We start from the raw sequence: 144,179 nt of genomic DNA, 5'->3' as shown, positions 1-144,179 counted from the left end.
CCATCCATTCAGAGTTGCGCCCATCTCTGAACGAGTCGCCACCACATCGCAGGATGAATTCAAGCAAAACATACACTAGCAAGTACAGAAACAAGTACAACTTGGCTTGCAGTATTATCCAATAGTATAGAAACACTATTTACACATCTGACCTTTTGAAACTAAAGTATCTCCAGGCGACGGACGTGACTCCTTTTTTTTCGGCAAAAGTTCTTCTGTTCATCATGTTCAACTTTATCGTCGGCTTCAGTTTCGGAATGCTCTCTGTCCATTTTTCACATTTCACAGAACTTTAAGTTATTTGCGCATTTATTTATTTATTTATTTAATTTTGTCCGAAATAGTCCTCCATATACCTATGCTACCGCCCACTATTTGGTGGTGTAGCAGTGAAAAAGAGCCCTAGTGCAACAAATCTGTGTTTAGCGGTGTAGCAGTGAAAAAGGTCCCCACTTGAACAGTTTCCCGCTGCGCCACGTTCCGAACGTCGTTTAGGTAATTTAAACCGGTGTTGCGGTATAAGAAAAATCCATATCATAAAAAAAATAAAAAACGATTTTCGGTATGAACCGGTATACCGCCCAGCACTGATAGATAGATAGATAGATAGATAGATAGATAGATAGATAGACTATTGTCTGAGAACAAACCAGAATGACTAAAAAGGAAGAAAATTAAAAAGAAAACTTCTGCCATGGCATTCCCAGTCCCAGTGAGGCGCTATACAGACGTGTTGCTGTTGGTATGAAGGACCCCCAGTCACGTTTCTTGACACACTTCTGCTGAATAATCCAGAACATTGCTCATAATGACACTCAGTCTTATCTTCATTCTCTCCTCCACAGTACATCCCATAACTAAGCCTGCCTTGTTAATCAGCTTGTTCATTCTTTGGTCCTCTCTTGAAGTGTTGTCACCAGCCCAGCACACGTCACTGGCCATCACCAGAGTTGTAGAAGATGTGAAGGACGTCACTTCCCATATTAAAGGAGTGCTGCCTACTAAGGATACAACGGCGCCTGCTCTGCCCTTTCTTATGTAGTTCTTCTGTATTACAAGACCAGTCCAGCCTGTCATTAATGCGGACCTCCAAGTACTTGTAGGAGTGGAACACCTCTACATCCACTCCCTGACTTGTCACCAGGCATGGAAGCTCCTTGGTGCGGTGAAAGTCAATCACCAGTTCATTGGTTTTGTTGATGTCAAGTTGCAGACATTTCTCCAAGTTCTCCCCCCAACTCCGCTCCTCTGTCTCAGCCCCCTTATCAATAGCCCCCCATAAGTGCAGAATCATCTGAGAGTTTCTACAAGTGACCTGACCTGCTGTTATATTTGTAGTCCAAGGTGCACAAAGTGAAGAGACGAGCAGTCAGGCCTGTTGCTTGTGCTGCTCCAGTGTTGCTCACACAGTCCCTGATCCTCACACACTGGTGGTCTGCCCCACAGTCCATCATCCAGGACACCACAGGCTCACCCACCTGCATCCTCACAGTGCAGCCTGCTTTTCCAGACTTACGGAGCTGACAGACCATTCCATCCTCCAGTGTACCATTCAGAGTGTTTTTAAGGAGAGCAAAGCATGTGGCACCACCAACAACTTGCCCAGAGCTGATGGTCTCTCCAAACTGGATGACTGATATGGATCATCTACCATCTTCTGGATATGTAGATACAGAAAAAAGGATTTTTTTGTTTGTGTTGCTTATTGCAGACTTCATTTGGTTTAAGGTTGTGGGTTCAAATCCCACTTCTGACACCACTGTGTGACCCTGAACAAGTCACATGACCAGCCTGTGCTCCAATAGGAAAACCCAAAAGAAACGGAGCCAATTGTATCCTAAATGTTGTAAGCTGCCTTGGATAAAGACATGTGCCAAATAAGTAAAGGTGAATGTAATTGTGAATGTTTGACCTTTTTTCCTGTTTTCTCGACTTTGATTCTTGTCAAACAGTAGGATTTGGTAGTTTGGCTTGTTTTTATTTTTTTGGTTGTATATTTTATGAGCTTCTCCCGGTTAGCTCAGCAAAAAATCACCTGTGTCTTCCTCGGCTTCACCATTGGATTGTAACCGTGTGGCTCTTTTTGTACCCAGATGGGGTTTTTGACTGGTTTTCCCCCTTTAGTGGACACTTTTGGAATTGTCCTTGGGACTCTTTAGTGCTTTGGAACTCTCGATTTCTAACATGATGATGGTCTAGAGTGTTGGGTGTGTCTGGTTGGAGTTGCCACTCATTTTCTCAGGTGCTCTGGTGTTACTCCAACATCCCAACGGTATGCAGGATAAGATTCGGACTTGGACCTAGCGGTGTGTCAATGAGGGTCTGTGTGTGAGAGTGAGCACTGTGGTCAAATCCATATGGTGGGTGGGAGGTCTTCAAATGTGTCACATAAAGCAGGCCAGGACCTCCACTGGCCATCCCAGACGACATTCACTCCTGACCAGCTTGCCCCCCCAACCACTTAACCTGCAGGCTTCAGCCTCTTGAGGCCTAAAATGGGGGAAACTGTTTTTAAAAGTTCTCAAAAATAATAAAAAGAGAAAAGCCAGGTACATCTCTTCACATCTCTCTTCTTCTTCTTCTTCTTCTTTCTGATGTTCCACCAACAGCTTGTCTAAAGTTACATTTGCATACGTTGATGTTTTACCGTAAAATGCGTCATCTGAGCGCCTCTGATTAAAAAGGCCCTTCTTAAGCACCGCTCTAAATCTCATTCTTCACAATCCATGCACCAGGACTCCCACACACTAATGCAGCCCCTCATACTTTAATCCCACTTGATGCTCATGGCGGAGTCACAGAGATAAAGCGGAAAAAGAAAGACGGGAAAGGCCGGGCACGCCAAGGTGTGCTTCATGGCTCCTATGTGTTTATCAGACGGGAGTAAATCAAGGGAGTCATCATTATAAATATGAACTCATAATACTGATAACAGCTTCAGAGTTTATCTTCCTAGCAAGTTGCTTAGAAACAAAAAGTCGCAGGAGCAGAAATGTGTGCAGTGAAGGCAAAGAAATAATAAAAGCTGGAAATTCCAAATGAGCGTGACATGCCAGTTTTGGACTGGCATTTGGAGGCCATCTGCTGAAGCGCATTATAGGCACAATATAAAGATTCTCAAGGCCTGGTAAGCGAGTTCTGGGTGGTGCAGGATGGCAACACGGGGTAAAAGGCAAGAGAGGGCACCAGTCCAACTAATGATCAACTCACATACACAAAAGCCAATGTGGAAATATTAGTGTCCTAGCTGTGCGACCCATCCAGGAGGAGTTGAAATCAATGAATGTAGACCTCAATATTAATATTCACAGTACACCCTTTATTGGAGTGCATTTTGAAGTGCATGTAGTAATGAAATGCAATTGTATTTGCCATTCCAACTGATGATGCACCACAAATATTTGAAGTAATAAAATATATGACTACAAATGTTTGCAATGTCCTATCTGTAGGAATGACTAATGCAATGCATATGTCTCTGTTATAAGCCATTTGGTATGGGATTTGTAAAAGCAGTGTTAATGTTTGTTATGTGCCATCTGTTGGAATGACAAATGCAAGGCATTTTATTACTACAAATGTTTGTGATGCACCATTTGTTGGAATAACTAATGCAATACATATTTTTTTGTTATATGCTATTTGGAAAGATTTGTAAAAGCAGTGCTAATATTTGTTATGCGCCATCTGTTGGAATGACAGATGCAATCTATGTGTCTCTTTTATATGCCATTTGGTATGAGACTTGTAAAAGCAGGGCTAGTGTTTGTGATGTGCCATCTGTTGGGATGACAAATGCAATGCATATGTCTCTGTTATATGCCACTTGGTATGAGATTTGTGAAAGCAGGACTAATGTTTGTTACTGTATGTGTCATCTGTTGGAATGACAAATGCAAGGCATTTTATTACTACCATCTGTTGAAATGACAATCTTTGTTATATGCTATTTGGTAAGGGATAAATAAAAGCAGTGCTAATGCTTCTGATGTGCCATCTGTTGGAATGACAAATGCAAGGCATTTTATTACTACAAATGTTTGTGATGCACCATTTGTTGGAATAACGAATGCAATGCATATGTCTCTCTTATATGCTATTTGCTAAGGGATTCGTAAAAGCAGTGTTAATGTTTGTGATGCACCATTTGTTGGAATGACTAATGCAATGCATAAGTCTTTCTTATATGCTATTTGGTAAGATTTGTAAAAGCAGTACTAATATTTGTCATGTGCCATGTGTTGGAATGACAGATGCAATGCATATGTCTCTGTTATATGCCACTTGGTATGAGATTTATGAAAGCAGGACTAACATTTGTTACTGTATGTGTCATGTTGGAATGACAAATGCAAGGAATCTAATTACTACCATCTGTTGGAATGACTAATGCAATGCATATGTCTTTGTTATATGCTATTTGGTAAGATTTGTAAAAGCAGTGCTAATATTTGTTATGTGCCATCTGTTGGAATGACAGATGCAATTTATGTGTCTCTTTTATATGCCATTTGGCATGAGACTTGTAAAAGCAGGGCTAGTGTTTGTGATGGACTATCTGTTGGAATGACAAATGCAATGCATATGTCTCTGTTATATGCTATTTGGTAAGGGATAAATAAAAGCAGTGCTAATGCTTCTGATGTGCCATCTGTTGGAATGACAAATGCAAGGCATTTTATTACTACAAATGTTTGTGATGCGCCATCTGTTGGAATGACAGAAGCATAGCAACCGGACAGCCACACAGACACTTTTTGGAAAGTGGACCAAGGGGTGAACAAGATGAAACTCTGAGTCAAACATATGTTTTTTTAAAATTTTGTTTCAAAGAACTTTGACCGTTTGGATGGTTTTGTATATCATGGAATCACCCTGTATGATTACTGGCTATGGACATATGTAAATAAATGTTATTGTTACACGTTTGTTTTATGGTAATGTAGGTCCGCACAATTATTCGTATTATTAATTGTGATTACAATTACAGTTTCCAGATCATCAAAAATGGTGATTGCTGCATGTCACTTAACAACAACAACAACAATTTATTTTCATGTATCCCATAGTCACACAAAGAATGCCTCAATGGACTTTAATAGAAGCCCCCCCTCATCAACCCCAAGCTTTGAAACCTTAAGAAGACCAGATAAAAACACCTAAAAAAATACCTTACCATAGAAGAAAACAGAAGACTTCTTGAGAAGGGCAATTCAAAGAGACACCCCCCCCCCCACCCCCCCCTTTTGGTCTCAGACTGAAGATTTTTGCTAATATTTGCCAATCGCTCCCCAAATGACAGGCTGACCTGCTCTGCAAAGATCCCCCTGCAGGGTGCAGATCCCTCAAGAGAATAAAGACAGCATGTGTTAGCAACATTTCAGCTGGCCATATATTCCATTATGTTATTACTTAGGAGAGCAGTTGTTGGCCCCAGGACCCCTGACTAGGACAGCCTAACTAACGGAGAGAAGAAAGATGGAGGCCAAGGTCAACGGGCTTTCTGAGACGTCAGCACCTTTCATGACCACAAAGGACGCAGTAACAGAAAGGTGACAACACCTGCCTTCTAGTTGGTTGAGTTCCTCTATTGCCCACTTCCCAAATTTCCTTGCACCTTGATGTGAAAGAAAGGGACCGATGACCAACATGGAATAATAATAATAATAAGAAGAAGAAGAAGAAGAAGAAGACCCAATCTTATCCTTTTTAGTGTCCTCGAGACCCTATTCATGATATTTGTCAGACTCGAGGGGGGGGGGGGTTTCCCTTAGAGAATTACTGCCAACAATCATCATGGTGCCCATTGGGGAATCAATGCCAACATCACGGCAGAGCAATGCTGATTGCTTAAACAACCCGCGGCAACCCAACGCGAGACTCAGCGCTCATTTCTATCAAATACAACGGTGAGTTTTGACCATACATGACCCAGAAAAAGAAACTCACCACCCAACACACACTCTACTAAATGATTGTGTTTTTAACTTAAGCTTACGTATTGACAAAGCGTCTGAGCCTTAAACATTTGTAGAAACATCAGAACATGAGATACCTGACAGACGAGAGGAGGCCATTCAGTCCATCACGCCCCTTTGTTTAGCTAATAACTAAGCTGTCCTGATATCTCACCCAGGTTCTTCTTAAAGGTTCTTGAGGTTTCTGCTTCAACTCCACATCTCAGTAGATTCCCACAATTCTTTGTGTAAAGAAGTACTTCCTGGCTTTAGTCCTAAATGCACTTCCCATTAATTTCCACTAGGTGTCCTTGAGCACGTGACTCACCCTTAAGCTGAAAGAATGCTACTGGTCCGCTGTATTAGACATACTTTATTTGTCACGACGAGGTAATTAAAAAAGGTCTGTCACAGTAGGACATGCCCTTAATGTAGAGACCCCGGCTGAATGATGGTCAACTCTCAGACTGATGGTTTATGAATGTGTATTATCGTTTCCATGACCTTGTTTCATAATCACACCGTAAGAGTTATAAAGGCAAAGTACAAAATAAAAAGCATGTAAATAACTTAACATAAACATTTGTAACTTTTGTTTTACATATAACACAGAGAAATTAATACCTTGTTCACTTTTCCGCGAGGTGCTTGTTTGTTAACCCCATATGTCGCCATTTTCCTTTCCTATGCCCGGCAAAACTGCACAATTAATTATGCAAACCAGACACCCAATAACTTATCAAAATAAAAGTTACGCAAACGCTGTGATTCAAGCCCTGCTGAAGCATCAAGAGTCCTTTACACTTAAGTCCTGGGATGCACCTGGATGCTGTCCTCCAGACACCTTCAAATGCTGATCTGTTTTTGTACGTATGGTATGGTGACCAGAGCTGCTCACAGTATCCCAAATGAGGCTGCTCCATAGCTGAAGGGGAAACATTTAACCCTGCTTACTCTTTACTACTTATTCATACAATTCTTGTGATGAGCCATCTGTTGGAAAGACAAATACAGTAGATAGATAGATAGATAGATAGATAGATAGATAGATAGATAGATAGATAGATAGATAGATAGATAGATAGATAGATAGATAGAAAAGGCATTATATGATAGATAGATAGATAGATAGATAGATAGATAGATAGATAGATAGATAGATAGATAGATAGATAGATAGATAGATAGATAGATAGATAGATAGATAGATAGATAGATAGAAAAGGCATTATATGATAGATAGATAGATAGATAGATAGATAGATAGATAGATAGATAGATAGATAGATAGATAGATAGATAGATAGATAGATAGATAGATAGATAGATAGATAGAAAAGGCATTATATGATAGATAGATAGATAGATAGATAGATAGATAGATAGATAGATAGATAGATAGATAGATAGATAGATAGATAGATAGATAGATAGATAGATAGATAGATAGATAGATAGATAGATAGTATGGTCAATAATGACACTGTATTCATCACATCATAGATAGATAGATAGATAGATAGATAGATAGATAGATAGATAGATAGATAGATAGATAGATAGATAGATAGATAGATAGATAGAAAAGGCATTATATGATAGATAGATAGATAGATAGATAGATAGATAGATAGATAGATAGATAGATAGATAGATAGATAGATAGATAGATAGATAGATAGATAGATAGATAGATAGATAGATAGATAGATAGATAGATAGATAGATAGATAGTTTATTAATCCAAAAGGGAAATTCCCATACTCCAGCAGCAGCATACAGATAAAAAACAATATTAAATTAAAGAGTGATAACAATGCAGGTATAACAGACAGACAATAACTTTGTATAATGTTAACATTTACCCCCCCCCCGGGTGGAATTAAAGAGTGGCTTATTTTGGTGGAGGAACGATCTCCTCAGTCTGTCAGTGGAGCAGGACGGTGACAGCAGTCTGTCGCTGAAGCTGCTCCTCTGTCTGGAGATGATCTTGTTCAGTGGATTCTTCATGATTGACAGGAGTCTGCTCAGCGCCCGTCGCTCTGCCACGGATGTCAGATTGTCCAGCTCCGTGCCTATAATAGAGCCTGCCTTCTTCACCAGTTTGCCCAGGCATGAGGTGTCCCTCTTCTTTATGCTGCCTCCCCAGCACACCACCGCGTAGAAGAGGGCGCTCACCACAACCGTCTGATAGAACATCTGCAGCATCTTATTGCAGATGTTGAAGGACTCCAGTCTTCAAAGGAAGTATAGCCGGCTCTGTCCTCTCTTATACAGAGCATCAGTATTGGCAGTCCAGTCCAATTTATCATCCAGCTGCACTCCCAGGTATTTATAGGTCTGCACCCTCTGCACACAGTCACCTCTGATGATTACGGGGTCCATGAGGGGTCTGGTCCTCCTAAAATCCACCACCAGCTCCTTGGTTTTGCTGGTGTTCAGTTGTAGGTGGTTTGAGTCACACCATTTAACAAAGTCCTTGATTAGGTTCCTATACTCCTCCTCCTGGCTGGACAGCTTAGCTGTCAGCTAAACAAACTAGCAACAAATGGACTGAATGGTCTCCGGACGTTTGCACTAATTACTTGTGTGCCACGTCCTAGTCTCATTGGATGCCAGGGGCTTACCGCAGAAGCTGCAGGTTTACAAGACTGCAGATAATGGGGGAAATTGCTGTCCGTGAGCATACCGGGTGTCAGAGCTTTGGGCACCCACTACACTAACTGGTGAGTGAGTATCTTATGGTAAACGCTGGGCATACATATCAGGGTGGTTACGCTAAATTGCCATACGTGACACAGGCAAGAGATAATAACATAATAACATGTAAACATTGTGTAAGCACATGGTGCACTTGAGAAGTTTATAGGCCGTGAGGTCCTCTCTCTGAGCTGCTGGTGGTCTACTTGTATCCCAGCACGTCACATAAACGTCACGAGGGCAGCAGCAGGTCACACTGGCTCATCATAAAAATATTTCTATGCGTTGTTAACACTTTTACATACCCGCTGTGGATTGAGGAGGCGGTGAGTAAAGGCTCAGGAGCACCAAAGAAAATTCAGGGTGTCAACCAGGCCACAAATATGAGCATGTAGTGGCACAACTGAAAACTGGGATCATACCCGCCTATTAAGCCTCCAAGGCTTTTCCTAAATCATCAGCTCTCTTGAGCAGCTTGTGCAAGTGGGAGCCCTCAGCTTTATACTGTCCTGACCTTAAGGGGCGTGGCTTATTGGGGTGAGGGAGGGGTGTGGCTGAGTTGCCCTCCATGAGTGGTTTCTCTGAGCTAGGGAGGAGAAAAGAGAAGATGCGGTAAATTGTGGCGCCCCCTTTTGTCTCGGCGGGTTATTGCACACCTTGTCCGAGCCTGTAAAGGCAGTCCCTGTGTGACGCCATACAACAGGACAATCAGGCTGTGTTTACATTAACTTCTTAATCTGTCCATTACTGTCCTTCAATATTGCTTTGACTTTATAAATGCTAGTCTTAAAGGAAGACTCCACTGCAAAATGACACATTTGTATGTGGCACTTACCTCATGTGGTTTGTAGTAGTGGCCGATATACAGTAGTAGTAGTGGTTTTGATATACAGGACAATGATAAAGAGATGGGGTTCCAAGATGAGGTTAACACTTTTACATACATTATGGAGGCGGTAAGTAAGGACTACTTAATGTACTACTACTACTACTGACCTGCTGCTGCCCAAGGATACAAGTAGACCAGTAGGACAACAAAGCACAATTATTGCAGAGCTTCGGGCTTTCATGTCCTCCCAGTAGGAAGAGGCGGGTCTGGGTGGACAGACACCAGAAGTGATGTCAGAGGTGTTCTTTTTTAATCCATCCATCCATCCATTATCTAACCCGCTGAATCCGAACACAGAGTCACGGGGGTCTGCTGGAGCCAATCCCAGCCAACACTGGAACCAATCCCGGGCAGGGTGCCAACCCACCGCAGGACACACACAAACACACCCACACACCAAGCACCCACTAGAGCCAATTTAGAATCGCCAATGCACCTAACCAGCATGTCTTTGGACTGCTGGAGGAACCCCACGAGGACACGGGGAGAACATGAAAACTCCACACAGGGAGGACCCGGGAAGCGAACCCACTGCACCACCGTGCCACCCGTTCTTTTTTAATTTTTTTTATTAATTTTATTGTAATCATTCCATACAAATTGAATCAATTTTTACAAGAGATACGATTGAAAATAAGTCATCCCCCCCCCACACCCCCACCCCTGAGAGAGAGAGCATGGCCAACAGAGTAAAACTTAAAAGGCTTGTAAATACAGTGGGGCAAAAAAGTATTTAGTCAGCCACCAATTGTGCAAGTTCTCCCACTTAAGAAGATGAGAGAGGCCTGTAATTTTCATCACAGGTACACCTCAACTATGAAAGACAAAATGAGAAAAAAAATCCAGAAAAACACATTATCTGATTTTTAAAGAATTTATTTGCAAATTATGGTGGAAAATAAGTGTTTGGTCAATAACAAACAAGCAAGATTTCTGTCTCTCACAGACCTGTAACTTCTTCTGTAAGAGGCTCCTCTGTCCTCCACTCGTCACCTGTATTAATGGCACCTGTTTGAACTCGTTATCAATATAAAAGACACCTGTCCACAACCTCAAACAGTCACACTCCAAACTCCACTATGGCCAAGACCAAAGAGCTGTCAAAGGACACCAGAAACAAAATGGTAGACCTGCACCAGGCTGGGAAGACTGAATCTGCAATAGGTAAGCAGCTTGGTGTGAAGAAATCAACTGTGGGAGCAATTATTAGAAATGGAAGACATACAAGACCACTGATAATCTCCCTCGATCTGGGGCTCCACGCAAGATCTCACCCCGTGGGGTCAAAATGATCACAAGAACGGTGAGCAAAAATCCCAGAACCACATGGGGGGACCTAGTGAATGACCTGCAGAGAGCTGGGACCAAAGTAACAAAGGCTACCATCAGTAACACACTACGCCGCCAGGGACTCAAATCCTGCAGTGCCAGATGTGTCCCCCTGCTTAAGCCAGTACATGTGCAGGCCCGTCTGAAATTTGCTAGAGAGCATTTGGATGATCCAGAAGAAGATTGGGAGAATGTCATATGGTCAGATGAAACCAAAATAGAACTTTTTGGTAAAAACTCTACTCGTCGTGTTTGGAGGAGAAAGAACACCATAAGTACTGTAAAGCATGGGGGTGGAAACATCAGGCTTTGGGGCTGTTTTTCTGCAAAGGGACCAGGACGACTGATCCGTGTAAAGGAAAGAATGAATGTGGCCATGTATCGTCAGATTTTGAGTGAAAACCTCCTTCCATCAGCAAGGGCATTGAAGATGAAACATGGCTGGGTCTTTCAGCGTGACAATGATCCCAAACACACCGCCCGGGTAACGAAGGAGTGGCTTCGTAAGAAGCATTTCAAGGTCCTGGAGTGGCCTAGCCAGTCTCCAGATCTCAACCCCATAGAAAATCTTTGGAGGGAGTTGAAAGTCCGTGTTGTCCAGCGACAACCCCAAAACATCACAGCCATAGAGGAGATCTCCATGGAGGAATGGGCCAAAATACCAGCAACAGTGTGAAAACCTTGTGAAGACTTACAGAAAACGTTTGACCTCTGTCATTGCCAACAAAGGGTATATGACAAAGTATTGAGATGAACTTTTGTTATTGACCAAATACTTTTTTTCCACCATAATTTGCAAATAAATTCTTTAAAAATCAGACAATGTGATTTTCTGGATTTTTTTTTCTCATTTTGTCTCTCATAGGTGACGTATACCTATGATGGAAATTACAGGCCTCTCTCATCTTTTTAAGTGGGAGAACTTGCACAATTGGTGGCTGACTAAATACTTTTTTGCCCCACTGTATACCTAAATTGACGAGTTTAATAAGGCAATAGAGATAAATGGAGAAGAAAAAGAAATGTGGAGATAATTGCTGCCTCGGTGCATTACGAGCTTATTCTAAGATATTATTGATTATATCCTGCCAGGTTTTGAAAAAAATTCTGTCCAGATCCTCTAACTGAATATTTGACTTTTTTCCAATTTCAAATAGTATAAAACATCGGTTTCCCACTGACTTAAAAGAAGAGAGTTAGGATTCTTCCAGTTTAGCAAAATAAGTCCATCCATCCATTATCCAACCTGCTATATCCAAACTACAGGGTCACGGCGGTCTGCTGGAGCCAATCCCAACCAACGCATGGCACAAGGCAGGAAACAAACCTCGGGCAAGGCGCCAGCCCACCGCAGGCAAAATAAGTCTGCGTGCCAATAGCGTAGTGAATGCAATCACAGTTTGTTTGTCCTTCTCCACTTTAAGCCCATCTGGAAGAACACCAAACACAGCTGTTAATGGGTTAGGAGGGATTGGGACCCCAAGGCTGTCTGAAAGGCACTTCAAAAATTTTGGTTCAAAATGATGTTAGTTTGGTGCAGGCCCAAAACATGTGACCCAGTGAGGCTGGGACTTGATTGCAATGTTCGCAGGTTTGGATCTCGCCCTGGAAACATTTTGGACAGTTTTAGGCGAGACAGATGTGCTCGATATATAACTTCGAGTTGAAAAATTGTATGCTTTGCGCATATGGAACTCGAGTGAAGTCTCTGCATTGCTACTTTCCACTCCCTTTCTGATATACTGATTGAGAGATCTTTTTCCCATTGTCCTCTTGGATCTATAAAAGGGAGGGACTGCAAGATAATTTTATATATTGCAGAGATCGTGTGTAAGTCCTTGAAAATGAGCAATATTTTTTCCAGCATGGAGGAGGATGCAAGATGAGGAAAATTGGGCAGTTTCTGTTTAACAAAGTTCCTAATTTGAAGATAGTGAAAGAAATGTGCGGCTGGAAAGTTAAATCCATCCATTTTCCAACTCGCTGAATTCGAACACAGGGTCACGGGGGTCAGCTGGAGCCAATCCCAGCCAACACAGGGCACAAGGCAGGAACCAATCCCGGGCAGGGTGCCAACCCACCGCAGGACAGAAAGTTAAATTTGGAGTGTAATTGTTTGTAGGATGCAAAAATGTTGTCTATATAAAGATCTCTAAGCAACTTAATCCCAGATCTTTTCCAGGTATTAAAAACTGCATAGGTTTGCGAGGGTTGAAAGAGGTGGTTATCATGCAGGGGTGCCACAGATAGAAGACTCTCCATCTTAAAATGCTTTCTACATTGGTTCCATATTCTGAGTGAGTGAAGCACAATTGGGTTATTAGTGTATTTGCGATAACTTGCATTTATTGGAGAGCAGAGCAGGGAATATAAAGAAGTACTGCAGGATTTTACTTCTATTGTGGACCAGGCCTGTGTATGTTCATCTATTTGTGTCCAGGTTTTTATAGCTTGTATGTTTGCTGCCCAGTAATAAAACTGAAAGTTAGGTAGAGCCATGCCACCTTCAGCCTTAGGTCTCTGTAGGGTCGCTCTTTGGATACGTGGATGTTTTGAGTTCCAAATAAATAAGGTTATTGTTCAATCTAATTGCTTAAAAAATGATCATTTATGCACGGCGGGCGCACCGAGGCGCATGCGCACTGCGGCCTTGGCGCCCGCCCCAGAGTCCAGAGTCGAACGCACGCATGCGCACTGCGGCCTTGGCGCCCTCCCCAGAGTCCAGAGTAAAACGCAGTGGCATCCCAAAACGCAGCAGCGCCCGCCCAAGAGTCAAACGCAGCGGCTTCCCAGAGTCAGTAGGTGGCGCCCAAATAACACAACGTGCTGCGCCGTGGCGCCCGCCCCAGAGTCAAACGCAGCGGCTTCCCAAAACGCGGTGGCTTCCCAGAGTCAGTAGGACGCACCCAGACAACACAATCTGTGAGCGCCCAAACAACACAACCTGTACAGTCATGGATACAAACAATGAACGAAGGCGCCCACACAAAGAAACCGCTTTAGTTCAAATAGGGTTATTGAATGAAATGGAAACTTTACCATGCCTACGATCTGTGAACTACACCTGAGGTAAAGCGTGCACGCCAGGTTGTACAGCCGCCCGGACGCGACCGCCCACACCACCGCATATACCCTCCATGATATTTCATCACGCGGCGGTTTCCCACCGAGGCGCATATTGTGCCGTGGCGCACGCCCCAGAGTCAAACGCAGCGGCTTCCCAGAGTCAGTAGGTGGCACCCAAACAACACAACCTGTTCACTACACTTGCTCTAATCCGCTGTGCCAGTAATATAGATCACATAACGGTGACAGACTCAAACCCAGCGGCTTCCCCGACTCACTGGCTGGAACATGAACACCGCAACCTGTGAACTAAACTTGCTGTGCTCCACTCTGCCAGCGGTCGGTGTCAGCAAAGGCAACAGAATCACGTCTCCGCAAAACGAAACCGCTTTAGTACAGATATCCATCCAGCCATCCATTTTCCAACCCGCTGAATCCGAACACAGGGTCACGGGGGTCTGCTGGAGCCAATCCCAGCCAACACAGGGCACAAGGCAGGAAACAATCCTGGTCAGGGTGCCAACCCACCACAGGACACACACAAACACACCCACACGCACACTAGGGCCAATTTGCTTTCTGTCCGTGTTCGACTTTACTGTCGGTTGACTTTTCCCACACGTGGTCCGTTATCAGCTGGACCCTGTCGTTGCTATGGAGACACACCCTACCTGGGCACCTCTTTAGCTCTGTCACCTGAGGTGGCAGTGCTGGCTCACTGAGTGGACACCACGCTACACTAAATCACTTCTGTGTCCTCACTCACCAATGAGTCAAGGGCTGCCGTGAAGGAAGTGGACTCCATGAACTGCAGACACGCATGTCACAGAAGTGACACTCATCAGGAAGGGAGAGTCGAGTGGGAGGCCTCATTTGCATATCCAGATGTGTTTTCCCCCTGAACTTCATGCGTTGTTTCTTTCTGCACATCTGACTTTCATTACCATGGGCTTGCCCGGGCTGTGTGCCAGAGGGCCTCAGGCTTTTCCCAGAAGGCCTGCACATTCTGCCAGCCCTAATCAAACAGCAGCATCTGACACTCCGCGCACACACACACACACACATGCACACGCACACACACACACACACGCGCACACGCACACACACGCACACACACACACACACACACACACACACACAGACACATACACACCTACATGCAGCTAAAACAGCACTCTCAGTTAAAAAGCCTTTTGTGTCCACCCGGGCTGTCCGCTGGTCACTCTGAGCTGCCATGCTCAGACTGGCTGCTTCTGTTTCTGAGCACCACATGGCTGACGGTGTGACAGGAGACAATCACCCAGCAACTCCACTCCCTGTTTTCTGCCTGGCTAATTACTGTTGTGTGTCATCGGACCACAGAAACTGATGGATTTCACCCACCCAAAACACTTGACGATGGCAGCCACCCGAGTGCCCGTGCTTGCGCTGACTTCACAGCCCCTTCTTTCCAAACTGTGAGCCCAGCTGGTGATGTTGTGAGGCTTACAGCCAAGTGGTTAGCTAACCTGTGGGTTTGGTGGGTGGGTTTAGGTTTGGGTTGTCCCACTACTGGCTCACCGTGCAGTGCCTCGCTGGTTGAATAATGTAAAATTGAGCAGAACCTATGGACAGTTTTGTAGCACAGCAGACAGCACCAGGAGAGTCAGCCCACTCAGTGCCCATGTCCAGCTCTGCTGGTGTCTTTGTGGCTTTTCTCTGTGTTTGCTGTTTTTTCTTGACCTCCGAGAGACACATTGGTTAGGTTGACAGGCAAATTTAATTTTTCCTGGTTAGTGGAACTGTATGCCCAGTTGTCAGTATGTGGTCTACATTTCCTCCCATCTGGTTCACTCCCCACCAGTATTCCAGTTTTCCTTTTGCTGTCCCAAACACCTGCCTGTTTGGCCCCAGTAGGAATCTGACAACTGGGCCCTTGTGCTGGATGGATGAAAGGCGCTATATAGAGAGATATGAGATGTGATAGACTATAGTCCTGTCAGGGCTGACACCTTCATTTTACCCCATGCTGTTGGGTTGAGCAGAAGCAGTCGGACCCTCAACTTGCAAGTTTGAACAACAAGTCAATCTGAGGTTGTGAGATAAAAAATGAAGGAGGAGCACAAAATACTTTGTGAAACGACATAAAAAAATGGGATCCTGAAAAGTGTACGTCTGAGAGTTAAAACTCCTAAAACTGAGCCACACACTGCGTACTAGAAAGGCACTAAATAATAGATAGATAGATAGATAGATAGATAGATAGATAGATAGATAGATAGATAGATAGATAGATAGATAGATAGATAGATAGATAGATAGATAGATAGATAGATAGATAGATATGAAAAGGCACTATATGATAGATAGATAGATAGATAGATAGATAGATAGATAGATAGATAGATAGATAGATAGATAGATAGATAGATAGATAGATAGATATGAAAAGGCACTATATGATAGATAGATAGATATGAAAGGCACTATATGATAGATAGATAGATAGATAGATAGATAGATAGATAGATAGATAGATAGATAGATAGATAGATAGATAGATAGATAGATAGATAGATGTGAAAGGCACTATATAATAGATAGATAGATAGGGGATTCAAACTCCAACCAATTTCACTCCAGCCAGTTTCTTAATGAGATGCTGATTCTTGTTGTTAATTGAACCCATCATTTAATTCCATGACTTGTTGCTGCTCTCATTCTGCCACAGTAGACATTTTCAAAACTGTTGATCGTGTGTTTTACTAAGACCTTCACCCTTCTTTATTTTCAGCTGTTGTGTGATGGGCACAGGTTAGCTGGTCATGTGGCTGCTTGTTTTGTGTCTCATTATTGTTTGGATGCTAATTAAGGACAAAGAAACAAGGGGTCCGAGTCACGTCAATTAAAACAAAAATTAGCAGCAGAAACTGATCACTAATTAAGGAGATGGTTAGAATGAAAACCTGCGCCCACTGCGGACCTCCAGGACTGGAGTTCGATACCCCTGTGATAGATAGATAGATAGATAGATAGATAGATAGATAGATAGATAGATAGATAGATAGATAGATAGATAGATAGATAGATAGATAGATGTGTGCCCACCTAGTTGTTCTTGTCTTTATAGGACACCAGTGGTCCTGCAGCGGCTCCTGAAGCGCCCCCAGGCCGTCCTGATGTTTCTTTAATGTTCCTCCAGGACTCCGACTCATTTTCTTCTTTAAACACATCGTGGTCGGCGATTTCTTTTTTTCTCGGCTTGCTCGAGACGCTGATAACAAGTTATTCATTGTTTTATGACTCAATCGTGTTTTTAGTTTTAGGCACGATTCTTTTATTGCTGGTGATGGGCGTATAATAAAGATGTTACACTGAATTTCCATTAATGTTAAAAAAAAAAGATTTTCAATCACACGGAAATGGAAGGAGGAGAAGCGCTATAATCTTTACAGATTTATTGTTGCTCATTTTGTTCCACTCTAATGCGCATTCGGAGCTTGTGACTTGGCAGACTTGCCTCCGTTAAATTAAGTTCATTTCATGAGGGGATTCGATCTCAGTTTGTCCTCCTGTGTCTTCACGCACATTGTGTGGCTTAAGTGTTTTAATTTTTTTTTCTTCCAATATTATTTTTGGTTTAAATTTCCTAACATGCCTCCCCGTAGACCTTCCAGCCTGTGTGATTTTCAGTTCCTCATTGGCCATTTGTGGCAGTGCGCTCGAGTGGCGTCCCGTTCTACGGTGCCAGATCGATTAACGCATGCACCTCCCAATCTGGGTAATGAAAGACCCCCGGCCTGCGCACGATGAGCTAATCAGCGTATGGATGGAATGATGGGAAATGAAAGGGTGAGTCAGCACATAGATGGGATGATGGAAGAATTGATAAATGGATGGGTGGTGGGATAAACAGATGGAAAGATAGACAAATGGATCCATGAGCCAGTAGATAAAAGCAAAAACCTGATGTCTGGATGGATATATAGGCTGATCAATGAATGAATATATGACAGAGCAGTATGATACATGGATGGATGGATGGATGGATGGATGGATGGATGGATGGATGGATGGATGGATGGATGGATGGATGGGTCAGTCAATCAGTCTCTGGATGAAATGATGGTGGAAACGGATGAAAGGATTAATGAATGGATGGATACCTCAAATGATTGGTAGATGCATTGATGAATAGACTGATGGATGGATAGATCAATGGATGGAATGATAGGAAAATGGAAGGATTGATCAGCAAATGGATAGATGCATAGATTAGATGAAAGAAGAACTGATGAATGAGTGGATGGTTGAATAAATGCATGGAAAGATGGATGAATGGATCCATGAAGGAGTAGATAAATGAAAAAAAAAAAACCTAAAGGATGAATGGCTGGATATTTGAGTCTATAAAATGAGAAGTGGATGGGTGAATGGAAGAATAAATCAATGTATGGATGGATCCATTGAAGAATTCTTTAAAGAATGTATTGTTTGATAAATAGATGGAAAGATAGATGAATGGAGAGAAAAAGGAAAGAAATCTGATGGCTGGATATATGGGTTGATTGATGGAGGCATATATGAGAGAGCAGTCTGACACATGAATGGATGGATGGATGGATCGATCAGTCAATGAGACTATGGATGAAATGATGGAGAGATGGATGAAAAGATTGATTTTGTGTTTATCCAAAGTGACTTACAACATTTCTGATACCATTGGTTCCATTTCTTTTGGTTTTCCAATTTGAGCCCAGGTAGCTCAAGTGACTTCCTCAGGGTCACACACTGGTGTCAGCAGTGGGATTTGGATAGATTCACTAATAAGTGGACGGATGCCTCAAATGATGGATAGATACATTGATGAATCGACTGATGTATGGACAGATCAATACATCAATGTGTGGATGGATGGAGTGATGGGAAAAAGGATGGAAGGATCAGCAAATGAATAGATGGATGGATGGATCGATCGATACATAAATGGAATGATAAAAGAATTGATGAACAAGTGGACGGTTGGATAAATGAACAGAAAGATGGAAGAATGGATCGATGACTGAGTAGATGCATGAAAAAAACAGATGGATGGATGGATATGTGGTTGGATCGATGAGTGGATATATGAGTGTGTAGACTGCTCCAGGGCGGTGCATGAGGTGTCACCCGCTGCCACTTGGGTCCCAATCCAGGTGGTTCATCGTGTGGTGGGTGCGGCAACTCGCCATTGGCACGTGATCCCAACCTCACCTCACCGCTCAGACTGAGAAATGGATGGATGAATGGGTGAGTTAATCAGCGTATGGATGGAAAGATGAAAAATAGATGGATAGATGGATCAGATGGAATGATAACAGAATTGATGAATGAGTGGATAGTTGGATAAATGAATGGAAAGATGGATGAATGGATCGATGAATGAGTAGGTTGATTTAAAAAAATGGATGGATTAATGGATGGATTCATCGATGAATGAATATGAGTGTGTAGATTGACAAGTGTATGGGTGAAAGGATGAGTTAATCAGTGCAGGGATGGAATGATGAGAAATGAAAGGATGTATCAGATAGAAGGATGAAAGAAACTGATGAATGAGTGGATGGCTGAATAAATGAATGGAAAGATGGATGAATGGATCGATGAATGAGTAGGTCGATTTAAAAAAATGGATGGATTAATGGATGGATTGATCAATGAATGAATATGAGTGTGTAGATTGAGAAGTGTATGGGTGAAAGGATGAGTTAATCAATGTAGGGATGGAATGATAAGAAATGGATAGATGGATCAGATGGAATGATGAAAGAATTGATGAATGAGTGGATGGCTGGATAAATGAATGGAAAGATGGATGAATAGATCCATGAAGGGGTAGATAAATTTAAAAAAATGGATGGATGGATAGATGGATTGATCGATGAGTGAATATATGAGTGTGTAGATTGAGAAGTGTATGGGTGAAAGGATGAGTTAATCAATGCAGGGATGGAATTATGAGAAATGAAAGGATGTATCAGATAGAAGGATGAAAGAAACTGATGAACGAGTGTATGGCTGGATAAATGAATGGAAAGATGAATGAATGGATCCGTGAAGGAGTAGATAAATTTTAAAAAATGGATGGATGGATGGATGGATTGATCAATATGTGAATATATGAGTGTGTAGGGCGGCACGGTGGCACAGTGGGTAGCGCTGCTGCCTCGCAGTTGGGTGATCTGGGGACCTGGGTTCGCTTCCCGGGTCCTCCCTGCGTGGAGTTTGCATGTTCTCCCCGTGTCTGCGTGGGTTTCCTCCGGGAGCTCCGGTTTCCTCCCACAGTCCAAAGACATGCAGGTTAGGTGGATTGGCGATTCTAAATTGGCCCTAGTGTGTGCTTGGTGTATGGGTGTGTTTGTGTGTGTCCTGTGGTGGGTTGGCACCCTGCCCAGGATTGTTTCCTGCCTTGTGCCCTGTGTTGGCTGGGATTGGCTCCAGCAGACCCCCGTGACCCTGTGTTCGGATTCAGCGGGTTGGAAAATGGATGGATGGATGAGTGTGTAGATTGAGAAGTGTATGGGTGAAAGGATGAGTTAATCAGTGCAGGGATGGAATGATGAGAAATGAAAGGATGTATCAGATGATCAGAATGATGAAAGAAACTGATGAACGAGTGGATGGCTAGATAAATGAATGGAAAGATGGATGAATGGATCGATGATGGAGCGGATAGATTAAAAAAATGGATGGATGGACGGATGGTAGATGGATGGTTGGATGGATGGATCAATGAGTGGATATATGAGTGTATAGACTGAGTAGTGTATGGGTGAAAGGATGAGTTAATGAATAGATGGAATGATAAGAAATAGATGGATGGATGGATCAGATGGAATGATGAAAGAATTGATGAACGAGTGGATGGCTGGATAAATGAATGGAAAGATGGATGAATGGATAGGTAAAGTGAAGAACTTGATGGCTGGATGGATAAATGGGTGGACTGATGGATATACAGTATATATATGTACATATGAGTGAACAGTCTGATACATGAATGAATGATGGATGGATGGATGGATGGATGGATGGATGAGTCAGTTGGTCTATGGATGGAATGATGAGGAAATGGATGAAAGGATCAATGAATGCATGGTTCCATGACTAAGTGGATGGGTGCCTCAAATGGATGGATTGATACATCGGTGGATGGATTGGTCAATCAGTCAATCAATGTACGAATAGAAGGATGGGAAAATGGATGGACCAGTGCACAGATGGAATGATGAAAAAATTGATGCATGGGTCGATAGTTGAATAAAGGGGAGGAAAGATGGACGAATGGATCCATGAAGGAATGGAAAAGCTGATGGCTGGATGGATGTGTGGATGGACCTACGAATGCACAGACTGATACATACAGCAGAGGGGTGGATCAGTAAATGCAGAGATGTGATGATGGAAGTATGGACAAATGGATTGATATGGAGATGGATTATTGAATGGAAGGATGGATGACTGGATCAATGAGGGGATAGCTGGGCTATATGTATAGAAAGATGGAAGAATCGATGCATTCATGGAGGGATGGATGGATGAACAGATGGTTATATGCAGGCCCGGTCTTAGGTATTATAGGGCCCTAGGCGAAAGGGGGGTCCAGGGGCCCCCTGAGGGGGGCGGAGCCCCCCTGGAAGCTCTGTGAAATGTGTGAAAGTTAGACCAAGGAGTCGATCCGGGGCCCCCTGGACGCCAGGGCCCTAGGCGGTTGCCTACTTCGCCTATGCTAAAGGCCGGGCCTGATTGGGACAAATAATGTTGTAGTATATTTAAGTATATATGACAATTGCTCACTCGGACAAGAAGGCGGGGGCCCTAAGCTATAGCTTGTGTAGCTTATACGTAAATCCTGCACTGGTTATATGAGGGAATAGACAGAACAAATCAGCGAATGGATGGATCAATAAGATCAATACACCTGACCTTGTTTGCTGTAATAAGCTATAGATATGGACTCAATGGTCATCTCAGGATTGCTTGAGGGTCCTAAAGCAGTAGGCCGAGTTTTAAAGAGGGGAGCACACTAGTTAAGCCCAGTATATAATATGCCTAAATACTTTGAAGAGAGTACTTGTAACCCTCAGAGATGTAAAGAGGTGACAGGTGTCATCCTAAAACTAAGAGCACCAAACTCCAAGGGACTGGAATGGTCGACATCTGATGACTCCTTCCCATCCTCTTCTGAGTCAACTGGATGTTCACCTTGAGGCATGCTGGGTAAGCGAGTTTTGCCCCCAAGTGACTGTCCTTTCGAATTGGGTGTTCTGCGCAGTCTGAGGCTTCAGATGATTGGTTCATTCATTTCCTGAGAGGCCTACCCCAGCAGCACTGGGTGCAAGACTGAGGTAAACTGGGCCATGTTTCTGTCCCTCAGATGGCACCAATCTACTTGACCTGCACATATTGGGAATGAAGGAAGCCCCCCCAAAGAAACATGAGGAGAACATGCTAACTTCGCTTGTGCCACCCTAAACACATGGAGCCTTTTCCTAATACGCCCCTTTATGAACAATACGTACAGTCCAGTAATCCAACTGGGTCGGATGTTGGAGAGTATGGGGCACCCCAGTCTGTAGCATCTTGCCACATTTAACTTTGTTCGGTGACACATTATTGCCCATGATGGTCACTAAGGCGTACCCCGCACCTTTCCACCTGAGCGGTCCTGTGCCCCACGGCTTGAGTACCTCGTCCATACCTCACAGGGACACCACGTCCAGGGACTGTGTGACAGGGCGCTGATCTCAGGGTTGGGTCCGTATCACCGGCGTCACCTCCCTTCAGTCCACGCCCACCTGAGCGGGCACACTGGTCGGCAGTTCCACCCTTCTGTATCCTGTTTGACTTGTTTGCCTCATCCGTTTCTTTACCTGGGTTGGCCGGTGGGCTTCCCTGAGGAGAGGCAGATCTGCTGTGTGCAGGCTTTTCACTGTGCCACGTATCACAAAATCCAACTTATTTAACAATTTGATGTTAACTAACTCCAGAAGCCCTTATCTTTGTGATTAGGCTGTTGACACTTTCACATGACACACACACACGCACACACACACAGGCTGTGGTTTTGGTTTCACTAATTGGTGCCATTACACATTTCCAGACTCTTTAGTTTAATTTTGGGAGTGGCACTTCCATAATAATAACTTGTGCCCAATTTATAAAAAAGAAGATTGAGAACGTCATGGTCTCCAGTCCAGGGAGTGTCAAGCAGGTATGGCAGCCATCATTTAGATGCCATAGAGGGTGGAGCCTATCCTGGCAGCATGAATCAGCCCTGGATGGGGTGCCCTTCCTTCACAAGGAACACACACACATGCGTGCGTTCACACACACACACACACACACACACACACACATGCACACACGAATACACACACACACGCATGCACACATGCACACACACATGCGCTCATACATTCACACACACATGCACACACATGTGCACGCAAGCACATGCTCATGCACATGCGCACACACACACACTCACATGCACACACACACACACTCACATGCACACACACACACACGCACACACGCACGCATACACACACACACAGACACACACACACACACACACACACGCTCATACATTCACACATACATGCACACACACACGCTCATGCACATGCGTGCACACACACACTCACATGCACACACACACACACACACTCATATACACACACACATACACACGCTCACTCATTGTGCCTCCTCTAAGACCCTAAAAATAGCAGAGAACTTGGAGAAAACCAGAAACACAAACTCCATGCAGGAAGGGACCAGGAAATGAACCCTGGATTCTGGAAGTCTGAGGTAGCCGAGCTAACCACTGGGCCTCCATAACATCATCATCATCATCATCATTACCTGCTAAATGCATTTTAGACTAATGGGGAGGTTGGCACATATCTTGGCACCACTGGGTTCAGGGTAGGAAAAAGCCAGGGATGGGGCATCAGTTCATCAGGGTGCAACACTCCCAGTCTCATTGGTCAATTTGGAACCAAATAACAACATCTGTCGGGACGTGAGGGGAAAAGCAAAGGTGGACATGGGGAGAACATGTAAACTTCCCACAACATGACCTTTTTGAACGTGCATAATCCCATGCAGAGTCACTGGTTGGCACTGTGTGCAGAGCAGGGAACATCGGTAGACTGGGTGCCAGTGGGTTACAAGGCCCATCATCAACCATGCTTAATCCATTTTCGAGTAATGGCACATTATAGGTTGGCACATCTCCTGTGTAAAATATGAGGCAAGACAAGGGGAAGTGCTGGGGTACCTCAAAGGCGAATTCTGTGCAACTCGATGGCAAAAGACAACAAGAGATGGCAGTTTTTAAAAGATGTCTTTTCAGAATGGAGTCAAACATGTGACTGATTCAAAATGGTCGCCAGCACCCCTTAAGAACCGGAAGGGGCGGGGTCAAGTAACCGTGACCCGGAAGTGTCGTCACTGGGACTGCCGGTTGTCTGATCTTTGGTAGAGAAAGGGGGGACAGCATTAGGCAACATGCTGTCAACTCGGGGGGGAATTACCATTAGATAAGCCTTCACACTGTCTACAGAGCACACACACAGGACACAGGGTAGGAAAAAGCCAGGGATGGGGCATCAGTCCATCAGTGTGCCACACTCACACTCACATGGGACAATTTGGAACTAAATAACCACATCTATGGGGACATGGGCAGAACATGCAAACTCCACTTAACATGACCTTCATGAACCTGCGTAATCAACTGAGAGTTAATGGCTGGCATTATGTGCAGGGCAGGAAACATCACTAGACCAGGTGCCAATGTATTATAGTGCCCATCATCAAGCCTGCTTAGTCCATTTAATAGTAATTGGGGGGGAGGGCTGACACATACCTTGGCACCATTGGGTGCATGGTTAGGAAAAAGACAAGGATGGGGTCTCAGTTCTTCATTGTGTCACACTCACACTCACATGGGACAACTTGGAACCAAATAACCACATATATGAGGACATGTGGGGAAAACCAAGACGGACACGGGGAGAACATGCAGACTCCACATAACATGACCTTCTTGAACCTGCGTGATCCAACTCAGAGTCAAAGATTGGCATTGTGAGCAGAGCAGGGAACATTCCTAGACGGAGTGCCAGTGAATTACAATGCCAATCATCAAACCCGCTTCATTCATTTTAGAGTAATGGGGAGGTTGGCATATATCCTGGAACCACTGGATGCAGGGTAAGAAAAAGCCAGGGACAGGGCATCAATCCCTCGGAATGCCACCCTCACACTTACATCGGATATTTTGGAACCAAATAACCACATCTGTGTGGCAATGAGGGGAAATGGAGAAAACAAGCAAACGCAATATGACATGACCGCCTTGAACCTGTAAAATGCAGTTCAGAGTCACTGGTTGGCATTATGTGCAGGGCACATTAGATTCGCTGGTTATCATTACATGTAGGGCAGCAAACATTCCTAGATGGAGTGCCAGTGAATTACAATGCCAATCATCAAACCCACTTCATTCATTAAAGAGTAATGGGGAGGCTGGCACATATCCTGGAACCACTGGATGCAGGGTAAGAAAAAGCCAGGGACAGGGGATCAATCCCTCGGAATGCCACCCTCACACTTACATTGGACATTTTGGAACCAAGTAACTACATCTGTGTGGCAATGAGGGGAAATGGAGAAAACAAGCAAACGCAATATGACATGACCGCCTTGAACCTGTATAATCCAGTTTAGAGGCACTGGTTGGCATTATGTGCAGGGCAGCAAACATTCCCAGACAGGATGCCAGTGGATTACAATTCCAATCATGAACAGTACATCTGACCTTGTCTGCTGTGTTAAGCTATAGCTATGGACCCAATGGTCATCTCAGGATTGCTCGAGGGTCCTAAAGCAGTAGGCCGAGTTTTAAAGTAGGGAGCACACCAGCTAAGCCCAGTACAATATGCCTAAATACTTTGATGAGAGTGCTGATACTCTTCGGAGATGTAAGGAGGTGAGAGGTGTCATCTTCTTAGTCTGCTAGTAAACTAATGGGGGGCGGGGAGGAGTTGGCACATATCCTGGCAGAACTGGGTGAAGGATGGGAAATAGCCAGGGACAGGGCATCAGTCCATTGGGGTGCCCCCTCACCCATATGCCCATTTTGGCACCACCACATATCTGTGGCGATGCCAGAGGAGAAATGCAGCAAGACACAGGGAGAACATGCAAACTCCACATGGACAACATCAATGCACAGGACACTGGAACCGTGAGGTGACAAGTGCTACCCATTTTAATACCCCCCTACAATGCCAAATGTAAATGTAATTATAGCTTAACTGTAAGTAATGTCATTTTAGTGCAGTCGCTACACCTGACGATACCAATACTTGAACTTGTGAGCATTCAATATGAAAAGGCACTATATAATGTCACAGGTATCACTGTCTGACCCTGGAAAAGTACCTTGACCTGTCAGAACTCATGTTGAAGGAATACGAAATTGGTAGGCACCTGTAAATAACTGTGCTCCAGGAAAAGGCGCTATATAAAATTGGAGAAACCATCAATTAGGGACTCCTAGTGTGACCCTGCTTGGGCTTACAGTTTACAAACCGTTCTGCTGAGCTAATAAGGTGCTGAGGTTTGGTGTCCACCATGGGAAGGCGCTATATAGCATAGTCACTATTTCAGTCCCAACCGCTCCGCCACTGTCATTTCATCTGACAGATGTATGGTAATCACTGTATGGTGCCAACAGTGTGACTTGGGGGTGTGCCCTATAGAAAATGACACATGTCCCAGTTCAGTCCCCACCAATGACACCCTGAATGTCCCAGCCTCGGTGTCTTCAGTTAATGAGTGAATGGCACGATAGCACCTCCTGTTCAAGATTTTTGTTTTTGCCTAGAGAAATAAAGAACATTCAGTCCTGAGAGTGGCACATCCGCGGGCATTCACTTGTTAATAAATGAAACCACGCCCAGTGGCAGCAACCTAAAACAGTGTGAGTGGCAATACATCCAATCTTATTGGCCTTTACTTGGCACTGCGTCCAGTCATGGGAATGACTTAACTGGCGAGATGATATCCAGCCCTAGTTATGACTTTAATTGGCAGTATGTTGATGCCATCATGGCCGTCTATTGTCTTGCAGCTGGCCTTATGCAGAGTCCTTTGTATGTTTAATTGTCACTATGTTAGCACTAATTGATATTTAAATGGCATAATATCTAGCTCTGGGTGTGACCGAGTGGCTGCCGCATTGTCATTTCCTTGGCATGTTATTAGCTTTTAAGTAGCACAGTATCTGGTCCTAAATGTGGCTTTGCTCCATCCAGCCCTGCCACCAAATATGAAATGGCACCCGCGTCTCGATTTGAATCAAATCTTGCCCAGTCTGGGGATTTGCACGACTGTGTTACACCAGAGGGCTCAGAGGGTGTAGGAACAGCCACAAGAAGAAACTCCAGGTGAAAGTACTGGGCCCCCACACACTGGGCATTTAACTGGCACTGTACCCTGGCCTTGCTCTGATCTAACTTGTCTTATATATTATCACTGCCTTGGCAGTTTATTGGCTTTGTAAAACTTGCATTATGCCCAGTCCTAGTTATGACGTAATTGGCACAATATTGATAAATGGCGCTCTACCAAATTCTTGCGTTTGATTGGATTGGCACTGTATGGGCAAAATGTTCACAATATATTGGGATTTAACCATTGCAACAGCCAGTATTCATCACTACATGGACGATCTTTTGGCAGTTTAAGTATGTAACTGGCACTGTAACCAGTCCTGTATATAACTAACTTGGCAATATACTGGTAATATTTTCATGCTATGTTGGCATTTAACAGGCACTATATTCAGTCTTAGAGCAGTCTCTTGACACTATCCTGGCACTCTATTGGCTTTTAATAGGCACCATGTCCAGCACTGGGTCTTGCTTAGCTAGCACTGGTCTGACGCGTTTTTAATTTAATTGGCACTGTACCCAGTCCTAGGAATGACTTAATTGGCATTATATGGGTAACATTTCAAAGGCACTATATCCAGTCCTGAATCAGAATTAATTGGCGCCATATTGACATTATTGTGGCCCTTTATTGTACTAACTGGCGCTGTACCCATATATATCCATATATAACTCAATTGGCACTATATTGAAAATACTTTGATGGCATATTGCCTTTGTACCTGGTACAAATTTCATTAGAACTATATTGGAACTATTTTTCTATTTACATGGCACAGTACCCAGTCCTAGGTGTGCCATAATTGGCACTGTTTTGTCGCTAGTTTGACTTTATTTTAATTAACCGACACTGTACCCAGTCCTATGTATGACTTAATTGGGACTATATTGGTAATATTTTGATGGTATGTTGACATTTAACTGGCACTGTATCCAGCCCTAGGGCTAACATAACTGGTGGCATTTTGAAACTAGCTTGGCATTCTATTGTCTTATAACTGGCATTCTCACTTGTCCTAATTCAATCTTTATTTGTACTTCATTAGCACTATCTTGGCACTGTCCTGGTATTTATACAGCGCCGTATCCAGTCCATGGTGTGCCCTAATCGATGATCTATTGTGTCAGGGACCACACACATAGATGGGCGTCCCGGCCAGGATTGGTTCCATTCCATTAACTGGCTGGGAGTCCAATTTGACACAACAATGGAGGGAAGCTTTGTTTCAAAACCATATGCCTCCCCGCTCCACTAGATGGCAGCATCCCTGGGCTTTGGGACTCATTAAAATACCCACAAGGAATCTTGGGACTTGTAGTGCAGTGAGGTACCCGTGGGTGCCACCAGAGGGCGCTACAGGGAATTATGCTCCCTGCTTTAGGGAACTTCCGATTGACCCGATATTAATTCCATTGAGCTGATGACGAAAACTTAAAGGTGCCACTTGACCTTACTTAAGTTACGTCGGAGTTGGGAGGAAGAGGGCAACACTTGCAGGAGGAAGAAGAGAGAAGAGAGGAATAATAGTCCATTGTGAAAGGTATTGGGGAAAAATCAATCACCTTTATTTGAAGCCGTGTCCATGTGTGTGTGTCAGTTGTGTTTGGGGTTCAGTGGCGCCCCCTGTCTTCCACAATTGTCCACATCTTGGCTTTAAACTGGCACTGAATCCGGCCCTACAAGTGTCATCACCTCACCCAGTCCCGGTGAAAGCACTGAGCCGCCGTACATCACAAGCGAGAGCCGCGATCTTTTGAAGGAATTCCTTCAGGCAGGTCATCCAGGAAGGCAAGACGTGTTGGCGCTGAGCGGCAGAGCTTGATGAGTAAGACAGCTAATCGGAATGATTTCAAACATCTCTGTGTAGTCGTGCCAGCAAGGATTACAACTCGGGCTTCCTGAAAGGGCTCCCAGATTTTCGGTATAAACGTAAATGTACGTAATGTGGCCTTTTTCTAAAAGGGAAGCATTTACTCGCCTATCTGAGAATAAAACAGTCCATTCAGTTTCAAGCATGCAGACCGAGTGAGTGAGTGAGTGAGTGAGGTGGGTGCATTCTCCTCATGTAACCCTCCCTGATGCCCACATGCCTGAGTGCCCATCCTGAGCTGAACCCGCCAGACAGTCAGTTTCTCCTCCACAATGTTCGTTTGGAACGGTGAATGTCTGATTGTGCTCGTGTTTAAATCCGTTAACTCCTCTTATGCCTAGTTCAGGGTCAGACGAGGACAGTGGCCATCTTGGCAGCACTGCCCGTCCATTGCTGGGCACACTCAGTCCAACGCCCACACTCACCCACTTTGGAAGCACAGCCTTTGGAATGGGGAAGTGTAACTTGAATATCCTGTGGGGGACAAAAAGAAACAAGGAGATAGAGAGGTGGGCGGCACGGTGGCGCAGTGGGTAGTGCTGCTGCCTCACAGTTAGAAGACCCGGGTTCGCTTCCTGGGTCCTCCCTGCGTGGAGTTTGCATGTTCTCCCCGTGTCTGCGTGGGTTTCCTCCAGCAGTCCAAAGACATGCTGCTTAGATGTATTGGTGATTCTAAATTGTCCCTAATTTGTGCTTGGTGTGTGGGTGTGTGTGTGTGCCCTGCAGTGGGCTGGTGTCCTGCCCCAGGGTTTGTTTCCTGTGTTGGCTGGGATTGGCTCCTGCAGACCCCCGTGACCCTGTAGGGTTGGATAATGGATGGAGATAGAGAGGTCATGCAAAATCTGCACATGATGAGCCCAGGCTGGCAAAAGAATGGAGACGTGAAGAGGGCAGTGCCAACCGGTGCACCACCAAGATCATGAAAAAGCTTGATTGGCTGATCTATGAGTTAAAATAATAAAATGGAAAAGGCAACCAAACTCAGCTCCAGTCACAACGGTGCTGTCATATCAAAACAGCAATGCGCCCTCACCCCCCATGTGCCATTGTCACAGCGATGGTAACGAAAGGCCACCAGCGCAGTTCATTGTCAACAGACATTCACTAGAGGAACGCGGGGTGAGCGTCCATCGGTCCACTCATTTGATAACCAACTGTGGATTCACAAACTCTTCAGACCCCATTGCTGTCTCCACATTGTGTAAATTTCAGGGGATGCAATTTTTGCCCACCAGTCTACACTCAGTCACCCGTAATGATAAAGTGGCAACGTGTTTTCAGAAGGACTTGCACATTTATTAAACATCAAAAACTGAGCCCCTCATTGCAGAACTTTTTGGAAGCTGCTTTGATGGCTCTTGTTTTCTGGGTCAAGACTCTACAAGCTTGGCACCCCTGGATTTTGGGCAGTTGATTCCCATTCTTCCTTGGATGGGCAGTGCCTGTGAGGTGCCATCTTAAGGTCTCTCCACACATGTGCTGCATGAGTGTTTCTCAGATCTTTATGGTGTTGCGACCCACCTTCTCCCATGTAAGTCTCTTCGCAACCCCTTAGTGAATCGAACGCAATTGTCAGAGCTGGTGAATGGAGAATGAACATCAGAGCAGGACACTGAGTGTGATCCTCAAAGCTGCAGCCCACCATGATCTACTACCCTTATAAACAATAGCAACTCGCGACCCACCACCCGCAGCCCGTGACCCAGCCTGGTCTATATGGTTTAAGTCTGGGGCTACTCAAGGCCACAGAACTGCTCCAGCATTGTCTTGACTGTATGCTTCAGGTCATTGCTATGCTGAAAGGTGAGCCATGAATAAGCCAAAGTTAAAAACACGGGTTCAGAAAGGGTTGAAAATTTATTAAAAAATCAACAGCCGAAATCTCTCACTCCAAAAGTACTGAGAGCCGTAATTCAGCATTTAGTAGTATTTAGTGGGCAGCAACTTCACCGTCGAATCTTCTTGGTAAGTCTCTACAAGCTTTGCACACCTGAATTTGGAAAGTTTGCCCCGTTAAAACCTCTCAGACTCCATTAGATTCAATGAAAAGCGTCTGTGAGCTGCCATCTTCAGGTCTCTCCACACATGTACTACGGGGTTTACATCTGGGGGCTACTCAAGGACCCTCAGAGACTCGTCCCAAAGTCACTCCAAGCATTGTCTTATCTGTATGCTTCATTCAGGTCACTGTCGTGCTGAAAGGTGTACCGTCAGAGGCTTGAAAAAAATAAAAACTTGGCAATAGTCTCGTCTCAAGATTTTCTTATATAATAGAAATATTTATTTATTTTTTTTATAATTTTCTAATTGTTTTCTATTTAAAGATTGAGCCTAAGGGGACGGGGCCTCCAATTCCTGTTGAATCCTCCCTTTCAGAGTGCCTGCCTATTCCGTTTGGCTCCTGTGGTGCTGGGATTCTCGGTTGTGTTTCTTGCTTCAGTTTTTATATTAACAGTTGGAATTGTTTTAAGGATTTTGGGGCTCTCCTGAAAGCGCCCATATTGCCATTCCAGGGGTCTTTTGGGTGGTCTTTTATGGGCTAGTATTTTAAACCCAGCTAATGTACCAATTTTGTGAGGTACCAACACTAAACTAACTTCAGGGATGCTGACAAACACCCTACGTTCTGTCATTTATTAGTGAGACCGGAACTCCAGGAGATCTCCCTGCACCCACACCTTGTGGTTATTACTTTTTTTATTTGATTCTTAAAGGGGGGGCTACCCCTAGTATAGTTATAATAATGCGCTGGAAACTCAGAGGAGGGACAATCCTCATAATCCCTCATTGTATGTGAGAGTTCATCAGCACAATGCCCAGAATGTTCCGGTGAGGACGCCGAGCCCACCAGAGCTGTTAACCCTTCACAGCCCTTCACTAAACACCAGTGCATGGTGCGTGGGGCCTGTGGAACTCACAAACACAAGAGAAGCTCGTCTGTCTGACATCTCGTATTTTACATACCAGAGCAGAACGGAAGAAAGAAATAATGGCGTGTAATCGTGGAGAAGCTCAGGGTGTGGTCCTGTCCCCGTTCCTGTTAACCTTCCACACCACAGACTTCCAGCACAAATACCAGTGCCTGACATCCATAGAAGTTTTCAAACGGCTCCTCCATCATAGGTCACATCAGTAATGGAGATGAGTCCGAGTACAGGAAGGTGGTGGAGGGACAACAACCTGCAACTCCACATCGGTGAGACAAAAGGGCTGGTGGGGGACTTCCGGCGGGCCAAGGAGCGTCTGAGACCAGGGGAAGAACGGGGAAGTGGCGCAGAGCTAATAGGACCTGGGGGTCCACATAAAGAGCAAACTAACAACAACAGGAAGGACCGGAGCAGACTGGACTTCCTAAGGAGACTCTCAGGTCTTACGATGGAAATGTCCTACCAGTCCATAGTAGCCAGTGTGGTGGTCTCCTGGGTCAGCCACTTGAGCTTAAAAGAAGCACAAACTCATCAGGAAAAGCCTTCTTCATCATCGGACCAACCCTGGACACGCTGGAAGCCATAGTGGAAAAGAGGATGGTGGGCAAAATTGAAATAATTATGAAAAATGCCCTCCAGGGGGCGCTCTTTTGGTAGCACAGGCTGGTGTGCTGGTCTAGTCACTGCTATCAGACAACTCTATGCCTCCTCCCAATGTACTTGTTAAGTTCATTTTTAAATATCTGCCCAGTATCTATAATATTATTGATTGATTGATTGATTGATTAATTGATTGATTGATTGACTGATTGATTGATTGATTGATTGATTGATTGATTGATTGATTGATTGATTGGTTGTATTCAAGTTCAAAGTTTATTGTCATGTGCACAGTAAGGAAACACTTTTCCCTGTACAATGAAATTCTTTCTTTGCTGTCCACACCAAATGACAAAACCAACATATAAAGATAAACATAAATAATAAGTAGCAGATAGATAGATAGATAGATAGATAGATAGATAGACAGACAGACAGACAGACAGACAGACAGACAGATAGATAGATAGATAGATAGATAGATAGATAGATAGATAGATAGATAGATAGATAGATAGATAGATAGATAGACATTTTAGCGTAGTTGGCAGGATTAGATAGATAGATAGATAGATAGATAGATAGATAGATAGATAGATAGATAGATAGATAGATAGATAGACATTTTAGCATAGTTGGCAGGATTAGATAGATAGATAGATAGATAGATAGATAGATAGATAGATAGATAGATAGATAGATAGATAGATAGATAGATAGATATTTTAGCGTAGTTGGCAGGATTAGATAGATAGATAGATAGATAGATAGATAGATAGATAGATAGATAGATAGATAGATAGATAGATAGATAGATAGATAGACATTTTAGCGTAGTTGGCAGGATTAGATAGATAGATAGATAGATAGATAGATAGATAGATAGATAGATAGATAGATAGATAGATAGATAGATAGATAGATAGATAGATAGATAGATAGATAGATAGATAGATATGAAAGGCACTATATGATAGATAGATAATTTAATTAATTTTAAAATAAACTTTATTTAGCACAATAACAAAAAACTTGGACACAGCAGTAATATGCAGTTAATAAACATGTTGCATTACTCCATTACTATTGCCCCGTACACGACTCCTACTCCACTCCATAAAGTTACAGAATTGTCCATAATAAATAAGTAATTCATCATTTGTTCATTATACCACTACTCCCTGTACACGCCTCCTAATCCACACATAAATATAAATAATTGTCCCTAATAAGCACACATTTCATAATCAGTTTACTCCCCCTGTACTCGTCTCCTACTCCGTACATCACACTCCATTATACACACAGTACTGTGTTCCCCAGGATGTCTCCTGTTCTGTGCTTACAACCATCCAGTATTTAAATATTGTGAAAGACATTTGAAGAAGTCACCACCCAGTCACCAACTTGTCCCTCTCAACAGAACACAAAACCCCTCCAAGCCCCCATAAATCACAGAAGGTCTGCATGTCTCCAATGAGGTGGTGGTAAGTGAATTCCAGCTTCAATCGGCACTTCACCAGCACTTTAAACATCAGGAGCACATCGGTGGTCTTTGAGTTTTTCTCTTTGTTCCTCCTGGTTTTGAGGATTGAGAGTTTTGCTTGGCCCAGAAGATAATTGCCCAGCACACACTTGTTTCTCTGTCTCAGAGTATACTTAACACCAAAAATAAAGCAAACAGGTGACAATGACAGTCCTATTCTATCAAAGAGTGTCTTGAGAAATGTAAAAAATGGTTCGAGCCTTTTGCAGTCAACAAAAAGGTGAAAGACAGTTTCTCGCTGTTGACAAAACAGACAACAGTTTGATGTTTCCGGTGAAATAACTGATAAGAAGGAGTTGGTGGCGAGAGCCCCATGAAGAATCCTCCATTGCAGGTCGCCTATTCTCTTTTGCAGTGGTTGTTTGTGAAAAGTTCTCCACGCTGGAGTTTCATTCACTCCAACATGCAGTTCTTGTCTCCACTGTGTGTCTACAAAGTAATCTGTAGAAAGTCACCTTAACAAACACCTGGTAGAGCTCATTTTTTCCCATCGTATTAAACTGCTTGTCTATTAAGTTGCCAAATCTCAGAATGGAGCCCGGCCGGTCGGTGCAGTCTGTGACGTTGGGCTTGACTTGAATGACAAGCTCCTTCACATCCGAGTTGAAGATCGTATTGTCTGGAGAGACGCTCAGGCACAGTGACCCTGCGCCTAAGGTGACTAAGGCCTCCTTAAACTGTCACAGAAAGTGGTGTATGAGCCGTTCAGACCTCACGCCCAGGACCGATGTGAGGTGTGCTGCAGTGTGCCATGTCCCAGTGTGTTTATTAACAAGATGGCCAATCTTCGTAATTCCACTTTTAATAAGGACTGAGGTGAAATGATATGAGCAGAGCAGAGCAGAGGAGATTTCAGCACATTACTCCAAATCAGAAGTTCCTCCAAAAAACAATGAAGATTGCCAAAAACAAAACAAGATCTCCTAAACTTACTACACCAAGTAAGCAACATGGACTGATAAAATTTTGGCAGAAACGATAAATTTAGTTTAGAAACATCCAAGAGGAGTAGCTGTTTGTCAAATTCTAACTCGTTCACTTTGTGTAAAAGTACAAACGCCAGGCAGGCCGTCTGGACCATAGAACAGCCTCTGCAGCATCTGGAGCCTGAAGGCCTCAATTTTACTCCTGACGTCAATCAGGCCTTGCCCTCCTTCTGCCACTGGTAGGTGCAGCACACCTCTCTGGACCCAGTGCAGACTGTCCCAAAAACAAGTCAAGGATGATCGTCTGTACGGATTTGATCATAGCTACTGGTGGATCAGCACATTTGAGCTTATGCCAAAACATGAAATGTCCCTCAGAAGCCACTTCCAACGGTTCAGCCTTGCTTGGATTAGATCTGTCCACCCCACCCAATTGTCTACAGCAGTGCCATCCGTGCCTAAATACACCCCCAGGTACTTAAAGACGTTCTTGTTCCACTGCAGGGTCTCAGGAAGAGCCGGAGGAGATGCGAGTCCCCAGTCACCCACCAAGAAAGCATTGCTCTTCAGCCAATTGACTTTCGCTGACGTCAGTCTTTGAAAAACATCTAAGCAGCTGACTAAAGTGTCTACCTCAGATGAAGAAGACACAAACACAGTCACATTGTCTGCGTAGGCAATGACCTTAAAACATGTAGTGGGGCAAACTGGGATGCTGAGGTGAGAAAGATGACACCTGAGCTGCTCTAGGAGGGGCTCAATTGATAAAGAGTAGAGCATCCCTGAGAGGGGGCAGCCCTGGCAAATACCCCTGGTGACAGAGAAGGGGGCTGTCAGGGCACCGTTAATCTTCAGAACGCCAAAGACATTTGTGTAAAGCATCTCAATATATTTGGAGAAGGAGGACCCAAACCCAAAAGCTTGTAAGACTCTGAACAGATATTTGTGATCCACTTTGTCAAAAGCTTTTTCTTGACCCAAAGAGATCAGTCCTGCCTAAACCAAAAAGCTGTGAAGTCGTAATTAGGTCTCGCACCAGAAATATATTACCAAAGATGGAGCGGTTTGGCACACAGTAGGTCTGATCTGACCTGATGACGCACCCCATTACCCTACGCAGGCGAGTAGCCAGAGCCCTGGACAGAATCTTGAAATCCGTACATAAAAGGCTAATAGGACACCAGTTCTTGAGGTCGGACAGATCTTTTTTTTTGGGGAGCAGAGCGAGAACAGCCCTTCGACAGGATAATGGCAGTTCATTGTTCATTATGCTCTCCCTGAAGACTACTAATAAATCCGCACCTAATAAATTCCAAAAAGTTTTAAAAAACTCGACTGCCAGGCCATCCATGCCAGGTGACTTTCCCGTATTTAGTCCGCTGAGGGCTGTAGTCAAGTCCTCTAAGCTGAAGGTTGTGTCCAGAAGCTCTTTTTCTGTTTCGGGGATTTGTGGCAGGTTGTCTAGGACGCTCCTGGTCTCAGAAGAATCTTCTGTTGTTTCGGCACAGAACAGCTTTTTATAAAAATCCTGAGTTAGAGCCCTGATGGTCTCAGGCTCCTCAATGATGCGCCCATCCTCATTTTTCAGAGCGTGAATCACTTTACTCTGTGATCTTTTTTTCTCAAGTCCAAAAAAATATTGAGAAGGAGAATCCATTTCAGCCAACTCCTGAATTCCTGAGCGAACAAGAGCACCATGCACCCGTCTGTCCAGTAAGTCCATGAGATCTTGTTTCTTTGTCTTTAAATTCTCAAAGACTCCATCGTTGAATGAGCTTTCTAAAGACGAAGAGAGTTCTAAGATGTCTTCCTCCAACTCTGCCATTGCCTTCCTCATATTCTGAGTTACATTTTGTGTGTATTGCTGACACAACACTTTGATTTCAGTTTTTGAACAGTCCCACCACTGCCGCAGAGATGAAAAAGAAGATGTTGTCAATCTCCACCTCTTCCAGAAGAATTCAAAAACTTCAATGAAGCGGACATCTTTCAGTAGACTGTTATTGAAGTGCCAGTATGACGGAAAGGAAGATTGAAATGGAAGAGAAGGGAAGGGAAGGGAAGGGAAGGATAGATAGATAGATAGATAGATAGATAGATAGATAGATAGATAGATAGATAGATAGATAGATAGATAGATAGATAGATAGATAGATAGATAGATAGATAGATAGATAGATAGATAGATAGATAGAGTGCATCCGGAAAGTACAGCCTTATTCCAAAATGGATTAAATTCATTTTTTTCCTCAGAATTCTGCACACAACACCCCATAATAACAACGTGAAAAAAGTTTACTTGAGGTTTTTGCAAATTTATTAAAAATAATAAAACTGAGAAATCCCATGTCCATAAGTATTCACAGCCTTTGCTCAATACTTTGTCGATGCACCTTTGGCAGCAATTACAGCCTCAAGTCTTTTTGAATATGATGCCACAAGCTTGGCACACCTATCCTTGGCCAGTTTCGCCCATTCCTCTTTGTAGCACCTCTCAAGCTCCATCAGGTTGGATGGGAAGCGTCGGTGCACAGCCATTTTAAGATCTCTCCAGAGATGTTCAATCAGATTCAAGTCTGGGCTCTGGCTGGGCCACTCAAGGACATTCACAGAGTTGTCCTGAAGCCACTCCTTGATATCTTGGCTGTGTGCTTAGGGTCGTTGTCCTGCTGAAAGATGAACCGTCGCCCCAGTCTGAGGTCAAGAGCGCTCTGGAGCAGGTTTTCATCCAGGATGTCTCTGTACATTGCTGCAGTCATCTTTCCCTTTATCCTGACTAGTCTCCCAGTTCCTGCTGCTGAAAAACATCCCCACAGCATGATGCTGCCACCACCATGCTTCACTGTAGGGATGGTATTGGCCTGGTGATGAACGGTGCCTGGTTTCCTCCAAATGTGACATTTGGCATTCACACCAAAGAGTTCAATCTTTGTCTCATCAGACCAGAGAATTTTCTTTCTCATGGTCTGAGAGTCCTTCAGGTGCCTTTTGGCAAACTCCAGGCGGGCTGCCATGTGCCTTTTACTAAGGAGTGGCTTCCGTCTGGCCACTCTACCATACAGGCCTGATTGGTGGATTGCTGCAGAGATGGTTGTCCTTCTGGAAGGTTCTCCTCTCTCCACAGAGGACCTCTGGAGCTCTGCAAGAGTGACCATCGGGTTCTTGGTCACCTCCCTGACTAAGGCCCTTCTCCCCCGATCGCTCAGTTTAGACGGCCGGCCAGCTCTAGGAAGAGTCCTGGTGGTTTTGAACTTCTTCCACTTATGGATGATGGAGGCCACTGTGCTCATTGGGACCTTCAAAGCAGCAGAAATTTTTCTGTAACCTTCCCCAGATTTGTGCCTCGAGACAATCCTGTCTCGGAGGTCTATAGACAATTCCTTTGACTTCATGCTTGGTTTGTGCTCTGACATGAACTGTCAACTGTGGGACCTTCTATAGACAGGTGTGTGCCTTTCCAAATCATGTCCAGTCAGCTGAATTTACCACAGGTGGACTCCAATGAAGCTGCAGAAACATCTCAAGGATGATCAGGGGAAACAGGATGCACCTGAGCTCAATTTGGAGCTTCATGGCAAAGGCTGTGAATACTTATGGACATGTGCTTTCTCAATTTTTTTATTTTTAATAAATTTGCAAAAATCTCAAGTAAACTTTTTTCACGTTGTCATTATGGGGTGTTGTGTGTAGAATTCTGAGGAAAAAAATGAATTTAATCCATTTTGGAATAAGGCTGTAACATAACAAAATGTGGAAAAAGTGATGCGCTGTGAATACTTTCTGGATGCACTGTAAGATAGATAGATAGATAGATAGATAGATAGATAGATAGATAGATAGATAGATAGATAGATAGATAGATAGATAGATAGATAGATAGATAGATAGATAGAAAGGCACTATATAACTGATAGATAGATAGATAGATAGATAGATAGATAGATAGATAGATAGATAGATAGATAGATAGATAGATAGATAGATAGATAGATAGATAGATAGATAGATAGATAGATAGATAGATAGATAGATAGATACTTTATATGAGACCATTGTCTGTGTTTTTCATGTTTCTGCTGGACTATCCATCTGAAAATCTCCATGAGATTAATAAAACGTGTCTCTTCTAATCATAATAAGAAAGCACAAACACATTTAGAAAAAAAAACAAAAAAATAATCAACAGACAATGAAAAGAGTAAAATGAAAGGAGAAGCCACTTGAGCCCAGGATGAGAGCCTGGCAATCCCACAGCAAGGTGGAGTCCTTAATTACTCTTCACTGAATCCCACCTGAGCCCTCCCGCCGCTTTCTTCACAATCAGCACTGGTTGCCCAACATGCGACGAGATCTGCCTGGCATCATGTATCTGTAGGCCTTTCCGAGGTGTGCCCAGCCTGAGCAGATTGTGGGCAAAGCCAAGGAGCCTCCGTTGCAGTAGAAACAGCAATGCAGGGTGTGGGATTGTAGTTAGCACTGCTGCCCGATGAGTCCTGAGCCTTGGGTTTAAAATGCCAGCTCAGGTGCCAACTGTGTTATCGTTTGCAGGTTCTCCTCGTGGTGGGTTTTCTGCAGGTTGTGTTTATCTCCCAGAGTACAAAATTAAAGTAGGGGTCTAAGTCCACATTTTTTCCACGACTCAAATTTAAATAAGTTTTATGCAAATGCAGCATTCATAAGCCTTAGCTCTATTTGGCATTTTATTATTTCATGCATGGCATTAAGAGCTGCTTGGTTAGCGCTGTCATGGATTGTGAAGCTGAAGCTGCTTTCTGACAAACTTCATATCTAGTTCAAAAGTTTCCAGTGCCACACACAGGTGGCTGAGGATCACCTTCCCAAATCCCACCCCAGGACTGCAGGGGGCGCTGGTACACTGCTGCTAACTGCTTCGTCAGCCAAAAGAAGACACCCAGTGAGGGCAGCTGACTCCGCCCCTTCCGGCCGCAGGACTGAATATTCGAGAAGGTGGCGTCTCATTCTGGACCGAGACTGAGCTCCGAACCAGACAGTGATTATTACAGCGACATTTTGCTTTATTGTACTTAGCCTTAAACGAGCTGTTTCTGTTTAAAGATCTAACATTCATCAAATGTGGTGGCCCAGCTGGTGCCCCAACAATTTCTTGAAAGTTAAGGAATACCCTCCTGTTTATAAAACTGACGTGGTGTGTGCTCTGATGTGGTGCCATTTTGGATGCCCCGTACCCGAAGGTCCTTGAAATCTAATAATTCTGAATGCATGCATCAGACAACAGGGGGCATCATTTATGCTACTACTGAGGTGTGTGCTACCGGACCACCCAGCCCCCAGTACACGCTATGGACAGCGAGGGGCACCGTTTAGTAACTCAAGGGTTGTCCCTACCCAAGTGTCCTTGAAATCTAATAATACTAAAAGTGTGCATTGGACACCGGGGGCATCATTTACACTACTACTGAGGTGTGTGCTACCGGACCACCAAACCCCCCCAACACACAATATGGACTTCGAGGGGCCCCATTTAAAAAACCAAAATGATGATCTTGGAAGATGCCATGTAATGGACAGTGAGGGGTGCCGTTTGGTAACTCAAGGGGTGTCCCGTACCCAAGGGTCCTTGAAGTCTTATAACATTGAATGCATGCATTGGACACCAGGGGGCGTCATTTATGTTACCAAAAAGTGTGTGTTCCAAACACCCCACTACCCCCATACACACACCATGGACTTCGAGGGGCACCATTAAAAAAAAAGAAGTGATGCATGCTCTTGGAATATGCTGTGAAATTTTCCATACAAGATGATAAATATTTTGTACGTCTTTATTTGTAACTTAGGCAAAGCAAATGCAATATTAATATTTCGTTAGTGAGACACATTCACGTTTACCCCCTCCCCCCCCAAGGACTAACTCAGAATAGTGAATTTTACGACAGGGTTGGGAGTAAAGTTATTATAAGCTTTGCCTTTTTGTTTTAGTTTTTATTTCAATATTTTTTCTGACCTTACTTGGAAATTCAGTTTAGTTTTAGTTTTCCTTCATCGTGTATTTAGTTTTTATTTCACAAAGACATTTCTATTTTATTTTTATATCTATTAGTTTCAGTTTTAGTAATTATGGTTTATTATGAGTTTAGTTTTATGGATTTGGATGTGTTAGTGGAAGCTTACTACATTACATGGTTTACTATCTGGTTTAGTTTTTGCCTGATATAAACAAGCACAACCAATGCCAGATACTGAATATGAACAATTTTATAATTTTTTTAATATTTTCCATGTCATTTAAGCTGAACAACTGTGCGCTGATTGTTGGAACCTTTTTATTTTTTCCTTTTATTTCCCACAACAGGCCAATTTGTAATGACGTTTAGGTGAATTTTAAGGTTAGAGGGATTTTTTTTACTCTAAATGACTATATAGACTCCCCCCAAAATTTAACGGTGGTTACGTTCCTAGAGCACCTGTGAATTGTGAAATATCGCAAATTTTGGATGTGGTCAACAAAAGCCAATAAATGCCTAATTTTATAGTTTAAACCCTAAATGCCCCCCAAAACACGTTAATTTCATTTCAAACTCAGCTTAATCTTCTTCTTCTTCTTTTGGCTACTTCTGTTAGGGGTCGCCACAGCAGATCATCTTGTTCCATCTCTTCCTGTTGTCGTCATCTTGCTCTGTCACACCCATCACCTGCATGTCCCCTCTTACTACATTCATAAACCTCCTCTTAGGCGTTCCTCTTCTCCTCTTTCCTGACAGCTCTATCCTTATCACCCTTCTCCCAGTATACCCCTCATCTCTCCTCTGCACATGTCCAAACCAACGCAATCGCGCCTCTCTGACTTTGTCTCCCAACCATACAACTTGAGCTGACCCTCTAATGTCCTCGTTCCTAATCCTGTCCATCCTCGTCACACCCAAAGCAAATCTTAGCATCTTTAACTCTGCCACCTCCAGCTGTGTCTCCTGTGCCATCGTCTCCAGCCCATATAACATAGCTGGTCTCACTACCGTCCTGTAGACCTTCCCTTTCACTCTTGGTGATATCCGTCTGCCACAAATCACTCCTGACACTCTTCTCCACCCACTCCACTCTGCCTGCACTCTCTTCTTCACTTCTCTTCCACAATCCCCGTTACTCTGTACTGTTGATCCCAAGTATTTAAACTCATACACCTTCGCCAACTCTACTCCCTGCATCCTCACCATTCCATTGACCTCCCTCTCATTCACACACATGTATTCTGTCTCGGTGGTCCTACTGACCTTCATTCCTCTCCTCTCAAATCTCCACCTCTCCAGGGTCTCCTCAACCTGCAGATCACAATGTCATCAGCAAACATCACTGTCCACGGGGACTCCTGTCTAATCTCATCTGTCAACCTGTCCATCACCGTGGCCAATAAGAAAGGGGCTCAGAGCCGACCCTTGATGTAATCCCAGCTCCATCACTCCTACCGCAGACCTCATCACTGTCACACTTCCCTCGTACATATCCTGTACCACTCTCACGTACTTCTCTGCCACTCCCGACTTCCTCATACAATACCACATCTCCTCTTGAGGCCCCCTGTCATTTGCTTTCTCCAGGTCCTCAAAGACACAATTCAACTCCTTCTGGCCTTCTCTAAACTTCTCCATCAAACTCATCTTAATACATTACCCTAAAAAAATAGAATGTAAAGGTAAACCCGTCTACTGTACAGTACTGTACTGCTATGTGTCCCGAGTGCTCGAATGTAAAATACTGATGTTACCCCTATATGTACTGTATTTCATGCAAGTGCGTTTTCTTTGGTATAAGTAGGGTAAATACATAATAATTTAATTTAATTTTTAAAAAATACAGTAAAATGTACGGGTATTCACCAATAATGAATGATATTGATTGAAGATGATGATGATGAATTAGCTGTGCAGTACGATGAAGGTATGTAATGAAGATAATGACTGTGCAGCAAAGCAGAGGATCTACAGCTCCTCGGGTGGCACCTCTCCTTCAGGTGCTTCAGGAGGAGTCGTATCTTCTGACGGGTCTTCTTCTGGTGATGGCTTTTCTTGATTGGTTTGAGGAACATTGTGATGGGAAGTTCCGGCCTAACTTTTTAGTTCCCGGAGCAAATCCAGTAGTTCACCTTTCTCATGGAGTGTCTTAAACTTCTTCTGGTGCTTAGGTTCATTGCCAGAAGCCTTAGAAGGTGCAGGGTGTTTGGGCATCATCTTAGGGCTTTAAGAAGAACAAAACAAAAAATACAAGAACAATAATAATAATTCTTTGCATTTATATAGCGCTTTTCTCACTACTCAAAGTGCTCAGCAATTGCAGGCTAAGGGCCTTGCTTAAGGGCCCAACAGAGCAGAATACCTTTTTGGCATTTAAGGGATTCGAACCGGCAACCTTCCAAATGCCAGTGCAGATCCCTAGCCTCAGAGCCGCCACTCCGCCTCAGTGAAACACTCGAGACAGCTACACGCAATAAACTGTTATGATGTGGGAATGCTGGGCTGCATCTGCCGGAGCAGCAAGAAGAAATGAACAACGCTCTCGGATTGTCTACTTTCACCATCACATTTCGTGTTTTCCTCTGTGGTTGTTTGGTGTTCTCTCTACAGTACAGTATTGCCATGAAAAAGCCATTAAAAAAATTGGTATATTTGCGGTTTCCGCTAACAATTATTAGTTAGGTTCTAAGGAACAATCCGCGAACGACTGAGGCCGCAAACTCTGAACCGCGACTTTGCTGATGGTCTACTGTACCACACAACATAATGTGCTTATAATGAATGCCTTCAAAATTGCATTCAAAAATCTCCCATACTGGGCTTTTTATTTTCTACCAGCCATATTGATCTCTGATTCCATCTCAGGCATATACAATTTACAGACAGAATTCTGATAACTGCAGCAGGGCTGTCTTAACAACATTATATGCCCCCCGGGGCAAAGAAGGCCCCTTCCTAGTCAACCACTCACAGGAACAAAAATGTAAATGGTGGATAAAATTAAACATATATTTATTGTATTGGTGTTTCCAGCAAAATTAGCGTCTAAACATTAAAAAACATGCTGTACAGCAAAGATTAATCAACATAAATGTTTGAACAATATAACACGAGCCCTTAAAGACACAAAAATTTCAAAATATAAATGATAATCAATTGGTAAACCATACAGACGGAGATGGCACAGTATGAAATGACTATGAATTATTGATTATTAATCAAGTGTTCAACACAAATATTTGCAAAATTTCCTTTGCAGAGAATTGAGTTGAAGTGACATTAACATAGAGGCTTTTACGTTACGTAGTGCGTCAGATCCGTGAGATCACAGATAGGCACGTGAGGTTGCAGAGGTGACCATGATACTAAATCAGAGGCGAATATCCACTTGTAACACAATAACAAATATTTATAGTATAGTATAGTATTTATTTATTTATTGACAGCAAGTCACAACACACATAGATTAGAATAGGGTCCCTTAAGCTTGTGGGGACTGCGGGCAACTGCCCAGCACGCCCATGTGTTAAGACGGCCCTAACCTGCAGTCCTGAAAAGATATCAGAAATCAGAAAATAGATTCTACTGTGTTCTGTTCGGTGTGATCATGAAAATCGGGGGGCTTAGGAAGAACAGGACTCTTAGGCTTCAATCAGTGTGCAGATTCCACTGGCTCTACTGACTGGATGTTCAAACTGCTCTTTATACGGCCTCCAGTTAATCCAAAATGCTGCTGCAAGAATTATTACAAGAACAAGAAAATACGAACACATAACTCCAGTTCTTAAATCCTTACAGTGGCTCCCGGTTAAGTTTAGGGCAGATTTCAAAATTCTCCTTTTAACATATAAAGCATTAAATGGCCAAGGTCCGGCTTACATGTTTAAACTTATCATGACTTACAAACCAGAGTGCACATTAAGCTCTCAAGATGCCGGTCTGCTTAGGATTCCAAGGATTAATAAAATAACAGTGGGAGGTTGAGCTTTTAGTTACCGGACCCCTAAACTGTGGAGTGGTCTTCCTGCTACTATAAGAGATGCCCCTTCAGTCTCAGCTTTCAAATCCTCACTAGTTCAGTTTAGCACACCCTGACTAGAACTGCTGATTAACTGTGCAGACTGCATTTCTGTTGCTAGTCATTAGCACTAAAAGATGAGTAACATGACAGTTATAAATTTGTTAGTAACCCTCACCTATTCTGTTTCTCTTCTCGGTACTCAAATGTGGCACTTGGTGCCACGGCCCACCTGCCAAGTTGTTTTGCCTGCCTAAGGTAAAGTCATCCCTGATGAAGGATTGCAGGAATCGTCGGGTAGAGGGGTCCTTGGATTGGCTGGCCCAGCACTGACTCAGCTGTGGAATGGCCAATAGGGCGAGGCAGCTTGATGCCCGAAGTCTCCAGGACTCTAAACAAATCCAAATCCTATTATGTGATATCATCTACTGTTAAATTCTGGTCCGTACTTGTAAAATTTTTATTTTTATACTGTATTGAGGATTTGTTCTGTTTTGTGCTTTGTATTGACCCCCTTCTTTTTGACACCCACTGCATGCCCCAACCTACCTGGAAAGGGGTCTCTCTTTGAACTGCCTTTCGAAAGGTTTCTTCCATTTTTTCCCTATTAGGGTTTTTTGGGGAGTTTTTCTTTGTCTTCTTAGAGATTCAAGGCTGGGGGGCTGTCAAGAGGCAGCTCCGGTTAAAGCCCATTGTGGCACTTCTTGTGTGATTTTGGGCTATACACAAATAAATTGTATTGTATTGTACTGACAGAAACCAAGACAAACAAGCATTCAGTGTGAAGGTTAGGGGCAGTGAGACTTGAACAGCCCGTGCATGAGAACAACAACAACACCATTTATTTCTATAGCACATACAAATGATGGAGTTCAAAGTTCTTTACACAATGAAGAAAGAGAAAAAGAAGACAAAATATATAAGAATTAAAATTAGGCAATACTAATTACCATTGAATAAAAGTAAGGCTGCGGTGGGCTGGCGCCCTGCCCAGGGTTTGTTTCCTGCCTTGCGCCCTGTGTTGGCCGGGATTGGCTCCAACAGACCCCCGTGACTCTGTAGTTAGGATATAGCGGGTTGAATAATGGATGGAGGTTCCATGCAGAACCCTCCACTGCAGGTCCCCAACTGTTTTTTCAATGGGGGGTTTATATAAAGTACTCCATGCTGGAGAAGTCGTGTCATGCAGACACAGAGTGTTCCTCCAGAGGGTATCAGTCCATCCATCCATCCAACCAGCTATATCCTAACACAGGGTCACGGGGGTCTGCTGGAGCCAATCAGGGCGCAAAGCAGGAAACAAACCCTGGGGCAGGGCACCAGCCCACTGCAGGGCACACACACACTGGGGATAATTTTAGAATTGCCAATCCACCTAACCTGCATGTCTTTGGACTGTGGGAAGAAAACCACGCAGACACGAGGAGAACATGCAGGAAGCGAACCCGGGTCTCCTAACTGCAAAGCAGCAGTGCTAACGCTGCGCCACCGTGCCACCCGAGGGTATCAGTCATCTCCTTCAAATACATTAAATGGGATACTGTAAGACACCTTGGTTGGGGGAGAAGTGCCTCAAACCAGTTTGGCCAGTGATTCTCTGCTGGACCCTCTCAATCAACCCCCACAGGAAAGCCAGACTGCCTAGCTGGCAAACGTCACCTTAACAAATGGTTTTGAGGGGTGTCAGGTGTGAAGGTATTCTGTGCCCCCATTGGTCTGAAGTATGGCTGTTTGGAATTGGCTTGTATCAGAAGCCTTTAAGTACCACGACGCCCTATTGGCTGTAGGGTTTGGACAGAAAATCAATAAATTTGCTTGCTTTAACCCCTCCCCTCTTTCTCTCACACCATCATCATGAAAGGCCATCTCACACACCATGGACTGAAAAGGACAACACAGTGAAGAGCACAGCTCGGCAGCCATATTGAGACAGACATGCGGCCTGTGCTGAAGAAAGCCGACCACCAATGAGGCCTTAACTGGAGACATTTTAAGTAAATAACAAGTCTGTGTGCCGCCTGAAACGACACACCAGCATTTATCAGGTTGTATGGTTGCCAGTATTCAAATGTAATTTGCATATTGTTATTTTTTACACACATTATCAATAATACATTATTTAAATTGTAACTTAACTCCTGCTTGTCTTTTACTACACCTAATTGCCTGAGGTTATAAATATAGAAGGGAAGGTGGGGAGAAGTTATAAAGTACAATACCTGATAAAGAGTGGTGAGTCTGGAAGATTTGAGGTATTCTGACAAAAGGCTACACGTTAATAATACAAAACAGGAAAGAACAGGAATAGAGAACTCGACCAAGACAAAACATATGCCATGTAATGGACAGCGAGGGGTGCCATTTTAGTAACTCAAGGGGTGCCCCTACCCAAGGGTCCTTGAAGTCTTATAATATTGAATGCATGCATTGGACACCAGAGGGTGTCATTTATGTTACCAAAAAGGTGCGTGCTCCAGTCACCCTAACCCCAAACCCGTCTCCTGATACAAACGATGTACAATGAGGAGAGCTGTTTATAAAACTAAAGTGGTTGGCACTCTGAAGCACGCCGTGCTATGGACACTGAGGTCACTCTAGGTGTTCCCAATACCCAAGGGTCCTTGCAGTCTAGTAATGCATTGGACACCTCGGGGCATCATTTATGCAACTACTGAGGTGTGTGCTACCGGACCACCCGTCCCTACCAACACACACTATGGACATCGAGGGGCACCGTTTATAAAACTGAAGTCATGCATGCTCTTAGAATATGCCATGTAATGGACACCGAGGGGTGCCATTTTAGTAACTCAAAGCGGTGCCCCTACCCAAGGGTCCTTGAAGTCCAATAATATTGAGTGCATGCATTGGATATCAGAGGGCATCATTCATGCTACCACAGAGGTGTGTGCTCTGGACCATTAAGCCCCCCAATACGCACAATACACATCGAGGGCTACCGTTTAAAAAACCAAAGTGATGCATGATCTTAAAACATGCCATGTAATGGACAGCGAGGGGTGCCATTTTAGTAACTCTAAGCGGTGCCCCTACCCAAGGGTCCTTGAAGTCTTATAGCATTGAACACCAGGGGGCATCATTTATGTTACCAAAAAAGGTGCGTGTTCCGGACACCCCCCCCACCCCCATACACACTATGGACATTGAGGAGCTGAAGTGGTGTGTGATCTGGAACATGCCATGCTATGGATAGTGAGGGGGGGGCGTTTTATTATCTCAAGGGGTGCCCCCACCGCCTAGCTCTTTTAGTCTTTGGGTGAACTGTGTATTACATCTGCAGGTAGATATGAAAGTCACTTTATAATCAATAGACATTCCGATATGCAGATCTGATATGGTATTATATAATAGAGAATTATTATATCATAATAATAATAATAATTCATTACATTTATATAGCGCTAAATCTAAATAGACAGATAGACAATGTCAAATAGATTCATAAGAAAGACAATATATGACAATGGATAGATTGATAAACCAATCAGATTTATAGATTGCTTTCTAAGCGTGCCATCACTCTCTAAAGGCTGATTGCGCTTTTAACATTCTGACTCATACAATAATGTGACAGGCAGGCACCATGTGAGAAATGAACAGTCCATCAATTAAACAGAATGAACCTGGACTTTCATGTTACACAAGGTGTCCTGTTGTTATGCACTGTAACGACGTCAGGACTGACAGACCATCCCTCAAAGCCACTCAGCACTGTGACAGAGCAGGAATGTGTGCGAGGTGCCAGGCCCATGCCCTCAGGCGCCAGGTGTGCAAGTGCTCCTCCTCAGCAGGTGAATTGTGTGGCGATCTGTCAGCTGATGACGTAGACCCATCCCAACGTATGCATGCGGCTGTTGTCGTCATTCTACACTAAAAAAAAATAAGGACATTGGGACACTGTTCTAGACACATCTTCAGGTGGAATTCAGAGGCTACCTGCATGGCATCTACGAGGAAATGGCGGTCAGCGTTACAAATGGACGACGGACTGCAGTCCAAGAAATATGTGCTCTGCTTGTGTCTGATAAATATAAAAGGCACCCATCTGTGCAATAACCTACTCACCCGGGGGTCAGTCAGGCGGTCCAGGTATGGGTACCACGTCATTGAAAGGCACGTTGAAGCACACCCACTCCGACTGGCACCAGATCAGTTTGTCCATCCATTTCTGGAACTTTCTTAATCCAGCTTAAGGTTATGGAGGATATGGAGCTTTCCTTTAAAACCACCATCTTGACCATCTCAAATCAGCTTTGTGTTGGACTTGAACCTGTACACATCTGTAAAACTAATTTATCAATTTGCAGCCAGGAATATTATACGGGGGGCTGCCCCAAACCTTTTTTTTGTCTGTCATTGATGATAGATAGATAGATAGATAGATAGATAGATAGATAGATAGATAGATAGATAGATAGATAGATAGATAGATAGATAGATAAAAACACATTTAATGTTTGTAATGAGCCATCTGTTGGAATGACAGATAGATAGATAGATAGATAGATAGATAGATAGATAGATAGATAGATAGATAGATAGATAGATAGATAGATAGATAGATAGATAAAAACACATTTAATGTTTGTAATGAGCCATCTGTTGGAATGACAGATAGATAGATAGATAGATAGATAGATAGATAGATAGATAGATAGATAGATAGATAGATAGATAGATAGATAGATAGATAGATAGATAGATAGATAGATAAAAACACATTTAATGTCTGTAATGAGCCATCTGTTGGAATGATAGATAGATAGATAGATAGATAGATAGATAGATAGATAGATAGATAGATAGATAGATAGATAGATAGATAGATAGATAGATAGATAGATAGATAGATAGATAGATAGATAGATAGAGGGTTCCTCCTTATTTGTGGCCATCATTTTTAGGCCGTTGTGCACCATTTTCTTCTGCAGGATATGACAGCCTTATGATAAAGTGTAAACCCATCAGTGTCTTCAGGAAAATTCATCAAAGTTGTGCATATCATGTGACCCCCAGGGTCCCCCCCTCCCCCCCATGGGATACCAGGGGTCTCAGGACTCTTTTTCACAAAACATCTTTAAAATGCAGATGGGTGACATCGGCAGACGGAGGGACATTTTCTGCTATTTCGAGGTCACTCATCACGACTGTAGGACTGTTGCTGGTGGTTCTAACCCTTTAGCCAAAGGTTCAAAATGGCAGATTTGAAACCTAAGCATGTGGGGTATCGTTTTAGATGATTTCAAGGTCACCGACTACAAATCTGTTGTTATTTTTGATTTCTGGCTCTTTACGAAGGATTCAGCAAACTATGGCCCTCTCTCCGTGGGTAAAAAAATGACAAATTTATATTACAGCTTAGAATATTTAGGCTTTAAGCTCTTGAACTGAAGCACACATTTTAATATTTCAACCATTTCACCTAACGATTCTTGTTAATTCGACACTTCTACCTTATGAAGGAAATCAGCACATTTCTTATGAATGACATGACTTATGGTGACTTATGCTGATTCAGACGTTTTCTGTTAAGTACCTCTGCATCAAAGAGGAAATGCAAAGAATGGGTGGGCAGTCATCTAAATAGGTGGCATGAAGAAAGTGTTTACCATGGAAATGTGACATTTGAGAGAGTCCGCTGCTCTTACCCATCCCACAATTTGCATAAGACAAAGGGAAACAGCAACATGCAAATTATTTGTCTTCTTCTTCTTCTTCTCAAATATCCGATTGGCGAAACTCGAGTGAAGTAAGCCCTCCAATCCTTCTCTTCTTGTGTTCTGCATACCTTTCATTCCGTTGTGCACGTTTCCTTTGGAAGGAGGCCACGTCATGTCAGGTGACACTCAGCCTCAACTTTTTTTTAATTCAGTGTGAAGCAAGCGAGTCAAAGTGGGGCCAAACAGGCACTCAGTGCTGGGGTCCGCACTGGCGGGCCCCTCGTTACGTGCAATGTAGCTAACGTGATCTCACAGCACTTCACGTGTACGGCACACTCTCTTAACTAGCAAAGTGGCCACAGCTACTACACCTGTCACTCTAAACTGCATAAGAAACATTACTGCAGCTGTGACCACGACAAAAAATAAAAATAACGACAGAGTGATTCACTCGAGACACTTCTAACAGACGTCACTGACTCTGCCACAACCTCCTCTTCAGGTACAAGTAAATGGGGGCCCAACCCGGGCACAGCCCTGACACGTAACACAGGCCAAAAATAAACGGAGTGCGAGAGTGGGCTCGTCTGGCAACGTGGTACTGCAGGGCGAGGAGTCTAAAACAGAAAGAAGGAGGAGAGACAAAGGGAGCGAATGAAGGGGCTAACAGAGAGAAACAGCCTGGAACTAGAGGATGGAGAGACAAAGAAACAGAAAGGAGGAGAAAACAACTGTGGGCTGAAGACATCAGGAATACCTGGAACTTCATGAGGAAGCACTTGGGTGATGTGTCAGCTCGGAAAACGGGCTTGTCAGCACCGTCACATGACAGGCACATGTGAAAGGCGCTATGTAATAGATAGATAGATAGATAGATAGATAGATAGATAGATAGATAGATAGATAGATAGATAGATAGATAGATAGATAGAATACATTTGATGTTTTTGATGAGCCATCTGTTGGAATGACAAATAGATAGATAGATAGATAGATAGATAGATAGATAGATAGATAGATAGATAGATAGATAGATAGATAGATAGATAGATAGATAGATAGATAGATAGATAGATAGATAGATAGATAGAAACATGGTTAATGTTTGTGATGAACCATCTGTTGGAATGACAGATAGATAGATAGATAGATAGATAGATAGATAGATAGATAGATAGATAGATAGATAGATAGATAGATAGATAGATAGATAGATAGATAGATTTGATGCTTTTGATGAGCCATTTGTTGGAATGACAAATAGATAGATAGATAGATAGATAGATAGATAGATAGATAGATAGATAGATAGATAGATAGATAGATAGATAGAATACATTTGATGTTTTTGATGAGCCATCTGTTGGAATGACAAATAGATAGATAGATAGATAGATAGATAGATAGATAGATAGATAGATAGATAGATAGATAGATAGATAGATAGATAGAAACATGGTTAATGTTTGTGATGAACCATCTGTTGGAATGACAAATAGATAGATAGATAGATAGATAGATAGATAGATAGATAGATAGATAGATAGATAGATAGATAGATAGATAGATAGATAGATAGATAGATAGATAGATAAAAACATGGTTAATGTTTGTGATGAACCATCTGTTGGAATGACAAATAGATAGATAGATAGATAGATAGATAGATAGATAGATAGATAGATAGATAGATAGATAGATAGATAGATAGATAGATAGATAGATAGATAGATAGATAGATAGATAGAATACATTTACTGTTTGTGAGGAGTCATCTGTTAGATAGATTGTTTATTGCCTATTGCATGGCTCTTAGGAACCACTTTGTTGCTTTTATTTTCAGGAGTGTAAGACGTAGACATTTCTCCAAGTTCTCCCCCCGAATCCTCTCCTCTGTCTCAACCCCCTTATCAATAACCCCCCATAAGTGCAGAGTTTCTGCAGGTGACCTGACCTGCTGTTCTTTTTCTAGTCAGAGGTCTACACAGTGAAGAGACGAGCTGACAGGCCTGCTCCATGTGCTGCTCCAGTGTTTCTCACACAGTCCCGGATCCTCACCCACTCCAGTCGGCCCCACAGATAGTTCATCATCCAGGACTCCAAATATCGAAGTTGTTAAATTTGGTTTGCTGTCCTGTAAGTACAACCCAGCAAATATTCAAACTTGGCAGACAGTAGGGTCTAATTGGATAAAAACGCACTGTCCCAATGTGGGGCTGCTACAAGGGGCCCGGCCCTTAACAAAGTTTCCCTAGTGGCCCAACATGGGTTGATCGCTGGCCGTCCAAGTTCAGTAAGCCCCTCATTGGCCAAGTGATGGTTTGGTAATGCTGACCAATGCAATCACAACCTCATACCCAGCAAACAATGTGACACTGAGTTGGTGTGGGCTCAGAGTGGGCAAACATACTGGACCTAGCATTAGGATTAAAAAGTAGGAAAAACAATGGGTTACAAAGTATCACTGGGCCCATGAGGGGCTCACTGAACTTGACCTGCCAGCTATTAACCCACCATTTAGAGCCACTAATGGGAACTTCTGCTAAGATGCCCCTTGTTAGTAGCCCACACATCGGGCCAGTGTGGTGTTTAATTGGGTTTTTCTGAGTGTGCACTTCCCATGGTGTGCCTGCAGGGGGTTGCGGTGTGCACGTTTGCAGTGTAGTTTCCCCCTAGATGACTACAACAACAACAATATTTATTTCTATAGCACATTTTCATACAAATGGTGTGCTTACAAGATGAACAAAGAAACATTGATAAAAAATAAAAATAACATTAACTGATACTAAATAATAAAGAGTAAAGTACGGTCCGATGGCTAGGAGGACAGGCTAGATGGCCTTTGTTCAGGTTTGTGACTAAATCTGGGCTCCCTGTCTGTTTGCCCCTGACTGGTGAAATGTTTTGGGGCCAATGTCACCCCAATGTGCAAACTGGGCCATTGTTGGCTGCCCACATAGGACCAATATGTTTTCCCACACTGGCCCAGTGTCACTATGTTGCCTGGGTAGGTCATTGTTGACTACCCAACGTTGGGCCTACGCTGGCCCAAAGTCATTAGTATCAGCATTCAGATCAGCTTGTCTATCTGGGTGGTGGGAGCCTTGTATCTTGTCAAGCTCAGGGTCTCGTAGACTGGGGATCCGTCCCTGATGCTTTATGTGTGACCCACCACAGTATTTTCAGTGCAGAGGCAGTCAGTCAGTCAATTTCAAACCAGCTTAGTCCTAAACCAGGTGGTGGGGGCTGCTTGAGTCTATCTGAGCCACCATAGGGAACAAGGCAGGAACAGTTGTGGGGGGGTGGGGTGGTGGGCTTGGGGAGCTTGAGTCTATCCTAGCCAGCACAGGGTACAAGGCAGGAATTGGGGGGGGACAGGGGGGTTTGGGGTGCTTGAGCCTATTTCAGCCAGGACAGGGTACAAGGCAGGAATTGAGGGGTGGGTTGAGCCTATCCCAGACAGCACAGGGTACAGGGCAGGAATGGGGGGGGGAGGGGTGCTTAAGCCTATCTGAGACACCATAGGGTACAAGGTAGGAATTAGGGGGGGGGGGGCTTGAGCTTATCCCAGATAGCACAGAGTACAAGGCAGGAATGGGGGGGTGAGGGGTGCTTGAGCCTATCTGAGACACCATAGGGTACAAGGCAGGAATTGGGGAGGGGGGGGGGCTTGAGCTTATCCCAGATAGCACAGAGTACAGGGCAGGAATGGGGAGGGGTTGGGGTGCTTAAGCCTATCTGAGCCACCATAGGGTACAAGGCAGGAATAGGAAGGGGGGGGGGGTGAGGGGTGCTTGAGCCTATCTGAGACACCATAGGGTACAAGGCAGGAATTGGGGGGGGGGGGCTTGAGCTTATCCTAGATAGCACAGAGTACAAGGCAGGAATAGGGAGGGGGGGGGGGGTGAGGGGTGCTTGAGCCTATCTGAGCCACCTTAGGGTACAAGGCAGGAATAGGGAGGGGGGGGTTGGGGGTGCTTGAGCCTATTTGAGCCACCATAGGGTACAAGGCAGGAATGGGGGGGTGGGGCTTGAGCCTATCCCAGAGAGCACAGGGTACAGGGCAGGAATGGGGAGGGGTCGGGGTGCTTAAGCCTATCTGAGACACCATAGGGTACAAGGCAGGAATTGGGGAGGGGGGGGGGGCTTGAGCTTATCCCAGATAGCACAGAGTACAAGGCAGGAATAGGGTGGGGGGGGGTGAGCCTATCTGAGCCACCTTAGGGTACAAGGCAGGAATAGGGAGGGGGGGTTGGGGTGCTTGAGCCTATCCCAGCCGGCATAAAGTACAAAGCAGTAAAAGGGTGCTTGAGCCTATTTCAGCCATCATAGGGTACAAGGCAGGAATTGTGGTTTGGGTGGGTTTTTTGCTTGAGCCTATTCTAGCCAGCAGAGAGTAAAAGGCAGGAAAAAATAAATATACAACCCCAACCTCACACAATCCACGTAATCTTCATGCCTTTGAACTGTGGGAGAACGCGGAGGAAACCCAGGCGGACAAGGGGAGAACATGCAAACTCCACGCAGTAAGAACTCGAGACGTGAACCCCGATCTCTTTACTGTAAGGCAGCAGGGCTACGACTGCGCCACCGGGCCGCCGCTCGGTGTATAGTTTTTTGTTATAATAATTAGCCGTGTTTAACTGAATGAGGCTCTCTCTTTGATTATTCACACCTAATAAAATATTTGCCTTTCAGCCTGTCAACGTTAGTCTTCGTGTCTTTAACAAATTTTATAGCAGACGCCAACCAAAACGAACTATCAGAGCAGGAAGTGCTGCAGTGTAAATCCTGCTATCAGATGTCAATAAAACGCATGAATTCATTTTAAAATCGATCATCTGTGTAAAAGGCGTCTTGATAGAAGAAAGAAAATCTCGTATGAATATTTGACCAAAACCGACGCATGCGCATTTCGTATTCACTGATCGCGCTTTCCTCCCCAGCAGATTAAAAGCATCCGCGCTGGTGGAAATTTCCGGCTGTTTTTCTTTTCTTTACAGTCATCGTCATTTCACGAAACGTCCGAACAGAACTTTGTCGCTTTTGTGCTTTGATATTCGCTGCCATGGCCACGTTAACCTGTCTGACTGTGGACGAGCGCTTTGTGACGCTCCTGATCTCGAGAAACGGCGACTGACCAAAGACAAATAAACAACCCAAGGCGAATTCAAGAAGAATGCGGCTTAGCTGGGTGCCTTAAAGGATTCTAAACGTCTCTTTTTCTCTTAAAGAATTATTTAATTCCCCCTTTTCTCCTTTCCGTCTAGATGGATTTTCGGGCTATTCCGGTTTTCCTCTCATATCCTACACAGGTACTTTATCATGTTGGACGGGCGTCCCGGCCAGAGCGAGCTCCCGTATTGCGGCGTTAGACTACATGCAAAATGGCCAGCGTTAAATGAGCTCTTACGGTCTTTCTACAAAGGACACCTATGGAAACATAACTTATAAAATCATATAACCTGTAAACGTTAATGTAACCCTGGCAATTTGATTCTGGGAAGGCGCTATATAAGTAAAATATATTATTGTTATTTGCTGTAAAGAAGATGTGTGAATAGGTGTTTTAAATGTGCCCATGCATACTTAGATACATGCAGGACCTGAACCTGATGAAGTTAGTCTTCAAGTTCTTAAGGTCTGTGCTGACCAGCTTTGTGTTGTCCTTTGTCACCTGTTCAGCCTGTCCCTAAGGTTCCTGTAAGTTCCAATTCTGTGGAAAACATCCTGTATGGAGAACCTCTTAGCCAAATGACTAGGAAGACCAGGGAAAGGAGTCCCCTTGTGGTAGACCACCTGGCACTGCAGACTGCCTATCATTCAAAGGCTGGAGTGGAGGATGCAATGATCCGTAGGGACAAAGCTGGCATCAGGGTGAGGATGAGGTGTTTCGATTTCTCCAGTCTCTTCAGAACCATCCAGCCATCCCTCTTAAGGGGTAACTCAGAGATCTGCAGGTGGATGAGCCTGTGGTGTCCTGGATGATGGACCCTCCGTCAGACAGACTGCAGTGTGTGAGGAACAAGGACAGTGTGAGCACCACAAGGACTAGGCCTGTCTACATTACTCTTTACTGTGTGCACCTCCGACTAGAAATAGAACAGCAGGTCATGTGACTTGAAGACCTTCTCAGATGATTCTGCACTTATAGGGGTATTGATAAGGGGAATGAGACAGAGGAGATGAGTCAGGGAGAGAACTTGGAGAAATGTCTACGCCTTACACTCCTGAAAATAAAAGCACCAAAGTGGTTCTCAAGAGCGATGCAATAGGGGAGAAATATCTTAGGTTCACAATAAACCCACCCACGTGAAGGCTCCAGAAAGAACCTTTTATTGAGTTAGAGCCATAAGAGTACAAGCAGTAAATAATGAAATACCATTTTAGAAGGACCCTCGCAGCATACAATCACACAGGATACGTTCAGGTTGTCTTAATCTGTTAGTGTCCTTCTAGGTAGCCCTCCGTACATTAAAGATTTCCGTTTCTTCTACATATTAGAAAGTTTCTCAACGCAAAAAAAAAACAGCATTATGTACAAAGAAGCCTTCATAGAATGAAATTTACTTATTTAAAGACCTTCCGCAAAAAGTCGAATGTCCCCTGTGGACATGAAAGAAGTTTGATCTATCTATCTATCTATCTATCTATCTATCTATCTATCTATCTATCTATCTATCTATCTATCTATCTATCTATCTATCTATCTATCTATCTATCTATCTATGAGGCGGAGTGGTGGCTCTGAGGCTAGGGATCTGCACTGGCAATCGGAAGGTTGCCGGTTTGAATCCCATAAATGCCAATAGGGACTCTGCTCTGTTGGGCCCTTCAGCAAGGTCCTTAACCTGCAATTGCTGAGCACTTTGAGTAGTGAGAAAAGCGCTATATAAATGCAAAGAATTATCTATCTATCTATCTATCTATCTATCTATCTATCTATCTATCTATCTATCTATCTATCTATCTATCTATCTATCTATTTTATAGTGCCTTTTCTATCTATCTATCTATCTATCTATCTATCTATCTATCTATCTATCTATCTATCTATCTATCTATCTATTTTATAGTGCCTTTTCTATCTATCTATCTATCTATCTATCTATCTATCTATCTATCTATCTATCTATCTATCTATTTTATAGTGCCTTTTCTATCTATCTATCTATCTATCTATCTATCTATCTATCTATCTATCTATCTATCTATCTATCTATCTATCTATCTATCTATTTTATAGTGCCTTTTCTATCTATCTATCTATCTATCTATCTATCTATCTATCTATCTATCTATCTATCTATCTATCTATCTATCTATCTATCTATCTATCTATCTATCTACACTGTAAAAAGCAATTCAAGGGACCTCTAACCACCACTTAATCAAGTGCATTCTATTAGGTTAAAAATTAAACTTCAATGATTTTATTAAACATTTTAATTTGAAAACATTATTTAATGTGTTGACGTGAAAGAATTATATTAGTACATATTTTAGCTTAGACTTGTAAGTAATCTAAACTCAAATTCCTTTTTTCATTTATTGAAAAACAAAATTCAAGTTCATCTAACCTAATCTAACGTTATGTCTACTTAATTTCTGTGTTTCATGAGTGGGCACGCAACTCCTCTCACTTAACATGCTGTGAGAAGATCGTAACGCCATATTGCGAGTGAAACAAACAGCTACGGTGAGTGATAGAGCAGGTATTTTAATTGCTGTCAAAGGTGAATAGTACTTAATTTCTCCTTCAATAATCCTGCATTTTTATTTGCGCAATGTTGATAGGACTAGTAAAGTTACTTTCCGTCTGTAGAGGTTAAGCTACGGATTCAGGCAGGCTAACGTGATGGCTGTCTAACATTAGGCAGATGAACAGGTAGAAGCTAAGTGATAGAGGAGCAATTTCAAGATAATAATTATTTACATTGCTCTAACATATAATTTACTTATTTTGCATAACTGGTTGAATAGCTCTAGTGAAATTTAGTGCCGTCCATCTTACCATATTTTCTCAACATTACTTTTTTTTTGTTCGAGCCGCTAATGATTTCTCACGTGTGTTTCAATGTTGGTTAAGGATTTTAGATGCAATATTGCCTTACTGCATGTAAGCCTGATGCCATTTTGAGAAGATACTTCATTAATTGTAATAATCTTTCTTTGACTCTAAACTTAACAACTGGAAAATAAGTAGAGTATACTCCGAAGCAGTACAGCCATTTTTCTTAAAATTGCTGTTTGTTATTTTCATTTTTGTGCCTTTTTTGCAATTATTCAAAGTAGCCATTTTAATCAGGATGTATGTTAAACTCACCACCATCATCATATGTGTGTGCTTTGCCTCAAGTGGATTGTAAAGTGTTTCTTTGCTTATAAAATCTGCAGGGGGGATGGAATCAGTGCAATATTATAAATTTTGTCCAAGTTTGTCTTGGTCTTAAAGGTTGAATTGCATAGAGCTCTTTCTGTCTGACCATTGACTGTTTTGACCAAATTAATGGATGTAGTCTCATCTAGAGGAGGAACTTCAGGATTGAGGATAAGGTACATTAAGAATCAGCTTCTAGAGGTATGAGAACTAATCAGACTCGTCTTTGAAATTAAGCTTGCTGACTTGTCACCCTTTTGGATTAGTCATATTGGAATTTAATTTTATTCTTTTTTCTCTTTTTACTCAATTAGAACAATACAGTTGAAGTACAGAGAGAGGTGGCCATTCGTTGCCTGGTTGTCTACCTTAGAGAAAAGGAACAGGACCTCTTCAAGGAGTTTAATGTAAGTAATTTATCACCGTGGAATCTACACTTTAATATTCCAGACAAAAACCTGCTATAGACAGCTGTAATTGTTACTGAAAACCTGTTTCACTTATAAAGTGGTTATTTTTTAATTTTTTGTTGTTTTGATACCTTTCACTGTGATACGGCTAAAGTAAGACATGACATTTTAAAAAAGGAAATTTTTCTCTGTAGACCTCAACCAAAGAATTGAAAGTTGAAAGTAAGTTCTATTGTGGCACAATTTGACATCACAAATAGTTGAAACATTCTCACTTTCCTAAAGAATGACACATTATAATGCTAGAGGATAACACAATATATGCAAGAAGGCTTCTTTAAATAATAGAAAGAACCACAACAGCATTTTGCTAAATCCTGGCAATGGATCTGACCATTGTCCTATTTGTAAATGAGAAAAAAAAATTATGTGTATTGACTTAATGCTTAGTCCAAACATATTCAGGTTTTCTGATTAGGCTGCCAAACACCATCTTTTCTTTTTGGTGGATTAATACCTGACAAACTTTGCCACTATGAAGATTCTAGTAAGCTTTCGTGCTCTTGTAATACTTCATATTGGCACTTTTGACCCCAACAAACAAAAAAAGTGAGTTAAATGTGTCTCCATAGCTACTGTGTGATGGCAATGCTACTCACTGCTCATGTTGAGCCAGTTCATGTAATTAGATGTGTATGGTTGAGTGTTGGAATGGTTAAAATAACGTCAGCAGTAATAACACAATTCTGTTTTACTAAACCTCTTAATATACTTTTGCATTTGTTCTGCCAGAGTATTGAAGAATTTGAAGCAAACCTTGACAGGCAAGTATTGAAGATTGTCATCATCAAAGACCAGAATCCAAACACTGGAACCATCCTGATTGAGGGAGCCAAATTCCTGGATGGTATTGATGTCCCAAGGTGCTGTGCTTTGCTCATGGATTTAATATACGCTCTGAATCTGAGCTATCCCAAGGATCTAAAATGTACATACGAAGTATTTCAGAAACTGTTCCTTGAACTTGATGGACTAAAAACCAGTGGAAAAGTAATGAATCTCAAGTACAGCATTGTCTAAGAACACTTTTCTTTCAAACCACTGCCATTTTTTTTTAAACCCATCTTATTATTTAATCCATAAACCGCTGTTTCAATTGTAAACATTCTCAGGTTTTGTTTTAAATTTTTGTTGATTCTGTGCTGTTGAAAACATGTTCATTATGTTTCTGTAATCCTGTGTTCAAAGAATGTTGCTCTTTTGTCCAAGAATGTTCTTAGATCAGAGTAGGTGCTGTTGTGTGTTCGTACCTCATGATCTTTGTAAGCACTTGGTATTTTCATAGTGAGGTTGCTATATTTTTCAAAATGTTTTTGCATCCTGCAATGGAAGTCAGGTGTGACAAATATGGCAGTTGAATATTACATTGAGGCCTATATTTTTGCTGCTATAGTATGGCTATTTGTTGAAAAATATAAAAATGCAACATTATATTTCCAATAAAGTAAATTTTGCAACATTTTCATTCTTTAAGTGGCTGTAGTTTTAATAATTTAATAAATAATTTAAACTTGATAAAGGTGAAAATTATAGGCTGAAAACACTAATTACACCAACTTCACTTTTTACACCATCTCAACTTTAAAATATATTAATAATTAAGTACGTAGAACTTAAAACAGTCTTTAAAAATATAACATAAATTAGTTGGGACAACTTAATTTTTCTGTGCAGTGAATTTAAAAAGTTCTGTGTATCCTATAATTTTTTAAGCTGATGGTGCTTAAAAGCAATTTAAGATCTGAAGGAAAAACCTTTTCCAGTTACTCAGTGTTATGGGTTGGTTCAACGTAATTTTAACCAGAAGTTATAGTAACTTAAAAAGCTTGATGCAGAGCGTTGCGTTAATTTTTTTTGTTGGCCCAAAACAGTAGTTTTTAGAGTGTATCATATAGTGCCTTTCACATCTATCTATCTATCTATCTATCTATCTATCTATCTATCTATCTATCTATCTATCTATCTATCTATCTATCTATCTATCTATCTATCTATCTATCTATCTATCTATCTATCTATCTTAGTTATATAAGTCACTCTTTGTCATGAATTTACTCAAAGCGGACCTCTCTGTGTTGCCTTATTTTTTTTGCACAGGAGTCTTATTAACTTGGCTCTTGGTGTTTAAGAGGTGTCTGAATACATCTGGGTGGTTACAAGACACCCCTTTCATTTTTAACTCGGTCCTTTCTTGTACAGTGTCAGTTGTATTTTACTTCTAATTAAGCATCGGTCACTGAAACTTTCTCAGATTTATGACAACACAGCAAAGTCGTTTTTTGATACTGAAGTCTTAGCTTCTCTTCTAGACATTCAGTCAGTCAGGATGATTCCGTGTTTTCTTTCCTCCACAGCTAAAGACCACCACATGCTAAACGACTCCATGAGCTCTACTGCTACTACGTTAGATGTTTGTCCCGATGTAGACCGTCATGGCTTCCAAACCATTCAATTGTGAAGTTAACTAGTGGAACAGTGGTGGGCTTTGATTCTCTGTCAAAGAGTGGACTTCATCAGCTGTGTGTCCAGGTGATTCACTTCTCTGCATTGGTGTCTTTTCTGGACCCACCGTGGACGGAGAAGCTGGGAGTAGAAGGTGACGGGGGGCCTGCGTGGAGGGAGCTGTGCAAGCCGCCAAGTGATATAAGAACTGCAGACTGAAGCGGGGTATTGGAAATGGAAATTCGCTTAAAAAATAATTAAAGAGACAAAAGATGATATCTGTGTTTTTGTGGACAAAAAGAAACAATTGTTCATTTATTTTTCTACTGTACTAGACTAGGAACATTTTTCAGACTCTTTAGAGATTTGGGTACAACATTGATGGGAAATTTTAACGATGTCTTGTTCATTTTTGGTACAAAATACAATAAGAAAAAGAGACGTAGGATGGAACTGTTAAACTTTCTATTGGGTGACGTAAAGCTGGCCATTTTAAAAAACTGTAATAATAAGGAATGTGGATCAAAACCTACGGATTTTTTTAAATTTTATTTTAAGTCGAGTGTATTCAAGAGCAAGAATGGAGTTTGCTTATTATTAACAGGTTAATCCGATGGAGGTGTTTGAAAATGTTGGGCACGGGGGTGGTGCTCTGTTGATGAAGGGGAGCTGAATATGAATTTGAGATTCACTGGTCAGAGCTTTGAATGTAAGGGAGTAGTGGAAGGCATCGGACAGGCTGGGGATCCCCCTCTCCAACCCACCCCGTCTCCTTTAGCGTTTTCATTTATGGGAAAAGTCAATGTGTGGTAACAATTTTTGAAAATGTCATAGAAAATGTTTTATGTTGAGTCGAAACAAGTTCTTTAGTCAGTTTTTTGATTAATATAGCTGATGTCATTAAACATATTTGAAAATGTTGCTTTTACAAAACATTTTTTGATTTGTGTATATTATTAATGTTGAAATTTGAATTTTGATTCAATAAAGATTGTTTTAAAACTAAACTATTTAACTGTCTGCATAGTGCGTCTGCATCCCCGCTGCTATTGCTAACTACGGCTGCGGTGCGCGTGACGCAAAATTCGTCATCAGTATGGGCGCCGCAGCAAGATGGGCGTGTCCCGTGAGAGCGGGGAACTTCGAGTCGGCGACCGCGTGCCTCAGGAGTTCTGATACCGCGCAAAAGCGCATGCGCTAGACAAGAACCCATGCGCTCATTGGAGGAACAGTTGTGTGACGTGTCGCTACCGTCACTGACAATATCCAATATTAAAACCAAAATGCGATAGTCGAGTCTCCACAAGTTCACGTCGGGAAATCGTCCGGATCCCGGGAAAGATGGAAGTTTGTACAAGTAGAAAAGGAAATATCTGTGAGATCGATTTGTAAAGGAAAGGTCCGTTTATAGTTCATCAACACTGCACGGTACACGAACCCTTCGAAGTTTTTTTTTGCTTGCCTTTAAGTTAGTAAAGATTAACACATACACAGGCAGATCTGTTGTGTGGTAGATTCGAACCACATGTGGAGTTTAATTATGTAGAATACAAATAGTAGACACGCCAATTCAAGCGACCTGCCCATGTTTTCCGACTAGATCTGCCCGCTCGTCCTTTTTTTCTTTAAATCGGATTATTCAAATGCGGAACACTCGAGCAGCTCCCCTTTGAGCCTCCTCATTCATTTTCATCCAGGGATGAGACCGAGTGGCGTCACATTGTCGCAGGCTGCATTGACGCTTAAATGAAATGAAGACGCTGCACTGTTCAAGAGGAAAAGTTCGTCAGAGCGATGCCACGGGGGGATTCATTCTTGGTTCCCTAAAGATCCATCCATAAGAAGATTCACGAAACAAACCTTTTATTTGGATCCGTAACAGCCTCCGTAAATAAGCACGAACAGATTATAACAGATTTGTGAAAACAGCACATTTTAAAGACTCTTACTGAGTCTTTCAGGTTTTCTTGACCTTTCGGTGCCCTGCTAGGCAGCGTGTCCTGGACAGAAATGATTTCTTTTGTTTTCCACCTTTTTTTAAAGCCTCAACAACAAATGTAACGTGCAGCCAAAATTAAACGATTCTTTGTCCAGCAATGAAGGAAAGTTAATTAAACCAACGGGGACACATTTATTCGTTCAGTTCAATGAAAAAGTGCTGCCTGCCTCCTGAAAAGTGATGATGTGAAAAGCCATGGTCCCCTGTGTCCCTGAATGCCTTTGAGATGTCATCGAGTAAAGCGAAGCAAGTGTGACAAGAGATCAAGTGTTTCTTATTTTACAAAGAGCTTCTAAAGTGGCCTGGGCACATTTGTTGGGACCCCCAGAAAAGCTCCTCAAAATACTGGATTTGAGTGACTTTCCACACTCGCAGTTTTCCTGAATTCCTATCACGCGATCAGTCGGATAATTTAAATGGAGAAAAGTCAACATGGACTGGAGAAAGCAAAATGAGAGAGTCGTCTGAGGAGATCAGAACGAAAATGACAGTCCAGCATTTTAAAGGCAAAGACTAGAAGACCACCATCTCCAAGCAGCTTGATGTTCCTGTGACTAACGTAGCAAATACTATGAAGAAGTTGAAGGTGTCCATAGGACTGTAGAGAACCTCCCTCAACCTCTCTAATTGCATTTTCCCTGATAAAAGCCGTTATTCCATTCACTTGGGTTGCAAGGTGCTGACATTCCTAAAGTTCAGTTCTGAGCTCAATAATGTCCAGAATGAATCCGCTTTCTCACAAAACATGTCGGCCGTTTATTTTTGTGCAGAGTGAAGGCGATTCAATGCGATGGATGGCCAAGAAACTGAAGATTTCATGTGAAGGTGTCTGTTACTGTCCTGAGAGAACTGGCTGAGCTGGATCAAACCGGAACAGAAAAAGAGAAGGGAAGACCAGACAGGCAACTGCAGATGAGGAGAAGAAGACCCCTAGAGTGTGTATGGTTTGAGAAACAGAAGACCTCCAGAGTGTGCGGTTTGAGAAACAGAAGACCATTAGAGTGTGTGATTTAATAAAACAGAAGACCCTCAGAGTGTGTGGTTTGAGAAGCAGAAGACCCTCAGAGTGTGCGGTTTGAGAAACCGAAGACCCTCAGAGTGTGCAGTTTGAGAAACAGAAGACCTCCAGAGTGTGCGGTTTGAGAAACAGAAGACCATTAGAGTGTGTGATTTAATAAAACAGAAGACCCCTAGAGTGTGCGGTTTGAGATGCCGAAGACCCTCAAAGTGTGCAGTTTGAGAAACAGAAGACCCCAACAGAAGACCCTCAGAGTGTGCGGTTTGAGAAGCAGAAGACCCCCAGAGTGTGCGGTTTGAGAAACAGAAGACCCCCAGAATGTGCGGTTTGAGAAGCAGAAGACCCTCAGAGTGTGCAGTTTGAGAAACAGAAGACCCCAACAGAAGACCCTCAGAGTGTGCGGTTTGAGAAACCGAAGACCCTCAGAGTGTGCAGTTTGAGAAACAGAAGACCCCAACAGAAGACCCTCAGAGTGTGTGGTTTGAGAAACAGAAGACCCCCAGAGTGTGTGGTTTGAGAAACAGAAGACCCTCAGAGTGTGTGGTCTATATAATTAATAGATAGATAGAAAAGGCACTATATAGATAGAAAAGGCACTATATAGATAGATAGATAGATAGATAGATAGATAGATAGATAGATAGATAGATAGATAGATAGATAGATAGATAGATAGATAGATAGATAGAAAAGGCACTATATAATTAATAGATAGATAGAAAAGGCACTATATAACAGAATAGACAGTGTGACAGATAGAGGCACTGTCGACCCCTTGAACCCTCAGATTTGACTCCAGACACTAGCTAAAAGTCCAATAATAATATTTATTTGGACAAACACGTGCACAAAGCACCCTCCTGTCCACAATGCTCATACAATAATAATAATAAACTACAATAATTCACAATCCTCCACACTCCCAGACACTTAGCCACCCTACCACCCAGCTCAGCTCGCCGTCTGGGATTTCCCACAATCCTTTTATAGTTCTTGACCCGGAAGTGGTTCTGTCCCTCAGTCCATGTGACTTTCTATCACTTCCGGGTCAGGTAAAAACTTCTCCTTTTCTTCAGCCCGGAAGTATATCATTTCCGGAAATACTTCCGGGCTATAAGGAAAGCATATATCCCTGGGCCTCCCTGCAGTGACTCCTGGCAGCCCCCATGGTATCCAGCAGGGCTGTGCATTAAAACTCCAAGGTCCATGAGGCCCTGCTGGAATTCGGGGCACCTCCATGTTGCAGGGAGGGCTCCATCTGGTGGCCTGGGGGTATTGGCCGGACTGTATGGCCGGCAATCCCTCACAACAGACAAGAAAGTTACTCTATAACTGATAGTCCCCTCACACCCAGTAGATACATAAATTAAAGTACAGGTATGAAAGGTACTATATGGTGAATTTGTCAAAGAGAAAAATTATGAAAATTCAAATAAATATATGGATCAATAGAAATGACACTGTGCGATTGATCTCAATGACAGGCGCTCTATAACAAATTGATTTGATAACAACAACAACAGCAACAATTTATTGTTTGTTTAGCCCCAAATCCACCAAGGAATGCCACAGTGGGTTTTAACTGACCCTGTCTCTTTACAGACCCCAAGTTTTGACTCCTTCAAAAGATAAGAAAAATAAACCTTGTATGAATAAAATCTTAGGAGAGGCAATTCAGAATGAGACCCACTTCCAGGTAGGGTGGGTGTGCAATGAGTGTCACAAAAACTGAGTAAATCTCAGAAATACAACAGAACAGGACAAACTAAAAGGCAAAATGTAGCAAAAGATAAGATTACACCACTCACTAAATGCAGAACTATCACATATGAGGATACAGATTTCTTCAATACAAGGTATTAAAGTATATAATAGATTAATAGAATAGATAAAAGTCACATTATACCGAATGAATGGACAGATACAGTAGATCAGGGGTGCCCAACTCCAGTCCTGGAGGGCCTCAGTGGCTGCAGGTTTTCATTCTAACCCTTTTCTTAATTAGTGGCCTGTTTTTGCTGCTAATTAACTTCTTTTGAATTCATTTTATTTGACTTGCTCTTGAAGACTCAGACCCCTCAATTGTTTCTTTTTCCTTAATTAGCAGCCAAACAATAATGAGATGCAGAATGAGCCAAAACAGGACCAGCAAACTGTGACCATCATACAATATCGGGAAATAAAGAAAGATGAAGGTCTCAGGAATGCTGATCTGCTCTTAGAAAAGAGAAAATCCACAATTTCAGAAATGTCTGCTATTTCACAATGAGAGCAGCAACAAGCCATGGAATTAAAGAACGAGTTTACTTAACAACAAGACTCAGCGCCTCACTAAGCAACTGGTTGGAGTGAAATTGATTGGAGTTTGAGGCCCTGACTTAGCTGGTCTTCTGTTGGCTCACTCACTTCACATTTCACTTCTGTTTGGGTGCCATTTAAGGAAAGAAATGAAGCAATTCAAAGGAAACATTTCTTAAAAACCAAGTCAATTAAAATTAATTCAAAAGTAGTTAATTAGCAGCAAAAACAGATCACTAATTTTAAAAAAAGGATTAGAATGAAAACCTGCAGCCACTGTGGCCCTCCAGGACTGGACTTGGGCACCCCTGCAGTAGATGAAAGGCACTATATCATAGATAAACTAGATGAAAGGTACAGTATAATAGATGGCGCAAATGGAAAATATTTCATGGCAGTGTGCAAGCATCTGCCTTCTTACAGAAGCTCTGTATTTCTCACTTTTTCTTTTTTTGTCTATTTAAAGAGCTTTTGTTTAAAGCCAAATTTTTACTAAGAAAGCAAAGTATCTATCTATCTATTATATACTGCTTTTCATATCTATATATTATATAATTGATATATGCATATATGCAACAGAAGAAAGGCACTACATAATAGATAAATATATAGGTACAACAGATTAAACACACTATACAGTATACTAGATAGATAGATAGATAGATAGATAGATAGATAGATAGATAGATAGATAGATAGATAGATAGATAGATAGATAGATAGATAGATAGATAGAGTGGTATGAAAGGCACTACATAATAGATAAATATATAGGTACAATAGATTAAAGGCACTATATACTAGATAGATCAAATGTTTTATGTAATAGATAGATAGATAGATAGATAGATAGATAGATAGATAGATAGATAGATAGATAGATAGATAGATAGATAGATAGAGTGGTATGAAAGGCACTACATAATAGATAAATATATAGGTACAACAGATTAAAGGCACTATACAGTATACTAGATAGATAGATAGATAGATAGATAGATAGATAGATAGATAGATAGATAGATAGATAGATAGATAGATAGATAGATAGATAGATAGATAGAGTGGTATGAAAGGCACTACATAATAGATAAATATATAGGTACAACAGATTAAAGGCACTATACAGTATACTAGATAGATAGATAGATAGATAGATAGATAGATAGATAGATAGATAGATAGATAGATAGATAGATAGATAGATAGATAGAGTGGTATGAAAGGCACTACATAATAGATAAATATATAGGTACAACAGATTAAAGGCACTATACAGTATACTAGATAGATAGATAGATAGATAGATAGATAGATAGATAGATAGATAGATAGATAGATAGATAGATAGAGTGGTATGAAAGGCACTACATAATAGATAAATATATAGGTACAACAGATTAAAGGCACTATACAGTATACTAGATAGATAGATAGATAGATAGATAGATAGATAGATAGATAGATAGATAGATAGATAGATAGATAGATAGATAGATAGATAGATAGATAGATAGAGTGGTATGAAAAGCACTACATAATAGATAAATATATAGGTACAACAGATTAAAGGCACTATACAGTATACTAGATAGATAGATAGATAGATAGATAGATAGATAGATAGATAGATAGATAGATAGATAGATAGATAGATAGATAGATAGATAGATAGATAGAGAGGTATGAAAGGCACTACATAATAGATAAATATATAGGTACAACAGATTAAAGGCACTATACAGTATACTAGATAGATAGATAGATAGATAGATAGATAGATAGATAGATAGATAGATAGATAGATAGATAGATAGATAGATAGATAGATAGATAGATAGATAGAGTGGTATGAAAGGCACTACATAATAGATAAATATATAGGTACAACAGATTAAAGGCACTATACAGTATACTAGATAGATAGATAGATAGATAGATAGATAGATAGATAGATAGATAGATAGATAGATATGAAAGGCACTACATAATAGATAAATATAAAACCTGGCAGGATCTAATCAGTAATATTTTAGAATAAGAAGAAATAATTATTTCCGCATTTCTTTTCCTTCTCCATTTATTTATTTATTTATATATATATATATATATATATATATATATATATATATATATATATATATATATATATATATATATATATTTTTTTTTTTTTTTTTTTCCTTGTGTATTTTTGCCCTATTAAAAAGCCCTTAGCAATTCTTCTTTGGCCATGCTCTCCTTCTCAAGGGTGGGATTTGATTTGTCTTCAATCCTTTTTTGTATAAATGGATCTATTTGTATGGAATGATTACAATAAAATTAATAAATAAAATTTAAAAAATATATATATATATTTCCCGGGTCCTCCCTTTGTGGAATTTGCATGTTCTCCCCGTGTCTGCTGGTTGGAAAGGTTGGAAAATGGATGGATGGATATATATATATATATATATATATATATATATATATATATATATATATATATATATATATATATATATATGTACAACAGATTAAAAGCACTATACACTAGATGGATCAAATGTATTATATAATAGGTAGATAGATAGATAGATAGATAGATAGATAGATAGATAGATAGATAGATAGATAGATAGATAGATAGATAGATAGATATGAAAGGCACTATATAATAGGTAGACAATGACGGCGCTATATAGAACGCAGAGGGAGAGAAGCAGGTGCGGCGGCGTGACGTAATCCCCTTTTCCTTGGTAACCAAGAAACACGCCAAGCTCGGGACGAGACGTTTTTCATCGCACTCGTTCGTTCTTTCTTTTTTTCGTTTCTTTCTTTATTTCGTTCTTCTTTCTTTCTGCCCACTCCCTTGGCCACGTCTCTGCCTAAGAAGTGGGCGGGCCTGCAGTGGGCGGGGTCACGGCTGGACTTTTATACACTAAGAGTTTGCGCTTCTCGCCAGGCTTGCACATCTCCGCTTGGTTGGATTTACCTGACAGAAGAGCGACGCGGACAGTTTTGGTGACTTTTTGACAATCGCCGGGCTTGTTTGTTGACTTTAGAAGCAGGATCTTCAGAACAATGTGCGGTGAGTTGTCGCGGGCTATATCCTGGTCGGTGGTGAAGAAGCGTAAGCTTCCCTATAAAAGAACCAAAGTCCAGTTATGAGTCGTGTAGATTGCGATCTGTCAGGGGCTTGTAAAAGTGCTGCTTCGGTGTGTGTACGTTTTTACTTGTGTAGGCAGACTGAAATCACGAACGAATAACCCGAGTGTGATACGAATGTCTGATCATTTAGTGATGTGTGTGGGATTGATGAAAAACGAGAGAGATGCCGAAAGGCGGAGTGCGCGAGCGTGAGTCTTGGGGGGCTGCTGCTTCTGCAATGAGGGGCGCTGAAGTGACCGTGAAACTTTATCGCGAGGCACTCGGAGGTTCGCCTGTGAGTCTTATTGAGCTGACATGTCGGTCGAGACGTTTGTTTGAAGTTCACCACAGGCGGCGGCCGCTCGGGGTTCAGATTAAATCCATTTATTATTACAACGATTTCTTGCAGTGGAAGAATGTTGGAGCTGAGTATTTGGGGGGAAAAAAAAAGAAAACGAGACTAACAGTGTTAGGCGTAGCCGCATTACGTTTAACGATCATGTCACGTTCCTCTCCCATTTGTTAAATAGGTTGTGTATGTGCGTGTGTCCAGTCTGCGGGGGGTTTGGCTGGCGCTGTCCCGATATCCGGGTTTGTTCCTGCCTTGCAATCCATGCTTGCTGGGATGGGCCCCAGCATCCCCACGACCCTGCTCAGGGTTACACGGATTTAGAAAATGGATAGATGGCAGAGGCAGACACACACACACATGCACTCTCACTCTTTCACACACATACGCACATTTGTTAATCAGCGTGACGGCATGCCTTAAGGAGGAAGCCGCAAATCCCAGGAGGACACCCACGCAAGGCACAGCAGCAGAGCACAAGATCGGGGATTTGTGCGTCCGTATCGACCCCGTTTATGTACTCGTCTGACGACTTAATGGTCGTAGAGAGTTGCATTCTGCCCTAAACTTGAGAAAATCTTCCTATCATACGAGCAAGCACATCTACAATGTCTACACAATAAATAGAATCTGGAGCGCTCGGTTTCATCATGCGCAAAAGATTCCAAACTATTACAAAATTCTTCACCTTCTCCTGTGCGGTATGTTGACGGTAAAAGTGGCAAGCCCTGGCATTTGGCACCCTCCCAGAAATTCTCCGCCCTCCCTGCTTACACCATCTGAAACGATCAGCCGTCAAATCCCGTCGATCCGCATATGGGACGCGTCACTCATTCGCTGTCGCTTTGCTCCTACTGGTGGGGTGACGGGATCTGCAGTCACGCGACCCCCCCCCCCCCCCCCCAAAAAAAGAGTTTAAGACACAAGTGACAGTGGACCAGCATTCCCTAAAAGTTTGTTGTTTCCATGTCTTTGTACAAGTTAATCCTTTCTTCATTTGAATTGAAGTTGAACTCACGCCACAGACGAGGTTGTGAGTAAAGTCTTTGCGAACAATATAAATGTCACGATCATTTCGCCACAATGGGTTGTTTGTCTAATTTCGTTTCTCAGTTATACCTCTCATGAAAAGAGAAACGAACCCCTACTTTGAAAAGATTATTACTTACCCGACGCCTTCATCCAAGGTGGCTTCCACCATTTCAGAACCCACAACCTCAAGGGGTTGACGTCCAAAGCCTTAACCGCTACGCCCCGGCATCACAATGTCCCAGACGTGAGATTGATTATAAAATCGGAGTTATGTGTCACCCTGCGGTGGACCACCGCCGCCCCTTCCAGGTGTTGTTCCTCTGCGTCGTGCTCTCTACCTGCTCTCGTTAGGAGAATGGATGGGCGCTTCACAGCCAAGACGCAAATACGATTCATCCACACTGACATCTTAAAAAAAAAAAGAGCTGTTACTGTAATACTTTTAACTCTCTAATGTCTTACCCTGCTGCAGAGACGTAACACCAGAAAAAATAAAATCACAGCTGCTGCGTAGTGGGCAGCATGAATAAAGCCAGACATTACATACTAACATGGATCAGAGACGGCATGTCATTCTGGCACCGGGTGCCCACCCATCTATTGGTCCCCCTAGAAGCCATCTTTTCTGTTATTTGATGTGTGCCTCTCATGATGCGCACTCTCAGATAGCAACAGGAGTAAGACGAGCAGTCCGAATACTGGCAGGTATACCATTGGTACCGAGCTGAATGGATCACATGGATCTCCTGCACCAGCAATTGTTTCATGTAGTGCCTTTTATAATGTCCCCTCTCCGAAGACAATAGGAATACAACAACGCAATTCTAGCCCTTACTAAATGCACCACGTTTTACTTATTTATACGGTGCAAACATCCATCTATCCACTTTCTAAATATCTTTTTTTTCCCATATCATCCAGTATTGAATAGAATGCCTTTAATCATACTCACTCTCGGAAGACAACGTGAATAAAGCAAGGCATTAAAAAAGTAATAAGGATTAAAGATACTGCAGATTTCTTCTACCCGCTCTTCATCCACCAACCAATTCACCCAGAAGCCCTCCTCATTAGAATTTTATATAGCGCCTTTCATAAGAAACACTCTCAGAAGTCATTAGGAATTAAAAATCAATTACACACTAACACGAGGTCAATGTACCGGTGAGCCTATGGATCAAACATCTATGCATTTTTAATGCTGTTGTACCGTTTGGAATATTCATGATGATCTATGTAAATAAAATGCATTATTATTATTATTATTATTATTATTATTATTATTATTATTATTATTATTATTATTATTATTATAAATATTTTCACAAAATGGTCTAGATAGCAAAATTCATAAAGAAATGTAATATGTAGACACATAGATATGTAAGGTGCTATATACAATGATAGATAGATAGATAGATAGATAGATAGATAGATAGATAGATAGATAGATAGAAACGGTCAATATTTGTGATGAGCCATCTGTTGGAAAGATAGATAGATAGATAGATAGATAGATAGATAGATAGATAGATAGATAGATAGATAGATAGATAGAAACATGGTTAATATTTGTGATGAGCCATCTGTTGGATAGATAGATAGATAGATAGATAGATAGATAGATAGATAGATAGATAGATAGATAGATAGATAGATAGATAGATAGATATGAAAGGCGCTATATGATAGATAGATAGATAGATAGATAGATAGATAGATAGATAGATAGATAGATAGATAGATAGATAGATAGATAGATAGATAGATAGATAAAAACACGGTTAATGTTTGTGATGAGCCATCTGTTGGATAGATAGATAGATAGATAGATAGATAGATAGATAGATAGATAGATAGATAGATAGATAGATAGATAGATAGATAGATAGATATGAAAGGTGCTATATGATAGATAGATAGATAGATAGATAGATAGATAGATAGATAGATAGATAGATAGATAGATAGATAGATAGATAGATATGAAAGGCGCTATATGATAGATAGATAGATAGATAGATAGATAGATAGATAGATAGATAGATAGATAGATAGATAGATTAGGCACTATATAATAGATAGATATTTTCTAAATTCTCTCCTCTGTATGTTCTGTATGCCCTTCAATGTATTATTTAATTTGCAGCCCACTTTCTAATTGTTGCCTTTACAGAATCAGACATTCTTCTTTATGGCGCCTTTTGTTTTGCTCACTCTCAGGTTGAGAGTCAATTAAATATCTGATATTTAAGTGCCTTGAGCATGGGAAAGGCGCTATATAAATAAAATGTATTATTATTCTTATTATTATTATTATTATTATTATTATCTGAGGCAACAATAAGCTGTTAATTTTTAAACGCATTTTTTATGATGCAAAGAGTTTGGCCGTGCCTTTCAGACAGCACACTCTAAAAATCAGTTCATAGGACCACATGAAAATAAAGAAATAAATAAAACCAAGACTTTCTCAGGCATTCAAGGGGATGACTCCATTCTTTCCTGTCTGAATTTGTCATTCCTCAGTCCTGATACGAAATGTTGAGACTGACCTGAGGGAGCTGAACTCTTCAAGCCACCCTCTACATACAGTGTTCATACTTTGTTGTTTACAGACATGTATGTATTTATGTATGTACACTGTATGTTTGCAGAAGTATGAATAAACAGGAAATGCCACAATACTACATACAGTCCAGGATGAGACAAAAAGATGTGCTCTCGGACAAAGCTGTGTTTTTATATATATGTATGTATATATATATATATATATATATATATATATATATATATATATATATATATATATATATATATATGTGTGTACTGTATATGTATATATAAACATTCATATACATTCACCGGTCACTTTATTAGGTACACCATGCTAGTACCCGGTTGGACCCCCTTTTGCCTTCAGATCTGCCCTAATTCTCCATGGCGCAGATTCAACAAGATGCTGGTAACATTCCTCATAGATTTTGCTCCTTATTGACGTACGAGCATCACTCAGATTTGTCACCCTGCACATCCATGATGTGAATCTTCTGTTCCACCACATCCCAAAGGTCCTCTACTGGATTGAGATCTGCTGACTGTTGAGGCCATTTGAGTCCATTGAGCTCATTGTCATGTTCAAGAAACCAGTCTGAGATGATCTGGGCTTTGTGACATGGTGCGTTATCCTGCTGGAAGGAGCCATCAGAAGATGGTGGTCATGAAGGGATGGACACGGTCAGTGACAATACTCAGGTAGGCTGTGGCATTTAACCGATGCTCAGCTGGTACTTAGGGGCCAAATGCGTGTCAGGAAAATATCATCTACACCATCTCACCACCAGCACTACCAGCATGAACAGTTGATAGAAGGCAGGATGGCTCCCTGCTGTCATGTTGTTGACCCGACCATCCAGATGTCGCAGCAGAAATCGAGACTCATCAGACCAGGTGATGTTTTTCTAATCTCCGATTGTCCAATGTTGGTGAGCCCGTGTGAATTGTAGCCTCAGTCGCCTGTTCTTAGCTGACAGGAGTGTCACCCGGTGGGGTCTCCTGCTGTTGTAGCCCACCTGCTTCCAGGTTTGACGTGTTGTGTGTTCAGAGGTGTTCTTCTGCACATCTTGGTCATCACGAGTGCTGATTTGAGTTCCTGTTGCCTTTCTGTCACCTCAAACCTGTCTGGCCATTCTCCTCTAACCTCTGGCATCAACAAGGCCTGCCGCTCACTGGATACTTTTCCTTTTTTGGACCACTCTCTATAAACTGTAGAGATGGTTGTGCATGAAAATCCCAGTAGATCAGCAGTTTGTGAAACACTCAGGGCAGCCTGTCTGGCACCAACAGCCATGCCACGTTCAAAGTCACTTCAGTCCCCTTTCTTCCCGATTCAGATGCTCAGTTCAAACTTCGGCAGGTGGTCTTGATGATGTCTACATCCCAAAATGCATTGAGTTGCTGCCATGTGATTGGCTGATTAGACATTTGCATTAACAAGCAGTTGAGCGGGTGTACCTAATGAAGTGGACCGTGTAGAACAAACTGCCCCTTCCTCTTTTGTCCTGAATGCAAATAGTGTCATCTGTTCAAAGTCCTCCCTCCATTAAGGGCATTGGGAATGAAAAAACATTACAATTTTGCTCAAGCAGCACAATAGCAGGAATGTTTATGTCTGCCAACAGAAAAAAGTCAGTCCTCCCCTAATCTGTGCTGCTCCAGTTTAACAAAACGCCCATTAAACACTCAAGCCTGAAACGGGCACTATCCATTGGCACTAATAGGCATCTTGGCTCAGGAAGCAATCAGGCAGTCTAATGGCACAGCACACTCACCTGGGTAGCCATGTCATTCAGTTATAACCGCCATTAAAACCTAATCGGCCACTCAAGCAAGGAACCATTTGGCAAGTAAAAGATCTGCTGCCTACTGCAGTCACTCTGGTCAGCCATGATTGTGAACCTTATGGATTATATGATGTGGTGCAATGCTGTATGTTTTTATATTGTTATATACTGTATATTACCTAGACATACTACTTGCCACAGATAGGTAATGGAATTGTTCAAAAATATTTGCTGTTTCTTGCTGTACCTTCACTGCCTTTCCTCGGCATCCACATGTGTCTGAACCTCCCGCTCTCAGGTGTGTCCCCTGCTTCTCACATGCTGTCATTTTGAGGTGCCTCTCTCGCCGCTGTCATACATCCCACCTTTGAAGGCAACTCTCAGCATGTCTCCGATGCCTTTGGCACAACACAATCATTTGTTATGACAAAATGCATTGCATTCTTCACTCCAACAGATGGTGCATCACAAACATTTGTTATAATAAAATGCGTTGAATTTTTCATTCCAACAGATGGTGCATCACAAACATTTGTTATAATAAAATGCATTGGAATTTTCATTCCAACAGACGGTGCATCACAAACATTTGTTATAATAAAATGCATTGGAATTTTCATTCCAACAGATGGTGCATCGCAAACATTTGTTATAATAAAATGCATTGGAATTTTCATTCCAACAGATGGTGCATCACAAACATTTGTTATAATAAAATGCGTTGAATTTTTCATTCCAACAGGTGGTGTATCTCAGCATACCTCCCATTCCTTTACTCCTCCTCGTGTGTCTCTCGCTCACTCTTTTGATCACATCATCAAAGCCAAACTGACCAATCACATCAAAGCCAAACTGACCAATCAAATTCATCTGAGGGACTGGACACACTCACAGACCTCAGTGTTTTATTATACAGCGGACTCTGACTGTGACCTTCAACAGGAGGAGTAGTTTCAGAAGATAAGTTGAAAGATGCTGGTTGTACAAGGGGCACTAGAGTATCATTTATTGTTGTGGTACGTAATGTTGTGGTGAACCCCCCAATTTTGAATATTGTACGGTGAATTATGCTGTTTTTAATATCTTGAAATGATGCTGCATGGCAATACAGTTTAATTAACATGCATATATACATATATGTTTGTGTATGTCTGCATATATATCATTTCATTTTGTGAACTGGCTTTTATATGTGTGTGTGTGTATGTATGTGAATATATATATATATATATATATATATATATATATATATATATATATATATATATATATATATATATATATATATATATATGTATATTATATATCTATAGCTATATAAAAGATGGGGAGACCTCAGCATTAATGTTTTCAGTGCATCAATTGAAATGTACTCTATATTGCATTGCATGTAATAGTAAAATGCATTATGTTTTTCATTCCAACAGATGGTGCATCACAAACATTTTTTATAATAAAATGCATTACACTTTTCATTCCAACAGTAGGTACATCACGACATTTGTTGTGATGAAATGCATTGCATTTTTCATTCCAACAGATGGTGCCTCACAAACATTATTACCGCTCTGTTATAAATCCCATAACAAATGACTTATAACAGAGGCATAGCCCCAGGAGGATGCAGAAACACACAAATGCATTTGTTCTTTTATTAAGGAGGACAGGACATTACCTATATACATATATCAAGATACTGCATATCTACAGTATGTATTTATTAGGGGCATATGGTGTTCCCTGTACAAATGGGGAATGTATGCAAAATTCTTTGATGAGTAGATCAACAGTGTTTGTTGGCATCACAGACAAACACCAAACATGCACATCCAAACATAGATTCACGTTATATATACACTAGCTGTACACCCATCTGAGACAGGTTGAAATCTGAATAATCAGTGTAGATCTTAACATTACGTTTGCGGTGCACTACCTACTGGAATGTATTTTGTAATGAGTGTAGTAGTAAAATGCATTGCATTTGTCATTCCAACACATGGCATATCACAAACATTTGCAGTGGAAAAATGCATTACTTCAAAAGTTTGGGATGCACCATCTGTTGGAATGACAAATGCAATATATTTTATCACTACAAATCACTGTTGGAATGGCAGAGAAATGACAACCAGGTGAACATACAGACACTTGTCCTTTTATTAAAGTGGATAAAGCATAAGACACTCTACAGATAAAGGCCACTGGCCATAGACTTAAAGGCTCCTTCTTTCTCAAATTATTTGTCAGCTTGTGTGAGTGAATAATATTTGATTTATGTCATTTGTGTTAAATTGCTGCTGTTTTTCTCCATAGGAATTTTTGCATATCTCAACTACAGAGTTCCACGCACCAGAAAAGAAATTTTTGAGACTCTGATAAAGGGACTACAGAGGCTCGAGTACAGAGGGTACGATTCTGCAGGTAAATATAGAAAGTCAAAATTATTAAAATCAGAGCTAGCTGACAAAGGAATTACACAGTAGAAAAGGAAGATAAATATGAGAGGTGCTGCATTAGAGAGACATCCATTGATCCATTATCCAACCTGCTATATCCTAACTACAGGGTCATGGGGGTTTGCTGGTGCCAATCCCAGCCAACACAGGGCACAAGGCAGGAAACAAACAATGGGCAGGGCGCCAGCCCACCACAGGATTAGAGAGACATGCAAATGTGAAAGGCACTTTATGATAGACAGACACACATGAATGACAATACATAGACAGACAGACAGACAGAAACACGAAAGACACAATATGATAGATAGATAGATGAAAGACACTATATAATAGATAGATAGATAGATAGATAGATAGATAGATAGATAGATAGATAGATAGATAGATAGATAGATAGATAGATAGATAGATAGATAGATAGATAGATAGAGCGTTGCTGATTTTTATTTAATTTGTGGGTGAGTTTCAGGCTTTACTGTAGTAACACACTGTGTGTCATCGGTTGGGTTTGGCACAAATGCTTTTATTAGTCATAATTAGTAATTGCTGAATCTGTCAACACTGATGCTGTCGGTGCTTTTGGAGGCCGACTTGTCATTTTATAATTTTTCGTGCACAGAGAGGGCCATCGTTATAACAGCATGTTCCTCTCATTTCCTTTTCAGGTGTCGCCGTCGATGGCCTCTCCAAAGAGCCACAAAACAACCACATTTGCCTCATTAAGAAAACAGGCAAGGTGAAGGCCCTGGATGAAGAGCTTTACAGTGAGTCTGCGTTTGCTTTGTGTTTATAATGGAGTAGTAGAGGAGCTCACCTCTAAGAGCAGACTTCCTAATATACTCATATTCTGTTTATAATTTACATTAATTTTGTTATTTACTTCCTACAAAAATGGGAATGTACTGACAAATAAGGGAACAGCTACAGCAGAGAGAACGTTACAGAATCCGTGGTTACAATAACAAAGTGTCTAACGTAAAGACAGAAGGTCCCTGTCTACCCTGTCCCACCCTGGTCCACTGACCCACTACCAAAGACTCCCCACTGTTTCCCTCTCACACCTCAGCCCTCCTTCCTTCCTTCCTTCCATCCCACGAGCCGAGCCCACAATGACCTCCCAGCTCCAAGCTCGGTCTGAGACTGGCTGGAGGGGTCAGGACCACTTCCAGGTGATGATGCCTCTGAGGGGCTCCCACTAGTGGCTCCAGGTGTTCCTCCATGTTGCCCATAAGGATGAGGGTCAGACTTGCCTTTTAGGTTTGACCCACACTGCCCTCTTGTGGTCATAATATGATCTTCATTTTTTATTGGGTCTTGTCTGGCAAAAGTTGGCATTGGCAGTGCCCCTTGCTGGTTAATCTGGGTGTGGCCACCCTCAAATCTTTCATAATATGCATACTTTATAGTTCATTTACATATATATAGTTTATTTATTTATGTGTATTATAATTCCAGATGATTGAACTCTCACCAGTCACCAGAACTGAATGGCCAGTCCTTGTCTGCACCGTACCTACGTGTAGTTCGGGGTCTTTGCTTTTTTACGCTTTAACTTCGGTGTTGTTTTTAAACCCCCTGCTATCTTTTCTGTTTTTCAGAGCAAGACAACTTGAACCTTGAAGATGAACTGGAGACCCACTTTGGCATTGCCCATACCCGCTGGGCGACTCATGGAGTGCCCAGTGCAGTCAACAGCCACCCGCATCGTTCAGACAAAAACAACGGTATTCACTTCAACAATTCCCCCCCCCCCCCCCGTCTTATTATTGGGAACATATTACTGACCGCGTGCTGTCCAGATGTGCGCCCCTCACCATATGAAAGTGATTGGTTTGTGTGTCCTGAAGGCCTGTAAGTGGAGCCCCCCACAATGGCTCACGTTACTCTCCGTTACTCACTTCATGTGGTGATTCAGCATCGGGAGGATGTGGTCTAATTAGCCCCCCGGGTCTCAGTCTGAATGGTGTTTCTTTTATAACGAGACGGCAGAGGGATCTTGAACCCATGTCTCCCCCCCCCCTACACAGGGGGTTTTGAACCCATCCCTCCTCTTACTCCATATGCAGATCATAGCATGGCCACATACAGCAGATTCCACAGACATACGTGTCCTGCCCACTTCATCCTGCTGTGGGTTTCATCCTAAATGGTGTAATAAAAGCACAAGAGACAGAGAGAGGCTTGGGGTCTTAAGGGACTGTGTCCAAAAATGGGACTGACTGGGAAAGGCAAGTGGCTGCTTTCATAAGTGGCGGGGAGGAAGAGGAGGGTCCAACAGGGAGCAGGCAGAAGTGAGGTCAGTAGGAGGGCATGGGGGTCTGGAAATAGAAGTGGAACCCGGTTGGACTTTAGGTGGTCTTTCCTTCTGGTGGACTGCAGAGGAGACACTAGTGCACATCGTCAACCCCCCAACCCAGCATTTTTCCCTCAGTTAAGCCCCTCGAATGCCTCCCACGCACGTGCGCGCATCTGGTGACAATGGATGCATTTGCCATTTCTGCCCGTCAACTGACACTCAACAACCTCTAATGCCAAAGTGACAACACGTTTCCGGAAAGGTCTGCAAATTTATTTTTTCAAATCAGAAATGGAAATCTATCATTGAGAGAAGTAGTCAGACCCCTAAACCCTAATTCAGTGCTTGGTAGAAGCCCCCTTTGGCAGCAGTTCCAGCTTTGAGTCTTCGTGAGTGAATCTCTATAAGCTTTGCACTCCTGGATTTGGGCAGTTAGATCTCACTCTTCCTGGCAGGCCCTCGCCAGCTTCTTTAAAGTTTATAAGAAGTGTTTGTTAACTGCCATCTTCAGACCACTCCACACACATGTTATTGGGGGTCTTAAGTTTCAGGCCACTCAAGGACACTCAGTGACTTGTCCCAAAGTCACTCCAGCGTTGGCTTGGCTGTGTGCTTCGAATCATCGATGTGCTGAAAGGTGAATCATCACCACAGTCAGAGGTGGAGTAGGGGGTCTTCTAGGGGGTCTTCTGTGGCTCCATTCATCCCTCCCTCCCTCAATTCTCACCGGTCTCCCTATCCCTGCACCCCCATAACGTGATGCCACCACCACCATGCATCACCATAGAGATGGTGTGAGTCGACTGATGGGCACTTCCTGGTTTTCATCAGACCAGAGAGTCTTTATCTTCACACACTCAGAGTCCATTAAGTGACATCTTGAGAACTCCGAGCTGGGGTCAGACAAGTCTGATTGATGGCAGTGCTGTGGAGTTGGTGGTCCTTCTGACAGGTTCTTCCATCTCAGCGGAGAACTTGTGAAGCTCTGTTTGAGTGACCGTTGGGTCTTTTAGTCAGCTACCCCAGGAGGAGTCCTGTTGGTTCCAAATGACTTCTGTGTCACAATTCTATAACAAGGCCACTGTGCTCCTGGGAACACTCTGAGCTTTAGAGATGGTTGGATCTCCTCACTCTGAGCAATCAGTTTGATCGCGGAGGTCTACGGAGAGGTCCTTTGGACTTTGTGGGCTGGTGTTTGTCCTGAAATGCAGTATGAATTGTGGGACCTTCTATACACAGGTGGTCTTTGTCCAGTCAATTCAGTTTGCCTCAGGTGGTCCTAGAAACATCTCAAGCTTCAGAAATGGTGTTATCTCCTTGCCCTGATCTACACTTTACCACAATTTGGTGGTGGAGTTCTACAGAGAGTTCCTTGAACTTCATGGTGCACTCCAGTCAAGCTCTAGAAACATCTCAAGGAGAATTAAAGCAAACAGAAGGCACACAATTTACAGGGTCACAGCAAAGGGTCTTCCAGGAATGAGAGATTTCAGATTTTGACCCTTCAAAGATTTGCCAACCGTTCTCAAAATATGTCTTCACGTTGTCATTATGGGTGGCTGAGTGTGTAGACTGATGGGCAAAAAGGGACAATTTGGTCCATTTAAAAGGAAGTCAAGTGTGCAGGAAGTGAAGGGGTCTCAGTACTTCAGGAGTCCATGGGACGTCAGTTGAACTTCTTTCAGGCCTTTCATTCAGCCCACCCAAGGGGACGTTGATCTCAGGTTTCCCGCTAAGTACGCCACTGGCATTGAGCCCAAGTCTTCATTCTTCTTGTGTCACATTGTCCAAAGCCAAGCCAAGCAGAGGGGTCTCCCTGCTCAGGTTTCCTATTCCCTGTGTATGTGAACAGAATGGAGTTCAAGTCTTTTTATTAACTGCTTTCCACAAGGCCACTGAGCTTCAGATTCCCAATCACCCCTTTTAGCAGTGGCATTCAACCCAAGCCCACCATTCACCTCATCTGTGAGGGGGTCCTGAACCCAACTTTCTCCTTTGTTTGCTGAGGTGGTTAAGCTCATGTCTCTCCTTCACCCTTTATGTCAGTAGTAATATTGAGCTCATGTTTCCCATTCCTCCCAGTATACCACTGGTATTGAACCCAAGTCTCCTATTCACTTGATATACCAGGGTCTTCAAGTCTGTCATTCATGCCCTGTCCCATTGTTATTGACCCCAATTGCCCAATACACCAGGGTCTTCATGCTTAGGTCTCCTCCTCACCAGGGTCACTGTGCTTGCTAAAGTTTCCCATTCCTCTCACTATACTACTGGTTTTGAACCCAAGCTTCCTATTCTCCTTATATATCAGGGACTTCAAGCCTCTCATTCACCCCGTGTCCTGTTATTATGGACCCCAAGACCCCCATTTGCCTGATACACCCAGGACTTCATGCTTAGGCCTCCTCCTCATCATGAATGCCTGACAGAATTGAATTCCACTCTTATATTTCTTCCAGCAGGGTCACTGTGCTTGTTCAAGTTTCCCATTCCTCCCAGTACACCACTGGTTTTGAACCCAAGTGTCCGGTTCTCCTGCTATCTCAGGGTCTTCAAGTCTGTCATTCATGCTGCCCTGTACTATTTTTATGGACCCCAAGACCCCCAATTGCCCGATACACCAGGGTCTTCTTGCTTAGGTCTCCTCCTCACCAGGGTCACTGTGCTTGCTCAAGTTTCCCATTCCTCCCAGTACACCACTGGTTTTGAACCCAAGTGTCCTGTTCTCCTGCTATCTCAGGGTCTTCAAGTCTGTCATTCATGCCCTGTACTATTTTTATGGACCCCAAGACCCCCAATTGCCCGATACACCAGGGTCTTCTTGCTTAGGTCTCCTCCTCACCAGGGTCACTGTGCTTGCTCAAGTTTCCCATTCCTCCCAGTACACCACTGGTTTTGAACCCAAGTGTCCTGTTCTCCTGCTATCTCAGGGTCTTCAAGTCTGTCATTCATGCCCTGTACTATTCTTATGGACCCCAAGACCCCCAATTGGGTCTTCATGCTTAGGCCTCCTCCTCCCCAAGGTTACTGTGTCAAGTTTCCCATTCCTCCCAGTATACCACTGGTTTTGAAACCAAGTGTCCGGTTTTCCTGCTATCTCAGGGTCTTCAAGTCTGTCATTCATGCTGCCCTGTACTATTTTTATGGACCCCAAGACCCCCAATTGCCCGATACACCAGGGTCTTCTTGCTTAGGTCTCCTCCTCACCAGGGTCACTGTGCTTGCTCAAGTTTCCCATTCCTCCCAGTATACCACTGGTTTTGAACCCAAGTGTCCTGTTCTCCTGCTATCTCAGGGTCTTCAAGTCTGTCATTCATGCCCTGTACTATTCTTATGGACCCCAAGACCCCCAATTGGGTCTTCATGCTTAGGCCTCCTCCTCCCCAAGGTTACTGTGTCACGTTTCCCATTCCTCCCAGTATACCACTGGTTTTGAACCCAAGTGTCCGGTTCTCCTGCTATCTCAGGGTCTTCAAGTCTGTCATTCATGCCCTGTACTATTTTTATGGACCCCAAGACCCCCAATTGCCCGATACACCAGGGTCTTCTTGCTTAGATCTCCTCCTCACCAGGGTCACTGTGCTTGCTCAAGTTTCCCATTCCTCCCAGTACACCACTGGTTTTGAACCCAAGTGTCCTGTTCTCCTGCTATCTCAGGGTCTTCAAGTCTGTCATTCATGCCCTGTACTATTTTTATGGACCCCAAGACCCCCAATTGGGTTTTCATGCTTAGGCATCCTCCTCTCCAGGGTTACTGTGTCAAGTTTCCCATTCCTCCCAGTATACCACTGGTTTTGAACCCAAGTGTCCTGTTCTCCTGCTATCTCAGGGTCTTCAAGTCTGTCATTCATGCCCTGTACTATTCTTATGGACCCCAAGACCCCCAATTGGGTCTTCATGCTTAGGCCTCCTCCTCCCCAAGGTTACTGTGTCAAGTTTCCCATTCCTCCCAGTATACCACTGGTTTTGAAACCAAGTGTCCGGTTTTCCTGCTATCTCAGGGTCTTCAAGTCTGTCATGCATGCTGCCCTGTACTATTTTTATGGACCCCAAGACCCCCAATTGCCCGATACACCAGGGTCTTCTTGCTTAGGTCTCCTCCTCACCAGGGTCACTGTGCTTGCTCAAGTTTCCCATTCCTCCCAGTACACCACTGGTTTTGAACCCAAGTGTCCTGTTCTCCTGCTATCTCAGGGTCTTCAAGTCTGTCATTCATGCCCTGTACTATTCTTATGGACCCCAAGACCCCCAATTGGGTCTTCATGCTTGGGAGTCCTCCTCCCCAAGGTTACTGTGTCAAGTTTCCCATTCCTCCCAGTATACCACTGGTTTTGAACCCAAGTGTCCGGTTCTCCTGCTATCTCAGGGTCTTCAAGTCTGTCATTCATGCCCTGTACTATTCTTATGGACCCCAAGACCCCCAATTGGGTCTTCATGCTTGGGAGTCCTCCTCCCCAAGGTTACTGTGTCAAGTTTCCCATTCCTCCCAGTATACCACTGGTTTTGAACCCAAGTGTCCTGTTCTCCTGCTATCTCAGAGTCTTCAAGTCTGTCATTCATGCCCTTTACTATTATTATGGACCCCAAGAACCCCAATTGGGTCTTCATGCTTAGGCCTCCTCCTCCCCAGGGTCACTGTGCTTGCTCAAGTTTCCCATTCCTCCCAGTATATCACTGGTTTTGAACCCAAGCCTCCTGTTCATTCCTCACAGTAATCAAGTCCAGCTGGCTACCCTCGTGTGTCACGTCCACCCAGTAACCACCAAACATTTATTTTTTGTCTTTTCCAGAATTTGTGGTCATTCACAATGGCATCATCACAAACTACAAAGAGCTGAAGAAGTATTTGGTACGATGACTTTGTCCTTTTTTTATATTTAAATTTTTTCTTTCCTTCCCACAATTTCCTTTGTTTTTTCATTCCAACGTTCTAACTCTGCGCTCATTCATTTCTGCAGGAGAAGAAGGGTTACGTATTTGAGTCTGAGACCGACACGGAGGTCATCCCCAAACTGATCAAGTACCTGTACGACAATCGTGAAGTCAGTGACATCAGCTTCTCCTCGCTCGTGGAGAGGGTCATACAGCAGCTGGTAGGTGCTTCATTGTGGGTTGTCTTGTCCTTTCATCTTCTTCGGTTACATTTAGGTCAGCTCTCCAAAAGGCGCTATATACAATCGGGGCTGGTGGCTTATTCCCTCCTGCCAGACACGGATTACTCGCCACTTTGAGCGGCTTTGCCGTCCCTGCTCTTGGGCACCCCCTGGTGTCTCTCCTTGCAGGGCTAAATAGAGTTCACCGCAGTGTTGGCTGTGATCTCTTGAAGAAATACGAGCCCCCCGGCGGTCAGTTCAGATCTTTTGCTTGCTGTAAATGGCAGCAACAGGCAGTTAAGGGCCAAAAGATCACATAGGAGATCATCAAGAGAAAGAGCAAATTCAATACAAGGCCAAATCTTTACTCATTTCAACCATGTGTTTGATTACAGGAAGGAGCCTTTGCACTGGTCTTCAAGAGCACCCACTTCCCGGGAGAAGCCGTGGCCACCAGGTCAGTGTCTGAATGGCTTATTTTTACTTGTTCCCAGTTGTCTGTTGTTTATTGCTTTCTGCATAAAAGTGAATGTACATTAATCATTTAGTGGTTCGTAGAATACAGAATACAAAGTCACTGATGGCATTCCTGACTACATTGCCCTCTAGTGTTAGAACTCTGTTACTGACTGGACTCCTTACTGCAGCGCCCTCCGGTGTCTAAATCAATCACTTATGGTCTTACTACATTGCCCTCTAGTGTCTGAACTCCGCTACTGATGGAACTCCAGAGGGGTATCATCAGCAGCAGACTCCTCTACTACTACTTCTCTACACTACATCACCCTCTAGTGTCTGAACTCTGGTATTTACGGTATTCCTTACTACACTGCCCACTAGTGTCTGAACTCTGTTACTGATGATATCCTTGTTTTCATCACTCTAAATCAGTCACTGATGGTGCCCCTTACTACAGTGCCCTTGAGTGTCTCAGCTCTGTTCCTGATGGTAGCAGAGGGGTATCATCAGTAGCAAGAGTCCTCTCCTACTACTGCTCTACACTACATCGCCCTCTAGTGGCTGACTCAAGTCCTTATGGCACCCCTTACTATTTTCCATCTGGCACCTGACTTGATAACTGATGCTGCTTCTTACTACACTGCCCACTAGTGTCTGAACTCTGTTACTGATGGTATCCTTGTCTTCATCGCCCTCTATTGTCTGAACTCTGTTACTGATGGTATCCTTGTCTTCATCGCCCTCTATTGTCTAAACTCTGTTACTGATGGTATCCTTGTCTTCATCGCCCTCTATTGTCTAAACTCTGTTACTGATGGTATCCTTGTCTTCATCGCCCTCTATTGTCTGAACTCTGTTACTTGTGGTATCCTTGTCTTCATCGCCCTCTATTGTCTGAACTCTGTTACTTGTGGTATCCTTGTCTTCATCGCCCTCTATTGTCTGAACTCTGTTACTGATGGTATCCTTGTCTTCATCGCCCTCTTTTGTCTGAACTCTGTTACTGATGGTATCCTTGTCTTCATCGCCCTCTATTGTCTGAACTCTGTCACCGATGGTATCCTTGTCTTCATCGCCCTCTATTGTCTGAACTCTGTTACCGATGGTATCCTTGTCTTCATCGCCCTCTATTGTCTGAACTCTGTTACTTGTGGTATCCTTGTCTTCATCGCCCTCTATTGTCTGAACTCTGTTACTGATGGTATCCTTGTCTTCATCGCCCTCTATTGTCTGAACGTTGTTACCGATGGTATCCTTGTCTTCATCGCCCTCTATTGTCTGAACGTTGTTACCGATGGTATCCTTGTCTTCATCGCCCTCTATTGTCTGAACTCTGTTACTTGTTGTATCCCTGCTTACATTGCCTTCTATAGTCTGATTGAGTCATTGATGGCATTCCTGACTTCATCGCCCTCTAGTGTCTGAACTCTGCTAATGATGGTACCCTCTGCTACCATCATGAACATCGCCCTCTAGTGTCACTGATGGTGCCCCTTACCACATCGCCTTCTAGTGTCTGAACCCTGCTCCTGATGGCAGTCCAGGGGAGTATCATCAGTAGCAGTCTACTCTACTACTACTTAATAATAATAATTCATTAAATTTATACAGCGCTATTCTCAATACTCAAAGCGCTATCCACATAGGGAGGTTCCGGGAAGCGAACCCACAATCTTCCACAGCAGCAGCAGCACTACCACTGCGCCACCTCTGAGGATGTACTTCTCTACACTACATCGCCCTCTAGTGTCACTGATGGTACTCTGGTATTTATGGTATTCCTTAATACGTTGTCCTCTGGTGTTTGAACTCTGTTAGTTGTGGTATCCCTAACTTCATCACCCTGCAGTGTCTGATGATACCCCTTACTACAGTGCCCTCTAATGTCTGAAATATGTTCCTGATGGTAGCAGAGGGGTATCAGCAGTAGCAGAGTCCTCTACTACTACTCCTCTGCACTTCAACACCCTCTAGTGTCTGACTTGATAAGTGATGGTATCCCTGACTTCATCGCCCTCTAGTGTCTGACTTGAACCCTTATGGCACCCCTTACTACATCCCTTCAGGTGCCTGACTTGATAACTGATGCTACTTCTTACTGCACTGCCCACTAGTGTCTGACCTCTGTAACTGATGGTGCCCCTTCCTACATCGCCTTCTGGTGTCTGAACTCTGTTACTTGTGGTATTCCTGACTACTACAGGGAAATATCTTGTTAAAGTCATGTAGTAAATTAGATTTGAGTTTTGAGTCTAAAGTTGCATATAAAGACTACAATGAAATTCTTTCATGTGTCTCTGACCAATTATCAACATTCCGCAGCCCCCTGGTCATCTGGATTCACCAGTCAGACATGGACATGGACTCCTTGAAACCAAAGGAGTCACCTTTTTCGAAATGGAGACTTGGTGGAAAAAGTCCACCATTACTGGCAGTGGTGGGCGCCAAAGCACCACCCTTGTGGTCAATGTACACTTCCTCTACCACTAGGGGGGCCACGCTCTCTGTTGCTCTTGACTGATTGATGATAAGTCCATTACAGCTGTTATTGTGGTCTGAATGTCAAACCCCACCCCAGACAGCCCCCCCAGAGGCTGTAAGATGGCCACAATGCTCCGCTCCCTCTCGGTGGTATCACATATCATTAGACTGAGACGCTCATTCACCCGGGCAAAAAGTTTCCAGGGCGCTAAAGTGTCGTATACTTTGTGCTCCTTTTGCTAAACCTCCCAGCCGTCTGTGTGGAGCTTTCATATAAAAGGTGAAGATCAAATTGTACAAGTTCAATAAGTTAATGGCCGAGGCAGAAGCTGAGATTCTTTTTTTCTTTTCATTTCTTCTTCTTCGTCTTGTGCCACGGCGGCCGTGTGAATGGCGCCCATTCATCTCAGTTGGCCCGAGTGTTGTGCAAATACAAAGTGGATCAGGCTGAGCCCTGAGGGAGAGCAGACGTGCGGCTCGTGTGTGCAGAGTGCCAAGGGGAAGAATCGGGGGCTTGTTAAGGGGCGCCGCTCGAGGAAGACAGAGGGTAGTGCTGGTGAATGGGCGGGCTAATGGTGGTATTTCTGTCGAATGCGCCCTTCAGGCTGTTTGTTTCCTCATCCTGGATGTGTTTGGAACACAAAAAAGTAAAATGCCTGCCAACCGGTTTATCGAGTGCAGAGACCCGCAAGACGGCATTCCTCGTGTGTCAGTTTAAAAATGTGAATTTCCCCTTGGGATGAATAAAGTACAGTACATGCAGAAAGTATTCCCAGCGCATCTCTTTTTCCACATTTTATTATGTTACAGCCTTATTCCAAAATGGATTAAATTCATTTTTTTCCTCAGAATTCTACACACAACACCCCATAATGACAACGTGAAAAAATTTACTTGAGGTTTTTGCAAATTTATTAAAAATAAAAAAACTGAGAAATCCCATGTCCATAAGTATTCACAGCCTTTGCTCAATACTTTGTCGATGCCCCTTTGGCAGCAATTCCAGCCTCAAGTCTTGTTGAATATGATGCCACAAGCTTGGCACACCTATCCTTGGCCAGTTTGGCCCATTCCTCTTTGCAGCACCTCTCAAGCTCCATCAGGTTGGATGGGAAGCGTCGGTGCACAGCCATTTTAAGATCTCTCCAGAGATGTTCAATCGGATTCAAGTCTGGGCTCTGGCTGGGCCACTCAAGGACATTCACAGAGTTGTCCTGAAGCCACTCCTTTGATATCTTGGCTGTGTGCTTAGGGTCGTTGTCCTGCTGAAAGATGAACCGTCGCCCCAGTCTGAGGTCAAGAGCGCTCTGGAGCAGGTTTTCATCCAGGATGTCTCTGTACATTGCTGCAGTCATCTTTCCCTTTATCCTGTCTAGTCTCCCAGTTCCTGCCGCTGAAAAACATCCTCACAGCATGATGCTGCCACCACCACTCACTGTAGGGATGGTATTGGCCTGGTGATGAGCAGTGCCTGGTTTCCTCCAAACGTGACGCCTGGCATTCACACCAAAGAGTTCAATCTTTGTCTTATTAGACCAGAGAATTTTCTTTCTCATGGTCTGAGAGTCCTTCAGGTGCCTTTTGGCAAACTCCAGGCGGGCTGCCATGTGCCTTTTACTAAGGAGTGGCTTCCGTCTGGCCACTCTACCATACAGGCCTGATTGGTGGATTGCTGCAGAGATGGTTGTCCTTCTGGAAGGTTCTCCTCTCTCCACAGAGGACCTCTGGAGTTCTGACAGAGTGACCATCGGGTTCTTGGTCACCTCCCTGACTAAGGCCCTTCTCCCCCGATCGCTCAGTTTAGATGGCCGGCCAGCTCTAGGAAGAGTCCTGGTGGTTTTGAACTTCTTCCACTTACAGATGATGGAGGCCACTGTGCTCATTGGGACCTTCAGAGCAGCTGAAATTTTTCTGTAACCTTCCCCAGATTTGTGCCTCGAGACAATCCTGTCTTGGAGGTCTACAGACAATTCCTTTGACTTCATGCTTGGTTTGTGCTCTGACATGAACTGTCAACTGTGGGACCTTATATAGACAGAGCGGACCACCACTGCCTGAGATGTTTGAGACGAGTCTGACAGGAGGCTGTGAGCCTCTGCAACGTACGCTTGGTGCCATCAGACTTCGAATGTGATTGTCGGAATTGATCAAGGAATTTGGGAATTTGCAGCAGGACAGCTAGGCTACCAAAGTTGTAGGTGGTTTCCTTTTTTAGTTATAAATGTTATTGACGTTCAGGTATATTTATTACAAGAGAACCATCAAAATATAACAATCAAACACACGTGACTATAGACAGGAAAAGTCAGTGCAATCAGAAGTATAATCAGTCCTGTCCATACACCATAAATATACACGTGTCAGTACACGCCACCCCATAGATTCTGTACAATCCGATATGCCACACGCTGTATGTTCAGGGGGACAGCGCTGTCACCTGTGCAGATGCCAACACCACCAAATCTCCTTTGTCATGTCAACAGCAGACATACGTCAATTGAAACATTCTCACGTGTCATCTATAATGTGTCCGTACACACGTCAATACAGTCAAGAGCATCCGTCATACACAACATACAGAGACGTCTAGAGCAGGCCTGGAGGGCCGCAGTGGCTGCAGGTTTTCATTCAAACCCTTTTCCTAATTAGTTTTCACTGCTAATTAACTCTTTTTCCCTTCATTATAATAGCCCTTGTTTTTAAGGATTCAGCCCTCTAAATCTTCATTAAATGACGCCAAACAGAAATGACACGTAAAACAAGAAGGACAGATGACCAGCTAAATGGGAGCTTTCGAACGCCAACCGATTTCACTCCAACCAGTCTCTTAATGAGAAGCCAATTCTTGCTGTTCATTAAAATCGTTATTTAATTCTGTGGCCTGTAGCTGCTCTGATTCTGCCATGGCAGACATTTCCAAGACTGTTGATTTTTAGTTCTTCTAAGAACACCATCAAAAAATGTTTCGGTGACCTTTCTGAGACCGTCACTTTTCTTTATATCAGATATTGTGTGATGGGCACAGGAATGTGGCGTGTTTTGTGTCTCATTATTGTTTGGCTGAGTCAAGTTAATTAAAACTAAGGCAAAAAGAAGTTAATTAGTAGGAAAAACTGGTCATCTAATTAAGAAGATGGTTAGAATGAAAACCTCCAGCCACTGCAGCCCTCCAGGACCGGAGTTCCACACCCGTGGTCTAGAGGGTCAATGCTGTCTGTCATGTGTGCACATGTCAAAGCAATCAATCTCACGTGTCATGTAGAGCCCCATATGTGATCAACATGTGTTACATGCTATATAAAATCCCCTATATCATATACAATTTCTCTCTGTTATAAAAGAAAATTGTGAGATGAGACGAGACTTTGGCCAAGAGATGTTTTCAAGTCCAGCCCTCCTCTCCTCCATTTTCCGGTTCACGGCCCACGCCCGCACTCCTCTCACCTCTCATTGGTGTGAATGCTGTTGTCATCACAGTTCCTGCGCTCTTAGCGCTTATAAATTCTGACTTTTTCCTCACTTTAAGTTCCCAATAAAAGAAGACGTATTATGTCCACTAATAAATGACAGAACGTAGGGTGCTTATCAGCAAACCCATTTGACTTCCTGTACTGAAATTAGTTTAGTGCTGGTACCTAGCATTTTAATTATTATTTTTTGGTATGTTTTCAGTAGAATAATGTTATAGCTATCAACATTAGCTGGGTTTAAAAAACTACCTTCATAAAAGACCACCCTAAAGACCCCTGGAATGGCAATATGGGCTCATTCAGGAGAGCCCCAAAATCCTTAAAGTAATTCCAACTGTTAATATAAAAACTGAAGCAAGAAACACAAACCGAGAATCCCAAGCACCACAGGAGCCAAACGAAATAGGCAGGCACTCTGAAAGGGAGGATTCAACAGGAATTGGAGGCCCCGTCCCCTTAGGCTCAATCTTTAAACAGAAATCAATTATAAAATTGTAAAAAAATATATATATATATATATATATATATATATTATAAAGGAAAATCTTGAGATGAGACTATTGCCAAGAGATCTTTTCAAGTCCCCGCCCTCCTCTCCACCATTTCTGGTTCACGGCCCACGCCCCGCACTCCTCTCACCTCTCATTGGTGTGAATGCTTTTGTCAGACTCAGTTCCTGCGCTCTCAGCTCTTATAAATTGTTAAATTTCCTAACTTTAAGTTCCCAATTAAAGAAGACGTATTATGTCCAAATCTTATTGAAGAATTTCATCCTGAAGGGTTATCAACAGAAGAAACGAGTACACGGGCAATCCTAGCACCGAGAAACGATGAAGTCAAACGAATTAACGTGAAAATTGTCGATCAGTTACACGGCAAACTAGTTAAATGCGTATCAATAGACTCTGCTGAAACAGTTGGTGGTGATGGTGCGGAAGATGAAAACATCAACTTACAATATCATGAAGAATATCGACAACCGTTAACACCGTCTTGTCTTCCACCAGCAGAATTACTGTAGAAAGAAGGACGTATCGTAATGTAATTGCGTAATTTATGTCTGAGTGATGGGCTGTGCAATACGACAAGATTAGTTGGATTCAAAATTGGTCGCACAATTCTGACATGTCTAATTTTAACAGGCTACAAGAAGGTAATGGAGTACATCTAACATGAGAGGCCAAAGGAGATCTCAATATGCCAGTCGTATTAAAACGTTTACAGTTTCCTGTTAGAATAGCTTTAGCTGTGACAATTAACAAATCACAGGGACAAACATTTGAAAAATTCGGTTTATTTATTAGAGAGAAAGAAATGAAATTCACTCACGGACAGTTATATGTTGCGTTGTCACGATGAAAGTCCAAACACGGAATCGAAAATTCAATGTGACAGACGAAACGTTAATTACAAATATTATTAAACTTAATAAGTGTAAGTTTAAAAAGTATTTGCGTGTTCATTTCAAAGCCAAACAGAATGAAAACGTACAACGCAATGAATACCTGTAACGCAACATGAAACAGAATTTTCTTTCAATTTATTACGTTTTACTATTTTTTACTATTGTTAATTACTTGCTGTTATGTAATTAGTTCTATTATGTATACAGTTGTGCTTGAAAGTTTGTGAACCCTTTAGAATTTTCTTTATTTCTGTATAAATATGACCTAAAACATCATCAGATTTTCACTCAAGTCCTAAAAGTAGATAAAGAGAATCCAGTTAAACAAATGAGACAAAAATATTATACTTGGTCATTTATTTATTGAGGGAAATGATCGAATATGACATATTTGTGAGTGGCAAAAGTATGTGAACCTTTGCTTTCAGTATCTGCTGTGACCCCCCCTTTGCAGCAATAACTGAACTAAACGTTTCTGGTAACTGTTGATCAGTCCTGCACACTGGCTTGGAGATCTGTGACCTCCATGATTGAAATGGCGTACTGGCTAGTGTTGGACTTTGGTATCGTTGAAACTTCCGGAACTCCGTACTGAACCGAAACAAACAACGGATAACTCTGAAATCTCTTGTCTTACAGCGACCCTCCCCGTCCCCTCTTGATAGCCATGAAGTCTTCACCACGTGAAGTTCCGATCGCGTCATTTCATTTCGTGAAACAACTGGCAATCGAGAGAAGACGGTGTGGGGGGTGGGGATGGAGGTTAACGCTGACGTATATGAAAATCCTGACCGTTTTTCAAATGTGGGTTTTTTTTCGATGCCTTTCCAGTAGCGCTGCAATGCACGACCCTCGTCCTGAGTTAATCGAGGGAGGTCGGTAATGGAGACGCAGCGCAGTCGTTTCTCGGCGTTTTGACGTTTCGGCTGCTCTGTCAGCGGTCCTAACATTTTACGCCTTTTGTGGAATTTAGGTGTTGGGTTTCCTGACTTTGTAGGCATTTGAGATTACGACATTCGCTGCAGGAGTTTAGTACAAGTTTACGATGAGTTGGCTGTCAGGTGTTGTGCGCCACTCCTGTCATTTACCTTGAATGTCTGGGACGTCTGGACGTCAGCAGCTCCTCCTGCAGGCCGTCCTGCTCCGAAGGTTCTCTCCTGACTTCTCTGCCTCCCACTCTGCTGGAGTTTCGTGTTTTTCTTGTTCTTTTCAGGCCATTGTTATCATTGTGTTGTCTCGATGAACCTCACCGACCTTTTTGGATTTTCTTTGAAGCTCACCTGTCGCACTTGCTCTTGCACTTTCACGATTTGGAATCTTGGCTTCAACTTTGACAGTTTTGGGGGAATTCTCTGGGCTTTGGTTGCTCTTCATGTTGTTTCGGCTCATTTTCCAGCTCGACTGCTTTCTTGGTGTTCTTCGGAATTCCCGGGAGGCTTTGATTTCCCACTTGGCGTTGGCATCGGGCACTTTGGAGGCGATTTCAGGTTTTGTTTCATCCTGCAGACACACGAGGTTTAGCCTGATTTCACAATTCAGTCCTCTGATGGCAGGGAGGAGCGCACACACACACACACACACACACAAACACACACACACAGAGTGCACTGCTACTGTTCAATAACTCTAACACACACACACACACACACACACGCACACACACACACACAAACACACACTAGAGGCTAACAATTGGAACATTGGTGCTCTACAACACGCACACACACACACACACAGAGTGCACTGCTATTGTTCAATAACTCTAACACACACACACACACACACACACGCACACACACACACACAAACACACACTAGAGGCTAACAATTGGAACATTGGTGCTCTACAACACGCACACACACACACACACACACACAAACACACACACACAGAGTGCACTGCTACTGTTCAATAACTCTAACACACATGTACACACACACACACACACACACACTAGAGGCTAACAATTGGAACATTGGTGCTCTACAACACACACACACACACACACACAGAGTGCACTGCTATTGTTCAATAACTCTAACACACACACACACACGCACTCACACACTAGAGGCTCACAATTGGAACATAGGTGATCTAGCACACACACGCACACACACGCACACAGCCATATCATACGCACATAAACATGCACATGCACACGCACACACACACACACACAGTGTGCACTGCTACTGTTCAATAACTCTAACACACACACACACACACACACACTAGAGGCTCACAATTGCAACATAGGTGCTCTAGCACACACACACATACACGCACACACAGCCTTATCATACACACACACACACACAGATAGGTGCTGTTCAGTGGCTTTAACACACACACACACTCAAAGCCATATCATACACACATAAAGACGCATACACACACACACACACACACACACATACTCTCACACACATACTCACACACTAGAGGCTCACAATTGCAACATAGGTACTCTAGCATACACACATGCACACACGCACACACACACACACACAGCCATATCATACACACATAAACATGCACACACACACACACACACACACACAGAGTGCACTGCTACTGTTCAATAACTCTAACACACACACACACACACTAGAGGCTCACAATTGGAACATAGGTGCTCTAGCACACAACACACACACACACACACACACACACAACCTTATCATACACACACACAGATAGGTGCTGTTCAGTGGCTTTAACACACACACACACAAAGCCATATCATACACACATAAAGACGCGTACACACACACACACACACACACACACACACATACTCACACACTAGAGGCTCACAATTGCAACATAGGTGATCTAGCACACACACGCGCACAGCCATATCATACGCACATGCACACGCACACGCACACACACACACAGAGTGCACTGCTACTGTTCAATAACTCTAACACACACACACACACACAAACACACGCATACAGAGTGCACTGCTACTGTTCAATAACTTCAATAACTGTTTAATAACTCTAACACACACACACACAGAACATTATTAAGGTGTAGCAATTCTAGCAGGCGCACACACACACACACTCACATGCACGGCTACTGTATCATAACTGTAGCACACACACACACACACATACATACACTTACAGAAATGTGCACTGTGGTCGCCGAGTGAAGAAGGGTCACCAACAGCCACGACCCCCTGACTAGTACGTGAAGATGATCTGACACAATCTAACCTATCAGTCGTGTTGAGTCAGAGTGTTCATTAGTTTATATTGTTTTGAAAAAATTCCCCCAAAATTTGTCACCCGAGGGCCACCGCATGGTTCACCTTAATGGTAAAGAGTGCCCTATAAAGACACACACACACTTCTGCTGCTGTTTAGTGACTCAAACACACACACACACATTTCGCGACTCCAGCACACGCCCTTCCCTTAATGCTCCCTAAAGCTCCTGCATTCTCAGTGACACGTCAGCTCAACAGAGCCCCTTGCTGCATCACGTCGCTCCTGCGTCTTTTGTCTTTTTCCATTCTTCCCCCACCCCATCACCGGACGCCAAGCTTAAGTCACTTCGGGGCTCTTTGGCTCGTCTTTCATGCTCTGAACTCGTAAACCGGTTGTGCCAAAATGGACAAACAAGGTGCTTGGAGGGCCAGGTGAGTGAAGATGTCTTCAGTTCTGTGACCACAAGAGGGCGCCGCTGAGCCCTCAGCCCAAGACACAGTAACGCAGCACACATTGAAAGGACTTTTATTCTCACAAGACACTTCTCCAGACTCCTCTCCAGTAAACAGCCACAAAATCAATAGAAAGTAAACAAAATATAAATGTGAAGAATTATTATTATTTTTATAGACGCATCTCCCTCCTTCTCTACCTCCTCTCTCCCGACTCCGACTCCCCGATGTCACTCAGCGGGCTCCTTTTAAGCCAAACTCGGGATTGCTTCTGATTATGGAGGCCCTTCTAGACCATAAAGAAAGAAGGTGTGGGGTCGTTGTCCCCCTGACAACACCCACTATTGATACTTAGGGCTGCCTTTCTGCCGTACTACATCTCCCAAGCACCCTTGCAGGTGTCCCAACTGGGTTCCTATACAAGGACCACTGCCACCTGGTGTATGGTGGATGTAATGGCTCCAGACTCTTCCGCTGGTCCCTCTGTTATTTCATACCCACCAGACACAAAGTTATTGTCCCACCAGCCAATGTGCTTGTTGTTCCACACTGGCCTCCCATCCAGGTAATAAATCATCCACACCCGCTCTCCTCCTACAATACATGAGAAATGTAACAGACGAGAGGAGACCACTCAGCCCGTTTGTTTAGCTTATAGCTCAGCTGTCCCAATGTCTCCTTCAGATTCGTCTTTAAGGTTCTCAAGCTTTCTGCTTCATCTCCATGACTCAGTACGTCGTTCATGCACTGAGTCCCATCTAATCAGGTGTCACTCAGCCTGAAGCCCTGCCCAGTTTGCTGTCACTCAAGTCACTAGCCCCGCCTACCCCTCTCCCATTGAAGTCTTTAGTCCCATTCAGCCTGCTGCTACTGTAGAATTTAAGAAATCTGACAAACGAGTGGAGACCACTCAGCCCGTTTGTTTAGCTCATCGCTCAGCTGTCCCAATGTCTCCTTCAGATTCTTCTTAAGGGTTCTCAAGGTTTCTGCTTCAGCTCCATTATTTCAGTATGTTGTTCATGCACTGAGCCCCATCTAATCAGGTGTCACTCAGCATGAAGCCCTGCCCACCTTGCTGCCACTCAAGTCACTAGCCCCGCCTACCCATCTCCCTTTGAAGTCTTTAGTCCCATTCAAGCTGCTGCTTCTCTAAAACATAAGAAATTTGACAAACAAGAGGAGACCATTATGCCCGTTTGTTTAGCTCATAGCTCAGCTGTCTCTGTATTTCTCCAGATTCTTGTTAAAGATTCTAAAGGTTTCTGAGAACGTACTCCATAATTCAGTATGTTGTTCATGCACCGAGTTCCATCCAATCAACTGCCACTCAGGCATAAAGCCCTGCACAGTTTGCTGTCACTTAAGTCACTAGCCCCGCCTACCCCACTGCCATTGAATTCTTTAGTCCCATTCAGCCTGCTGCTACTGTAGAATTTAAGAAATCTGATAAACGAGAGGAGACCACTAAGTCCATCAAGCCTGTTTATTTAGCTCATAGCTCAGCTGTCTCTGTATTTCTCCAGATTCTTTTTAAAGGTTCTCAAGGTTTCTGCTTGAGCTCCATGACTTGGTACTTTGTTCATGCATGAAGCCCCATCTATTCAGCTGCCACTCAGGCATGAAGCCCTGCCCACCTTGCTGCCACTCAAGTGACTAGCCCTGCCCATTCCTTAGCCATTGAACTGCTTGTTCCCATCCAGCCTGCTGCTTCTCCAGAACATAAGAAATCTGACAAATGAGTGGAGTCCATTCAGTCCATCAAGATTCTTTGTTTAGCTCATAGCTAAGCTGACCCCTCTCATCTCATCCAGAGGTACATCCAGGGGGGTCTTCCGATAGATTGACAGACATGTTAATTGTTCATTGTGACTTGTGCCACCTTAGCCTGGAATAATAAAGGATTGGAAAACCATCTAGAAAGTGTTCAAGATTTGTTTGTACCAAATAACCAGGAAGGGATGATCACAGGGAGAACACAAAGTAACAATTAAATACATAGGAACAATAAAGGAAAAAAAAAGCCCCTAGCCATCTTGTATGTCCAGTCGTGGTGCACACCACCACACTGCCATCATGGGCACCTCATATTAGGGGCAGCCCACTAACATTTGTCAAACCAGAACTACCAGAACGCCGGGTCCTCCTGTTGCCTGATGCTTCAGGTCCCAATACAATAATCCAAAAGAGAAGGTAAACAGGTCAGAAACCCACAAGGTCACAATAAGCACAACAGCAATCCAATAACTCACCAAAACCTCCCAAGCGCATTCAAAATGAACCGCCAGGGATTGTGGGAGACCCTCTGGATTTATAGGGCATTGATGGCAATTCCTGGCAGTGATTGGCAGGCGTGGCCCCGCCTCCTAGGGGAGGGGCATACATTGTGACTTTGACCCCCAAGCTCCACCCAGTAGTTTGTGTTCTGGCTTTAAGGTTTGCTTTCGCTGTTTGAATGAAACTCTCCTTAATTTCTTTTATAAATGAGCAGTTTTACTAGCGAGTGGTCAAATGCCTTTAAACTTGCATTAAAGTTGTGCCTGAAACCACAAATTGAAAATCTTTGTCAAAAAAAGCAAATCACAAACTCTTTAAGAATAACAACCACTGAAACACAAGGAGATATTTTTGAAAAATAATCTGCAATCTTGGACAAAGTGACACATTTTTTCTGCTGTTATGCTGTTGGTGACAGAATGCACAAGTCTGATGGCCACACCCCCTAGCAATGTGTCAGCTTCCTAAGCAACCAGACTTTCTTAAGGATGCAGTGGGGTCTTGTGGGCAACCAGACTGGAATGCTCTGAAACTTCATGCTGGTTTTGTCCTCACTATTTTAATGAAATTCTCCTTAATTTCTTTTATAAATGAGCAGTTTAATTAGCGAGTGGTCAAATGTCTTTAAATTTATTAAGCCAAAAGTTGTGCCTGAAACTGCAAATCTAAATATCTTTGTCAAAAAAAAAAAAACTAATTACAAATTGTTTAAGAATAACAATCACTGAAACATAAAGAGATATTTTGAAAAATAATCCGCAATCTTGGACACAGTGCCACATTTAATTCTACTTTTACGCCATTGGTGACAGAATGCACAAATCTGGTGGCCACACCCCCTAGCAACATGGCAGCTTCCTAAGCAACCAGACTCTCTCAGGATGCAGTGGGGTCTCGTGGGCTACCAAACTGCAATGCCCTGAAACTTTATGCTGATTTTGCTCTCAGTATTTTAATGAAATTCTCCTTAATTTCTTTTATAAATGAGTAGTTTTACTAGTGAGTGGTCAAATGTCTTCTAAGTTATTAAGCTAAAATTTGTGACTGAAACCGCAAATTGAAAGTCTTTGTCAAAAAAAAAAAAAACGAATCATAAACTCTTTAAGAATAACAATCACTAAAACACAAAGAGATATTTTTGAAAAATAATCCGCAACCTTGGACACAGTGCCAGACCTTTTCTGTTGTTATGCTGTTGGTGACAGAATACACAATTCTGGTGGCCACACCCCCTAGCAACATGTCAGCTTCCTAAGCAACCAGAAATCCTAAGGGAGTAGTGGGGTCTCAGGAGCTACCAGACTTGAATGCCCCCAAACTTTATGCTGGTTTTGTCCTCACTATTTCAACAAAATTCTTCTTAATTTCTTTTATAAATGAGCAGTTTTACTAGCGAGTGGTCAAATTTCTTTAAATTTATTAATCTTTGTCAAAAAAAAAACTAATCACAAATTGTTTAAGAATAACAATCACTGAAACATAAAGAGATATTTTGAAAAATAATCTGCAATCTTGGACACAGTGCCACATTTAATTCTACTTTTACGCCATTGGTGACAGAATGCACAATTCTGGTGGCCACACCCCCTAGCAACGTGTTAGTTTCCTAATCAACCAGACTCTCTAAGGATGCAATGGGGTCTCGTGGGCTACCAGACTGGAATGCCCTGAAACTTTATGCTGATTTTGTCCTCACTATTTCAACAAAATTCTCCTTAATTTCTTTTATAAATTAGCAGATTTACTAGTGAGTGGTCAAATGTCTTTAAATTTATTAATCTTTGTCAAAAAAAAACTAATCACAAATTGTTTAAGAATAAACAAGAATCACTGGAACATACAGATATTTTTTGAAAAATAATCCGCAATCTTGGACGCAGTGACACATCTTTTCTGTTGTTATGCTATTGGTGACAGAATGCACAAGTCTGGTGGCCACACCCCCTAGCAACGTGTCAGCTTCCTAAGCAACCAGACATCCTAAGGGAGTAGTGGGGTCTCATGGGCCTACCAGACTGGAATGCCCTGAAACTTTATGCTGGTGTTTGCTCTCACTGTTTTAATGAAATTCTGTGTAATTTCTTTTATAAATGAGCAGTTTTTTTCTCCATTTTCATTTTTTTTTTGCGTTCATTTTATAAAAGAACATTCCGGATCAGTTCTTAATATAAATGTGATTTTTTTTCTTCGTCCACAGGAGGGGCAGCCCGTTGCTGATTGGTGTGCGCAGCGAGTCGAAGCTCTCCACCGAGCAGATTCCCATCCAGTACAACAACGGTAAGTGCGCCCCTCCCCTTAATTGCTCGTCTACCCCGTAAGAGGGTCCTGTGGAGTTTTCCCTGCCGTCCCCTGTATGTGTAATGTTACATAATATGGCCGCCTCGTCCCATAAGACGACAAACTCTGGCACAATCGAGCGTTCTTGTTTTTTCAGGGGTCCTTAGGTGCCGGTTGAAGCTTGTGTCTCGGTTACCCTTAGCACACAGTGGGTACATCATAAGAGCACATCCACTCAATGGTGACGTCGTTATGTCTTTAAATTTATTAAGCCAAAAGTTGTGTCTGATACCACAAATTGAAAATCTTTGTCAAAATAAACGAATCACAAACTCTTTAATAATAACAATCACTAAAAACACAAAGAGATATTTTTGAAAAATAATCCGTAATCTTGGACGCGAGTGCCAGACCTTTTCTGCTGTTATGCTATTGGGGTAATTTTTCTGACAACAGGGTCATTTTTTTATGGCTGTTAAAAAATAGTTCCTTGCTTCAGCCCAGTTCTGCTTGATGGTCGCCATGCTAGCGCCCACGTTTGAGGTCAGAATGGGTGCGACTTTGGGGTCCGAGTTTGCAGACACCTGAGAGAATTTCAAAAAGTGCCTTTGTGTGATTTAAAGTTGATGTTTTCTGGGTTTCATTCTGGACTTTAGATGCTCGATTTTCTGGTGTAAAAGGTGACAAGACAAAGAGGTTTGGGTGACGCTGCGGGCCCCTGTATATTCCCAAGGCAAAACAGAATGTCCCTAAGGGCACGGGTCTCAGTTAGGCTCGGAGCCCGGGCAGGAAGAGGCGGGTCTTTGGACCCGTACACTGGAAGTGAAATCAGAGGTGGGCGGGTTGTCAATCATCCGGTCTGTAGAGGGAGGAAGAGAAGAGGCGTTAGTAGACGCTGCCATCTTGTGGATCGTCATTGAACTACCACCACCAAGACATGTTTGTGTTGCTATGTCTCTGTTTTATGTGATTTGGTACAGGATTCGTAAAAAGCAGAGCTAATGTTTGTGCTGTGCCATCTGTTGGAATGAAAACACTCAATGCATTTTACTCCTATATACGTTACAAACATACATTAGAGTAGATGTTAGACTGCACACATTAACGCTGAGGTCTACATTGTTTACTTAGATTTCAACCCTTCTTAGATGGGTAGCATAGCTAGTGATAGGAATAAAAAACACAGATGAGGATCCTACAACCTCCATGTGGACAATGAGTGACATGGAATTCAAACTCAGGATGCCCTATGTCTCTGTTATATGCCACTTTGGCATGCGGATTCGTAAAAGAAGCGCTAATGTTTGTGATGTGCCATCTGTTGGAATGAAACACTCAATGCATTTTATTCCTACATGCGTTCCAAAATAAATTTCGATAGATTTTTCTCTGCAAACGTTTATGTTGAGGTCTACGTTGATTACTTCGAGCCATCTTAGTCACAGAATTCAAACTGAGGATGACTGTTATATGCCATTTGATACAGGATTGGTAAAAGAAGTACTAATGTTTGTGATGTGCCATCTGTTGGAATGACAAATGCAATGCATACGTTTTGTGTTATATGCCATTTGGTATGGATTCTTTAAAACGATATTAATATTTCTGATGTGCCATTTGTTGGAATGACAAATGCAATGCATTTTTACCCTTTAAGCATTACAACATATATTCCAGTAGATGATAGACTGCAAACATTAACGCCGAGGTCTACGTTGTTTACTTAGGTTTCAACCCCTTCTTAGATGGGTAGTGTAGCTAGTGATAGGATTAAAAACACAGATGAGGATCCTACACACCTCCATGTGGGACAAAGAGTGGGCATGGAATTTCAAACTCAGGATGTTATGTCTCTGTTATATGCCACTTGGCATGGGATTCGTAAAAGAAGCGCTAATGTTTGTGATGTGCCATCTGTTGGAATGAAACACTCAATGCATTTTACTCCTGTATGCATTACAAAATACATTCCGATAGATTTTTCTCTGCAAACGTTAATGTTGAGGTTTACGTTGATTATTTCCAGCCATCTTAGTCACGGAATTCAAACTAAGGATGACTGTTATATGCCATTTGGTACAGGATTGGTAAAAGAAGTACTAATGTTTGTGATGTGCCATCTGTTGGAATGACAAATGCCATGCATACGTTTTGTGTAATATGCCATTTGGCATGGGATTCTTTAAAATGATATTAATATTTCTGATGTGCTATTTGTTGGAATGACAAATGCAATACATTTTACTCGTATATGCGTTACAACATATATTCCAGTAGATGATAGACTGCAAACATTAACACCGAGGTCTGCGTTGTTTACTTAGATTTCAACCCTTCTTATAGGGTAGCATATTTAGTGATAGGAATAAAAACACAGATGAGGATCCTACAACCTCCATGTGGACAATGAGTGGGCATGGAGTTCAAAACTCAGGATGTTATGTCTCTGTTATATGCCACTTGGTATGGGATTCGTAAAAGAAGCGCTAATGCTTGTGATGTGCCATCTGTTGGAATGAAACATTCAATGCATTTTATTCCTACATGCGTTACAAAATACATTCTGTAGATTTTTCTCTGCAAACGTTAATGTTGAGGTCTACGTTGATTATTTCCAGCCATTTTAGTCATGTACTTCAAACTGAGGATGACTGTTATCTGCTACTTGGTATGGGATTCGTAAAAGAAGTGCTAATGTTTGTGATGCACCACCTGTTGGAATGACAGAGACATAGTAAGCAGATGAACACACAGACAGGCACTTGTTTTTTTTTTATTAAAGTAGATTTTTATTATTATTTTAATGCAAGGCTTTTTTTCCACCCACTAGGTCACCTTAAAGATGAGAACAATAAAGAGAACGCCAGGAGATCCAGACGGTTAGACAGCACCACCAGCCTTCATTCTGTCTGTGACCGGAAAGCTGTGGAGTACTATTTTGCATCAGATGCCAGGTAGGACATATAACGCCCCCAAAAGTTAACATTTCAGCTTACAGATGCAGACAGATTCTCTTCAGCTATAGAATACAAAAGCTCTCAGGACACCAGCCAGTGTATTAGACATTTCTTTAACAAAGGACGTCTGAGGAGCCTACCACGCCAGGGTCTAGTCCTGCTCTGCAAGCTCTTATAACTATGAATATTCAAGAGCATCTTTAACACATGGCACATCGTATGCAAATTATAGGTCGACCTAAACCTTACTAATGGGATATTCACGGGGCCGAGACTCAAAATCAGAAGGCGCATTCTAGAGGAGCAGTAGCACAATTTGAATGCAGAGAGACAAAGAGTCCATATGAGGAGCCGTTATCCATATGCTAATCTTATGACACTCTGTTTAAGGATAACTTTAATCGCTCCACCACAGCTCCACCACAGCCACTAGGTGGCGCATGTATGCACTTTTACGTTTTTTTAGGCACTTGCATGCACTGCAGTTCTCACTATGAAAGAGGTGTGTGTGTGTGTGTGTGTGTATGGAGCAGTCCGCTCTGCTCACACTCAACGGCAGCCACTAGATGGCGCATGCAGGCTCCTCACTTGTCACTATGAAAGACCTGTGAGCAGCAAACGCGTCGTGCTAAAGACACAGAGGAAGAGACACGACGTCGAAACGAAGTAAACTCCGCGGCTCAACAACGTGCAGGCGAAACACCTCAGCAATGCAGGGCAAGTCCTGAAGTTCTCACTAAACACATTTGTCTATCTGGAGGCATTTTCTCCAGACAAAGATTAACAGGACGGCTAAGGTATGGCATTGCCAGGGTTTTCTTACGAAAGCCAGTGGGGCAGCAAGCACAAGGGGGGGGTCCCCGTCCTCTGCACTGGGTGGTCATTCTTAAGAGTTAAGCTGAAGCCTCTGCAAGTTCACGATTGTATAGTAAAACTGCTAGGGGGTCCTTGGGTTGATTTTTTTTGTCCTGAAGACCGGACATAGCTAGTATTCCCAAAGATCTTTTCTAAATGTCAAATGAAAAGGGGAATAAAAGAGAAGAATGGAGGCAGGCGCCCAATACACTCATCAAGAAACAGAATCCAAAGGCCGAAACAAAGAGTAAAGAAAAAAACAAACCAAAGCAACAAAGCAAAACCTGCAATACAACTTCACTGAAGACGCGGCCTGAGCTTCTTCTGCTTTAGGCTAAATAGCCAGTGGGCGGGGCCATGGATGATGATGTCATGGCGGTCCCGCCTCCCATGGCCCCACCTACAGATAACATGAAGCATAGTTACATTTAAAGGGACAGTACACAATTAAAACAGTTTTTAAAAACATCAGCAGAAATGACATAAAACACATGAGAAATAATAACTGAAATTTTACAAAAACAACAATAAAAGATAAAATACAAAATTCAGATAGAAACAGATAAAATATAAAACTCACCATGAAAACATTTCACCCACAGTAAAGTTAGCAGTTAAATCCCCACCCCCACCCCCAATCCAAAATCATGCCCCACTTCCCAGCATTGGTTTTATATGAGCTCTGACCAGGTGGTGCAACGTTTTGGGGGTCTTTGACTTAAGACAGTCTGAGGACCTCCCCAAACTTGGGCCTTGTCTTCTTAGATGATATAGCGCCTTTCAATATCAGCACTCTTAGAGGTTTCTACCCCGGCTGCCTGCATCTTGGTGCAGTTTGGGTGCAGGTGAACTGAATCACTTGAGATTAATTAAACCTGTCACCTTTAAAAAACTCGGGTGCAGAACCTCGGGCCTTAGGTGTTGCTGCCCAAGTGCCATTTGATCAAAACGCAGATCATTTGTGGTCAGGTGTGGAGCGGGAGTGTCATACAGCCAAGCACATCCAGGCTGTTTGTTTAGTTTCTTTAATAATTAATCTGACTGTCAACACAATGCAGTGAGGGTGACAGTTACAGAGCATCACTTTGTCAGCTGGGCTTGACTGGCACACACCTCTCGAGGCCTGACAGCCTGCCCTCGATAGCCCTGCTGCCAAGTTTTAATGAGCCTGTAAAACCAGAGGCGCACCAGGAAAACAACAGCTGCTGCTAGGCTCACTTCTCTGTCCATCTTAAGTTTGGCTTCATTTAGTTAATCATTTGTTCCATTCAGAGTTATTTATCCAGTGCCACTTTGTCACAGTTGGTGACCTTGGGCACATCCTTTTAACCCACTGGCACTCAAATCAAAGCAATTAGAATGCCTACCTGTGACAGTTGCCAAGTGTTTGAAAATGGTGTTGACTAAGAGAACATGGGAAAGGCACTATATAACATAAAGATTGTATGAATTAGGTACAATAGATAGATAGATAGATAGATAGATAGATAGATAGATAGATAGATAGATAGATAGATAGATAGATAGATAGATAGATATGAAAGGCACTATATAATAGATAGATAGATACATAGATAGAGCTTCATTTGTTCAGGGTAGACTACGGCCCACAATCCGGCCCACCATCCTCCCATACCTGTGGTGGATTCTCAACGTCGCTTTGTCTAATATTGTTTTCCTTTTAATCCCCAGTGTAGTTTATATATTTTATTGCAAACAGTGCCATCTGCTGTTTTGTTTATTTGTGATTCAGAATAGATCTAATACAAATGGGTATGCACACTGTGAAATGGCACTATATAAAATGGGTGGGTCTTGTGTAATAACAGACAACAAAAGTAACTGTAGTGTTTATTGTTAAAAGACGCTCTCCTCCTTAATAGGTGTCTGTGTGTCTGTCTGTTTTCATCTGGTTGCTGTGTCTCGCTATTCCAAAAGATGGCACCTCACAAACATTTATAGTACTAAAATGCACTGCATTTCTCATTCCAACAGATAGTGCATCATAAACATTGAAACTGCTTTTAAGAATCCCATACCAAACAGCATTAAGCAGAGACGTAGGAATTGCATGGTGCACCTCAAGCGTTGATGTTGAGGTCCATGTTGATTTTTTTTTAGATTTCAACCTGTCTTAGACAGTCCTATATCATATAAGACTAAGGTCTGTGTGTGTGTCCAGTCGCTACTAGCAATCTGATTGGTCAGTTTGATTTTGGTAACAGGAACACAACAATAGGTTTCAATTTTCCTTTTTGGCAGCGCCATCATCGAGCACACCAACAAGGTCATTTACTTAGAAGATGACGACATTGCAGCTGTGAGTGAGGGGAAGCTGTCATTACATCGGATCAAGCGGGTAGCGGGAGACAACTCTTCCCGGACCATTCAGACCCTACAGATGGAGCTGCAGCAGATCATGAAAGGTTGGCATCTCAACCCCAAACGGCCTGTAAAGGGCAGCACTTTCATTTTAGGACCTTTTGGTTTGTTCCTGAATGTAGAGGAAATGATCTCAGTCAGTACATGGATGGATGGATGGATGGATGGATGGATGAACAGAGCTCTTGTCCTTATTGCATTAGTAAACCCCCCCACCATTCGGGTCCTTTTCTATCACACCCCAGGCAACTTCAAGGCGTTCATGCAAAAAGAAATCTTCGAGCAGCCAGAGTCGGTGGTCAACACCATGAGGGGACGCGTGTGCTTCGACAGCAACACAGGTAATGGACGACCATCTTTTGAACCATCTTTCATGGAGCAAATACCCTTGGAGTGCTGGACACGATCAAAAACTGCAAGGGAAAGTTCTGGAAAAATGAGGAGCGAGGAGTGACGGCTGACATCTTGTCTGTCTCTTCTGTTTCAGTTGTTCTTGGTGGACTCAAGATCACCTGAAGGAAATCAAACGATGCCGGCGGCTCATCATGATTGGCTGTGGGACCAGCTTCCATGCAGCAGTGGCAGTAAGTTATGGCGCTCCGCATTAAGGTCCACGAGATGTTTAGCAAGTGCGTAGTGATGTTTGAGGGGTCCGCACACTTTTGGCTATGTGACGCATGCGGAGAAGTAGGTGGGGTAGGGTGGGATGGTGACACCAAATGGCTCCTCAGTGTTAAAACATCTCTTTTCTTCCACATTAAAGTCCAAAATGTTTGGATGTGCATAGTGAAGTTTGGGGGGTCTACACACTTTTGGCCATGTGATGCATATGGAGAAGTGGGTGGGGTGGGATGGTGACACTAAATGGCTCCTTGGTGTTAAAACTGCCCTTTAGTTCCACATTAAGATCCATGATGTTTAGATGTGTGTAGTGATGTTTGGGGGTCCGCACAGTTTTGGCCGTGTGACGCATACAGAGAACTGGGTGGGAGGGAGAGAAGTTGGAGTGGTGACACCAAATGGCTCCTCCGTGTTAAAAACAGCCCTTTTGTTCCACATTAAGGTTCATGATGTTTGGATTTGCGTAGTGATGTTTTGGGGTCTGCACACTTTTGACCATGTGACGCATACGGAGAAGTGGGTGGGGTGGGAGAGAAGTTGGAGTGGTGACACCAAATGGCTCCTTGGTGTTTAAACAGCCCGTTCTTTCTTCATTTCTCATGTAGACCCGTCAGATACTGGAAGAGCTGACCGAGCTGCCTGTTATGGTGGAGCTGGCCAGTGACTTCTTGGACCGCTACACGCCCGTCTTCAGAGATGACGTGTGCTTCTTCATCAGTCAGTCAGGTAAACGAATCAACTTGGTGTATCTGACGCTTCCCCTTGTCCTGGTGTGGCCACCCGTCACGTCTTGAAGTCAGAGGGGGACAAGTGTCCTGGCGTTAACGCTTCATAATGTCCTTCCTTTAGCCAACAAAGATGAGCTATCAGGACAGTTCTGTGAAATGATCGGGGAACACGTTTTTTTTTTTCGGGGGGTCCCTACCTAAACTTGGCTTACTATAAACGTTCATCTTTTTTCTACCTCAGGCGAGACGGCTGACTCACTGATGGCCCTGAGGTACTGCAAAGATCGCGGCGCCCTCACCGTGGGCATCACCAACACCGTTGGCAGCTCCATCTCTCGAGAAACAGACTGTGGGGTGCACATCAACGCCGGACCAGAAATTGGGGTGGCCAGCACAAAGGTGAGGAGCGTCTCTTCTGCTTCTGTGTCATGTTTTATAGGGGATGAATTTTGCTTTGCTTTGGTAAGTTTGAATTTGTGGTATGTTATCTGCTTCTAATTAAAATTAATAATTAATAAATAAATAAATAAATCCATCCATTTTCCAACCCGCTGAATCCGAACACAGGGGTCTGCTGGAGCCAATCCCAGCCAACACAGGGCAGGAACCAATCCCGGGCAGGGTGCCAACCCACCGCAGGACACACACAAACACACCAAGCACACACTAGGTCCAATTTAGAATCACCAATCCACTTAACCTGCATGTCTTTGGACTCTGGGAGGAAACCCACGTAGACACGGGGAGAACATGCAAACTCCATGCAGGGAGGACCTGGGAAGCAAACCCAGGTCCCCAGGTCTCCCAACTGCGAGGCAGCAGCGCTACCCACTGCGCCACCATGCCACCCAAATGAATAAATAAATAAAGTCACTGAGCTATTGAACTACGGTGACATCCCATAATTTCTTCAAGGCCAGCTGCATCAGAGAGCTCCTTGCTTTGGAAACTGCAGAGTACAAGTCCTAATGGGGAAAGAATTAAGATGGCTCCCTCTTGTGGCCAGCTTAGGAAATAAAGGTGCAGAAAAATCCCACCTCTTAGCTATCTGGGCGCCCAAATCTTCGCTTTAAGACTCTTGACATTCCAGAATTCTCCGGGATGACACGCACTTATTCCACTGACCTGGCCATTATTTAGACACAGTTTTAAGCTGCTTGGTGCCCACGGGACCTGAAATTCTTTGTTAACTGAGCCGAGTATCTCATCCAGCTGTCCTCCCACACCTTTACTCTGCCTCCATGTTCTCCTGTTCTTCTCCTGACTCTCTGCCCCCAGTAAGAGAACCCTCTTGAAATCCGGCCAAGGCTACCATGCTCAGTCTAAGTCCTCATGTCTGCAAAAGAATCAACTAAGAAAGTACGCTTCCTTTATATAGTGGCTTTATATTAAGTGTGGGGCGGCATGGTGGCGCAGTGGTAGTGCTGCTGCCTCGCAGTTAGGAGACCTGGGTTCGCTTCCCGGGTCCTCCCTGCGTGGAGTTTGCATGTTCTCCCCGTGTCTGCGTGGGTTTCCTCCCACAGTCCAAAGACATGCAGGTTAGGTGGATTGGCGATTTTAAATTGTCCCTAGTGTGTGTACTTGGTGTGTGGGTGTGTTTGTGTGTGTCCTGCGGTGGGTTGGCACCCTGCCCGGGATTGGTTCCTGCCTTGTGCCCTGTGTTGGCTGGGATTGGCTCCAGCAGACCCCCGTGACCCTGTGTTCGGATTCAGCGGGTTGGAAAATGGATGGATATTAAGTGTGCACCCTCTCGAGGCACTTTAAAATTGAAGTACAATTGTTTTCCATGAATTTTCTTTACATTTGGAGTACATAGGTTGTGGCGATTTGCTCAAGAATTCACCGCATGTTACAAGTGTTTATATAGCACCTTTATAGTGCACACCATGCCAAGACACTTTACAAGAGCAGCACAGTTGTTTCCAGGTATGTTTAACAGTTACAGTATTAAAGCAGAGAAAGTGATTTGTTCAGGCGTCAACTGCATGCACTGGATAACATAATTTGTATATAGCGCCTTTACTGTATATGGTGCTTACCACCCAAAACACAGTTTACAGTTGTGGTACAGCTGTTTCTATTTGTCTTTACAGTTACAGTACACAAGTAGATACAATGGTTAAGCTGAGGAGTTAACAGCATGTACTGAGTAGCAAATCATATTTATATAGCGCCTTTGTAAAGTGCACATCATTTCAAGACACCCTACAATTACAACTCCATAGTTTGCGTGTATTTTTTTACAGTTACAGTATAAACACAAATAAAGTGATTAGCTCACGTGTCAACAGCATGTATGGGGTGACACATAATTCTTTTATACCGCCTTTGCATAGTGGACTCCATCCCAAGGCACATTAACAGTCCCGTTGTTTCCATGTATTTTATAACTGTTGGACCAAACAGGGAGGTATACTTTATACCCAAGAATTAATGGCATGTCCATAGTAAAACATTAGAACACTCTAGACGAGAACAGGCTATTCGGCCCAACAAAGCTTGCCAGTCCTATCCACTTATTTCTTCCAAAAAAACATCAAGTCGAGTTTTGAAAGTCCCTAACGTCTTACTGTCTACCGCACTACTTGGTCACTTATTCCAAGTGTCTATCGTTCTTGGTGTTAAGAAAAACTTCCTAATGTTTGTGCGAAATTTCCCCTTAACAAGTTTCCAACTGTGTCCCCGTGTTCTTGATGAACTCATTTTAAAGTCACCGTCTCGATCCACTGGACTAATTCCTTTCATAATTTTAAACACTTCAGTCAGGTCTCCGCTTCATCTCTGTAAAGGCTCAGCTCTTTTAATCTTTCCTCATAACTCATCCCCTGTAGCCCTGGAATCAGCCGTGTTGCTCTTCTCTGGACCTTCTCTAGTGCTGCTATGTCTTTAAGGAAACTAAAACTGCACACAGGACTCCAGATGAGGCCTCACCAGTGTGTTATAAAGACTTGAGCAGAACCTCCTGTGACTTGTACTCCACACATCAAGGCGCTATATAACCTGACATTCTGTTGGCCTTCTTAATGGCTTCTGAACACTCTCTGGATTTATTAGAACATTAGAAAGATTTAGATGAGAACAGGCCATTCAGCCCAACAAAGCTCGCCAATCCTGTCCACTTAATTCTTCTAAAATAACATCAAGTTGAGTTCTGAATGTCCAGAAGGTCCTCCTATCCACCACACGACTTGGTCACTTATTCCGTGTCTGTGGTTCTCTGTTTCCTAATGTTTGTGTAGTACTAGGGTGTTGTACCATGTTAGCCATTATGAATGTAGAGAAAAGCCAAGCAAAATGACACCTTTTATTGGCTAACTAAAAAGATTACAATGTTTGTGTGAAATTTCCCCTTAAGAAGTTTCCAGCTGTGTTCCCCATGTTCTTGATGAACTCATTTTAAAGTCACCATCTCGATCCACTGGACTAATTCCCTTCCTAATTTTAAACTCTTCACTCAGGTCTCCTCTTCATCTTCTTTTGCTTAAACTGTAAAGACTCAGCTCTTTTAATCTTTCCTCATCACTCATCCCCTGTAGCCCTCGAATCAGCCTCGTCGCTCTTCTCTGGACCTTTTCTTGTGCTGCTATGTCCTTTTTGTAGCCTGGAGACCCAAACTACACCCAATACTCCAGATGAGGCCTCACCAGTGTGTTATAAAGCTTGAGCAGAACCTCCTGTGACTTGTACTCCACACATCAAGGCGCTATATAACCTGACATTCTGTTAGCCTTCTTAATGGCTTCTGAACACTGTCTGGAAGTCGATAGCTTAGAGTCCACTATGACTCCTTAATCCTTCTCATAAGGTGGACTCTCGATTTTCCGACCGCCCATTGTGTATTCAAACCTCCCATTTTTAGTTCCTGTGTGAAATTCTTTATATTTACTGACATTAAATTTCATCTGACACAAATCTGCCCAAGCCTGTCTGCTGTCCAAGTCCTTCTGTGATGATATAACGGATTCCAAATGATCTGCTAATCCACCTATCTTGATATCATCTGCAGACATAACCAGCTTGTTCCTTATACTCTAAATCATTTATAGATATTAAAAATAGCAGCGGCCCTAACACTGTCCCCTGCTGGTCACCACTCTTAACATTGGCCAGTTCTTATGAGGTTCCTCACACCATCACCCTTTGCTTCCTGTGTCTGAGCCAATTCTGTGCCCATCTAAAAACATCGCCCTGAACTCCCACTTCTTTTAGTTTGATGCCCACCCTCTCATGTGGCACCTTATCAAATGCTTTCTGAAAGTCCTGATTAATAATCTCATTTGCTTCTCTCTGATCGTATCCTTTTGTTTCCTCCTCATAGAATTCCAGCATGTTAGTAAAACACGACCTCCCTCTTCTGACGCCATGCTGACTGTTCCTAATAACTCCTGTCCTTGCCAGGTGTTGCTCAATCTTTTCCTTAATAATTCCTTCCATTAATTTTCCTGTGATGCATGTTAAGCTTACTGGCCTATAGTTGCTTGGATCTGCCCTGTCACCTTTTTTATATAATATTTGCCATTTTCCAGTCCTTCAGAATCTCTCCAGTGCTCAGTGACTTCCTATAAATATGTGTCAAGGGTTTCTATCTGTACTCGCTGGCCTCCTTAAGAGCTTGAGGGTACATATTATCTGGTCCTGGTGATTTGTTTGATTTTATTTTATTTAATTTAACTCAGCTGGAGCACCCAGGCTGCGTGATTTGCTGATTTGTTAACAACAAGCGTACTGAGCAGAAAACAATCCCTATATAGCGCCTTGGTGTAGCATGCATTACCCCTGACCACCTTGCAATGGCAGTGCTGCTGTTTCCGTGCATTTTTAACATCTGATGCAAACACACACAGGGAGGTTTGATCATTTGTTCAGAAATTCACGGCAAGTGCTTTGTAATACAACAGCCCTTATATACTGCACAGCGACCCAAGACATTTCATAACGGTTTTCTTGTATTTTTTACTTTTGGAGTACGCAGATATTTATTTTAACTTTCTCTGAAATTTACGGCTTAAACTAAGTAACAAATGATACTTATATAGCGCCTTTGTGTAGTGCAGACCGTACGCAGACACTTTAGAGGGGTACACTGACTGTCATAGATGTTTTTCTATTTGAGCACACAGAGAGACGAGGGTGGATTTTGAACCCGTGTCCTTGTGGTTTGAAGCCGAGGGCCATGAGGCTGTGGGTTCAAGTCCCGCTACCGACACTGTGCTACCAGGGGCAAATCACGTTACCTGCTGTTGATTTAACTGGAGAAAAAGTAAAGCAGTGAAGCCAATTGTATGTCAAATGACGACAGAAGTCGCCTTGCAGGGAGGCATCAGCCATAGAATAAGTAACAAGAACAGACGTGGGAGCAGCTGAGCGGCCAGTGAAAGGGCAAAGCGCGGGTGAGAAACGCCTCCTGTGAACGTCTTGTGTTGTGTTTCCTCCAGGCCTACACCAGCCAGTACGTCTCTCTCATCATGTTTGCCTTGATGATGTCCGAAGATCGCATCTCACTGCAAAACAGAAGGCAAGAGATCATCAACGGCCTGCAGGCCTTACCCAGTAAGTCATTCCCGACAATCGCGTCGAATCTCATCTCGCGTTCGTCACGTGCGGCAGCCACTGGGCAAGGAACGGCACCTCCGCCATGGAGGAATTTTAGCCAGCCATAGTAGGAGCGGAGTGGTGACGCAGAGGGACAAGTAAAATGATTCGGAGAGAACTGAATTCACGCGAAGCTCATTATTTCACTGTGCAAAAAAGAGACAAAAAAAAAAAACGAAACAAATTCACTAAAAGACAACGGAATTCACAGCAAATCTCACCACTTTTTGACTTTTTGAAAATGCGCAAAATAAACTGTGTTTTGCTAAAAAATTCACAGAAAACTGAATTCACGGGAAAACCCCGTATTTCGCTTTGCTAAAAAAATTGCAAAACAAATTGCATTTTACTGAATTCACAACAAAAACGTCCGTTTGACTTTGCAAAACAATTCGTAAAATAAATTGTGTTTTGCTAAACTATTCATCAAGTTGAATGTGCAACAAAAATTTGCATTTTGCTAAATGATTCGCTAAAAAATTAATTCCCAGCCAAACCCACTTTTTATCTTTGCAAAAATATTTGTGGCACACACTGTGTGTTGCTAAATGATTTGTGGAAAACTGAAGTCACGGGAAAACCCCGGATTTCACTAAAAAAATTGCAAACTGATTTCAAAATTGCTGAATTCAAACAAATTGCTAAACTATTTGTGAAAACTGAGTTTGCAACAAAACTCACAGTTTCTCTTTGCAAACAAAAATGAGTGAAACAAGTTATGTTTCACTAAATGATTTCTGAAAAATTTAATTCATATCAAAGCATGTTATTATTTTTGCAAACAAAACTGAATTCACTAGGAAAATATGTGGAATTTGCAGCAAAACTTTGAAAATTTTCATAAAACAGATTGCATTTTACTAAACAATTCAGGAAAAATTGTCTTTGCAGCAAATCCCGCTGTTTCACTTTACAGAAAATTGAGGAATGCAAATCGCTGTTCAGAAAAAAGACAAAAAGAAAAAAAACAAAACAAACTGCATTTCACTAAATGACAACGAAATTGCATGTTGCTAAAATGATTTGTGGAAAACTGAATTCACAGGAAAACCCCGTATTTATTTCACTTTGCTAAAAATATTGCAAAACAAATTGCGTTTTACTGAATTCACAACAAAAACGTCTGTTTCACTTTGCAAAACAACTCGTAAAACAAATTGTGTTTTGCTAAACTATTCATCAAGTTGAATGTGCACTAAAACTCGCCGCTTTACAAAATAATTTGCATTTTGCTAAATGATTCATTAAAAAATTAATTCACAGCAAAATTTGCTTTTTGGCTTTGCAAAAAAAATTTGTGGCACACACTGCATGCTGCTAAATGATTTGTGGAAAAGTGAAGTCACGGGAACACCCTGGATTTCACTAAAAAAATTGCAAAACAAATTTTGTTTTACTGATTTCAAAATGGCTGAATTCAAACAAATTGCTAAACTATTTATGAAAACTGAGTTTGCAACAAAACTCACAGTTTCTCTTTGCAAACAAAAAAGAGTGAAACAAATTGCGTTTCACTAAATGATTTGTGAAAAACTTAATTCATATCAAAGCATGTTATTTCATTTATTTATGCAAACAAAACTGAATTTCACTAGAAAAATACATGGAATTTGTAGCAAAACTTCATTTCATCAAACAGATTGCATTTTACTAAACGATTCAAGAGAAATTGCCTTTGCAGCAAATCCCGCTCTTTCACTTTATAGAAAATTGAGGAATGCAAATCGCTGCTCAAAAAAAAGACAAAAAAACCCCAAAACAAACTGCATTTCACTAAACGACAACGGAATTCACAGCAAAACTCACCACTTTTTGACCTTTTGAAAATGCACAAAATTAATCGTGTTTTGCTAAAAAAATTCACGGAAAACTGAATTCACAGGAAAACCTGCCATTTCGCTTTGCAAAAACCGATTTGCGAAACAAATTGCATTTCATTGATTTTGACTTCTAAACCTGCTGGTTCGCTTTGCAAAAACAAAAAAAAAAATTCACACAAGAATTGTGTTTTGCTACACAATTTATAAAAACCTGACCTGCAGTGAATCTCACTCTTTCACTTTTACGTAAAAATGAGGGGAACAAATCGCCGAATTTGCAGCAAAAGGTGCTGTTTCTGTTTACAAAAAAAAAAAATCAGAAAACAATTTGTGCTTTGCAAATAAATTTATGAAACAAATTGTGTTTCTCTAAATGATTCAATAAAAACTGAACTGACAGCAAAACTCACAATTTTGCTTTTCAGAAAATTTTGAGGAACTCATTGCATTTTGCTAAACTGATTTGTGGAAAACTGAATTCACAGGAAAACCCCATATTTATTTCACTTTGCTAAAAATATTGCAAAACAAATTGCGTTTTACTAAATTCACAACAAAAACGTCTGTTTCACTTTGCAAAACAATTCGTAAAACAAATTGTGTTTTGCTAAACTATTCATCAAATTGGATTTCGCAACAAAACTTGCTGCTTGGCAAAAAAATGTGCATTTTGCTAAATGATTTGTTAAAAAATTAATTCACAGCTAAACTCGATTTTTGGCTTTGCAAAAAAATTTGTGGAACAAACTGTGTGTTGCTAAATGATTCATGGAAAACCCCGGATTTCACTAAATAAATTGCAAAACAAATTTAGTTTAACTGATTTCAAAATTGCTGAATTCAAACAAATTGCTAAACTATTTGTGAAAACTGAGTTTGCAACAAAACTCACAGTTTCTCTTTGCAAAAAAAAAAGCCAAACAAATTGCGTTTCACTAAATAATCTATGAAAAACTTAATTCATATCAAAGCATGTTATTTCATTTATTTTTGCAAACAAAACTGAATTTCACTAGAACAAATCAGGAAAATTGAGGAATGTAAATCGCTGTTCAAAAAAAAGACAAATAAAAACAAAAAACAAACTGCATTTCACTAAACGACAACGGAATTCACAGCAAAACTCACCACTTTTTGACTTTTTGAAAATGCACAAAATAAATTGCGTTTTGGTAATAAATTCACAGAAAACTGAATTCATGGGAAAACCTGCCATTTCGCTTTAGAAAAAAAAAATTCACACAAGAATTGTTTTTTGCTAAACAATTTATAAAAACCTGTCCTATAGCGAATCTCACTCTTTCACTTTTGCATAAAAATGAGAACAAATTTGCAGGAAAAGGTGCTGTTTCCATTTACTACAAAAAACAAAATCAGAAAACAATTTGTGCTTTGCAAATCAATTTATGAAACAAATTTTGTTTCTCTAAATGATTCAATAAAAACTGAATTGACAGCAAAATGTGCAATTTTGCTTTTCAGAAAATTTTGAGGAACTCATTACATGTTGCTAAAATGATTTGTGGAAAATTGAATTCACAGGAAAACTCCATATTTATTTCACTTTGTAAAAAATATTGCAAAACAAATTGTGTTTTACTGAATTCACAACAAAAACATCCGTTTCACTTTGCAAAACAATTCGTAAAACAAATTGTGTTTTGCTAAACTATTTATCAAATTGAATTTGCAGCAAAACACGCTGTTTTGCAAAAAAAAAAAAATCTGCAAAATAATTTGCATTTTGCTAAATGATTCGTTAAAAATTTAATTCACAGCAAAACTCGCAGTTTGGCTTTGCAAAGAATTTGTGGAACACACTGCATGTTGCTAAATGATTTGTGGAAAAGTGAATTCACAGCAAAACCCCGGATTTCACTTGGCTTAAAAAATTTCGAAACAAATTGTGTTTTACTAAATTCAAAATAAAACTTTGTTTCACTTTAGAAAACAATCCGCAAAAAAAATAGTGCTAAACTCTTCGTGAAAACTGAATTTGCAACAAAACATGCTGTTTCACAAAAAAAAAGGCAAAATATTTATTAAAAATTGAATTCACAGCAAAACTCGCCATTCTGTTTTGTGAAACAAATTGTGGATTTGTATAAAACTGAATTCACGGCAAAACCCCGTATTCTGCTTTGCTAAAAAAATTTCAAAATAAATTGTGTTTTACTGAATTCAAAATAAAACTTTCTGTTTCACTTTGCAAAACAATTCACAAAAAAATTGTGTTTTGCTAAATTATTCATGAAAACTGAATTGGCAACAAAACTCGCCGTTTCACAAAAAAAAGTGAAATCATTTGTATTTTGCTCAATGATTTCATTAAAAATTGAATTCAGAAGAAAACTCACTGTTTGGCTTTGCAAGAAAGAATGAGTGAAACAAATTGTCTTTCCTGGCACGATTTTAGTATTTGATTTTTTATTAACTCCAGTGCTGGCTGTGACTCAATATTTAATTTATTTTGGTATTTTTGTTTATAGGTCAGATCAAGGAAGTTCTGGCCGTGGATGATAAAATCAAAGATATTGCAGATGAGCTGTATCAGCAAAGGTCTCTTCTGGTTATGGGTCGAGGTTTCAACTATGCCACCTGCTTAGAAGGAGCCCTGGTAAGTCCAATTCTGCGGGTGTAATGCCATGCATGGTAAGGTGGCACGGTGGTGCATGTGTTAGCGCTGCCTCTTCACAGATTGGGTGTCCTGGGCTTGAATCCCAGACCTGGATGCTTGTTTTGTTTGTGTGTAGTCTGCATGTTCTCCCTGTCTCTGTGTGGCTTTTCCTTCAGGTAGTCAGGTGTTCCCCCCACATCCCTAAAGTTGTGCCAGTTAAGCTGATTGGTGATGTTAAATTGGGTCAATTATGTGTGTGAGTGGGCTCTTTAATGGACCTTGGCCATATCCAGGTCTGCCTCCTGCCTTGCAGCAGTTTAGAGCCTCTACTTAACCAAACCTGCATGTGTTTGGGGTCCGGTAGGGTAAGCCGAAGTAGCAGGAGGTGCATGGAGAAGGTCCAGAGGCTGAGATTTGACCCAGAGACTTTGGAGCTATGACACTGCCACCCTAACCAGCACGGCCACTTAGGAAAAGCTTGGCTTGCTGCTGGAAGAGGTATTGGTTGGGGCGCTTACCCTGTGGTCTCTGTCTGGATCTCAATGTCCAAGTGTAGTGATGGTGACACCAGGCTCTAAACAAACTGGTGTCGTCCTTCGGATGAGACAAAAGCCGAGGTTCTGACTCTCTACGGCCATAGAAGATCCCTGAAAAGATTAGGTTGTTCCCCAATGTCCTGGCTAAATTGCCCACCATGACCTCATCCATTCTGCCCCCCTAATCATCTCCAGTCTCTAAATGGCTAACTATCTCTGTCACCCCTTCAATAGCTGATGTGTGATGAGTATACTGGCACAAGTTCAACTGCCCTCACAGCATCCAAGTTGGTGCCACGCATTGGTGGTGGTTGACGTGGCCCCCTCTGTCTATGGAAAGTGTTCCGAGTACCTAGGAAAGGGCCATATAATGTAAATATAATGAATTGATATAATTATATTATATAACGAGGAGTTTGTGAATAATCTGTCAGCTCAAGATTGTGACTGTAATTCAATAACTCCAACTCTCCCGTCTTTCATCTTACAGAAAATCAAAGAGATCACTTACATGCATTCAGAAGGAATCCTGGCTGGCGAGCTGAAGCACGGACCCCTGGCTCTCGTGGACAAGCACATGCCTGTCATCATGATTGTCATGAAGGACGCCTGCTACACCAAGTGCCAGAATGCTCTGCAGCAGGTCACCGCACGTCAGGTACGCTTCAAGCCAGGACCGGTGTGTGATTGTTGTTTATACAGCAGGAATGGTAAAAGTAGCCTGGAGAAGTGAACAATAATATTATATAATAATAATAGTTTATGTATATAGTGTCTTGCCTATTCTCACAGTGCTTCCGAAAAATTAAAAATGTAATCCAACTTAATAAAAGGACAAGTATCTGTGTGGTCCATCCAGTTGCTATGTCCCAGTAGCTGTTCTATCCATCTAAGATGGGTTGAAATCTAAGTAATCAGCGTAAACCTCAGTTTATTCAACGTTAACATTTGCAGCGTGCCATCTATTGACATGTAGTTTGTAAAGCATGCATTAATATAATGCATTACATTTTTCATTCCAACAGATGGCGTATCACAAACATTTCTAGTAATAAAATGCTTTACATTTTTCATTCCAACAGATGGTGCTTCACAAAAATTATCAGTGCTTTTACAAATCTTATACCAAATGGCATAACCACCCAATGGACACACACACAAGCACAAACAAATACTTGCCCATTTATGAAGGTGGATTTGGTGTGGGAGTCATAAAAGCAGCGCTAATGATTGATGCATGTGTTAATAACATATATTGCATTTTTCATTCCAACAGATAGCATATCAAAAATGTGCAGTGATAAAATGCTTTGCATTGTTCATTCCAACACATGGCACTTCATGAACTTTATCAGTGCTTTTACAAATCTCATACCAAACAGCATAGCCACTGGATGCACACACACACACACACACAAACAGACAGTCATAAAAGCAGTGTTAGTGATTGATGCATATATTAATAAAATACATTACATTTTTCATTCCAACAGATGGTGTATCACAAAAATTAGCACTGCTTTTACAAATCTCATACCAAACAGCATAGCCACTGGATGCACACACACACACACAAACAGACAGTCATAAAAGCAGTGTTAGTGATTGATGCATGTATTAATAACATATATTGCATTTTTCATTCCAACAGATGGTGTATCAAAAACGTGCAGTGATAAAATGTTTTGCATTGTTCATTCCAACAGATGGCACTTCATGAACTTTATCACTGCTTTTACAAATCTCATACCAAACAGCATAGCCACTGGATGCACACACACACACACAAACAGACAGTCATAAAAGCAGTGTTAGTGATTGATGCATATATTAATAAAATACATTACATTTTTCATTCCAACAGATGGTGTATCACAAAAATTAGCACTGCTTTTACAAATCTCATACCAAACAGCATAGCCACTGAATGCACACACACACACAAACAGACAGTCATAAAAGCAGTGTTAGTGATTGATGCATGTATTAATAACATATATTGCATTTTTCATTCCAACAGTTGGCATATCAAAAATGTGCAGTGATAAAATGCTTTGCATTGTTCATTCCAACACATGGCACTTCATTAACTTTATCAGTGCTTTTACAAATCTCATACCAAACAGCATAGCCACTGGATGCACACACACACACACAAACAGACAGTCATAAAAGCAGTGTTAGTGACTGATGCATATATTAATAAAATACATTACATTTTTCATTCCAACAGATGGTGTATCACAAACATTAGCACTGCTTTTACAAATCGTATACCAAATGTCATAGCCACTGGATGGACACACACACTCACACACACATGAACAGACGCTTGCCCTTTTATGAAGGTGGATTTGGTGTGGGAGTCATGAAAGCAGTGCTAATGATGGATGCACCCTCTGTTGGAATGAAAAATGTTATGTATTTTATCACTACATGCATTACAAAATACATTCCAATAAAATGTATGGTGATCTACATTGATTACTACATTGACTAGATGGGTAGCGCAGCCAGTGATAGGAATAAAAGTACAGATAAAGATCATACAGTCTCCATGTGGACAGTGAGTGGACGTGGACTACATATTCAGGATGCTATCCACCACACCACTGTATTCCCCTACTTCATTTTAGAATCTTCTGTTGTGCTTCACAATGGAGGTCATTGCTTCTCAGTGGCAAATTAAAGTTTACACCAGGCTTTAGTTTTATTACTTGAGGAAGACAGAGTAGTCAGACTTTGTGGCTTCTATAGAAATAAGACCTTGGAGGCAATTTGAGAAAACGACTGTAATGGTCACATCGCAAAATCATAAAAGCACCAACAAATGAGCGTCTGTGGGAAATGGCAGGGCTGTGCAGACCAAAGATAAGGCTGTTCATTGCACAAACTCTGTTTTACCCTCTTGCTCACTCAGGGTCGGCCAATCATCATATGCTGTCAAGATGACCCGGAAACCATCAAGAGTGCCTATAAGGCCATTGAACTTCCCCACACTGTGGATTGTCTCCAGGGAATTCTGAGTGTCATCCCCCTTCAGCTGTTGTCATTTCACCTGGCCGTTCTCCGAGGATATGATGTAAGTACTAGACACGACATTCAGGTGACGCTTGTCTATTGTGGGTTTTGAGATTCATTGGAGTGCAGGTTTAATTTTTGACTTGTTTGAAACAGGAAAATATTATGGGATGGAGCCTTCAAGCTAGTATTGACTAAAGTCATTGAATGTATAGTAACTGTCCCCAAGTGAGCATTGTGAGGCAGGGTGCAGGTGAAGGACGAGGCAGATCTTAGCGGTGTGACAGAACAACCAAGGAGGGAGAATCCGACCTGGAACACCGGTGGCAGCGTCAATTCACATGAAGGAAGACCACCAAGGTTTGGGCTGCCTGCATATAATGGACAGATCACCATACAGAAGTGGCACAGTGGGTAGCGCTGCTGCCTCGCAGTAAGGAGACCCGGGTTCACTTCCCGGGTCCTCCCTGCATGAAGTTTGCATTTTCTCCCTGTGTCTGCGTGGGCTTCCTCCCACAGTCCAAAGACACGCAGGTTAGGTGCATTGGCGATTCTAAATTGTCCCTAGTGTGTGCTTGCCTTGTGGTGGGCTGGTGCCCTGCCCAGGGTTTGTTTCCTGCCTTGTGCCCTGTGTTGACTGGGATTGGCTGCAACAGACCCCCGTGACCCTGTAGTTAGGATATAGTGGGTTGGATAATGGATGGATGGATGGAAACAATTAAGGGGTCTTAAACTTCAAGAGCAAGTCAATTAAATTTAATTCAAAAGAAGTTCATTAGCAGCAAAAACAGGTCATGAATTAAGAAAAGGGTTAGAATGTGATATCATCTACTGTTAAATTCTGTTCCATACTTCTAAAATATTTGTATTTTTTATTGAGGATTTGTTCTGTTCTGTGTATTGTATTGTATTGACCCCCTTCTTTTGACACCCACTGCATGCCCAACCTACCTGGAAAGGGGTCTCTCTTTGAACTGCCTTTCCCAAGGTTTCTTCCATTTTTCCCTACTAGGTTTTCTTTGGGAGTTTTTCCTTTTCTTCTTAGAGAGTCAAGGCTAGCTGTCAAGAGGAAGGACTTGTTAAAGCCCATTGCAGCACTTCCTGTGTGATTTTGGGCTATACAAAAATAAACTGTATTGTAAACTGTATTGTTAGAATGAAAACCTTTAGCCACTACGGCCCTCCAGGACCTGAGCTGGAGATCCCTGGTGTACACCATATCATGGAGATGGAAGTGGTTGCATTGCACTGGCATCATTATTAAAGTTTGAGTTAGGATTACTTAAACTGCCTTAACTTTTTTTTTTAGATTTTATTAACATTAAATGATTTAACTTAAATGGTAAAACTAAAAAACAATTTAAGCCAAAGAAGTTAGATTAAGGAATTGCTACGGTTATTTTACGCCCCTTAAGTTCCTGTAATCTTCTCCCCCTTGACTGCATCCTGTTTATTCTTTCTATGAGGTTAAACTTTACTCTCCTCTGCCTGTTCTCCTAACTTTGCGCCCCTCTTACTCCTTACTTAGAAGCTCTCCGCTCGCACCATTTGTATTCCTTTGTATTAATGAACCCTTAATGCTGCCGCCCTCTTAACTGCTCTACTTTCCTGACTGCTAAGAACTGTTCAATCTAGAAGAGCTTGCTTATTGAATACCCGATACTAGTTAATTTCTTTCTGTCTGGTACGGCCATTTGTGCCTGATCAGCGTCTTAACACTGGCCATCTACCTACATATTCTTGCATTTGGTTCAGCCACAGCTTTTCCTCTTTTTCCCTGCTAAGGAATCGCTGTTTCTGTTACTTATAACTATTCATGACTACGACGCTGGTTATTTACTCACAGAGATGCTGGTGTCAGCTACTGCTGCTTACTGCCCTGCCTCGCCGACGCTAGTTTGAATACAAATAACAAGATCAAGTACACATAATAAGTAACTTTTCCCAAACACTCAGCTGCTTTTGCTCCTGTGTGGGTGAAAAAAAAAGCAAAAAACCCTTCTAAAGGTAAAAACAAAAACTTTAGGATGGCTCCTTAGCAGCAACCAAAACACATGTTTTTAGGAGCAAAATGTATTTTTATGATTAACACTCACATCACAAAAAATTCAAAAACTCTCAGCCGCTTCTCTCACGTTTGCAAAGATGACGTCAGCACGACGGTACGTCTCACTCAGTGGGTCTTGTTTTATGCTCTTTTATTTTTTGTTCAGCACTGCTAAAATGTTTTGGGGAACTTTGCAGAGCTTTCCTGAGACCTTCACCTTTCCTCGTGTTTTCAGATATTGTATGATGTACACCATTTTCTGGTCACGTTTTGGCTCATTTTTGCATCTCATTATTGTTTGGCTGTTAATTAAGGAAAAAGAAACAATTAAGGGGTCTGAGTCTTCAAGAGCAAGTCAATTAAAATTAATTCCACAGAAGGTCACTAGCAGCAAAAACTTTAAAAAATTCCAGCATGGCTCCTTAGCGGCAACAGAAACGCACGTTTTTAGGAGCAGAACGTATTTTTATAATTAACTCTCACACCACAGAAAACACAAAAACTCTCAGCCGCTTCTCTCTCGTTTGCAAAAATGATGCCAGCACGTCGGTACTTCTCACTTATTAGGTCTTGTTTTATGCTCTTTTATTTTCTGTTCAATTTTGAATAGTTAAAGTATAATTAATGTTACTTTGTTCATTGGCTGCTTATGTGTTTTGTGGGTGGTGCCACACCATGAACCGCCCTCCACCCTATAAATTGTGGGGTATCTTCCGCCATTACTGGTGGTTCATTGTGAAGGTGCTAGGGAGTGGTAAGTTACAGTCATCTTAAATGTTTATTGGGATTTTCAGATTTTCAAATGTTTTGACTTACTGTATTAGGACTTTGGTTGCACTGGATTTCCTCTCTTTTGGGCAAATCTTATTGTCTTTGTGCGCTGCGGAGCTTCATTGTTATTGTGAATATATCTTTTACTATGTTAAGATTCTATATGACCCTTTCTGTATCTAGCCAGGGTTTTTGACAGGATTTCCCCCTCCATTTTTGGAAGTACTTTTGGAACGTACGTGCTTTAGGACTCCCCAACAATTGAAAATGTGTAAATTCACAGTCCAAATTCTACATTAATTAATTAATTTGTTTATTTTGTGATTATTTTTAGGTGGACTGCCCACGAAACCTAGCAAAGTCAGTAACAGTGGAGTGAACCCCCTTGGGGTGGAAGGATGAAATGGTGAGGCTGCCCCCTTAAACTTACACTCATCTCCGTCAACATTCCCTGGTTTGAGGACTCGTGAAACGTGCGGAAAGAATCTCATCATGAAATGGACTGTGTTGAATGACATTGTTTTTAATTATTGTGCCTTATTATTATTATTATTATTTTTTTATCTCAAAGAGCCTCACGTAGAAGGAAAAAAAAAACAAAACTGATCTTATTTGCACGGGTTGAAGTTTTAAATAGTGCAATATTCTCCAGCCCCAATCAGTTCACTGTGAACATGTTTTTTTTTAAATTTATAGAGTCTTAATAGTCTAAAATCTTTTATTTAATTTTTTTTAAAGAAAATATTAACTTATTTCTGAAATCTTGCTTAAATTTATATTGCTGAAGGTTTACCAAAGTGCTTTGCTTGTATAGAATATCGCAAAAAAAATAAATAAAATACACTTTTATTTTCTTGTACATTGGTTATCAAAAACTTTCTATTTAAGAAGATGAATGTGAATGTTTTATTAAACAAGAGAATTGGTGATATGTATGTCGTTTGTATTTCTTTGGGGGGGGGTCCTTGTGGTTTTCATCATTCATAAGGAAATAAAAATCATTTTAAAATACCAGGAGTCTGAGTTTAGGAATAGTTTGCTGCTGTACTTGCATCCCACCCTTGCTTTGCCCCCTGATGCTGCCAGGGTAGGCACCGGTAGAGACCACCCGGATTTGAGCCAAGTGGCTCCAATGATGGATGAAGTGGACTTTGTGTGATTTACTGTTCTGGCATCTCATCCACCCATGCTGGTACCAACCCAGTGCTGCTAAGGTGGGCTCCATCTCCTTCAGTGCCGCCAGGGGGTGCTGCAACAGGAGCGGCTGGCCCCTTTTGGACACTGGTTTCTCCTTACCCAGACATGCAGCCGGATGTTGGAAATCAACCACCTGGAGCACTTCTGGGTATCCAATAAAAGGGAGCCAGCGACCACCACTCAGGGGCCAGAGTCGAGTGGAGGAGGACAGGGTTGCTTGGGAAGAGTGGTGGTGCCAAGGAGAAGAAGAGTGCTTGCTGTACTGGTGTGCTTTATTTGGGACTGTGTATTGCCTGTGGGCCATGGGGAAGATGTGTGCCCACAGGGGAAGAAAATATAAAGTATTTGTTTTATTTTACACATGCCTCCTGTGTCCAATCTGTGTCGGGTCAGGTGCTATACAGCAGGGGTGTCGAACTCCAGGCCTGGAGGGCCGCAGTGGCTACAGGTTTTCATTCTAACCCTTTTCCTAATCAATGAGTAGTTTTCACTGCTAATTAACTCCTTTTCCCTTCATTTCAATAGCCCTGTTTTGTAAGGATTCAGTCCTCTGAATTGATTTGTTTCTTCACTAAATGGCAGCCAAACAGAAATGAGACGTGAAACGATCCAACAAATGACCAGCTAAACTGGGATTTCAAACTCCAACCAATTTCACTCCAACCAGTTTCTTAATGAGAAGCTGATTCTTGTTGTTAATTAAGCCTGTTATTTAATTCAATGGCTTGTTGCTGCTCTCATTCTGCCACAGCAGACATTTCCAAATCTGTTGATTTTTCTGTTGTTTTTCTGTCATATGGTGGCTTGTTTGATGTCTCATTATTGTTTGGCTACTAATTAAGGAAAAAAAGACAATTATGGGGCCTGAGTCAAGTTAATTAAAACTAAAGCAAAAGAAGTTAATTAGCCGTAAAAACGGCTCACTAATGAAGACGATGGTTAGAATGAAAACATGCAGCCACTGCGGCCTTCGAGGACCAGAGTTCGACACCTGTGCTATACAGCGTCCATTCTTACACTATCTATCTATCTATCTATCATATAGTGCCTTTCACATCTATCTATCTATATCTATCATATAGTGCCTTTCACATCTATCTATCTATCATTTGGTGTCTTTCATGTCTATGTTATACAGTGCCTTTCACACACATCTGTTAATTTGTCTTAAAATTTAGGACATCATATAATATTCTGTTTTTTTTCTCCTCCTCTGTTGTCTTTTGCTTTATGCTGCTGACCTGATTGCTAACTGGTGTTTTCTTTTATTTTTTATGTGTATTTATCCTACATATAAATGTCTGTGCGTGGAGGTGTGTGTCTATCTAACTGTCCGGCCCGGGAAGTGTGAGGCTACAGCATGAAGCTCAAAGAAATCGACTCTGTCACCAAAGTGAAACCTCTGAGAAAACAGAAACCCACTTAGCTGCTGATACACAAACGAGGCGAGCACATCGGCAAAATGAAACCTCAGAGGAAATAGAACCTCTCTTAGCCGCTAATGCACAGCCGATGTGATTGATTGAAGTGCTAGAATCCATGGTTTCTAGGAGTCCAGGCACTTTACAGTGTGGGCTTACACAGATAGCCTCTTATAATGAGCACCATGTTAAAATAATCCATCCATCCATCCATTATCCAACCCGCTATATCCTAACACAGAGTCATGGGGGTCTGCTGGAGCCAATCCCAGCCAACACAGAGCGCAAGGCCGGAACAAATCCCGGGCAGGGCGCCAGCCCACCGCAGGGCACACACACACACACGCACACCAAGCACATACTATAGACAATTTAGGATCGCCAATACATATGTTAAAATAATTTAAAATAATAAATGAAAGCATTACAATTTCACCTGAGATAATAATAATAATAATAATAATAATAATTTATTGTATTTCTAGGTGCCTTACAGAACACATTGATAACAACAGCCACAACACAGAATACTACAGTACAATAAAACCAGATTAAATACAATAATAAAATTAAATTTATCAACTAAAATTTATATCAAACTGAAAAAGCCAGCTTTATTTTAAGGCGAGATTTAAAGGTAGGAAGAGAGTCGATATTACAAATATCTTGTGGGTGAGAGCCCCAGAGGCGACTTAACGCTCCAAACTCCATGATAGTCAAGCGAGCAGGAGGTACAATAAGAGTGATAGAGGAGGAAGACCTAAGGATACGAGAAGGAATGGAGATGTGAAGGATAAGGAGGTGCCCGATTATGGAGGGTCTTGTAAGTAATAAGCAGAATCTTCAAATCAATGTGATATTTAACAGGGAGCCAGTGAAGCTGCTGAAGGACAGGAGTGATGTGTTCAACGGAAGGGACTCTGGAAATAATGAGGTGCTGCGGCTTCCTGAACCAACTGAAGTTTGTAAAGGAGTTTGTGAGGAAGCCCAGAAAGGACAGAATTACAATAATCAATACGAGAAGTGACCAGAGCATGAACAAGAACAGCAGTGCTGATAGCTGAAAGAGATGAGTGTAAATGGCTGAAATTATGTAGCTGGAAATATGCAGGCCGTGTGACATTATTAATATGCGCCTCAGATTTTAAGGTACTATTGAGAATAACACCTAAGCTCTTAACCTGAGAGGAAGAAGAGATTAGAGAATTATCAAGTCAATGAAATATTATCACATTTGTCCAAAACAGATTTAGTAACAACCAGAAGAACCTCTGTTTTATTACTATTTAATTTAAGAAAATTACCAGACAGCCATGATTTAACTTCCTGCAGACAGTCAGAGAGGGAAGAAGGTGGAAGAGTGGAGTCAGGCTTAGTAGACAGATAGAGCTGAGTGTCATCAACATAACATTGAAAATGAATATCAGGCTTCCTAAGGTTATGACCAAGAGGCAGAAAATAAATAACAAATCGACGGGGGCCTAAGACAGAGCCCTGGGGAACCCCACTAACAACTGGGCAAACTTGTGATGTGAAATTTTTTAGTTGCCATTGTTAGGGTGGGCGCAGTGGGTAGCATTGCTGGCTTGGTGATCCAGTATCTTGTATTTCAGACCGTCCCATCTGCTCAGGGTCAGTGTGGAGTCTGCATGTTCTCCCAGTGGCTTTTCACACGGTACCCCAGTTTTCTGCTCAAACCCCCAGATTAGGCTGACTTGACAATTTAAAAGTTGGCCATATGAGGATGTGGATGTCGGTGGGTCCAGAGAGATGGACTGACATCCATATTCCAAGGCTGCCAAGACGGGCTGTTGCCCCCGTAACCCTAAATTGGATTCAGCAGGTTTCAGAATGTTAGGTCCTTTTAGGAGCGGGACCTCACAGATTTCCTCAGCTACTCCAGTGGTACAATGGCTCCCTCTGGTGGAGATTGAGATAACTGTTTGACTGTTTCTTTCTCAGTTGCTTTGACTCACTTCTTGAGATGCTGTTATCATCAACGAGGGTCCTGGAATCATATCCCTGCAGATATGGCAGGCCAATCTGTACATTCAAATATAACTTCCAAATAATAACATGAGAGAAAAATCAGTTATTTTATAATGGAAAAAAAATGACTAAACATAAGTGCAGGTCGAAGCCTCTTCAATACACCATGGACTTTAAACCTGTGGATGAGATGAGTTGCATGTTTCTATGTATCTTTTACATTGACAGCACTATAAATGGTGTGCCCGGTTTTGATTCAAGTCCCTAGTAATTTTGGGGGTTTACACATAGGCACTGCTCAATACTGCTTGACGTCTAATGACACCGACTACCCACTATGGACAATGATGGGCCACACTCATCACCCCTGTCTATGGCTCCAGATTTTCTTCGACTGGCACTTCTGACAACAGAAAAATGACATGCGTAGGGCTTACAGATGGTTGAAACTTACCATAACTTTAGGCCAATTTATACATGAAGTTTGTGTTTTATAAATCCCAACTTTTGCGCAAGAAATGGCTTATGCATGTTTTCAAGCGTAAGGAAGATTTATACATGAGGCGTCTTCTCCTTTTCCAGCCTTTGGGCAGAATACATACAAAGACATTTTCAGAAACTTACCTCATGTTCCACAAGAGAACCAGTGAGAACTTATTAACCAGAAGAACAGACGTAATCGAAAAAACAAATGGGAGTCGAAAACTGGAAAGTCAGACACACATTGTTCCCAAAGCCAAATCGCAACACAAAACCAAAGTCAACTAATATACATATTGTGAATAAGGCACTATATAAGTGCCCGACCCGGCACAGATTCACACTGAGGCACGTATAAATGGGCAGAAATCTTTTATTTTTCTTCCCCTGTGGGGCACGTCTTCCCTGTGAACCCCACAGGCAATACACAGTCCCAAGCACTTAAACACAGCCCAAACACTCTTCCCCGTGAACCCGACAGGTATAACACAGTCTCAAAGCACCTTACGTTTTAAAACAGCAATCCTTCCGCTGGCACCGCTACTCCTCTCAGGCAACCTCGTCCTCTTCCTCCCGATTCTGGCCCTGAGTGGTGGTTGCTGGCTCCTTTTATGGTCCTCCCAGGAGTGCTCCTGGTGCTTGCTCACCTATTCCCAATCGCACTCCCGGGTTAGGTAGATGATTAAACCAGCTGGGCTTAACAATCTCTGCCTCGCCCCCTGGTGGCCATCCCAGGTCCCCACAGGGTTGGGGAGAACTCCATCTCCCATGAAACCCTGCGGGAAACTGAGGCATCATGAACCAGGGAGGCTGCCACCAAGCATCCCGGGGGAGGTACTGAGGCTGCTCCCCCGGACCATAGCAGGGGCGTCCCGACCAGGCATGGGAGCCGGCTGTCCATTACAATATATATATATATATATACGAGGGGAAGTCAAAAAGTAAAGGGACATTTGAGAAAAGGGGCATTTATTCTAATGATAGAAATGTGAAACATACCTTATTTTTCTACATAACCTCCCTGGACTTCAATGCACTTTTCCCAACGTTTCACAAGTTTTTTGATTCTGTCGGAAAAAAAGTTTTTCGGTTGCATCTGCAACCAATTTTGCACCGCATCAATGACTTCTTCATCACTTGCAAATCTTCTTCCCCTTAGCACTTCCTTTAATGGTCCAAACATATGAAAATCGCTTGGAGCCAGGTCTGGACTGTATCCATTCTCCATTCGTAGATCTTGCTTCGCAATAAACAGTTGTCACCATACTGTGCTTGCATTCGACGAATAATGTCCGCAGGTTTAACACCTTCCGTAAACAAAAAGCGAAACACTGCCCTCATTTCCTCCTTGGTGCAGATCGACAATGGAGCTGTCATGTTTAACGGTCTGCTACACTCCAACGAATAACGCGGGAATAAGAGTTACACGTTGTATAGAAGTGTTGGCGACTACACTCATTCAGCGCTGGATACGAGCAGTGTTACCAAACTCTGAAAAGAGAAATTAAAAAAATCCCTTTACTTTTTGACTTCCCCTCGTATGTATATATATATATATATATATATATATATATATATATATATATATATATATATATATATATATATATAATACTCTTTAAAAACCACACATATATTAAGTTAAAAAGTGTACTAAAAAGTAAAAAATAAGTCTCTCATACATCACTCGTAGCTTTTCATCAATAATTTCATAAATTTTGCTAAGATTTTATTGATTGATGAAAATGGCCCACGCTTTTATTTTACGAGTGATGTATGAGAGACTTATTTTTTACTTTATTTTTTTTAATATAAGCGTGGTTTTTAAAAAGTATTTTTTTACATACAGTATATATATTATTTAGTCTTGGGTTTGTTTTAGTATAATTTTGTAATCAATATTTTAACACTTCCTTTAATATTGCTATCTGTTACTAGCGCCATCTATTGGTGAAATCTTGAACTATTCTTCATATGAAAATTTCATTTCTTAATTAACATGGATGAATTGATCAATTAGTGACCTTTGATTCATGTATTGTCATCGGAAGTGAATAAGTGTGCAAAATTTCAAGTAATTTGGACAATAGGAAGTGGGTTAAATATCGATTACAACATTTGTACCAGACAACTAACAGGAGAAGTTAAAAGAAGCCTGGTAAAAAGAAAAATACTGGAGCGAGTTGAGACCTGAAAAAAAAAATGTTCAAGAACTAGGGGGCTCTGCCCCCTGCTCGCTTCGCTCGCCCACCCCCGGGTTTGGTTAACCGGATATACAATTTAAAGAGATTGTTATTTTCATTGGAATTGTTACATGTGCATAATTTTCACTTTTACTTTAAAACTTTAGTAAAAACAATATTTGGAATTAACTTTTCTTCAAGATTGCATTGAATTTTGATTCCGTGTTTGGACTTTCATCGTGACAACGCAACGTATAATCGCCCGTGAGTGAATATCGTTTCTTTCTCTGTAATAAATAAAACGACTTTTTCGAATGTTTGTCCATGCTCTTTCTTCTTTGCTTCATTGTTGACGTGTCATCCAGAACAGGCGTGTCAAACTCACTACCATTGGTGCGCCGCTTCTACTGCCATACGTGCGTCAGCGGGACGCACTGTAACAAATACTATTATACTATTATACAAAGTTACTGTAGCTTTCTTCCCAATACTGGAAACTAAAAAATGTAACACTTAAAGTTTAAAGTTTAAAGAAAAGCAATTTATTTCCATACAATCTCCGTACAACAGCATACAATTAGAGTCTAAGCCTCTTAGCTAGGTCCTTATATAGGAGCCTTACAGTCTGAGATCTATTTCTTTTGTCCCGACACTTGGCATCTCTTGTTAGTAACCCGTTCGTCAATATCAGGCTTGAAATCTTGTGCAGCTGCAACTTTTATGAGGGATGAAAGGTGCTCGACCGTAAGTCTTGAGCGATGTGGGGTTTTGGTAGCTTTCATTAACAAAAACAATTGCTCACAAAGGTAAGTGCTTCCGAACATAGTACTCTCGATGCCAACTTACGGATCTGCACATACGAGGGTGGCAGGTAAGCATACAAACCTGGCACACCAACTTTGTTGTATTTTGCCTTCAGAATTGAATCTGACTGCAGTTCAGTCAATTCCATTTAGATATTCTCAGGCGCATTCTCATCGTTGTAAGAGTATGGTGACGTAAACAGCGCAAAGTCCTGTTCGTGTGAACTGAAATCACGAAAGCGCTCACTGAATTAATTGCTCAGTAATTCAAGTTGGATCGTTACAATACCTGCACAAAATTACATGAAACTAGAGCAAAAAAATGTGAAAATATACGAGCTATTACTACTCGTGATGGTCAGTTCTGCCCAGTGGCCAATCTCTGCAGCCCAGCCAGCCAGTAGTGTAGCCTGCCAGTGGCTAGGGGGACGTATCTGGCAGTGTCATGCCTAGGGTATCAAGGAGCTGACGCCGCAGCTGCAACTATACTAGCAGATGACGTTTCCGGTACTGTAATGCCATGAGAAAACGTGCTTTTATCAGAAGGTAGAAGTAAGAAAAGTCAATAAGTAACGCCGAAGATGCAGAATGATTCAATCACAAACAATACTAATCATTTTGCACAAGTTTAGTGTTAACTAGGATCTGTCATGCGGGCCGCACAGATTTCTGTTGCGGGCCGCGTGTTTGACATGCCTGATCTAGAACGTATAAAATTATTGTCCTGATAAAAGTTATAAGAGCTGAGAGCGCAGGAAGTGTGTCTGACAAAAGCATTCACACGACTGAGAGGTTAGATGTCCGTGGTCTTGCATCAAAATAGTTGTAAGTAGGGCGTGACTCGAAAGAATCTCACGTTAAAAGTCTCCATCTCACGGGACTTCATACCCATGCCAATGTTTTTGGAATCTTTTAATTCTCGCTGGCAACATGAATTAGACGATCTACAAGTCTCCGACTTAAAGTTTAAATCCGAAAAATATATTCGATCTCTTTTCGCCGTTTCGTTATTTCACCGAGTAATAATTTCCATTTGTTTGCACTAATGTGATCTTTACTATCATTGTTTTGAGACTTTTCGTACTTCCATTATCTCTAACCTGCTCTGCATGTGTACCGCGCCAACGTTTTTGGAATCTTTTAATTCTTGCGGATACGCCTCTTCTTTGGGAAGAAACACAACTTTTTTTTCCCCTGATGGCAACACGAATTAGATGATGTGCAAGTGTCTGACTTAAAGTTTAAATCCGAACAATATATTCGATCTCTTTTCGTTGTTCCGTTATTTCACCGAGTAATAATTCCCATTTGTTTGCACTAATGTGATCTTTCCTATCCTTTTTTTGAGACTTTCGAATTGTATTACTTCCATTATCTCTAACCTGCTCTGCATGTGTACCGCGCCAACATTCTCGCAGGATGTATAAGTGTCTCTCCATGAAAATCACGTCTCGTCTCTTTCCAAGATTTTTTTTATAATAGCAAGAAAGGATTTGATTTGAACAAAAAGACGACTGATAGCAAAAATATGGTTTTGGAATCCAGAAACTCGGATAGGAAGTGAAATTTCTGATGACATTTTAAACCCGTCATGTCGTTGACAAGGGTTACAGCCTCCAGGGACACGCCCATAACAATACGGGAAGCTTCCTAGTGACGGGAGCACAATTATTGATGATCGTGAAAGATGCAAAAATGGTGGCAAAATAAATTTATTGAAATTCAAACCAAGCTGATAATTCGTAAACTAGAGGGTAAAGACGATTTCAAGGGTATCAAAAACCTTGACTGAGTGTAAGAATGAAGAAAAGGTGATGGGTTTATTCAAAAAATGAAAGACACCGCAAATTGTAACACCTCATCCATTGCTGAAATATCGGCCATATGATTATTTCTCCAGTAATGACTGATGTGGAGACAATCGATTTTGCAGATGTGCGACCTGTCTTCCTTACATTTGACGACGACTGTAATATTAAATGAGATCAAAGGCACAGATGATTGAGATCTAGAAACTGAATAAATCGGGATGGAGCGCCTTGTAGGCCTCGAGCTCATAAAGCAGATAACAACAACGCTGTGATTAATGAACGACTCCCTGCAGACCCGAGACTCCACTTGCGAGGTAAGCAAATTCGGTAATGTGCCGCAAATAAAGTTGAAAGCCTGACAGAAAATGTGACTGCTAGTCTGCATTAAAACTGAAAGCTGACCTGCCATTTAAAACGGACTCAGGGGAGAGTTTTACAGGTAATATAAATGAACGGCACCGGACCATTAGCAAACATCCACAGACAAGACATCATTTACAATTTCCGTTTAAAGATTGGATTCTGTTTAACAGGACATTGTTACTGAATGCCGCAAACCTTTTAAAACAATCAATCAGACTTTATTTTATATTGTCCTTTTTTTAATATGAGGTGACATTATGAGCAGAGGTTCACTGCTTGCTGCCTTACAGTTCCAGAGTTCTGCCTTTGAATTGAAGATGTCTACACACTGCATGTACGGAATGCCTGTGTGGGAATTTCTATCAGACTTAATTTACAGTAATATTAACAAACATTTTTAACATGGAGCAACATTAAGAAGATCTGTGGCTTTGAATCATCGCCGGGGAACTGTCTGTTGGGAGTCTGCATGTTCTCCCTGTGTCTGTATGGACACAGCATTTGACACTCTGTTCTTTTCTCTTATATCCCAATGACTTTCAGACTACATTATAGTAATGGTCTGAACTTTTTTTTTTGAAAAAATTCAAATTATTTTTGAACTCTAATTAGTCACATCAGAAAACATCTTATTGAAAAATCAACCTTAATATAAAGACAAGTGTCTGTGTATGTATCTGTGTACCCATCAAGGCTGAATGTCTCTGTTATATGCCGTTTGATATGGGAGTCTTTAAAGCAGTGCTAATGTCTGTGATGCGCCATCTGTTGGAATCACAAATGTAATGCATTTTATTATTAGAAATGCATGTGATGTGCCATCTGTTGGAAGGACAAATGCAATTTATTACTGCATGCTTTTTTTTTAGCTTTTATTCAATTTCTGTTAACATTGTTACGCTTATTAATTAGCATTTATGTATTGTGTTTTTAAATTGTTTGACTATATTTCTTGCTTTATGTTGGTGGAACCACAGGAGGCGGGGTCACCATGACATCATGTGATGAAAGAGAGGTCCCTGGCAAAAAAAGAATATGATTTGTTTAATGTGGAATTTCTGGTAAGTGGCTGTTGGACACAGGTGGTCATCTACATCTTTGATATTGACAAATCGATCCTCTATCCACAATACTTTGAGAACCACTTTAGATAGGTAGATAGACAGATAGATGTGAAAGATACTATATAGTAGATAGAGAGATATAAAAAGGCACTATATAATAGATAGATATGAAAGGCACTATATAGTAGATAAAGAGATATAAAAAGGCACTATATAATAGATAGATATGAAAGGCACTATATAATAGGTATAAAAAGGCTCTATGTCATAGATAGATAAATATGAAAGGCACTATATAATAGACATTTCTTCATACACAAAGACAATAAAGATCTATCTGTCTATCTAAATTGTTTGTTAGCTTCAATGCGTGTGTGTCACAAAGAGGATGTGCAGAATTGTTCATAATGGCACTCAGTTTGTCTTCATTCTCACATCTCTACTACCTGCAGTGGGTATAACATACGTCCCATAACCGAGCCTGCTTTTTTAATTAGTTTGTTGATTCAGTGGGCCTTTCCTGAAGTGATGCTACTAACTCAACACACCACGCTGGCCATCACAGATTTGTTGAACATGTAAAGAATGTCACTACTCACATTAAAGGACTAGTGTCTTCTAAGCCTTTCTTCTATAGATCCTCTGTGTTATGAGACCACCCAGTGGTTCACATCTCAAATGTGGCCAGGTGGAGAGGCTCCTTGGTATGTCAATAACCAGCCCATTGGTTTTGCTGATGTTGAGTGGCAGACAACTCTCCAAGTTCTCCCCTAGACTCCTCTCCTCTGTCTCATCCCCCTTATCAATACCCCCCATTTGTGCAGAATCTTTAGAGACTTCCTGCAAGGGACATGACCTAAAGTGGTGAAACTCGCATCCATAAATATCATCTCCGCAACATGTTCTTTTGTGTTGAAAAGTCCTCCTCTAAAGAGGGCGCCACTGAGCTCTTCGAGTTCTAACTTGTGCTGCTGGAGACCCGCCTGCCCCGCGGTTGAGTTTCTGAAGCTTCTCTTTCGCGCGTTAACCGCCTGCTGTGAAAAAAAGCGCCTCCGCATGTCCTTGTACGCATGTGTGTGCAGGGCAGGGTGACGTCACTGGTGCTTCCTGCCTGCTCGCTCCGGGGTTTGTTGCCGAGTAGGTAGAGGTGGTGGTGTAACTGGTGGCGGTAGTGTTGCTTTTGCTGGTGCCAGTGTTAGTCAAGGAAGGTGGAGGAAGAAAGACAACAGCCGCAGTCATGTTCTTGACAGCAGCATGGAATTTATGAGCTGACTGGAATGAGGCATCGCGGACTGTAATTTCCTGCACATTCCGAAACGAAGTTACCCCTCTCTTGTGGACGAGGAGCGATTATTTTATAAGACTGGCAGTTTGTGACACACTTATATATGCACGAATTTTTACCGTGCCTTTTGGGCCTGAATGTTGTACCGAGCTGCGCCTCTGTGGTGTCCGGCTGTGTACGAGAACGCCTGGAACAGTGAAAGGAGAAGGTAGGTCAGTCGGTGGGTCGATCTGTCTTAATAAACGGAGTCTGATTGCAGACACGGTGCTGCAGTCTGTCCGCCGGCAACGTGCAGTCAAATGCCAAAGGGTGGAGAGCAGTCATTTTTAATTGTGGTAATAAAAAAATAAATCGGGCCATCGGCATACTTAACGGTTCACCGTTGTATATTTGTTGTTGGCCTTCTACTGCAGGGTGGACGGTGGTAGCCTTAATTGATTTTTTTTTAATGATTTCCTGACGCAGTGGCTAAAATGACAGCTGGAAAACTTGTCATTTTCGTTGCAGTCTTTGAGAAGTCCTTATTTGATGGGTTGACCACTTAACAATAAACGTGAAATGAAGCTAGTTTCAGTATACAGTACAGCAATTTTACTAATCATTGTTTAATAGAGGACTGCATTGACCGCCTCCAAGGCACTATAGCTAGAATTACAGAGAGAGAACTTTATTTGACCCCAGGGGGAACTTTGACTTGTTACAGAAGTTCTTTAAATAAATACATGCATAAGTAATTGGATACATTATATATATATATATATATAAACACACTATTGTCTAAAATGTCTGAATGACTAAAAAGAAAGAAAAAGTCTCCCTCTTTGTCCCACTACACAGTATGCAAGCTCATTGCTGTTGCTGTAAAGGAGGCCCAGTTGTAATTCTTGACACACGTATGCTAAATAACTCGGTGGTAGTGTGTTACAGAGAGGATGTGCAGCATTGTTTATAATGGCACTGTTTTGTGTTAATCCTGTCTCTCCACTACATAGATAGATAGATACTTTATTAACCCCAAGGGGAAATTCACATACTCCAGCAGCCACATACTGATAAAAAACAATATTAAAGAGTAATAAAAAAGCAGGTAAAAACAGACAATAACTTTGAATAATGTTAACGTTTAACCCCCCCCCCCCGACCCCGGATGGAATTGAAGAATCACATAGTTTGGGGGAGGAACGATCTCCTCAGTCTGTCAGTGGAGCAGGACAGTGACAGCATTCTGTCGCTGAAGCTGCTCTTCTGTCTGGAGATGACACTGTTTAGTGGATGTGTTGGATTCTCCATAATTGATAGGAGCCTTTTGAGCGTCCGTCGCTCTGCCACAGATGTCAGACTGTCCAGCTCTGTGCCTACAATAGAGCCTGCTTTCCTCACCAGTTTGTCCAGGCGTGAGGCGTCCTTCTTCTTAATGCTCCCTCCCCAGCACACCACGGCATAGAAGAGAGTGCTCGCCACAACTGTCTGATAGAACATCTGCAGCATCTTATTGCAGATGTTGAAGGACTCCAGTCTTCTAAGGAAGTATAGCCGGAACTACTGCCTCTAGGGGGACCAGAATGTGTCCGCTAACTGTGCCTGCCCTTTTAATTAGCTTGTTGATTCGTTGGGCCTTTCTTGAAGTGATCTTCCCAGCTCTGCACACCTGAGCATTGTAAATTGCACTGGCCATTGCAGATTTGTAGAAGATGTGTGGACAACAAGGATGATCTGCTGTGGCAACCCCTAACGGGAGTAGCCGGAAGAAGAAGTTTAAGACGTCACTGCAAATATTCAAGGAGCACAGTCTCCTAAAGAAAAAATGGGGAGTGGTCTCCCCTAGACTTTCTCATATACTCAGATATGGGGATGGATATTTGAGGAGTAAACTGCAAGACAATGATTAAATTTTTATACTATGTACATTAAAGAACCATCAAAATCAAACCAATAATATATTGAACAGTTATTATAAAAGTATAGTTGAATAAATCGGGCTCTGCTGCTACATGAATAAAAGGTAAAGTACCACTTCCGGTTAACGGAAATACCCCAAAAGTTGATAGAAATCTACGTTTTGTACCTAATACTTGTATGCAAAATTTGGTTGGCTTAAGTGAAAGTATATTCAAGTTATTGTCTTTATACACACACACACACGTAGACAGACACACAGATGTAATTCCAGAAATTATATTTTCGGACTCCGAGAGGTCTAAAACATTGAGATTCATCAAAATCTCGAAATGGAATTTTTGGAGGATTCCAATATTTCCTCTCACTTCTTATATGAGAAAGTTAAAAGGAATATAATTAGATATCGAAAAAGGAAGCCATAATGTGAAGGAGGGTCTCATGAGCAGGAAGAAAATTAGAACTGTATTTCAAGTAGAAACAACAATCCTGACCAGGAACTGAAACCTTAAAGCCTTCAAGCATGTTGATCTGACTAAGCGATGTTAAAAGTGGTGTCCCTCAGAGATCAGTGCTGGGGGCCGCTGCTCTTTTTAAGATGCATAAACTGTCCAGACAATAATTATAATCATTAAGCTGGTCTGCAAAGTCAGTTTGCAGATGAGTCCACATCAGTGACAGGGTGAACTGGTCTTGTCATACAGAGGAACTAGATTAGAGATCTTTATTGTCACATATTCTGCGAGGGCATTATGAATTCTCATGCCACTACATTGCGGGGTGTAGTGAAGTATATAGTCCAATGATGTTGTATAAATAAATACAATAAATAAGAGCAGCAGGAGAATGGTCGAATCAATTTGCATAGTTCAAAACAGAATTGTACAGACATATATTGTATTAAACAGTAAAAAAATATATATAGATGACAGTACACTTTCAATGTACAGTAGAATTGGACGTAAACCAGAAGGTGGGACTAGGTACAGTACAGGGAAGGTAAAATCAGGTCATCGAGAGTTAAGTGACCTTATGACCGGAGGAAGAAGCAAGTGAAGCGTGTGGTGAGGCTCCGGTAGCATTTACCAGAAGGCAGAAGTGAAAACCAGATGTGTTTGATGGCTGTCATCAGAAGATGATGGATTTAGCTCTCCTCAGTGATCTAGAGTAGTAGATTGTTAGGAAGCCATAAAAGCTTAGCCCCAGTGATCGTAGAAGCTATACACAGTATGAAAGGGCACAGCAGACTGCTTTTTTTTCTTAGGAGACTGTATCCTATTAATGTGAGTAGTAACATATTCATATTCTACAACTCTTATGGTGGCCAGTGTGATCTGCTACAGTGTGGTGTGCTGGGTCAGTAACATCACTTCAAGAGAGATGCACTGAATCAAAAAGCTAATTGAAAACCTCAGGCTCAGTTATGCATGACCCCCTGGAGGTAGCAGAGGAGAGAACCTGAACAAAACTGAGTACCCTGATGAACAATGCTACACATCCTTTTTCTGACATGCTCACATTGAGGATTTTCAGCCAACAAATTGTTTAGTAAATGTGGGTGAAATGGTAATAGGGCTGCTTCTTACAAGAAGTAATATGCCTTATAAAACTTGACTGTAACTGCCAGGTCAGAAGTTTTCTTGTTTTTTTTAGTCATCCTAATGTATATTTGAAAGAATCTATCTATCTATCTATCTATCTATCTATCTATCTATCTATCTATCTATCTATCTATCTATCTATCTATCTATCTATCTATCTATCTATCTATCTATCTATCTATCTATCTATCTATCTATCTATCTATCTATCTATCTATCTATCTATCTATCTATCTATCTATCTATCTATCTATCTATCTATCTATCTATCTATCTATCTATCTATCTATCTATCTATCTATCTATCTATCTATCTATCTATCTATCTATCTATCTATCTATCTATCTATCTATCTATCTATCTATCTATCTATCTATCTATCTATCTATCTATCTATCTATCTATCTATCTATCTATCTATCTATCTATCTATCTATCTATCTATCTATCTATCTATCTATCTATCTATCTATCTAGCTAGCTAGCTTCTGTAAAAAGACAGATTTCTCCCTGGGACAAATAAAGCTCACTCTGATACTAAACATAGTGGAAGGGCAAATGATTGTAGTCTGAATGCACCTGAATGTGGAAGGACCAAGTTGTGGAGAGTCAGTATGGTGGTCTGACCTACACAATGAAGACAAAAAGAACAAGCAATTCCATAAAAAGCACAAGTCAAGGGGGAGACACAGACACAAGTTCAGAAGCCCAACACACATTTCATTCTTCGTGGGAAACTCCTTCCCTTCAGTGTTTCCCACACAGCAAAACGTAACCCAAAATGGTCCCAAAATAAGCACAAGTCAAGGGCAAGACGCAGACACAAGTTCAGAAGCCCAACACACATTTCATTCTTCGTGGGAAACTCCTTCCCTTCAGTGTTTCCCACACAGCAAAACGTAACCCAAAATGGTCCCAAAATGAAACTCAAATGCGAAATGAAGGCAGGCGTCTCCTTTTATGCTGCACCTGGGAGTACTCCAGGTGGCTTGTTAGCGAGAATCCGGAAGTACTCACAGGACAAAACAGGGCTCTGCAGCTCCCCCTGGCAACTCCCACTGAACCCAACAGGACTGTCCTAAACTCCAACTCCCATGTTGCCTTGTGGGAATCCTAGCCAACCACTGCAAACTAGGGGAATGCCATGTAGTGTCCTGTGTTTGTTCTCTTCCTCCAGTCCTTCCGGTTCACAGGCGTCCCAGCCGGGGTCCGCCACAATATCTATCTATCTATCTATCTATCTGTTTTTTACTTTTTATAGTGCTTTTTATATCTATCTATCTGTTATAGTGGGGCAAAACGATGATGCAGGACAAAAGTAAGCTGCTTGGCATGCCAACTGGGCAAAAAAAAACCTTGTTTAATTTAAACAAAAGCAACGTAAAATGAGAATGAAATTCAAGCACTTCAATGTGTGTTTATTATCAATAATGAGTCATTTTTATAGGAATGTCATTTCTGGCTCAGGTTAGCGCAGGAGTCTGGTCAACATCAAAATGAACGCCATCTTCTAGGAGCGGTCACCTTTTATATGGTGTGGTCTGGAAGGGATGGGGCTTCTTTTGTCTTGCTGCCCTCAAGGGATGGTTTCTTGAGGCTGTGAGAGAAACAGGACAGAAGACTGTTAGTGGCAGTGCCTCCTCTCGTCCTGGGGTGGTATTACTTACTGTAGGCGAACCTGGAAGATGACCCTCTGGTGCACATGCATGACACTATCTATCGATCGAGCTTCTGTAAAAAGACAGATTTCCCGCAGGGGACAAATAAAGCTCACTCTGATACCAGACATAG

At 42.1% G+C, this 144,179-nt stretch overlaps 2 protein-coding genes and 2 long non-coding RNA genes across 7 annotated transcripts in view; 3 read left to right on the top strand and 1 right to left on the bottom strand.

Annotated features, from left to right (window-relative positions):
- Nucleotides 1-70,511: 70,511 nt before the first annotated feature.
- On the top strand, nt 70,512-127,223 carry gfpt2 (glutamine-fructose-6-phosphate transaminase 2). Its single transcript, XM_028813115.2, is given in 20 exon segments — nt 70,512-70,667; nt 78,767-78,874; nt 79,578-79,676; nt 80,511-80,636; nt 85,999-86,057; nt 86,167-86,301; nt 86,697-86,758; nt 102,268-102,347; nt 105,178-105,301; nt 108,422-108,585; nt 108,787-108,882; nt 109,029-109,043; nt 109,046-109,125; nt 109,768-109,888; nt 110,132-110,289; nt 115,326-115,440; nt 119,792-119,919; nt 120,946-121,113; nt 123,376-123,537; nt 126,629-127,223. Coding segments are annotated over 20 exon segments (2,052 nt in total). The 5' UTR covers nt 70,512-70,660; the 3' UTR covers nt 126,674-127,223.
- Nucleotides 83,022-85,900, top strand: LOC127529695 (uncharacterized). The gene is made up of 3 exons (XR_007936315.1): nt 83,022-83,418; nt 84,403-84,596; nt 85,668-85,900. It is a non-coding gene; the product is annotated as an uncharacterized LOC127529695 (long non-coding RNA).
- Nucleotides 83,600-86,096, bottom strand: LOC127529697 (uncharacterized). Of its 3 annotated transcripts, none has more exons than XR_007936317.1 (3): nt 85,961-86,096; nt 85,069-85,168; nt 83,600-83,783 (listed from the first exon to the last, which is right to left on the bottom strand). It is a non-coding gene; the product is annotated as an uncharacterized LOC127529697 (long non-coding RNA). The 3 variants fall into 3 exon arrangements; XR_007936318.1 differs by lacking the exon at nt 85,069-85,168 and adding an exon at nt 84,170-84,269; XR_007936319.1 differs by lacking the exon at nt 83,600-83,783 and adding an exon at nt 84,299-84,338.
- Nucleotides 127,224-138,723: 11,500 nt separating the features above from the next.
- Nucleotides 138,724-144,179, top strand: part of mapk9 (mitogen-activated protein kinase 9) — a 125,837-nt gene continuing 120,381 nt past the window's right edge. Inside the window, exon 1 of one of the 2 annotated variants that reach the window (XM_051934222.1) lies at nt 138,724-138,742. The gene's annotated coding sequence lies outside the window, so the exon portion shown is untranslated. The other variant, XM_051934221.1, reaches the window with a different exon arrangement.

This window comes from Erpetoichthys calabaricus, chromosome 11, assembly GCF_900747795.2.
Source record: "Erpetoichthys calabaricus chromosome 11, fErpCal1.3, whole genome shotgun sequence".
NCBI lineage: Eukaryota > Metazoa > Chordata > Cladistia > Polypteriformes > Polypteridae > Erpetoichthys > Erpetoichthys calabaricus.
The sequence above is the reverse complement of the archived record's forward strand: the minus strand, read 5'-3'. Positions and strand labels throughout refer to the sequence as shown.